The sequence below is a fragment of the Panthera pardus genome, unplaced genomic scaffold (genome assembly GCF_024362965.1).
Source record: "Panthera pardus isolate Hobbes unplaced genomic scaffold, ASM2436296v1 HiC_scaffold_25, whole genome shotgun sequence".
In the NCBI taxonomy this organism is placed as follows: Eukaryota; Metazoa; Chordata; class Mammalia; order Carnivora; family Felidae; genus Panthera; species Panthera pardus.
In genome coordinates, this window is record NW_026526821.1 from 22,114,739 (window position 1) to 22,236,634 (window position 121,896).

General features: G+C 54.1%; 1 protein-coding gene across 4 annotated transcripts; it reads right to left on the bottom strand.

Moving 5' to 3' along the window:
- Positions 1-60,058: 60,058 nt before the first annotated feature.
- SRC (SRC proto-oncogene, non-receptor tyrosine kinase) lies at positions 60,059-120,604 on the bottom strand. 4 transcript variants are annotated; one of them, XM_053890267.1, is made up of 16 exons: positions 120,583-120,604; positions 93,042-93,112; positions 81,314-81,510; positions 80,216-80,473; positions 78,390-78,489; positions 77,406-77,423; positions 71,831-71,863; positions 70,877-70,975; positions 70,604-70,707; positions 68,613-68,762; positions 67,001-67,156; positions 65,381-65,560; positions 63,714-63,790; positions 62,837-62,990; positions 62,613-62,744; positions 60,059-62,319 (listed from the first exon to the last, which is right to left on the bottom strand). In XM_053890267.1, exons 4-16 carry the CDS (start codon positions 80,463-80,465, stop codon positions 62,111-62,113), a joined length of 1,662 nt encoding a protein of 553 aa, XP_053746242.1. In that variant the 5' UTR covers positions 80,466-80,473; positions 81,314-81,510; positions 93,042-93,112; positions 120,583-120,604; the 3' UTR covers positions 60,059-62,110. The 4 variants fall into 4 exon arrangements, with proteins under 4 accessions (XP_053746242.1, XP_019314085.1, XP_019314087.1 ...); XM_019458540.2 differs by lacking the exon at positions 120,583-120,604 and adding an exon at positions 110,669-110,975; XM_019458542.2 differs by lacking the exons at positions 71,831-71,863; positions 120,583-120,604 and adding an exon at positions 110,669-110,974.
- Positions 120,605-121,896: the final 1,292 nt, after the last annotated feature.

The following is a 121,896-nucleotide window of genomic DNA, read 5'->3' on the forward strand; positions in this document are numbered from 1 at the left end:
TATGGCTAAAGGAAGTGTGCTGTTGACACGGAGCCAGGACAACCCGCCCCAGCGTGAGCTCAGGTCTTCACACTGTGGGGTCACAGCCATTGTCTCATGTGATCATTTCAAAGCCGGTGAGGCAGAGAGGGGTGGGCAGCCCATTTTACAGACAAGCAGAAAAGGAAGCCGAGCCCGCGTGGGGCACTGGCTGTGCCCCAGGGAAGACCCTGGAGTGTGTTAATGTCCTGCTCTCCCACCCGTGCCTCTAGTGACCCAGCCCCCCTGTGCCCCACGATGAGCCCCCACAGGAGCTCCTGCTCCAGAATTGACAGCTGCAAGAAACCAAGGCCAGAATCAGAAGTAGAAGTTATGAAAGATAACAGCGGTGTGTGGGTCTTCAAGAGAAGACATTCATCAGAGGGCTTCCTGGAGCTCAGTCGAGGTCTGCCCAGCCCTCCTGGACATCAAAATATAACTCAAAACCACACTATGAGGCCACAGTAGCCAGGTATGAGTCCAGGCCCCAGGACTCAGAAATGGCACATGGTCACAGGCAGGATATACATACTGCTCATGTGTACCAGAACCTTGCCTCTGCTGGTCCCATCCTCCTGTGCCGACAGCCACAGCCACTGTCCCCACAAGCTCTGCATGCTCCCCACCTTTTCCTGGCTTCTCTGGGCCTGCCAGCTCACTCGGCACCCCGCAGACCCTCTGTAGGCACCCAGACACCCTCTGATACTCTCCAGCCCCCACAAGACCTCTGCAAGGTGTCAGCCTATGTCCTCTTTTGTGTAAACACCAAGTTGGACTCCAGATTTCTGCTCTTGAGATCCCCTAAGCTTGCCTGGGACCCCATCATATTGCCCCTTGGGACTCGGCTTAGGGACTGGGGCTTGATATTCTGCTGGGGACCCAGACAATGCCAAAGTTCCAGTCAATGCCCTTGGATTTCTCTTCTACCCACAGGTTGAACATTTAGCTCCTTCATGAGGCCCAAGTTCTGACAGCACTGTGAATTGTCTTTTCAACCTATTGTCTTTGCATAAACTCTTTGCCCCTTCCATTAGCTTTGATTCCAAGCTTTGTGGCATCCAGAATCTTTCCTTTGTCAAGCCCCCATTCTTGCCCTGAAAGGCTATGGCTCTTGTTCCGCGGGCTTCCCTGTGGACAGAAGTCTTCATAATTGTTGTCTGTGCTATCGACTTACAGAAGCCCACACAGGGAGCTAAACGCCAGGGTAAGGACTCTATATGATGTCATTACCCAAAGAGCAGTGCATCCAGGAAGCTTGGACAGTGGGGGCAGGGAGGGAGGTGGAGGAAATTTCCACCCACACACAGTATAAGAGAAAAATAGTACCGTACCACACAGTTAAAAAGGGGGCACCCTGAAGCAGCGAGGAAAGAAGGGATTAGTCAATATAGTCAATAAAAGGTGCTGGAGGGATCACTAAGCTGTTTGGAAAAGCAAAATCCACACTTCATTCTTCACTTCATGCCATACATCCACATCGAGTTCAGATGGATTAAAGATTTAAATTAAAAATCACGCATGAATAAAGTAGAAGTGAATATCCATCAGAAACTCTTGTCTGAATGTTACCTTCCCAGCTTAAAAGCAAGGGAAGTATTCACAAAGAAAAGGAAAAGAAAATAGGTTTTAAATTTTAGACTTTTTGTGAAAACTGAAAACAACTTTGTGGATGTCATACGGAGGGTTAATATCCTTGGTGTTTAAGAATCCATACAAATTGAGTTTTAAAAATTCAAATCGCTCCTGGATAAATGTGAAGGGATAGGAACACTCAATTAACAGAAGATTAATTTTTTATGGCTCATAGGTTGAACCTATTTTCCAATATCTAATTATTTTTTTAAAAAGTAAATTAAAACAACAATGGGATAACACTTTCTGCCCAGTATAGAGTGAAGAAAAAAATTTTAATGAGAATACCCCATGCTGGTTAGGGTGTGATGAAACAGACAATACCGCTGATGGGAATGTAAATTACTACAGCCTTTGACCCAGTAATTACACTTATGGCACTCCATCGAAAGGAAATAATCTCAAAAAGACAAAGATTTATGTACAAAGAGATATAGTGTGGCCTTGTTTATAGCAACAACAACAATAACAAACAACAACAAATTGAAACAACCCAAATAGCCAACTATTGGGAAAAACAGGTTATTTTATATCCACTCAAATGGACTATTATTCAGCAACTAATTGTAATTTTTAGAGAAAGCTCTGAAGAATTCTTATGATAGATATCAAAGTGGGAACACAAGTGAGAAACCAGGGTACAGATGGTATGCTGGACATTATCTCAGCTCTGGAAACAAACAAGAATATATATATATATATATATATATATATACACACACACACATACATACATGTGTATATATATACACATACATACATATCTAAACAAAGAAACAAGAATATATATATATATTCTTGTTTCTTTGTTTAGTAATTCTTGTTTCTAAATATATATTTATTTTGAGAGAGAGAGAGCAAGTGCGGGAGCAGCAGAGAGAGAGAGAATCCCAAGCAGGCTCTGCACTGTCAGTAGCCCTAAGCCCCACGCGAGGCTGAAACCCACCAACGACAAGATCATGACCTGAGTCGAAGTCAGACGCTTAACTGACTGAGCCACCCAGGCACCCCAAGAACATTAAAAAAAAAAAGACAGAAGGGATTTGTGCTGGGACCCTGAACCTAAGGGTATGGACAGGGTTCAGGACAAATAAACTTTGATGAGGACAGGGGAATGAATGGTCAAGTCCCAGAAGAAGCCCAAGTGAGGTCCTGGTTGTTATCTCAAATTCAAAGAATTTTATAGCTGGAGGAGAGAGAGAGGGAGAGGGTCAGCCAGCTCTGAAGTTCGAAGAAAGAATTGCCTTGGGCATCGAGCCCGAGAAACTGCCATTTGTTCAGGGCAAAGAATGAAGTTGATAGCACAGACAACAATTATGAAGACTTCTGTCCACAGGGGAGCCTGCGGAACAAGAGCCATAGCCTTTCAGGGCAAGAATGGGGGCTCGAGAAAGGAAAGATTCTGGATGCCACAAAGCTTGGAATCAAAGCTAATGGAAGGGGCAAAGAGTTTATGCAAAGACAATAGGTTGAAAAGAATTCACAGTGCTGTCAGAAGTTGGGCCTCTCATTAGGGAAATGCAAATTAAAACCACAATGACATACCCTTACATACCTATCAGATGTTTAAAATTAAAAAGACCCGATCAGGCCAAGTGTTGGTGAGGCTTCGAAGCAACTGGAACTCTCACACGTGGCGGGTGGGAATGTAAGATGGTACAAACACTTTGCAAAATAATTTGGCAATCTCTTTAAAAAGTTAAATATACACCTATCGTATGATCCAATCATTCTTCTAAGATATTTACCCAAAAAAAGTGTGCGTCCATACAAAGACTGGTACATGAACATTAATAGCAGTTTTACTTGTAATAAAATAAGTTTTGTTTCTACACACTGGAAACAGCCCAAATATTCATCGAGAGGTGAATGGATAAATAAACTATGGTATACCCATACAATGGAATGCTGCTCGGCTATCAAAACACAACATGGATGAATCTCAAAATAATTTTGCTGAATGAAAGAAGCCAAACAAAACTGTATGGCTCCATTTATATAAAATTCTAGAGATTACAAATTAATGTATAGTGACGGAAAGCAGATCAGTGGTTGCCTGGGGAATGGAGGGAGAGGGGTAGGTAGAAAGGGAAGGGAAGGAAGAGATCACAAAAGGACACAAGAAATCTTTGCAGGTGATGGTGTATGTTGATTATCTTGACTGGTGATGATTTCAAGCGTGTATATATATGTCAAAACTACCATATTGATTTAAACATGTGCAGTTTATTTGTATGTCAATGACAGCTCAATAAAGCTGTTACATAAGTAACTAACAAAATAGGAATTATATTGGTACAAGTGGGTATCAGAGACTTTCCCTCATCTCTCGTCTCTAAGTCCAGTTTCCCAGGAACCCAGAGGAGCCCCTGCCCTTCCTGAGACAGCTGTTTTTGCCTACACTGTTTCAAACTTGGTTTCTGTTGTTTATGACCATAAATGTTCTGGGTTAGCATAGAGATAATATAATGCCTAGAGTGTTATCAGAACACAAGAAGGGGTTTGTAACCTCACCTTGGGGACTCAGAATTGGTCCAGGGGGTGGAAGTGGCACTCAGGAATAAGATGCCCAGAGAAGGAGACACTTCAGTTGATTTCTCAAGGAGTTGGGATCAAGGTAGAAGAGACCACAAAGGTTCCCAGGCAGAAGGAGCAGCATGAACAAAGCCAAGGAGGACAGGAGACAGGACATGAGGTATGTGCTTGGAGGGAGCTAGGTGTTCTGGAATTTGTATTGAGATAAGGGCTGGTGAGAAACAGACAGGAAAAGTCAGCAGAAAGCAGCTCATGCCTTGTTAAAGAGCCCACACTTAACCGTGGTGGTAATGGGGAGCCATAGAAAAGTTTTGAGCAGTCAAGTGCCATGGATAGATTTTTGTTTAATGGAGATCTCTCTGGGACTCGGAGAAGCAGGTGGACCAGGGAGGGGTCATTGCCACAGTTGAGAGTTGACTCCGTGTCACCCAGGTGCGGACACCTGGGGGTGATGACCAGCAGGAAGTCAGGGTCAGGAGTCTGGTTCTCAGAATGACATCTCCCTTGGAGACATAGAGCTGGGGTGGTCACCATGTCGATGGCCATGGCTTGGGAAGACCGAGAGGTTGAGAGAGCCCCGTCAAAGTCTGAGGACCTCCAACCCACCATTTCAGGGGCTGGCAGAGCCTGGGGCACCTACAAAAGCAGCAGAGAGAAGAAAATGTCAGTGCCACGTGGCCATGTGAGCAGAGCCCAGAGCAGGTTGTCATGGAAACTGAGCTAGTGAAGCGTTTCTAGGAGAGCAGGATCAGCAGGACCAAATGTAGCAGAAAATTCCAAACCGAGGAAGGCTGAAAATTTTCTTTTGATTTGGCAATTAGTAGAACATTGATGAGCTTAACGAGCAATTTCAGGAGATCGTGGACCCGAGCGGGGGTGGAGTTGGAGAGAGATTTAGGAGGTAAAATGGACCAGAGTTGGTGATGGGGTGCTTCTTGGAGGAGGAGGAAGAAGAGGAGGAGGAGGAGGGCAGTGTTAAGCAAGACCCCCAGTTTTCTGCTGTTCCGGAGAAGGGACTGGATGACAGTGGGGAACGCTACAGAAAGATCGGGTTTGCAAGAGGACGATCAGGAGTTCTGTTTGGGATGTTTTTATCTAACAAACACATTTTTGCTTTGACACTGTGCCAGACATTGTTCTAAGAGCTTTACTTACATAAATTCATTTATACTTATAATTATCCCGTAAGGGAGCTACTGCCTCATTTCTTGCCATTTGCACATAAAGAAACAACGAGAAACTTGCCCATAGCAAGGAAGGAGCAGAGTACAGATTTGAAGCCAGGCGAACCGGACAGGTTGGTATGAAGTCCCTGAGATAAACAAATGGGGGTGTCAGGGGGGCAGGTGGACCCAGGCTCCAGGGCTTGGGTGGAAGCTTCTAGTTGGAGGTGTAAGAGCAGTCACTGAGCAGGGAAGGACCCTGACTTACCTCACTCCAGTGAGGGGTTCATGCTGGGGGTCACCGGGTCCAGGTTGGGGCTGAAGTTTCAGGGATGAGTGACCCCATTGGAGTGGGTCCAGGCGAAGGCCCAGCACTCAGGGCCCACTAGGGAGACTGCAAAGACAGGGCCAGAAGGCAGATGTGTCACTCCAGGGGGAGGCCAGTGGCAGGCCTTGTTCAGAGAGGTCAGGGGAGGTGACTGGGTCATGGACGCCTTTGAGAATCTTTGCCAAAGCAGTCTCAGGGAAAGAAATAGGAACCCCAGAAAAGGAGGCATCCACGGGTCTAGCTATGAAGGACAAAGAGAGGAGGGGTGCTCCCAGGGGAGAGAGAGTGGTCCAGAAAGGTATTATTTTTTTAATGGAAACTTTTTTAATTAAAAAATTTTCATTAGAGGGGCACCTGGGTGGCTCAGTTGGTTAAGCGTCCGACTTCAGCTCAGGTCATGATCTCACGGTCCATGGGTTTGAGCCCCACGTCCGGCTCTGTGCTAACAGCTGGAGACCTGAAGCCTGTTTCAGATTCTGTGTCTCCCCCTCTCTCTGCCCCTCCCTCCCTCTCCGCCCCTCTCTTGCTTGCACTCTTTCTCTCTCTCTCTCAAAATTAAATAAACAGTAAAAAAATTTTTTTTCATTAGAAAATGCATTCAAATGGTTCAAAATTCAAAACCACCCAAAGAATGCCCAGTGAAAAGTCTCCCTCCCTCCCTTCTCCCCCGTCCCCTAGGTCCCCTTCTTGAAGGCAACCAGCATAGCCTCCCAGAGACAGAAGATATAACTTCACAATGTGGGATTCTGTAAATACACAGAAACTGAGTTTCAGGACATTGAAGCTCTTTGGGGAAGAACGCCTTGCTGGGCGAGTGATGGAAGAGAGGGCCACACAGCTGGAGGCGCAGGGGTCCTGAGTGGCGGTGGGAAATGAGTTTTGGGCAAGAACCCGTGTTTCATTGCATGGAACAAAATTATATCGTTCTCCTGCTCCCCAGTACCGTGAACTCGGGGTTCTCCCGGGCCCTCTCGGCCGCAGGGCCCTGCTGGCAGCTTCCGTGCTCGGGACTCTGTGCTGCCCCACAGCTGGAACCAGTGGCCTCCGAGTCACCTTCTGCACCTGGCAAGTGCGTGAATCCCCATGGCTGCTGAAGAAACCTTTCCCGACACGAAAGGCAATGTCTGAAAGGCAGCTCAATCTTTTTATTTATTTATTTATTTATTTATTTATTTTTAATTATTGAAACCAACTGGAGGGTGAAAGAGACATGAGCGGAGCCTCTAGGGCTGAGGGAAGGGCGGCAGAGACTGGGGGCAGGGAGGGGGGAGTGTGGGGGTAGGGCCAGAAGGTTCCTGAATCCTGGCTGCCTGTGGCATCATCAGGCAGGGAAGCTGCGTGCAGCAGGGCCACCATTCCCAGGGCCGCTGGGGCCCCTCTCGCCGTTGGTAAGGGGAGTTCGTCCCCGCTTGCCTCTGAGAGGAAGGCCAAGGGGTTATGGGCCAGGCCCGGGGTCGCTGTGTTCCCCAGTGCCTTTCCCCCACCTCATTCTGTGACTCCAGGCAGATGGCCTTCCTCTCTGGGCCTGGGTCTCTCTGGCTGTAGAAATGGAGGGAGGGGGTCAGGGGAGAGCTTGCATGGGACGACCTATCCTTGCTTCCGCCTTGATCACGGTGGACTCTCAGGGTCTGTGGCCCTCCTTCCCTGTCTGTATTGACTCCCCTACAGCCACCCGAGACCTAGTTCACCATCCGTGGGCCTGAAGGGACCCCACTGTCACACCAGCGTCGTGGACCCAGAGCAGGGGGGCTCATGAGGTCAGTGGCCACACCTGAAGACAAGCTTCTAGTAAGTTGGAGGAGTCGGGGCTGGGCCCTGGGGTCCACCTGAGCCCCGGGTGGTCCATCCTCGGGGAGCCAGGTAGAGGTCACCAGGTCACAAGTCCACAGGTAGGCTATACAGGGCCTCCCACGCAGGGGGAGCTCTGGCCGGTGCCGTCCCTACCGCCTTCACGACGCCTGGTCTCTTGTTCCTGCTGCTTTGGAAAGTGGCCTTCGAGAGCCTGGTTAAGTGCTATGGCCCCTGAGAAGGGGACACTTGGGGAACTGCTATGAGGCACTAACACTCCTTGAGTACATTTTAAATTGAAACTTAATACGTATATGGGGTGAGTGCCTCAGGTTTTCCCCTACCCCCAGAGACCACCCATCACCTGGCTGTTATGAATCCTTGAGGTCTTACTGGGGCTGAGTGGAGGAGAGGGACGAGGGGTGCACAGAAGAATCCACCCATCAGATGTAGAGGTGCGGGATGGGGAGCAATGGGGTGCTTGTGCCCGGGCTCCTGCCTGGAACAGCTGGTGAGTGTTTGTAGCGTCCCTATGGGGGCAATCTGTAAAGAGCATTCTCGATGGGAGACAACTGGTTGGGTTTAGGACACACTGGGTCTGGGGATGCCCAAAGGACAGGGAGGAGGTTGCCTGGCACAGCAGACTGGCCAGGTACGTCTGCACCTTCAACCTTCCCTGTCTCCTAGAAGCTTCCCCCCCGCTTCTCCTGCACCTGGCCAGGTACAAATGCACCTTCAACCTTCCCTGTCTCTCTAGAAGCTTCCCCCCCGCACGGTCCCAGCAACTATCCTGTACATTCTCCGTTTTCCACAAGACACTGACCTCCTCCCCACCCGGCTCCCTTCCCACCACATGTCCGGCCCCTGCTCCAGGGTGGGCACAATCTTGCCTTGGACCCCAGGGAAGCGGGAAATGTCCCTCCACCCAATATCAGCAGGCCTGTATTTCCCACAGCTCCAGCTCTGCCCCCCACCAACCTTCCCTGAGCTCAGCCCTCCCTCCTGGATCTCCAAGCCCTCGCGCCCTTGGCAAAGGACCCCAATCCCGTCCAAATCTGCTCGAGACCATGCTCCTGGGCCCCATGCCCCACCAGCTCCTGCCTCTCTCGACGTCGTGGCCAATTTCCCATTTGCTCCCCAGGCCCACGCCCACTGGGACCTTGAGACCATCCTCGGCCAGGTCCCCGTAAACTCGATGCCGCCTCCCAGCTCTACCTTGTGTGTCTCAGTGCAGTTAGTACCGTCGACAACTGCCCCATCTACGACCTCGCCTCCGTCCCTGATGTCACCCTCTCCCGTTTCCCCTCCCCACTCCACCTCTCAGTTGTTCCCTCTCCAGGGCCCTGACAGGATTTCTCCTCAATCTGCCCTTAAATGCCGAAGTCCCTCAAGGTGCCCCAGAGGCCCTGCCTCTCCTCACTCACACCCTCTCCACCCTTTGCCGTAACTGCCATCCGTATGCTGTTGCCTCTGTCCCCAAAGGTCCAGCCCAGCACTGGACTCTATACCCGTATGACAACACCCACCCGGCAGCTCACCATCTTACTCGAGCTAAAATGTGGAGGTGGTTTTCTCTCACCTCCCCAAGCGACTGGAACCAAGTCCAGAGTGTTCAGTTTTGCTGATACATTTCTGAGACCCACTCTCTCATTTGCATCCCCACTGCCTCCCTGGTCCGGGGGCTATTCTCACTCTGCCCGTGACTGGGATAACTTCTGACCTCTTCTGCCCAGGTCCACTCTTGCTGAAAACAATCTCCACTGCCTAGAACATTCAGTGGTTCCCCAAGCCCTTGGAATAAAATCCATAATGCATAATTCTGCCCTCTGCCCTCTTTTCTAACCTCATCGCCTACCACTCTGTCCTCTGCTCACTACACTCCAACCACAAAAGTCCATTCGCCCCTCACGCATCATGCACTCCCTGCCTCAGGTCCTTTGCACGTGCAGTTGCTGCTGTTCGAACATACTTCCCACTTGCACGTGACTCCCTCTGCTTCAGCTAGCTGATGCCTAACACAGCTTGGTCTTAGCCCAAACATCGCGCCTGAGAGCAGTCTTCCCTGAAGACCATCATACTCTCATAGCAAGCACCTGCTCTGTCTCCCTTGTAGCTTACTTTTTGTGAGATTGCTTGTTAATATGGGTCTTTCGCCTGCAGAGGGGATGCTCCGTGAGGACGGGAACTGGGGCTGTTCCGTTCCCAGCATGGATTCTCACTAAATATTTGCGGATTGGCTAAAAGTATCCAAGCAGAGATGTTAACTGACAGAACCTGTGCACCAGGCACCAGGGATACGGGAGAAGAGGCCGAAAGCCCTTTAGTAGGTAGAGACAGACAACAGACAGGTGCACGGATGATTCCATCCTTGGCCTTCAGTGCTCATCAGTGTGATGGCAGGAATGCAGGGTGAGGGCGAAAGGCTCCAGGGTGACCAGAGCCTCTCTTTGCTGTGGGGTGGGGGCAGGACTAGGCTCCTTAGGTAGGTTAGTCAGGGAAGGCCTCTCTGAGGAGGTGACGTCGTCCTATCGGAGACCTGAGTGACTTGAGAGAGCCATGCGAGGAGCGGGAAGGAAGAGAGCTATGTGAGGAGGGGGAGGAGGCATGCCAGGCAGAGGGCAGATATTCATTTGCTAGGGCTGCTCTAACTAGCACCACAAATTTAAACAATGGAAATCCATTGGTGCACAGTTCTGGAGGCCAGAGGTCCAAAGTCAAGTGGTCAGCAGGGTTCATTCTTTCTGAAGGCTGTAGGGAGAATCTGTCCCAGGCCCCTCTCCTAATTTCCAGAGATTTGCTGGCAAGCTGTGGTGTTCCTCGGTCTGTAGGTGCAACCCCTTGACCTTCACCTTCATCCTCCCGTGTTCTTCCCATGTGAGTGTGTGTCCAAATGTCTCCTTCTTGTAGGAGCACCAGTTATACTGGGTCAGGGGCCCACCCGATGCCAATACGACCCCATCTTAACTCATTACATCTGCAGTGACCCTATTGCCAAATAAGGCCACATTCAGAGCTACTGGGGTTGTGAGTGTAATATATGTGTCTAGGGGGACACATTTAACCCATCACCGAGAGCCTCTAGAGGAAGGGCCCGGTAGGAGGAACGGCAGAGAGGTCAGCGTGGCTGCAACAGAGAGCGAGGGGCAGGGAGCGGCTGGATGGAGGCGGGACAGGCAGGCACCTCACACAAGTCCTTGCTGGAGTTTATTCCAAGCACAGTGGGGAGTGCGGCGGGTCTGAGATATGACTCCCGTTTGCAAACATCCTCCTGGCTGCCATGTGGAGACTCATTGGCACAGAGTGAGTCTGGATGTGGGAGCCCTTTGAACCTGAGAGGTGAGGAGGCCCATCAAGAGTGCAGTGGGAGACCAGACAGTGTTCCAGAAAGGACAGGCTCCACACGTACACTGGATGGGCCAGAGGGCCAGCGGGATTTCTGGAGCCAGCAGCTCCAAGGACCGAGAAAGGCCGAGCCCTCTGTGCGCACCCAGGTCGGGAGGGGGCTGAGAAGCGTCTGGTGTGGTCGGTAGCCAGGGGGCTTTTGTGGTCTGGTCTACGGCTCAGAGACCAAACTGACCCCTGAACTCCAGGCTGGGAAAGAAGGGACCATCCATGAAGCTGAGGACCTCCGAAGAGAGGAAGCCGGGGGCTAACTGGGCCTGGGGTGCAAGAAGAGAAGCCCCACAAGGAGACTGGGACGGTCCAGATGGGGGGTGGGGGAGAACAGGAGAGGACGGGGCTGCCACGCGAGGAAGGAGGGCATTCCAGCAGGTGGAAGCTGTCACCCGTGGGCTGTGAGCACTAAGGTTGGATGGAGATGAGGACAGACTGGGCCCCTGGGCTTGGTGACTGGAAAGCTTTGGGGGCCCTCCACCAGAAGAGCTGGTGGAGAGGGAGGCTGGTGCACAGAGGCTGGAAAGCCACCCGAGAGGAGAAAGGAAGGAGAGAGAGGAGGGAGGCATCTGAGTATGTTAGTTCTCTGGGGGGAGGCAGCAGGGACAAGGAGCAAGTACCAGTGCGACAACTAGTGACCAGATGAGGCCAAGGGTGCAGACGGGACGCGCGGTAGGGTACACAGGGCTTAATTCAACCGCCTGCCTTTCCAGGGTAAACCGATCTCTCCTGTGTCCCCCTGGCGGGTGACAGCGATGCACTTAGGCACGAGTCTCGTGTTGCCTCCGGGCCGGCAGGGTGTATCGCCCATCTTCTGTTCCCTAGGCCACTTGCAATCGTAAGTAAAGTTGACGAGCGCCGAATACAAGCCATAGAGCGCACGAGTCTGAAGTGTGCAGCTCGTTGATTGTTTAATTACGCCCACACCCTGGTAACCGGCCCCCAGATCAAGATACACAGCAATTTCATCCTCCTGGAAGGCTCTGTGGCACCCCCTCCCAGTTAGCACCCCCACCTTCCAGAAGCGATTACCACCCTGACCTCCGTCACCCACGAGGGGTTGTGCGCGTTCTCGAACGTCGTGTGAACGGAACCCGTGTGTTCCCTGTGTCTGGCTTCTTTCACGGAACGCACGTCGGTGAGATTCAGCCACGTCACCGTGTGTACATTTACTGTGTTCTTCTTCATTGCCACGGAGTGTTCCTCTATCTGAATATGCCACCGACGGGTCTGTGTCTCCATTCTCGCATTAGCGGGCCTTTGAGTTGTTCCCGGTTTTCCACGGTGACAAAGCCCCGAACGTCTGCGCGCACGTGTAGGGCAGACCGTCGCACTACCTTCCGCTGAGGGCCTTCCCAGCAGTAACTGGGTCAGAGGGCAGGCGTAAGCTTCACTTTTACAGATGCTGCCAAACAGGTTTCCACACTGATCGTGCCAATTTACACCCAACGAGGTAGGTTTTATTAAAAGTTAGGCGTACTGGGGTGCCTGGGTAACTCAGTCGGTTAAGCGTCTGACTCGTGGTTTCCTGGGTTCAAGCCCCACCTCGGGCTCTGTGCTGGCAGCATGGAGCCTGCTTGGGATTCTTTCCCTCCCTCTCTCTTTGCCTTTCCCCTGCTCGTGCTTTGTCTCTCTCAAAGAAATAAATAAATAAACTCAAAAAAAATTTTTTTTAAAAGTCAGGTGTATTGAGGTATGATTTACATGCAATGGCATTCACTGTCTTTTGGGTACAGTTTTGACAAATGCATATTATTGCATAGTCCTTCACCATAATTGAGATAAAAAACATTTCTTTTTTTTTTAATGTTTTATTTATTTTTGAGAGAGAGCGAGAGAGAGGAAAGCATGGGGTGGGGCAGGAGAGAGAGGGAGACAGAGGCTCCAAAGCAGGCTCTGCGTGGACAGCAGTGAGCCTGATGTGGGGCTTGAACTCACAGACCGCGAGATCATGACCGGAGCCGAGTTCGGACGCTCAACCGACTGAGCCACCCAGGCGCCCCAAAAACATTTCTATCCCTGCAAAACATTCACTCACGCACCACCAGCCGCCGCGAATTTGGTCTCTGTCCCTACACTTTTGCCTTTTCCAGAATGTCATAGAAATAGAATCACAGAGTATTTGGGGTCTGGCTTCTTTCACTTATGACAATGCATTTGAGAGTCTCCCATGCTATTGTTTCAGTATTTGTCCCTTTTTATTGCTGAGAACTGTCCCACTCTGTGGATGTGCCACATTTTTTTTTGTTGTAGCGTTTAATCTCTATTAGTTGAAGGACATGTGGGTTGTTTCCAGTTTGGGGCAATTTGTGGATAAAATCGTTCTAAACACCCAACAAAAGTTTTCGTTTCTCTAGTTAAATGTCCAAGACAGGGATTATATATTCTACAGTTTAACTCGACCTGGAACTGTCCATTTTTTTTTTTTTTAATTTATTTTGAGAGAGAGAAAACATGAGAGCAGGGCAGGGGGAGAAAGAGAGGGAGGGAGGATCCCAAGCAGCCTCTGCACTATCAGCACAGAGCCTGACACGGGGCTTGAACTGATGAACCATGAGACCATGACCTGAGCCGAAACCAAGAATCGGACAGACACTTAACCGACTGAACCACCCAGGCGCCCTGAACTGTCAAACGGTTTTAAAGACTATGCCATTTCACACTCCCACCGGCCACGTGTGAGCGTTCCCGTAGCTCTCATCCCTGACAGCACCCCATATTATTTTGTTTTGTTGTCATTTTAGCCCCTCTGGTGAGTATGGAGTGGTTCAGGCACTATGCCCATGTTTTACCCGGTCGATGGGAGGGTTTTGAGTAGAGGAAGGGCACAGTCAGATGTGTGCGTGGAGGGCTGGCTAGAGGGGACCAGAGTGGATGAGCCTGTGCCCTGGGGTCTGGGAGGAACCTGGTGCATTGTGACAAGGCCACCCTAGGGGTGGCCCTGAGGTTCCAGAGAGTGAGAGAATATGAATAGGTTCCAAGGGGGTTCAGGAAGAGCTGCAGTCCGTGGCCGTTGTGTTCACTGCTGACTTAGGTCGGGGTCCGGAGAGGCAGTCCATGGGACCAGGATTTGGGTACAAGCGGTTGCTTTATAAAGGAAGTCATTCCAAGACAAACAGGCAAGGGAGTGGGGAAGCAGGACGGGAAAGAGGGAGAAGGCGGAGAGGTCCCACAGAGGGTAGCCCCAGCCTGAGCCCACAGGGAGCTCTGGAGGGTCAGGCGCCGCTGAGTTGTCCCTCCTGGAAGCCAGGAAGCTGGGCTTGCACACCCCTCCACCAGTCAGCATCGGCGAAGGGATCTAGGGGCGCATGGCGGGGTTGGAGGGGGATGCCATGGTTCCCCACGTACTTCTGGCTCTCAAAACCTGTGGGGAAAGAAGGTCCTGGAGCCCAAGGATAGTCCACCCAAAAACAACTTCAGGTGCCAGTTGTAGGAAACTAGACAGAGCAAAGATGGGATCCGGGGAGCACAGGAAGCTGGTTAAAAGGGAGCTGGCAGGATGCAGACAGAACACCGCATTGTCCACCACCAGGGCCGTATCCCCGTGCCTAGAACGGTGCCTGACACCTAGTAGATGTTCAGTAAGCCCTTGTTGACCGTAGGACTGGCAGAAGCCACCGAGACAGGACGCTCAAGGGCCGTTCGGTAGGAAAGACGGAGTTTGGTTTGGGGCCTGATGCCTCCAGGGTGGTGATGGGTAACGGGTCTGGCACCCAGGAGGGGGGCCCCGGAAGCGGGAGGAAAAGGAGGAGGGAGGAGGAGGGAGGGCAAGTCTTGGAGGCTCAGGGTCCAGGGAAGAGGAGCCACCGGAGGTGAGAAGAAGGTGCCCAGAGACGGGGAGGGAGCCCGGAGAAACATATTGGAGGAAGAAAGGTGGTCAGCGAGCCCCGACTCTGCCAAGCTGGAGCTACTGGCAGTGACCCATGGAACACCCTGATGTCTTTGGCCGGGGAGGCTGCGGTTGCCCAGAGGGCCTGGAATAAGACCAGAAGGGGCAGCCAGAGACAGGCCTGGGAAGGAGGGGGACTGTGGGCAGAAGGGGCCAGAGGAGAAAGGGAGGGTGTTTTAAGAAAGAAGAAACAGGCTGGGGAGGGGGGGGGTGGTACCCACGTTGACAGGATCCAGGCCGAGTGGAAGGATTAGATTTAAACAATACCCCAGTGTTGGGCTGAGCTGCCTGAGGTGAATTAATTAAGTCCTCGGCGGGTAACTCTATCTCCGTGTCCTGGGTGAACCTCATGGGGTCCCGAACCGTTCCCGGGGAGGGCGGGGTTGCATCCTGCCCGGGGTCCCCAGCAGTCGTTCCACTTAACTATGGCCAGTGTCGTAAGCCCCCAAGAGGGCGAGTGGGCAGGCGAGACTCTGAGAGCCTTTCGGAAGCCAGCTCGGGGGACGGAAAGTGAGGATGGGAGCAGGGATGGGGAGAGCTTGATGTAGGAGCTTGCCCGGGGAGGAGAAGGGAGGGAGGTGGAGGCAGAGGTGGTGGGTTGGGAGCGGTTGAGAATTGTTATGGGCAGAGAAAAAAGAGCCAGCAGAGAGGGAGAAATCAGAGGAAGGAGAAGAAGCAGGGGGAGGGGGGTGAGGCCCACGAGGAGACGGGCAAGGGACAGCTGGCTGGCCTTAGACGTGAGAAGGTGCTGGCAGATCTCTCTGGAGCCGGGAGGGGGGCAGTGGCGGGAGCCAGTGCCCCACAAAGGCCTCTGTTTTCTCTATTGAGCAGGGCCCAGGTTGCCTGCCTGGCCCAGGGGAACAGGGGGCACGGGGGGGGGGGGGGGGGGGGGCGGGGAGGCTCGGGCAGAACCGCTGCTGCAGGACGGAAAGGGAAAGTGTTTGGGGACCACTCAAGGGGCCGCCGAGCTGCATTTAAGACCCAGCTGAGGCTGAAGACAATTAATCTGTGTTGGCGCGAATCAGCGTGGTGATGTGATTTTTGCCTGCCGCACTTGGCCCAGAGGCGGAATGGAGAAAACAGATGGTTTTCTTAGCTCCTGCTCATCTACCATCTCGCTTAGTCTGGCCAGCAAAGCCGGCCTCCTCGGACGTACAGAGGAAGAAACTGAGGCCCAGGGAGGGGAGACCACACGCCCAGGTGTTGTAACAAGTAAGCGGCAGCTGGACTTTCTGCCTGGGGAACCCCAGTGGCCCTGCAAACTTCTGCCGGCACACCCTGTGAAGGGCATCATGGCAGCTCCCAGTCCTCCGCCCCAGATCCGTACGGAGCCCGCTGCCTTGTGTTCCCAGAACTGCTCGGTTCACCTACTCACTAAAACCTCACCAAGAGGGACCAGGAGGAAACGGAGGCTCAAATTTGGCACATGACTGATCCAGGGTCACACGGCATTGTTAAGATGTCAATTCTCCCCCAAAGTGATGTAGAGACTCAACACAACTGCAGTCAAAATCCTAACTGGCTTTTTGTAGACGTTAACTAACTGACTCTAAAATGGATGTAGAAATGCAAAGAACAAGAACAGCCAAGACAATTTTGAGAAAGAAGAACAAAGTAGGAGGACCTGTGCTATCTAATTTCAAGACTTGCTAAAACCTACAGTCATCAAGACACTGTGCTATTGGCCTGTGGATGAATGGAACATAATATAGAGTCCAGAAATAGAATCACATATATACAGTCAATTGATTTTTGACAAGGGGTCTGAGGCAATTCAGTAAGGAAAGGATAATTTTCCTCAAATGGTGTTGGAACAATTGGAAACCCATATGCAAAAAAGTGAACCTCAGCTGTTACTTACCTCACACCATATCCAGAATATATAAAGAAGAGGTAAATACTGGGTTCAATACTCACACTTTTTTTAAGTGGCAACCATATGAACAGATACTTCACCACAGATGATACATGAATGACAGATAAGCATATGGAGAGATGCTCAACATCATTAGCTATTTAGGAGATGCTAACTAAAACCACAATGAGCTACCCCTGTATACCCACTAGAACGGCTAAAATTAAAAAGACTGACAATATCAAATGTTGGCAATAATGTAGAGCAACTGGAACGCTCAGACATTGCTAGTGGGAGTATACAATGGTACGACCACTTTGGAAAACGTTTTGGCAGCTTCTTATAAAGTTAGACATTCACTAACCATTCAATCTAGCAATTTCTCTCCTATGTATTCACCCAAGATAAATGAAATTGCATGTCTACCCAAAGACCAGCTCTCAAACATCGTAACAGCTTTCTTCATAATTGCCTAAAAATGGGGGGAAAAAAAACAAATGTTCACCAACATGCAAGAGGGCAAATACACTTTTATGTATTTACACAATGGAATAGTACTGAGTCATAAAAAAGAACAATCTGTTGATACATGCAACAACATGGATAAAACCCCAAAAACGTCATGCTGAGCAAAATTAGCGAGAAGCAAAACAATGTGTACTACATGATTTCATTTATATGAAACACAGGGAAATGCAAATGTAACCTATAATGATGGAAAAGAGATTACTGGTTACTTGAGGCAGGGAATATGGAAGATTGGTTGTAAAGAGACATTGAGGGAAGTTTCTGGGGGATGGAACGTTCTATATCTTGATTGTAGTGGTGGATACATTGCTGTAGAGTTTGTCAAAACTCATCGAAATGTACACTTAAAATGTGTGCATTTCACTCTATGTAAGTTACACCATGATGATTTTAGAATATTATTAAATTTGTCATCATGAGAAAAATTAGAACATTGTGGACTTCCCTTATACTTACTTTATAGTTTATTGGTTGTTTTCATTTATTGTTGAGGTAGAAAAGCCATAATCTTGGAGCCTCTGAAGACCTTAATCCAGCCCTGGAGGGCCAGTCAGGGCCAGATACCCAAGGGTCTTGAATGCCAAGTGTAGTGGTTTTAAGATATGTCTATAAATTCTTTTACACTCCTCCCTTCAAGAGGCAGAGCCTAATTCCCCTCTCCTGAATGTGGATTAGACTCAGTGACTTGCTTCTTACAATAGAATAAAGCATGGGGCACCTGGGTGGCTCGGTCGGTTAAGTGTCTGACTCCGGCTCAGGTCACGATCTCACAGTTTGTGAGTTTGAGCCCCACGTGGGGCTCTGTGCTGACAGCTCAGAGCCTGGAACCTGCTTCAGATTCTGTGTCTCCCTCTCTGCCCTTCCCTCCACCCCTCCCCTGCTCACACTCTGTGTTTCTCACTCAAAAATAAACATTAAAAAAAATTTAAAAAAACCAATAGAATAAAGCAGAATGATGTACAGGATTTTGAGGACTGGGTCATAAAAAGCATTGCAGCTCTTCTCTCCCCCCCCCCCCTTCTCTCTCCTCATTGCCTCTGGGGGAAACCAGCTGCCATGTCCTGAGACACTTCAGGAGCCCTCTGGAGAGCCCACATGGTGAGGAACTGGGGCCTCCTGCCAATAGTCATGTCAGTGCGCCATCTTGGAAGCAGATTCTCCAGCCCCAGCCAAACCTTCAGTTCACCAGAGTCCCAACCGTTAGCTTGACCACACCTCCCAGGAGAACCTAAGCCAGAACCACTCAACCAGGCTGCTCCAGGATTTCTGACCCTCAGAAACTGTGTGAGAGAATAAATACTTGTTGTGTCGTGCTGCTTAGTTTGGAGGTAATTTGTTATGTAGTAAAAGATATTACACCAAATTAAGAAGTTTGGGATTTCTCCTAGAGGCATAGAGAAGTTGGAAGGTGTTAGAGGAAGGGAATGACACGGAGGTAGCTGAACTTAGGAAGAAGTCTCTTGGTCCCAGAGTGGAGAAGGGATTGGAGTCATGGGGTCCAGAGAACATTCGACAGAGGCAGATGTCTGGAGCTGGATCTCTATGCCAGTGGCTGAGTCAGGGAATTACAGTCTGGGCAGAGGGAACAGCATGTGCCAAGGTAAGGAGGTCAAATGTTGCCAAGTGTCAGGGGCAATGGGTACATGTGGCAAATGAGATCGTTAGCCCAAGCGTGGATGGACAGTGAGACACTTAGGGCCTGGTCAGGCCTCCCCACCCCTTCCCACTCTAGCCTTGACCAGCACCAGCTGTGGCTCTAGGATGTGTTGGACACTTACAGAAACCCAGCTCAACTTAAATCCCCTGTGAGCCCCCTAGTTGTGCTGGCCCCACCCTCACTGGGGATGCGGTAGTGAACATATAGACACAATTTCCTGCCCTCATCAAGTTTTCGTGTTCGTGGAGAGAGACAGGTAATGAGAAAGATTTAAAAATAAATAAATCCTGCAGAGGGTTATGAAGGTAACAAGTTGGGGTGGTTGTGATTCTAAGTAAGGGGCCACCTACTTAGAATTCACTGAGAAGGTAACATGTGAGCAAACTCGTGTGAAGTAAGCAAGTTAGCCACACGGATATCAGGGAAAACAGTATTCCCGGTAGAGGGAACAGCCAATGCAAAGGCCCTGACGTGAGTTAATCTTTGAGACAGAAATCAAAGTTCAGGTAGGTCGAAGGGGCTGTAAGTTGAGGGGCAGAGTACCTGAATGAAAAAAAAGTACGTAGAAAAATTATTCCAGAAATCTAGGGGGGGGGGGGTCCCCTTGAGTCATTAGTAAATGCAAAGTTGTGCGTGTATAGGGTGAAACCCACAAAGCCAGGCAAAGAAAGACTGGGGAGTTTTAAGCTGAACAATTCCCAGAGGAATTGTTCACACAGAGTGAGCATGCCTACAAGCATTGACCAGCGAGAGCTTGAGTCCTTGACGACAATCTGGATCCCTCACTCATCTCTTAGTAGAAGAGATGGGACAAACTATCCCATGAGTGAAGATCACTGTGAACCCATCCTAAGAGAGCTTTAAAAATGAACCTCGGGGTGCCTGGGTGGCTCAGTCGGGTAAGCGTCCAACTTCGGCTCAGGTCATGATCTTGCGGTTCATGAGTTTGAGCCCCGGGTCGGGCTCTGTGCTGACAGCTCAGAGCCTGCTTCAGATCCTCTGTCTCCCTGTCTCTCTGCTCCTCCCCAACTTGCGCTCTATCTCTCAAAAATAAATAAATGTTGAAAAAAAGTTTTTAAGTAAAAATGAACCTCAAAAACTTTCAAAGTAGTTAGTAAGTAATTTACTTGTATGTCAATTCACCAGCAATAGCATCACATTCACAATATCCAGCACCCAATAAAAAATTCCTAGACAGGACAAAAGAAACAGAAAAATATGACCCATAACTAGAAGAAACTTTCGTAAACAAAAAGAGATCCAAAACAACAGAGATGGCATAAGAAGGCTAGAATGCCAAAGGGGCTTTTATGTCTTTGTATTTAAAAGAAAAAGGTGGGGCGCCTGGGTGGCTCCATTGGTTGGACGACCAGCTTCAGCTCAGGTCATGATCTCATGGTTCATGAGTTCGAGCCCCATGTCAGGCTCTGTGCTGACAGCTCGGAGCCTGGAGCCTGCGTCAGATTCTGTGTCTCCCTCTCTCTCTACCCCTCCCCGGCTCGCTCTGTGTCTCTCTGTCTCTCAATAATGAATAAACGTTTTAAAAAAATTTTTTTAATAAATAAAAGAAAAAGGCAATCTTTCTTCTAAGCAAAAGTAAACTCAAGCCAGAGCTCATGACAAGAATAAGGGCTGGATTTGGGCCTCTACCACACCCTCGGCGGGGCACCCTCATGCGGGGTGAACCCTAAACAACCACAGGCAATGGCCCTGCAGCACTGTTCAAGGAGCACCAAGAAGTCTGGTGTGGCTGGAGGAGCACAAGCAAGGGGAAAGTCGTAGGAGCTGAAGGCAGAGAGGTAACAAGGAGATACACTAGGTAAGGCCCGCCGACCGTAGTGACGATATTAGCTTTTCTCTGAGTGCCACGGGATCCCTGGGAAGGTTTGAGCAGATCCGTGGTCCCCCGGAAGTTAAAGGAGGATGAAGCAGGGCCATTCAGATATGAGGCTGGGCCTTGGCCAGAGGCCCGGGCTGAAGGGATTGGGATTACAGGGGTCTCAGAGCAGCCCCTAGGAGGCAGACTGGGCCGGGAGTAGCACAGATGGCCGTGGGCAACGGGGCAGGAGGAGGCAGGGATGACTGGGGCCCCCGGGCACAGCCCCAGGCATGCAGTGGCACTCAGTGGTAGCCATTTCAGGCTACGAGGATGACGCGGTGGTTTTGAGGCCCCTGTGGACGGGTCCAGCCAACGCTGGCTCGGGGTCTATGGCTTGAGGGAAAGGAAACAAAAGAGGGGGTCTTGGCTGCAGAAGCAGTTGGGGGATGTCAGCACAGAGGGCAGGGGGTGAGCTCGTCTAGGGAGTGTGTGGGCAGTGAGAGGAGAGGAGGGAAAGGAAGAGAGATAGGACAGACAGACGCTGCCCAGAGCTAACTCAGCAGGCTGTGGACAGATGGATGGATGGGCAGACGGATGAGTCCAGGAGAGTGGGAGTGGCGGAGAAAGCGGGAGCCAGCCCTGGCCGTGCTTGGGAGAGACCCGGCCCACCTGCACGTGCACATGGGCATACACACCCAGGCACACGCACAGTAGGGCACAGAGAGAGCGAGAGAAAAGTCCACAAGAAAGGGTTCAGCAGGCACGTCCATGCACGTGCGCACGCGCACACACACACACACACACACCACACAGCGGGAACGACACACAAACAGAAAATTCAATAGCACTCCTCTGGAGAGTGGGAAGAAGCATGGCTGAGCGAGATGCAGACAGAGAAAGCAAGAGGAGGGGAGGAGGGGAAAGGGGGCTCAGAGGGACAGACACCCAGACAGGCGGAGACACCGATACAGCCAGGGGGAGGGGCGCACACACTGACCCACACGCATGATCCACCCCGGCTCTGACACCTGGGAGACGCCCAGTGGGCAGTGGTCGGGAGGGAGAGTGGGTGTGGCACCCAGCAGATGAGATAAGAGAAGAGATGAGAAAAGAGATACGGAGGAACCACAGGTGTGACCCGTGATGGGACACACAGACAGAACCCCGGCACGGTGTCAGGATCAGATCCAGAGGGAATATGGAACAACAACTTTACCCGGAGGGCAGCGGGGCGCCGGCCGGCCCGGGCAAGCTGCCCGATGGGAGACTTGGAAAGACGGCCTGGGCGGCTTCACCAGATGTGGATGGGAGGGGGCAAAACCGGAGACTGACATCGGATGAGAGGGTGGTGGTCTGCTGGAGGCAGAGCTGGGTCCCCACTTGTCATGGCGGGGAGCTGACAGCCCTGTGATGGGACTGGGTACGGCTGGAAAGAGTCAAGAAGATGCCTGCAACTCGGTCCACTTACACCAGGCGTGGGGAGCCGGGCGGTGGGAGGGTGATAGAGAGAACCATGGCAGAAGGGGTGGAGAAGAGCCCCTGACGGCCCCTCCCCTGCTGCGGCACATGTGCAGGTCCCAGTTCAGGAGGGAGCTCTACGTCCGACAAGGACAATGATGGCAACAAATGTCTTGGAGGGAAGGGAGCCACCCTCGGGCCGCAGGCAGAGTGGGAGTAGTCAGAAACAACTGAGGGTCTCCCAGCTGCGGGCCCCACACCCGGGAAAGTGACAAAGTGACGTTCTGCATTAATGAGAAGAGGAACGGGGCGGGCTGGGGGCGTGGAGACAACGAGATGAGTTCCAGGCACCTGCAAAGGGGGCCAGTCAACACTGGCTCCGAGCTGTGGTTTGAGACAGAATGGGGGTGGCTCGTTCTAGGGTGCAGGGGGAGACTGGGTGCCCTCACAGGGGGCAGTAGGTAAGTTTGTGCAGGAAGCAGGTGCGGCGTAAGGGGAGGGGCATCAGGGAAGGAGAGGAGGAGAGACAGACCCTCGTCCAGAGCCCACCAGGCATTCTGCGGACAGAGGAAGCCTCGGCGACAGTGAGGGAGAGTGTGTGAACCAGCCCTGGCCATGCCTCCGCGGGACACACACGCGCACACGTGCACACGCGCGCACACGGAGAGACCCAGAGAAAGCGCAAAACCCCACAGGCCCCAGACAGAGGAGAAGGGAGCCGGAGGGGGAAGTTGGAGGCACACGCGCGCACTCACAGGCACACACATACACCCAGAGCGGGGATGACGCTCAGACTCCAAGCAAAATTCAATAAAGCTCCTCCGGAGAGCGGGAGCGGGATGAAGACCGAGGCGGAGAGGGGGGGTGCCTCGATAACAAAGTGGAAAAAGAAAACAAAGCGGGGGAGGAGGCACCCTCGGGGAGACAGGCAGGCAGATGCAGAGAGGCAGGCACACGTGCACGCGCACAGACGCACGGCAGGTGAGCGAGCGCAGGAGGGAGGCGTGGGAGGAAGAAACCCCATAGAGAGTCTCTGAGACTCGCCTGCCCGCGTGTCACCACCCATTGTGACCCTGGGGGCAAGGGCCAACTCTGGAAAGAAGGCGAAAGGAGGGAGAAGACGAGGCGGGGTGAAGGGAGGAAGCAGGCCGCACTCACAGCTCTGGAGTTGCGCCCTGTGAATGCTCAGACCGACCGACAGACGGACAGAAGACAACCCACACGCCGTGGACACATTCTGCAGGCCTCCCCAGAATTCAGAAGGGAGGCAGGAAGAAGGGGAGGCCTGGACACGGGTGTTTGAGGCAACTTTATCGGTCGTCGTGGAAGAGAGAGAGCGGTCTGTGTGCCCGACCGCAGGAGGCCCCACAACCGCGTTCTCCGGAAACGTCCTTGGGAGCAGATTTGTAACACGGGGTGCGTCGTGCAGTGTGCTGGCAAAAGTGGCTCTCTGCGGGGGGAAAAAAAAATCCCAATTTATAGCTTTCGCCTACGTCTGTGGCAGAAATACTACCACCAAGGCCAACTCCAAGCTACCCACGCGCCCTCGCTGGACGGAGTTGGGCAGAGATGTCCGTGCCTGGCAATGGCCACGTGTGGACGCGCTCACGGGAAGAACCCTAACACACCGCTGGTGCAAAAAAGCCTGTTGGCAAAACCTGTGCATAGTAAACGGCATTTACATTTTGAAACGTATCCCCCAGCCCCTCAGAGAGCAACTGTGTTTGTCTAGGTGACAAGGTGTGTGTGGTGTGGACAGGTTCGCACAGAGCTGGTCACAGTCGTTCCCTGGGTGGGGGAGGGGGTGAGAAGAGGATGGGGGAAGGGCAAAGACACGAGTTTTTCCCGTCATGCCGTTAAGTGTTTGCGAAAAGAATGTCCTCGTGTATCACATGTATAATTTTAAACCAGTGTTTTAAATCAGGAGAGGGAGAAAACTGGAGGGGAAAAGGGAGGGAGAGTGAGACTGAGGAGGAGAAGGAAGAGGTCTCCAGTCCTTCCCTCTGTCTGTCGGTCCGTCCTCCCCTCAGCCACAAGTGCTCTCCAACCCAATCCTCCGTGCTGAGAAGTAGAGAGAAATAGGGTGCAGACCTTGACCTCACGGAGCCAGCCGCCTGGTGGGGGGTGAAGTGCTCCGGGTGGGGGAACCCTCAGCCCCATTTGGTGAGGCCCCCAGGGAGAGGCCGGTAAAGACTTCTTTAGGAGGATGGGGGCTTCCCGGAGCACGACCCTGCTCGGCAGAGAGGGAGGCTGGTTACCCAGGCCCTGGAGGGAGACAGAGAGAGCAGCAGGAAGAGGGAGGAGGGAGCCCCGAGAGGATGGAAACAAAGGAGACAGATGTCCCAAGAAATGGGAGTCGAGGAAGTAAGGGGAGTCCGGTCACCAGGAGAGGCCCCTGGCATCAGAGGCCAGGGATAAGATGGGAGAGGAAGACGGGCCGTGGGGTCTGGAAGCCTCCTCCAGCCGCCCTGGTGGGCACAGAACGGCTGCCATGGGAAGCTGCACAAGATGATGGGTTGGGGAACGCGTGGGTAGACCCTGCCAGCGCTGAGTCCCTCTCCACGGGATAGCTGGGGAAAGAGACAGGGCAGGAGGGAGACAGGAACTAAAGGTCAAAGGAGAACTCCTCTCTTCAGGTAGGAGGGAAGTGAGCATGTCACCCCCTGCCAACAGAGCCCAGGGGAGAGAGAAAGGAGGGGACCGCTGTTGCCAGGGTAACCACATTGACTGGGAGGATGGAGAAGGTAAGACTTTGGGGGAAGAATCAGCCATAGGTTGGAAATGGGAGGCAGGCGGAGGGAAAGGGGATAATCTACGTTTTCAGCCTTGGATCTGGGAAGTGGGGGAGGGAACACAGAGCCAGTCACGGACTTGGTGAATCTCTGTGGTGGACCCTCAGCGGGGTGCCGAGTGAGATACATGGTGCCTCAGCAGGGGGGCCTAGAAAAATAGGGACACCTGTCTCTTTCACGAACACACTGTGAGGCTCAGAGGGAAATAAAAACATGGGATGGACTTACCCTCATCGTCTCTTTCACCGCTTCACTATGGACTCAGCTCCACCAGGATGCGGCCTGAGCTGTGGGGTCTGTGCCTCCGACAGAGAACCCATTAGGTGCTCAGCGCATGTTTGTTGGATGGACAGACAGATAGACGGATGGGTATGTTTGGCTCCAGCATAAGACTGTTATATCTGAGCTGAGGCAGGGGCTGAAGGAAGGGCCGGAGAGAGTCTTGACCTGTGCCTCGGAGGGAGACTTGGCAGGAAGGGGAGACGGATGGGCCATGCGGGCAGGAGTCGGAGTGGTCAGAGATGACTAGGGGCTCCTGGCTGCAGAGCCCTGGGCGCTGGTGACACCAGAGCTGATGAGAGTGGGGACAGAAAGACGTGCAGCAGGCATAGAAACAAAGCAAGAGGGTTGAGGAGCTGGGTCAGGGCTGCTTCAAGCTCTAGACTGTGGCTGGGGGAAGGAGAGAGAGGGTCTGGGTGACAGAAGGCACAGCAACAGCAGGGGCATCAGCACAGAGGACAGTGGACGAGCGCATCAGGGAACGTGTGTGTAGTGAGCAGAGAACCTGGGACAGGGCCGTGAGGCCCCTGAGGTCTGAGAACAGAAGGAGGAGAGTTGGGGAAGGAGAGCAGGAGACGTGACAGATACTGAACTAATTAAGCAGTTTATGGACATGCGGCCGAGCAGGCAGAGAAACAGGCAAGGAGAGCCATGGGGGTGGGAGCCAACTCTAGTCAAGCCTTAGAGGAAAAGACGTGAATCACATATGTTCACACGGTGGGACGGAACCAAGAAAAGACACGGGTCCTGGCACTCGGGAACTGCTGTGTGTTTGTGGATGATGGATGGATGGGTGGATGGATGGATGGCCAGGTGGGTGGAGGGTGGATGGGTGGATGGGTGGTGAGTGGATAAAGAATGGATGGAGAACTCAGGGAATAAGAATAAATTCAGTTAACAGAACCAGAAAGAGAAAGACTCGTGTGTGACGACTTTGCTGGTCACCTTTCTGAGCTGTCCCCCGGGGGTAAAAGCTGTGGGAACCAGGATCAGGGGAATAAAAGAATTTCAGGGCCTTGGAATAAAACTCTGCGAGCCCCCACAAAAGAGAGAGCTACGGGGGAAGGGCAGGCAGCCCAAGCACACACACGCACCCGCGAATACACAGCAGGAATGACGCACAGCCTCAGAGCAAAATTCAATAACTCTCCTCCGGAGAGAGGGAAAGAGCAGAGATGAGCAAGACACCATCAGATACGGGAAGAGAAGGGGGATATTATACGTCAATAAGAAAGTTGAAAAGAAGCGGGGGTGGCGGGGCCCACGGGCAGGCAGGTGGGGGGCAGGCAGAGACCCGGGCACAGGCTCACGTGTGTGTATACGCCACTCAGCAGGGGCCCGGCCCGCACAGGGCACCTGGGGGAGGCTTGTGCAGTTTGCTGGATAGATGGATGATGGATGGACGTGCGGAAGGGGTTCGACGGCTAGACAGATAAAAGTAACACAGAGCTGGAAACAAAACCTGATAGAGGGCCCAGCAAAGAATGTTCTGGATGTCTTCTGCTTGCTCCTCCGGTTCTCCCTCCACCCTTCTCTGCTCCAGGGGGCTGACTGCGCAGATTACCATCCATAGGCTCTCTGCCCTCCGGCTTCCGGTTGGGTTTGGCCAATGGGATGCCCTGGAAGGAGACGGCAGAGGAGGGGAGTGACTCCTCGGGGTCCGCTCTGGCTGGATGGTCCCTCAACTGAGGGTCACAGCCCCTCATGGCAGAGCCTCTCTGTGACTCCAGCTTCTGGAAATTACTCCCACCCCTTGTCTCCTAAGTAGTAGAGGTCGTCCCAGCCTCATCACTATTAGCCCCAGGTTTCTGCAAAATCCCACACCTTGCAACATAGTTTTTCTACTCCACACCTTGTAATATAGTACCTTTGTGGAAAAACGCTCTTCAAATGTTCCTCATTTGAATGTTCCAGATCTTTCCTGTTGGGGCTGTGAGTAACACACACACACACACACACACACACACACACACAGAAGGAGAACCTACATCTAGAAAGAACAGGGGACAATGAGAAGCTGAGAGGGAATGAAGAGAGGAAGAGACAGACTAGTTTGGAGCCTGGGGAGGCGGGAGGGAGGGTGCACAGGCGAACCGGGCAGGGACACAGACGTCCACGGCAACCTTGTTTGAATGGCAAGAAAGTAGAAACATCTGTCTATTACTGGAAGAAAGTGAAATAAACCGTGACAGCTCCTCAATACCACGCAGCTGATAGAAAGGCTGATGGACGTCTTTGTGTGTTGAGATGCTAAGAGATCCCGAAAGATTAGTCAAAAATCCCACTGGACAATGTTCACAGCCCCCCCCCCCCCCATAGCTCCATATAATCTCCATGGGGAAAACACTGTAAACTGAAACCTTTATATTTCCATAGGAAAGAGTCTACGCACATGCATGTACTTTATACGTATTTATACGTGTTTGTATGTGTGCTAGCACAGAACAATCCTGCTAAGGTATTAACCGTGGCTTCCCCCCGAGGAAGCGGCCTGAGAACAGCTGGGAGGGGTGTCCGAGGGAGCCCCTTCATCGTATCTGTGACACTGTACTTTTGACACAAAGACGACGTGTTCGCATATCACTTACGTGGGCCAGTATTAATTTTAAAAGGAGAGGAGGCAGCAAGGGCAGAAAGAACAAGAGGAGTGAAGGAGGAAAAGACCCCCTCTGGACAGGCCCAGCTTCCATCTGTCTGTCTGGTCCTCCTCTCCTCTGGGTACAGCTGCCAGTCAGCCCCTCTGGCTGAGACCTGGACGTGCAGACCCGGTCCCAAGAAGCTCAAAGAGAGACACCCAGCCTGCGCATGCCTGAGTGCTCCCTGCACCCCTGCGGGTGCTCTCCTCAGGGAAGGATCAGCAGGCGTCTCCGTGGGGAGGACACACATCTCCTGGGTGGATGATGAGAGAGGAAAAGAGGAGGCCCATGGTGGCCACGCATGGCGGCCGGGGGTGGGGCACCCCTGCAGGCCGACGGATGTGGGGATCCCAGCTCAGCAAGAAGAGGCTGGGCCACAGACACAGTCGGATGTGGCCGAGGTGCGAATGGTCCCAGGCCCTGGGAGAGGTAGAACTGGCCTGCAGGCAGAGGAGGGGAAGGGAAGAGAAGAGAAGAGAAGAGAAGAGAAGAGAAGAGAAGAGAAGAGAAGGAAGAGAAGAGAAGAGAAGAGAAGAGAAGAGAAGAGAAGAGAAGAGAAGAGAAGAGAAGAGAAGAGAAGAGAAGAGAAGAGAAGAGAAGGAAGAGAAGAGAAGAGAAGAGAAGAGAAGAGAAGAGAAGGAAGAGAAGAGAAGAGGTCCTGGGGAACGCTGAGAGACTGCAGATCACAGAGCAAAGGACCCTCCAAAGGAAACAGGACACACAGCTCAAGAGGTGGGAGGAAAACCAGGACCTCATCACCCCTGGAGCTAAGGGAACAGCAGAGGGCCACATGACCGGACCGGTCCCCTGAATCAGGTGTTCCTGTGGATGCAAGGAGAGGAGGAGAGGGAAAAAAAAAATGGATGCTGTTTTGCAAATAAGGGGTCAGTGGAGGTCTCAATTGAGCACGGTGGTGGATTCAAGGTCAACTGCAGGTGGTCACACAGGAATGGGGAGGAAGGAGGAGAAAGCCAGAGCCTAATGTCCCCTCTCTGAAGGAGAGAGCAGATAGGAGGGAGGCGAAGGTCAGTGGATGGAGGTGAATGTTCATCTCTGAAAAACCCAGGAGAGGGGAACATGGCATTGCCAGGGCAACCACACTGACTGGGGTGATGGGGACGAGTGAAGACGAAGACGGAGATCAGAGGGGGTGGGGTTCAGAGGAATAATCGGCAAAAACTAAAGGTGGGGGGGGCAGAACAGAGAAAGGGGAGCATGAGAGGAGGTATAGGAAGTCAAGGGTTTCCTCCCAGGCTTAGTGAGCTTGGGGGGGTTTTGGCGGGATATCCAGATGGAGAGGAAAGACGTTAGATATGTGGGCCTGTGGCGTAAAAAGGAGACCTCCGTGGACACAGGCGTGAGTGAAGGGGGTCTCGGGAGCCCAGCCTGTGAGCGGCATGGCCCAGGGAACATTCACCAGTAGAGAGGAGCAGAAAGGGGAGGACACAGGCTAAGGCACCAATCCCGGAGAGATGAGAAGGGCAACGGTCTAAAGAAGTGGGCAACGTAGAAAGATCACACACGCACGCACGCACGCACACCCTGAGCGTGATGCTTGGAGATCACAACATGGGGAGACTTCATCACCCTCCTTATCTTCTCATGCTTAGTTTCTTCAGGACACAACTGGGGACTTAGGGCTCCTTGCCCTTAGCAGAGCACAGAGTAGGTGGTCCACCTGCGTTTGTTGGGTGTCTACCGGACGGATGGGTGGGTGGGCAGATGTCACCCAGGACAAGACTCCGGGTCCTTGCTGAGGCAGAGCTAAGGAGTTAGGCATCCTGAGCAGTCTGAGGGTCGCTTGGCAAGAAGCGGGAACAGATGGGTCACGAGTGGTAGGAGGGGGAGTCAGAGATGACGCAGGGCTCCGAGGAGAGGAGTGACATTCGGCACTAGGGAGAACAGAAAGAGATCCCCATCTGGGGGCCAAAGACGATGTGGCGATGCTCTGAATTCAAGACCCCTGGGGACGGACCCAGCCAGTGACGGCTCAACGAGGGTCGCGTCTCCAGGGGCACAGTGGGAAGCCAGGGACGGCAGAGGCAACATGCGCACTGTAAAGGGGGGACACAGGAGAGGACCTGAGGCCCCCCAGGTGTGAAGCGGGTGGAGGAGGAAGCCTAGTGAAGGAAGAACAAGAAGAGAAACAGGTCGGACAGACAGATCCTGGCCCAGACCCCTCCGCATGCGCCATGGAGGGACATGTGGGTAAAGGGATAGAAGGCTGGAAGGACAGTGGACAGACAGAGAGACAGATAAAGCAGGACAGAAAAAGTGGGAGCCGACTTTAATCATGAACACACAAGTTTTCACACACACACACACACACACACACACACACACACAGCAAGGCACAAAGAAAAACTCCACAAGCCTCAGAAACAAGAGAGAAAGCCGTGGGCAAGGCAGCATGCGCACACGCGCGCGCACACACACACACACACACACACACACACACACACAGCAAGAATGACGCACAGAGTACAATTCAATAAGCCTCCTCCAGAGAGCAGGAAGAGGCAAGGCTGAGGGAGAGAAGCTAGAGGCAGAGAGAGGAGGGTGATACGTCAAAGGAAAGTTCAAGAAGCCCAAGGGGAGCAGGGGGGAGAGGTGCACACAGCCCCCCACAGATACAGCCCAGCGGGCCCTGGTCCCCAGACGCGAGATGCCCCCGTGAGATGCTCAGGTGCATTTGCGGTGGAGAGATGAACAGGGCAACCCAAGAGGTGAGGACAAAGCCTGAGGAAGGCCCCAGGGTGACACAGGGGGCTGCCAACTCAGCTCCACCCTCCCCCTCCTTGCTCTGGGCCCCCAAGAGGCTGAGCTGCAGGCCTGAGCCCTGGCTTCCTGCTGGCCTTTTGGGACCCAGCAGGAGATGAGGGGAGAGAAGGGAGAGGTCAGCGTGTTAGGTCCCCTGGAGCTGAAGCTGCCGTGTCCCTCTCCTCTCAAGGCAGCCCTCTCCACGAAGTTCTGGAAACTTCTCCCAGTGGTAATGACTGCTCATTGCCACTATCCCTGGGCTCGCGCACCACCCCTCATGGTTGCCTCCACTCACACCCCAGTACCTCTGTAAACATACACTCCTCAAATCCCCTTCATTTGAGGAGACATCTGCTCCCTGCTGGGACCCGTGAGGCTAGGACGGGAACAGAGGTCAAAGGGGACCAGTCGTATACTCAAGGCCTTAATCTTTCTTACAAATACAACAATCTTTCTATCACTTGTGGAATTGCAAATTATTTTCAAAATGGAGAGATGGAGCAAAAGGGGGAGAGAAACAAGGGGGTAGAGGAGAAGGGGTCCCCAGACACCTCCTGCCCGGCGCCCCTCCAGCGCAGACCCCAGGAGAAAGCAGATCCAGGCCCTAAGGAGCCTGGTGGGAAGGGAGACGAAGGCACGTTCGGTGCTTGGTGCTCCCAGGGGCTGCTCACTGTGTCCAATAGGGCTTCAAAGAGGGGTCAACAGGGGCTTCTCCAGGAAGCACTTTTTCTCTGCATGTGTTGGGGAGTTGGGAGAAGGAGAGGGGCCCCTGGAAGCCACCCCGAAGTGAGTCTCCCTCATGCAGAGGCAGAGCGGCCCAAGCCGGGGCCAGAGCTGAGCAAAGCAAAGGGAAGCCTGTGGGGGAGGCGGGGAGGGGGATGGGAGCCAGGACCCGGCCCCCAGGAGCTCAGAAGCTCCACGGAGGCTGGCAAAAGAAAACCCTCCCAAAGTAACAGGGGGAGCGTGGTCTGAAAGGTGGGAGGAAACCAAGAGCCCTCGGTGGTCCACGACAGAGGGGTCCCCAGGGGCACAGAGGGAGTGAAAAGTGAAGGGGGTACGGCCACGTTTGTCAACAAAAGGTGGGGGATCTTGCCGAGCTGTAGCAGGGGACTTGGGGAGGGGGGTGTTCGTTGACCACAGAAGGTGTATTGGAGGGGAAGGGGAAGAAAGGACCCGTGCCTACTGTTCCCTCTTCAGCTGTCTGTGGATGGAAGGAGAGAGAACAGGAGGGAGAGAGGAACCTCACTTCTCAGGTGGGAGGGGGGTGAAAGAATCCACCTGTCTCAAGGACCCAGGAAGAGGAGAGGAGACAGCCATTGCCAGGGCAATGACACTGGCCTTGAGGATGGGGAAGAGGCAGGGGGACCTGGGGGAAAGTCTGTGGGGAAAGAATCGTGAAGGATGGAGGGCGGATTAGAGGTAGGGGCAGTGAGAGGGGGTGGCCAGAATTCTGGCTCTGAAGTGAGGGATGGCTCTGGTCAGAGGATGAAGAGTTTGGTGCTCGCTTGAGGAGTCTGTGGTGGTGGGGGGACCACCAAGTGGAGCCAAGGAGGGAGCAGCAGACACGGGGGTCTGGGGCTTGAGTGGAAGAACCTGGGTTTGGCAGACTGAGGTGAGACAGCATCTTGTGGAAGGGGACTTTTGAACCCCCAGGAAAGGAGGACAGATCCAGAAACGTAGGAGGGAGAGAAGCAGAAGGAGGGAGTGCAGCTGTGGGAGCATCAATACTGGAAACCAGGAGGGGAAAGGGTCTGGAGAAGTGACCAGGACGGATGGACACACACACCTTGATGCTCAGAGTGACATAAGGTCTTGGAGTGTCCCTATCACTCATCCTGTAGTGCAGCGATAACTGGTCTGTCCTCCCCCCCTGGACTCAGATCCCGCAGGACACGGGCTGGGGTTTAGGGGCTTTTGCTCTCAGTAGAGACCCGGGGGACACTTGGGGCAAGCTTGTTGGGTGGATGGATGGATGGATGGATGGATGGATAAGTAGGTGGATGAATGGAGGGATGGACAGGTCCAGGCATCACAAAGCTGATGACGGAACTGTGGGAGAAGCCCTTCAGAGGGAGAGTCGACAGGACAGATGGGGCAAGTGAGGGGGTGGACAGTGTCAGAGAAGACTGAGACTCCTGGCTGTGAAGCTCCAGGGTGGCGGCACTAATGAGAGCCGGGAAGTAAACACGTGTGGGCCTGGGAAGAGGATGTGCTGGGTTTGAGGGTCCAACATCCATGGCAGGACGGGGAGAGAATGAGCAGTGTCTGGGTGGCAGGGGGGACACTGGGGTGTCTGGCAAAGGACTCTGATCTCATCCAGGGAGCAGGTGAGATAGGAGAAGGATCCAGGACGGGGATCTGGGGGCACCAGAATGCAAGGATGTGTGAAGCAAGAGGAGTCCGAGAAGAAAGAGAGCCAGGACAGGACAGACAGATCCTAGTATGCAGCTCAACAAGTATGTTTTGGGGTAAACGGACAGGTAGATGGATGAAAAGTCACTGAGAATACAAAGAGGATGGACCCCAATGGCGACCCTGCCTCAGAGACGCACGACCCAAGCATGTGGACACATGTGTGCACACACATACACGGTAAAGGCGTGGAGACAGCACGAAGCTTTACAAGCTTGAGAAAAAGAGACAAAGCTGAGAGGGGTGAGCAGCACGCGCACACACACACACACCACACACACTGCAGGAATGACATACAAACTCAGAGCAGAATTGAGTGATGCTTCTCAGGAGAATAGGAAAGAGCATGGCTGAGAGAGAGAGATGAAAACGAAGGCAACAGGAGCCAGGATGATGTGTCCGCTGAAAAGTTAGAACATAACAAAGAAGGGAGGGGACCTTCGGGGACTGACAGGCAAACAGCCGGTGACACAGGCACGTGCACGGGCACACACTCTAACACACACGTGCTGAGCCTACGCCCTGCTGCTGGAACAGGCTAGGTGTGTCCTTGTGGGCGGGGTGCGTGGTGGCCGGGAGGATGTGCGGATGGCAGGGGAGGATGTGGGACCCTCACACACACACACACACACACACACACACACACACTCAGGAGCTAGGGCCACATCCGTCAAGAAATCAATGGCACAATCAAATTAGGATAGTTTGAGGAGCTGTCCTCTCTCAGGGGCCTTTCTCAGGCTACGATTTCCTGACAGGACCCTTACCGATCCCCATTCAGAGTGGGGGAAGACGCAGCACACATAGGCACACACAGGCTCAAGAACTAGAGCCAAGTCCAGACAGACATGGGGAAGATGAGGCGGGGAAAGGAGGGGAGCGAGGCAGGGAAGGAGAGAGAGAGCTCTCCGAGGCCCCACGACGCAGATGAACATACAGGCTGGAGGGCCCCTAGATCCTAGAGAAGAGGGAGCCAGAAGGAGATGTGCATGTGTTCAGGACAGCCTTCGCTGTAATGGTGAAAAAGCAGAAGCGAGCAGAATGTCCATCCTTGAAGGAAGGACTAAGTAAACTCCAGTGCAGCCCTTCTCTGAAATCCTGCGCGGGAGAGGGGAAGAACTGACTGCAAGATATATTCTAAGAGGGAAAACAGGGCCCTCGGAGAGCCATTGAGTGTAAAAGCTCACTGGAGAATAATACTCACAGTATGAGGCAATTTCTTTTAAAAACAAGGACAACAGTGTTCTGAATACTCTTCACTAAACCATACTCGGCATTTTCTAGAGGAATATCTTTGCTTCCATATCCAATTATTCATTGACTTTTGTGTATTGATTTTGTATCTCATGACCTTGTAAACTCACCTAATCGTTTTAGGAGCTTTTTTGAAGATTCTTTAGAAATCTCTCTGTAAATAAAAATGTCACCCGCCAACAGAGACAGTTTTTTTTCTTCCTTTCCAGTCTGTATGTTCTTTTATTTCTTTTTCCTGCCGTATTGCACTGGCGAGGACTTCCAATGCGAAGTTGAATAGGAATGGTGAAAGCAATAACCTTGCCTTGTTCTCAGTCTTGGGGGAAAACACTCTTTCACCACTGAGTATGATATTAGCTGCTTTTTAGGAGCGTGTTGTGTGTGTGTGTGTGTGTGTGTGTGTGCATACGTGTGCATGTGTTCACATGCACATGAGTGTGTGATTGATTTTTCTCCACTCATTTGATACCTCTAGTTTCCACTTGGGAAAGGGATTGGGGACCAGGATGTAGGATGAGGGGGACAGTGGAAGAGACTTTAGTTTCATAGGTAATGTTTTAATCTTCCAAGAGGACAATGCACTTGTATATCACTGGTGAGACTGAAAAGTAATTTTTATTTAAAAAAGAGAATGGGGTGGCAGAAAGGGGGAGAAAATGACCACTGGTAAAGAACAAGGAGGAAGAGGAAACCCAACTTCCATCTGTCTGTGCATCTGTCTGTCCAACCCTCCTTCCCACCCAGCCCCAAATAATCCCTAGCTGCCCTCTCCCATCCCATGCTGACTTCCAAACAAGAGATCAGTGCAGAGTTCAGTCTGGTACCTGATTATTACTGGGGAAGAGCTCCTGTGATATGATGGGGATGTGATAGGATATAGGAAAAGGGGTCATCTGGAGCTTCATCAAAAAGGACACAGTGCCTTATTCTTGAAAGATGGGTTTGGAAGGGGAAGGGAAAGAGGTTATTGTAGCCTTGCTGACAGTAAGGAGGAGCCTAAGGGACATCCATGGAGTTCTCTCCATCGTGATAAGTAAGGGAAAAGAGACAGTGTATCTGGCAAACAGAAGGTTGGTAGAGGGCTTTGCTCAAGCATCATGGTGGGTACAGAGGCAGTGGAGGCATCAAAGGTAAAGCCAAGATTTTTCTTCTGAAGATAGAAGAAGACAGTGGACAAAAGTGAGACAGGGAAAGATGGACTGTTTCTCCCCCGGTAGAGAGAAGTGATCATGTTCCCCAGATGAGAGGAGTCTGGAAAGAAGGAAGAGAATAGCCATGGTCAGGGCAACCAAGTTGACCATGAAGATGGGGAGGAACAAGGGGGAAGACTGGAGACAGATGTTGGAGGAGGAATCAGAAAAAAAAATAGAGTTAAATTGGAGATGGAGGGCAAAGGAAAAAAGAAGGTGATGTCTGGATTTTTGGTCTTGGAGATGGGGAGTAAGCACAATGGATGAGGGTGCGGATGATGAAGAGTTTGATCCTGTCTTGATAAGTCTGTGATGTTGCTGGGGCATCTGAATGGGGCTGAGGAAGATTTACATGAGAAAACTTCTGCATGGAGGGCGGTCTCTGGAGCCCTGAGCATGGACAACATGGTGTAGGAGAGCTCATGGAAGGACAGCAGACTACAGCCTCGGGGGCACCAGTTCTAGAGATTTGGAAGGAGGAAGAAGGTCTGAAAAGGTGGCCAAAGCAAATAAGACAGATGTCACCCCTCCCCCCAAACACAGGCAGTGTAGTGACCACAGTGACATCAAGTCCTGGGACAGCCCCTATCACACATCTTGTAATGCGGTGATCATTGGTCTGTCTTCTCCCTAAATTCTGAGGTCCTGTAGGACATGGCTTTGGGAACTTTGTCCTCAGCAGAGATGCTGAGGCAAGTTTGCTCGGGGCAAGTTTGTTAGGTGAATGGATGGATGGATGGATGGATGGATGGATAGATGGGTGGGTGGATAGATGCTTCAGTTCCCTCGGCCCAGGCTGAGACAGCGGCTGATAAGACAGTGGGGGTGGGGGGTGCTGAGAAGCTTTTGGAGAAAGGTTCTACAGGAAAGAGGACAGATGGGCTGTGGGCGGCAGGAGAGTGAGGACTCAGATGACTCGGGGCTCCTGGCTGTGGACCCAGGCAGGCAATGACAGCGCTAATGAGAACAGGGAGAGAAACCCATTAGAGGTGCGGAAATGATGTGACGAGCGTGTCATATGCTGAGTTTGAAGTACCAAGGCCAGCTGGGGATTGGCTTTGAGTTTTCAATTTATGAACAAAAATGTTGTGTGGCCTGCAGGGCTGTCAGCACCGAGGGCAGGATGAGCATGTGCAGAAGGAGAGTGGGGTCCGGTGCACACACTGGGGGCCCCAGGGTGTGAAGGCAGGTGGAGAGAGAGGAGAGGAGACAGGTGGTGGACAGCAGACAGCCATGCACTGATACAGCACACACATACACCGCGGACTGGCCTGGGTCTTGGCATGAAGCAGGTGTTTAATAAACCTCTTGTGGATGAATCAACAAATAAATGGACAAAGTGTGAATGACAGTGACCCAGAGACTGAGAACCACTTCAGCTTAAGTCCCAGAGGGAAAGACGTGAGAGACTGACAGATGTTCAAACACACACACACACACACACACACACACACGCACGAAGTGAGAGTGTCACAAAGAAAGAACATAACTCCACAAGCCCCAGCGAGAGAGAGAGAGAGAGAGAGCTGAGAGGGAAGGTCAGCCAGCTTGAGTACATGCACACACATGCATAGCACAAATGCTCACAGACTCAGTGCAAAAATTCACCAAGGATCCTCTGTAGAAATAAAAGAAATGTGGCTTTGCCCAAAGGCAGGGGGGAAGGGAGAATGGGACCTTCAGACAGACAGCAGGGACACAGAAACAGGCACACTGTGCACAAGCACTCGCGTTCTTACTCACTGGTACAGAATCTGGCATTTGTCAGACGATGGGTAGATGGGCGGATGGGTGCATGGCTGAATGGATGGAGGACGGATAGGTGGGTGGATGGACGGATGAATGGAGTATTCTAGAGATGAGAACAAAACCTGATAAAGGGTCCAGAATATGAGTGATTCACATATATCCACACGCACACAGCACACACCTACAGTACCTAACATTGCATCTATCACAAGGTATTTAAAGACAGAATAACTCCATAAAGTAATAGATTAACAAAGGAATGAACGGATGAAGCAGATCAGAAATTTGATAAAACCCATTAAGCGAGAGAAATAGAAACACAACCAGTGGTGAGACAGACACAGATGCACACACACACACACACACAAAGGTGTGGGTATGAATTCACATTCTCACACACACACACACACAGGACGATCCACACACAAGCAGATGACCACATCTGTGAGGGTTCGGAGGGAGAACTCAGAGGCTGGGAGAGAATGAAGAAGGCACATTTGAGCAAGGTGAGGAGGCAGAGGGCTGGGGTGGAGGGTGCAGAGGTGAGAGCTGTCAAATCAACAGACTTGACGGGACTTGATCGCCAATCAGATTCATACGTATAACCCACAAGTATTTACAGAGCAACTACGATGAGCCAGACACTGTTGAGTGAGCAAATTACAGCAGAGAGCAGAACAGACTCAGTGCCTGCTCTCCCAGAATGGACCTTCCAGTACAGAAGGCAGAAAAAAGGCCTTGTAAGTTGAGATCATTTCTGATATTGATAAGAATTAGAAGAAGCGTAAGGCAGGGTGGCCAGATGGAGCCCTGGGGCAGGTGGGGGTACTTCAGAAAGGATGATCAGGAAAAGCCTCCCCGAAGAAGTGGATCTGAGCGGAGGGTCAGGGAGGAAGGAGGCAGCCTTGTGAATTTCTGGGAGGAGGGGCTTCCGGGATAAAAGGGCTGCAAAGCTAAGGCCCTGCGACAGGAATGAGCTTGACATATTGGAGGGCTAGCAGGGAGGCTGTGGGGCTGGAACTGAGTGAATAAGAGGGAGAAGCGGCAGGAGGCGTAGCTGGAGATGTGGTCAGGGCCACACCGTGTCAGACTTTGCAGGGGGTGGCACAAAACTTAGGTTTTATGCTCAATACAATGCGAAACCACTGGAGGGTTTCAAGCAGGTGGTGGTCATCTGATCCTTCCGGTTGTGGATGGAGAATGAATTCGACACAGGAGTAGAAGCAGGGAGCCTAGGGAGAAGGCTGGGCTCTTGTCCCAGAGAAGCGATGGGAGCTTGAGTTTGGATGGAGCAAGCTGGGGTGAAGAAAATAGAATGGATCTGGAATCTTTGGGAAGTTTAGTTACCGGGACTTACTAGTGTATTGAGTATGGATAGGTATGAGTGATGAAGGCAACAAGGGACTCCAGGATGACTTTCAGGGAGTTGGCTGATACGGGGAGGGAGCAGGTTTGTGGGGGGAGAGAGAATGGTTGATTTCAGCTTACAACACAGCAAGTTCGTGAGGCCTCTAGGGCATCAAGTGGAAATGTTGAATGGGCAGTACAGTCTGGAGGTCAGGGGGGAGCTAGAGATTTTGAGCCATCAGCAAATGGAGAGTGTGTCCAACCGTTGAACCAGATGAGATCCCCTGAGGAGAGTGTGCAGATGAAGAAGAGAAGGGAGCCATTTGCAGTTTGGGGGAAATGGGAGGATCCAGCCAAAGAGCCAAGAAGGAAAATCAGAAGAGCACCATATCATGAAAGCCAAGAAAAGTGAATGCTCCGAAACTGAGGGAGTGCTCGACCACATGCCGCGTCGCTGATAGGACCAGGAAGGTGGGGACTGAGAACTGACCATTGGATCCAACAGGACAGGAGGCACTGGTGATCTTGCCAAGAGCAATGTCACTAACAAGTTGGGGATGAAAGGCTAATAATTAGCGGGGCAGGCATTAAAGAAAGAATGGTTGGAGGCTGACTTCCAAGGTCTTGTTGAGATCAAAGCCATGAAATGAACAATGAGATGGGGTGACAGCGGATGATGGCCAGGGAGTGGGATGGCTTGAAACTGGGGCTTCAGATTGGAGCTGTTATCGTGTGACAAGGTCAAGGATGTGGTCATGGTTGAGGTCTGGTGGAGGACAAGGTGGTCAGCACTTGGGAGGTCAAGACCATGGTGTTGGCTACTCCATTCAGTGGGTGTGAAGTCATCAAGGATGGCCCCAGGACTAGGAATGGAGAGAGGGCAGACCCAGGAAGTACAGTCCTCAGTGATTGAGGGGGCACAGTGGGAGACTGGCAAATCACCAGCCAATGAAAAGCACTGGCCGAGTGTGCAAAGCAGAGTCAAGAGTGGTGTGAGGGGATCACCCTCCATAGTAAGGCACATAGTAGTCTTATTTACCAACCCAGGGACCCCAGCAGGAGGAGCATGTGTAGGGGAAGATGCTGAATCCACTTTGGAATGGAATCCACATGGAATGGCAGGTGCCGAGGGACACCCAGGTGGAAGCATCTAGGAGATGGCTGACCATACAGATCTGGGGCTCAAGGTCACGGTTAGACAGGAGAGAGTCATCAATATTTGAGGGGTCACTGAAACAGAGGGCAGAGAAACAGGTGGAGGGAGAAATGGGGAGGCCTGGGGACACAGTCCTGGGGATGAGGGGCAGTGGCATGTCGAGACTGGGGCCCCTGTTTTGGGTTTGGGTGGTGGTTGTCCCGGTCACCATAGTGAGGGAGGCAGGGCAGGGGCCAAGCTCAGTGGATGCAAGTCCAGGGCTCCCTGAGAGCATGTCCAAGTTGAGTTAAGCCCATACGCTTCCACATGGAGATGTCCAGAGGGCAGCTGGGCACGAGAGTCTGGTGTCCAGGCCCTGGCTGGGAGTCATCCACATAAAGCTTGCTGGGTGTTCAAATCACAGGACAGAATGAATGTAGATTCCCAAGGAAGTGAGGAGAGACAGAGACAGAGATATCCGATGACAGCCATGGGCTCGCCAACATTTCATCAACACTGACAAGGGGTTCTCCAGCTTTTCTCTGGTGGCCAGTCACAGCAGCACAGGAGGAGACATGGAGCTGAGTGTCCTGAGAGCAGAGAATGGTGTTGAAATGCTGCCTGAGAGTTCCAGTAAAACGTACGTGTGCCTTGAATCCACGGTTTGGAGGCCGCACTGATGCCCTTGGGTGGGGGTGCTGACGGCGGCAGGTGGAGGGCTGATGGGGGCAATTCCTTCCCTAAGCTGTGCTGAGAAGAGAGGACAGAGCCGGAACTGTAGCTGGGGGCAAGATAGGTTCAAGGGAGGAGCCCTTTTCTGGGATGGGAGGGATCTGCACGCTGGCTGAAGGGATCCAAAGTTTTTCAAAGTGTAGCCATCCTTCCAAAACGTTAACAAGTATTGCCTTGCCGTCCAAGTGGTGGAGGAGGTAGCAGGGACTGAGAGGAGGGCCAGGAAGAGAGGAACGGTGCGCCCACTGGGTCATTCGCTCGTTCATTCATTCGGAAAATCTTTAATAACAACTACCCACTCCATCTTTAATAACAGCTACGGATCGTGAGCCTGGCCCTGCCGTAACAGCTTTTCAAACTTCGTCTGATCCTCGAGACACCCCGTGAGGAACGCGACGTGGGCGGCTTTGCTCACAGACCGGGGGACTTGGGAAGGTGACGGGTGTCGGAGCAAGAAGTGGAGGGGTGGGCGCAGAGGTGGGGGGCCAGGAAAGGCCCCAGAGGGAGAGTCAGCAGGAAGCAGAGACAGATGGCCGTGGGCGGCAGGAGCTGAAGGAGTCAGAGTCGACTCAGGGCTCCTGGCTGCAGCCGGTGGGTGCTAATGAGAACAGGAGAAAAACATGTTTGGGGGCCACGGAATCAAAGCGGGGGGTGGGGGGGTGCTGGCATGTGTCTCCATCCTCGTGGACCGTGGGGAGAAACTCAGGGCCCCCGCACAGCGGGCCGGGGATGTACTGCCCAGGAGAAGGTACGGAGTGAGGGCACAAGGCGCTCAGAGCAGGACAGGAGCTGCAGGAAAGAGAAAGACTACGGGACCCTTTACGCTCTGAGAGAAAAATGCGTAACGCCTATCATCTTAGGTCACTTAGGTGGTGTCTCTGGCACCAGGCGGTCCGGACAAATCCCATCTCCACTACTTACTTGCTGTGTCACCTGGAACAAGTCCCTTAAACTCTCTGAGCCTTGGTTTCTCCATCTGCAAAATGGGGGTAATAACATACCGTGTTGTGACGATTCAATGAAAAGCACGTGGTAGGCACTTAGGATGATTTCTGGCCTGTAGTTAAGTACTACATAAAATTAGCTGTTGTCGTTGTCATAGGCTGCCTTGCTCTGCCCTTGAGGACCTGCAGCCTCTGGGGAGGCGGACATACAAAAAGAGAACAAGGATGCGACTTGAGATTTGTTCTGACAGCCACACGTGTGAGAGAACGCAGGGAGGGGGCCGCTTCCTAACAGGGGGTCAGGAAAGGCTTTAGCGAAGGAGGGTCCTCTGAGCTGGGCCTTGAAGGATGCACACAAGGGGGAGGATGCATTAGCCAGGGGGAGAAAGAAGGTTTATTCATTATTCCAGCTAGTCTCCAGCATCCCCCCCAAGGGTCTGGCCTGTGCCGGACGGGTGATGTCAGAGCTCCAGACTGCGTATCAGGCCGGACCCCGGTGTCACCCCCGGTCTGGTGGGAGAGGCAGGCACGGAAGAAACACAGCTGAGCCGTGAACCACTCAGGGATCAAGGGCACTGACCCACATACAACTGAAAATCACGTATAACTTTTGACTCTCCGCCCAAATTTAGCTACTAATAGCCTACTGTTGACTTGAATCCTTACCAATAACCATCAATTAACCATCAATTAACACATAGTTTAGAGTTCTGTGTATTCTACACTGAATTCTTGCAATGAAGCAAGCTAGAGTGGAGAAAAGTTATTAAGAAAACCAACCATAAGGAAGAGAAAACACATTCACAGCACTGCAGTATACTTATCCGAAAAAATCTGCATATAAATGGACCATGCAGTTCAAGGCCAGGCCGAGTTCTTCAGCTATAGACTGGTGTGAAAGAATAAGGCAAGGGCAGCGACGGGGAGGAGCCTAAGGCTCATGAGAGCCCCGGACAGGATGCCCACGTGGGGCTGACAGGAGGGGCACCATGACGGAGCAGGAGGAGAGAGCCAGGTAAACGGGCTGAGGACCGGAGAAGGCCAGGGGACAGCCATAGCCAACGCCGATAAGGTGGGCACCTGTGCTGCTGAAGGCCACCTGTGTCCCCAGGCTTTCCTCCCCCATTCCCACCGCCCACAGGCCTCCATGGTTTCTCTCGCCCACTCATTCCCTGAATATCTATTGGACACCTCGGAAGAGCCCAACCTGGGTGGACCCACCTCTTTCCTCCCTCCCCAGCTGTTGCCTGGCCCCTCACAGCCCCCTCACCATCCTTCCTCTTCACTGCTGACAGAGGGCATGTTGCCCAACTCCACCACTGTGACAGTTTCACGCCCTTGCTCCACAACCTTCACTAGCTCCCTGTGGCCCACCAGGCAAAACCCAGAATTCCTCCTGACTGCCATCCCCTCTGGGACCAGGGTGGGCTGGGCCATCTCTGGGTCCCCTACTCTGGCACAGGATAGACCCCAGCTCACATTTGACTGACTGACAGAGTATCTGTCTTTATTTGGGGTCTGGTGCAGTTCTGACTCCCCCATCCCTTCCACCCACACACTCACCACAAACACACACACACTCCTCTCTATTTCTGTCTTCTGTGTGTGTGTATTGCTCTCTCTCTCTCTTTCTCTCCATCTCCCTGTCTCCTTCTGTCTCTGTCACCAACACTACTCCCTGACTCTCTCTCTCTCTCTCGTTTCTTTGTGTATCCTTCCGTCTCTCCCTCTGTCTGTCTCTAGATCTCTACATCTCTCCATGCGTCTCTCCGTTTCTCCCTGGGTCACTGATACCCTTTGGTTCTCTCCTTCTCTTCCTCTGTCTCCCTGTCTCTTTGTCCCTCCTTTCCTCCGCCTCTGTCTCTGTGTGTATGTCTCTCTTTCACTGTGGGTCCAGTTTGCACAGACCTAATGCCCTCTGCACGGCAGGTCCCCTTCCAGCCCCGGTCAGCCTCGGGCTCCTGGGCTACACGCCGGGGTCTTTCTCCCACCCACTCCCCAACTTTGGTTTTCTCTTCCTCACAACCGTCTCTGGGGTTGAATTCAACGTCCCTCCAACCGGAGGGTCAGCCCCGCCACGTGTCTGGCGTGTGCATGCTCACGCGTACACATGTGCCTCTGCCCATCCGTCTGTCTGTCTGCCTGCCTGGGTCAAGCCTCCTCCCCAAGTTGCTCTGAGTCACTCATTCAAATGCCAGGCAGGGAGCACCCACTACGTCACGGATCTGGAGCCCCAGTCCCTGAGGAGAGGGACAGCGACGAGAACAACCACAGTGGGACTGCAGCAAATGCCCACTGAGCACTGGCCACATGCCTTCGTTCTTTTTGTGTTTTTAAATTTTTTTCACACTTATTTATTTTTGAGAGAGAGAGACAGAAAGATAGCATGAGCGGGAAATGGGCAGAGAGAGAGGGAGACGCAGAATCCGAAACAGGCTCCAGGCTCTGAGCGGTCAGCACAGGGCCCGACGCGGGGCTCGAACTCTGAACTACGAGATCATGACCTGAGCCGAAGTCGGCCGCTCAACCGACTGAGCAACCCAGGCACCCATCATTCTTCAGTCTTCCTCCTGCCTCTGTCTTGGACTTCAGGGAATTGAGGCAGCAGGGACAAGGTCCCAGCAGGAAGCAGTGACCGCCCATCTGCCAGGCTCTGGAATCCACACTCTAAGCCCCCCCGGATGCCCCCTCCCTGGGGAGGAGGAGGCTCCAAGGCTGTGAGCCCCCTCTCTGCCCCCCCGCACCCAGCCTGCCCCATCCCCTGGGGGCCTCAAAGTCACCACAGTCTAGTGGAGGGGACCTGGGAAAGTCCAGGCTGGCCCAGGGCCAGGGGTTGGGGGTGGGGTTCTGACCACCTCAGGGAGAGTTTCTGGGGACAGAATTGGCAGGAAGCCCGGATGGCTCGAGAGCGGGTGTTGGAAGGCAAGAGTCAAGCAGGGGCCTCGGCTGGGTGCCGACAGCAGGTGACTGGTGCGGGCCTGCAGAGACCCCGGATGGCTGCTCGGAAAGGGAGCGGTGGGGGCCCCGAAGCAGGAACAGGAGAAGGAGCTGGGACTGCTACCCAAGGAAACTTCAGCGGCTGCGCATACCCGTGTGCACACACCCGGGCCCAGCACAGAGTTTGTTGCTGGGAGAGAAGTCGTGTATGGCGGGGGCGGGGGGAGGCAGGGGCATGTGAAACGGACCCACAGAGGGAAGCGGCTGGGACTCGGGCAGAGAGAAGAGGGGAGGGGCAGCTTGGTGGCAGCCAGAACTAACCAGCGTCCTTTTCACGATCCATCACCTCTGAGCCTCACGACTCTTATTATCCCCATTTTGCTGGCGAGGACACGCGGGCTCCGCTGAACGTCACCAATCTGAGGACCACAGTGAGACATGACCCAGGCGTCGGCACCCACGTCCAGAGCTCGTCTGCTGTGTGGCCTGAGAGGCGGAGCCAGAGCGGAATGGAGGTGAGGGCCCTAGGGGCGGGCGGAGAGAGACCAACAGGGGGACAAGGGACCTGGAGGGAGATAGTTCTGTTCTCAGTGGGAGGCGACCCGGGCCCTGGGGAGAGGCTGGGAGGTTCCAGACTGCCCGCCTCTTGCTCCCACAAACTACGTCCCACTTCCCAGCCCTCACAAGGATGGAACAAGGCACAAGGACAGCTTCCAGAAATACTGCCCAGTTTCCGGCTTCCACTTGCCAGTGGAAGCTGTGTCCTCCACCTGCATTCTCCTCCCCCGACCCCCCAAGCTCTAGCTCACGTTCATTCTCAAGGAACCTGAGACCAAAGAGGCAGGAAAGGAAGGCAGGAGAGACACAACGAAGGGAAAGGAGGGGACCTCGGGTCTCTCTGTCTCTCCCCCACCTCATTTCTTTCTGCTCACTCTCTCTGTCTAGCTTCCTCTCTCCCACCACACACACACGCACACACACACACCCCTGATAAAGTCCCAGAGGAAAAGAGGGAGACGGGAGAAGGCAAGCAGACAGGCAGGTGGGCATCCAGGGTGAGAGACGCATCCCCAACATGCACCCCCCGGAGCTCACAGAGTGGGGGCAAAGTTCAGTGAGACTGTCGGGACAGACAGACCTTCCCAGACAAAGACATTCCAATTGTTCAGCTGGGCTGACCGAGACACATGGGGGTGTCCCAAGTGGGGACCCCCCAAACGCTTCTGAAGGAACGAATGAGTGAGAAGAGGACAAAATAGAGTGAAGAGAAAGGGGAAAGAAAAGGTTCAGAGGCACCAGGAAGAGACTGTAAAAAGACCTCCCCAAATCAGCCGTGGCTTCTTTCTCTCTGGGAAGTGGAATTATAGGGGATTTTTATTTTATACTCTTCTGCACATTCTTTTTGGGATTTTCCACCTTTTCTGCAGTGAACACGTACTACTTCTGAAACCAAAGGAAAGCAATAAATGTCATTTCCAAAAGAAAGAAAACGTCCACGGAGGGGAACAAAGTACACACACACACACACACACACGCACACACACACACCATTCTTTCTGCTCCCAGCGTGAACAGCCAGAGTGAGAGTCCAGAAATCTCCAAGGAAGGAAAAGGGGAGAGACGAGAAGAAAGAAGAGGCAGGCAGGGAGGATGGGAGACGGGTGAACAGACACACTCACGCAGACCTAGCACAGGGCTACAACAATGGGAGGCCAACACCCTCACGGTTCTTACGCTGGTTGTGGTTAGAGCTAACTGCAAAGGTAATCACGCAATCTGTGTTCCTGGCAGACAATTTTTTTAATGATGCTCTATGTTTTGAATGAGCAAGAGAACTTATGAATGAGAGTGGCCAACAGAGGTAGAAGGAGAGCAAACTGTGAGGAAACCAGAAAGGAAGCCAGCGGGGCAAGAGTGGCTGGAGGGATGCACACACACACACACACACACACGGGATGGGGCAGAAGAAAGATGGCAATTCAAAAAGGTTGCAGGAGAGGGAGGTGGCAAACAAGCAGACAGGCAGATGGGCATCCAGGGAGACAGACGCACGGACACCCCCCCCCAGCATGCACCCCCCAGAGCTCACAGAGCGTGGGCAAAGTTCAGTGAGACACGGGCAACGGGAGGGGCATGCTACCCCACAGGCACACACTCCCTAGTCGGCAGAGGGGGTTTTATGAATGAATGAAAGTGACTGTGGATGGGAATCCCCAGGGCCGGGCAGAGGTGATACCCCCAGAGACAGAGGGACAGGCTCCGAGAGGCACAGGGCGGGAGCTCAAATGCATACCAGGGAGTGAGAGCCTCAGGCGGGAACAGCGTGCCAGACAGAGAGGAGGGGAAGTAGAGAGTGTGAGAGGGACAAGCACACACAACCCGGTTTAGGATCCGCTCCCCGGTATGCTCCCAGTGTCCCCTCCTCCTGGGAAATGGGACTTCTATTGTTCTCCCCGTGCTTCTCTCTAGTTTCTAAGCATTGTATCACGAAGAGGGATGCATTACTTCTGCTCAGGAAAGAACGTGTGCCTTGAAAGAAAGAGGGAATGGAGATGAAGCCTCCGGGCAGAAGCAGGAGGAGGTGATCAGGCGTGCTCGCGAGCGCGCACACACACACACACACACACACACGCACCTGGAACTGTGGGAAGACATGAGGAGGGGGAACACGGAGCAGTGGGGAGGAGGGGGAAGTAGGGAAACTGAGGCACTGAACCCCAAACCTCCAAACACATCCCCACTCACACAGGGAGAACAAGCTCCTGGAGGAAGCTGGCGGTGCATTTACGGTTGCCAACTGTGTGCAGGTCCCTAAGATTAGACTGGTCGCCTCAAGCCCACCGCAGTCTTGAGTGGCACATCTGGGGCGACCAAAGGCTCAGGCAGGGGAAGAGTCTCCCCCAAAAGGGTCCCAGGGCCCCAGAGCTCAAACAAAGCAGGGCCCTGGGGAAGGAAGAAGAGTTTGCCAGACAGATGAGGGAGAAGGAGTGGGGTGAAGGTGGGCCGGCTGGCCAGGCAGAGCGCAAAGCCTGAGCACAGGGAGCAGTAGTGAGTGGTGAGACAGACAGAGACAGAGACAGAGACAGAAACAGAGAGAGAGAGAGACACAGAACATGGGAGGCGGCCGCAGGGTGAGGCCAGGCCTGGAAGTTGGCTTTGTTCTTCCAACAGGGTTTAAGCACTGGAGGCGGGGATTATTTCTGACCCCTGATGGCAGCAGAAGCGGGGAGACCGCAGAGGCAGCCCAGGGAGAGATGGGGTGGCCCGGTGAGGAAGGGAGAGGAGTCAGCTGAGAGCCGCTCAGGGATAGAGTCTGCAGGAGGCCTTACTGTACGGGGAGCGGAGAGGGGGGTGATGAGGATCCCCAACTCGGAAGCCCCCGGGGGACCAGGTCTCATATTTGTGGCAAATATGGGGATGCGAGGGTCACCCCTCAGGAGGGGTGAGGTGACAGCTGGGGGGTCCAGGTGGGAAGACAAGACGCCAGGCAGTACCCCCTGGGAGCTCCAGCGGGTCGGGAGCAGGTAGAGGGAGGGGAAGGAGGCCCAGGCGTGAAGGCGCACTCACAGACAAGCACGCATGCACACGCACACGCACACGCGTGCACACGTGCACCAGAGATCAGGAGGAAGGGGAGAAGACAGAGCCTGAGGGGGGGAGGGAACGAGACACGTGGCGTGAGACAGTCAAACATGGGCACATCTGGAAAAATCCAGGAGGAAGGAGAGGGAGGCCCAGAGAAGGAGGAAGAGGGAGAGAGCAGGGGAGCAGAGAGTCGGAGAGGTGCAGTGGGGAGAGAGGGAGTGAGGGATGAAGTTAGCGGTGAGGATGAGTGAAGGAGGGACCCAGAGAGTCAGACGGAGCCACGGAATCACACACAGAGAGAGGCCGAGAGAGACCTCGGTGCCAGGGCAGAGCCGTCTTAGACACAGAGAGAGGGCAGAGGGAGGGGAGGGCCTATCTCTCTCCTCTCCTCTCCTCTCTCTCTCTCTCTCTCTCACACACACACACACACACACATGTGCGAGCAAGCGTGAGCAGCCCTGCACCAGAGGGGTGGTGACTGAACTGAGGGATGAAAGCCGGTGACTCACAGACACAGCACAAAAGCGAGAACCCGCAGAGGGGCCATGGGGCGGGGGCTCTCTCTCACTCCCTCTCTCCTTCTGGGGGGGGTGTGTGCGTGTGCATGCGCGACTCACACACACGGAGGGAATGACAATGACTCCCAGGGCTGGAGCAGAGAGAAAGCAAGAGTGCAGTGTGGTGGGACAGCCAGATGAATAGTCAGGCTGACCGAGAGCAAGGGGACAGCGAGACACAGACATGCACAGAGAAAATCATTTGAGGCTTAAAAGGAGCACAAAGCCAGCGGATGCTCCAGAGAAGGAGGCGTGACAGACAACCAGATGGACAAAAGCCACCCGCACGCAGGGGGAGACGCAACGGGGACCTGAGGCTCTCAGAGGAAGAGGGGAAGGCAGGGGAGAGGAGAGGCCGAGGGCCCAGGCCACGTGGGTCCCTCCGTCTTCCCTGCCTTTCCTCACCCTCCCTCACAGAAGGGCCCGCACCCGCCCGTGAGGAGTGCCATCCTGGGCCTGGGTGACCCAGAGCCTGGAGCAGCACACAGTGGGGCAGAATCTATTCTGGAAGCCCCTTCCTTCCAGAAGCCACAGATGGAAAAGGCATGCAGCCAGCCCAAGGTAGCCCAGATTATTCCAGGAACATGAGGGCCAGAGAAGGGAGAGTCCAGCCTTCGACAGGGGTCCTTTGAGACTCAAAAGACACAGCAGATAAATCGTACCGTGCAATACTATTATTCATCCATAGAAAGGGAACAAAGTCTCGATATGAGCTACAATGTGGGTAAACCTTGAAAAACTTAATGCTAAGTGAAAGAAGCCAGATTCAAAAGGTCACCTTTCCTGTGACTCCTTTTATAGGAAATATCCAGAACGGATAATCCACAGACCACAACTCAGGTCCATGGTTGTCAGGGACGGGAAGTGGGGAGAGAGAACAGGGAATAACTGTTTAACTGGTATGGGATTTTCTTTGAGAGTGCTAAAAAAAAAAGGTTTTGGAACCAGACAAAGATCGAATAACATTGTGGATGAACTAAATGCCACTAAGCCCTTCACAAAAATGGTTAATTTTGTTATATGAATTCCACTAAGATAAAAAAAAATGTTTAATTTTTTTAAAGTAGGTGTTCACTAAGCAGACACTTGGGGAAGGGATTTCTGGGTGTAGGGACCAGCACGTACAAAGGTGGAGAGACTTCTCCCTCTCTTTCTGCCCTCTCCCACTCCCTCTCTCTCTCTCTCTCTCTCTCTCAAAAATAAATAAAAACACCCTTTAAAGTGGGGGGGGGGCACCTGGGTGGCTCAGTCAGTTAAGCGTCCGACTTGGGCTCAGGTCATGATCTTGCGGTTCATGAGTTTGAGCCCCACATCGGGCTCTGTGCCGACGGCTCAGAGCCCGGAGCCTGCTTCAGATTCTGTGTCTCCCCCTCTCTCTGCCCCTCTCCTACTCACACTCTGTCTCTCTCTCTCTCAAAAATAAATAAAAACATTTAAAAAAACCCCAAAGGTGTAGAAGCTTGAAGGCAGGTGAGGGGTGGGGTTATGGCTGAGGCAGGGGAGGGGCTTGAAAGCAGGAGACATTATAGGAGGTGGGGGTGGGCTCGAGCGGGAGTATGTGATCCCTGCTGCTTTGCCACGAGAATGGGGGAAGACCTGAGACGGGGAGACCAGGAGGAAGCAGGTGTCTGAGCCACCAAGTGAAGGCTGCTTGGGCCAGTTAGCCAAGGGAGAGCGGCAGATCGGGAAGGTCGGGATGGAACTAGGAGATAGGGGGGAACAAGAGGAGGCACTTCCCTGCATCCTGGCTAGACAGGGCTTAGAAACTAGATCATTCACTCAATCATCACACATGAGTGCTTTCTGCATGCTGGAGACCCAGCACCAAACAGACTGTCCTGCCTTCCTGGGGCACACAGCGCAGTAGCATGAAGGACTGAAGATAAGCCAAAATAACAATATATAGGATGAGAGCCAGGCCTCAGAGCCTCAAGTGCTCTAAGGACAAATGCAGCAGGGTAGGGGTAAGGAGGGCAATGGAGGATGCTGCTTGAGACCAAGTGGTCAGGGAAAGCCTCTCTGAAGAGGGGGCTTTGGAGCAGAGAGCTGAAGGGGTGAGCAGGCACACAGATCCCAAGAAAGGGCCCTCCAGGCAGCAGGGACAGAAAGTGCAAAGGCCCTGAGGTGGGAGCAGCATGTCATATTTAGGGAAAGACAAGGGCAAGGTGGCTGGACCAGAGGGAGTGGTAGGAGGTGAGGGGGATGACAGAAGGGGACTCAAAGGGCCTTCCCGTGCGTACATGGATCTAGGTGATTGTTTTCGAGTTTGGTTCTACATAGACATGCCCCTTAAGGGAGGTGGACCCTAGTGAGGACAGGGGGACAGAAGGAAAAGAAGAGGCATGTCAGGCCCCCAGCCCCATCCTTCCCCACTGTGAGGTTTGTTGACCAAAGACTGAGTAAACCCTGAAGATCCCCCCATAAACTCGCCAGCAGCAGAAAGTTAACAGGAGGTGAGACTAGGGAGCCTCAGACAGTTGCACGAACCCAGATGGAGGCCTGCCGCATGAAGGAAGGAGAAGAAAGCTCAGGAAAGGCTCAGACAGAGGATGGGAGGGAGCCGGGGTTGCTGAGCTGCGAGGCAAGACCCCCACACCGCCAGGGGCTCCAGGATGACGCACAAGGGGACGGCGGTGGCAGCCGGGGCTGGGCACGAGGTGTGACGCACACAGCCTGCTCGCAGGCTTGCAAGGCGGCCAGACACAGACAGTGACGTGCAACCCCAACAAAGCCCCCAGGAGAGGGAGAGGGGACGCGGAGAAGGAAGAGGAGGGGCGGCACGAGTTGTGAGGTAGACGGCCAGGCGACGGGATCTGCGGAAGCAGACAGGAAGCCCATGGCATCTCCACGGCCCCCAGCCGGAGAAGGACCGGACAAAATCCCCCAGACAGACCCCTACTCGGGAGACATGACCAGAGACACAGTGATCCTCACAATACATGGAGACGCGGCCAGGAGGGACCCTCCCTGACATACAGACAGACAGACATCCCCACATACCCTCATCACTGCACACCGACAGGACTGGTCAACACACACACACACACAAGACAAAGACACACACACAGACGTTCACATAGAAACAATCAGAAACCCAGGTCAGGATACACAGGCTGTCAGATAAACAACAGAAAGAGAAACACACACGCACACACACACACGCACACACACACAGGAAAACCAGATACGTGCGCTGGTGCACAGGGACAGATGGACAGGCAGATCTCAAACTGCCTGACGTGGACAGAGGTGTAAGGACCCTCACTCTGGAACAGACGGAAAGACGCACCCGACACTGGAGAGAGATGGGCGCGACAGCCACAGGGCAAGACAGAAGGAAGGGAGGCTGGTAGAAGTGAAAAGATGAGGAGGAAGAGTAGCTGAGGCCACGGGCTCCACTCCAGCCCCCACCCCCGCCGGCTCAGGGTCTCCTTCCACGTGACAGAACCAGGCCACGTATGAGGCCTGCCCCACGGTGGCTGCTCAGCCGCTGTTTGTTGACTGAATGTACGACCAAATTTGCCTGATGTCAGAGGGTCACTCTGGGAGGCCAAGGGCAGGCCGGAGCACTTGGTGGCAGGTGACAGGGAAGCCAGTGAGGACTGTGGCACCCAGCCCAGGGGAGGAAACGAAGCCCGGGCAAAGGCAAGGTGCTAGAATGGAGAGGACAGAATGAGGCGGGGCCCATTTGGGGGACCATGTGGACAGGAAGTGGGCAAGGAGGGGCAGGGGGAGAGGGACGAGCCCAGGGCCTGGACCCGGGTGCTGAGTGGGTAGTGGTGCCTATGGAATGTCCAGGAGGCAGGTGTACAGGGAGATCTGCAGACTGGGGGTGGGCCACGCAAAGGGAGAGGTGAGGCCCAGAGTGAGTGAGGTCACCAGACTCGGGCAGGAAGAGAGAAGAGGGCAAGACACAGAGGAGGAGGCATCCGAAAGGTAGGGGGAGAGTCAGGAGACGCAGAGTCACTGAGGTCTGCGGAGTCAGCCCCGGGTTTGCTGGCAGGTGGGAGAGGTCACGGTGCCAGCTGTTTGGGGAGGTTGAGAACAAATGCAGCCGAAGGGGGAGGGAGAGGGAGGTGCTGATGTGAAGACAGCCTGGGACAGGAAGGGGAGGGGAGGGATGGGGCCTGGAGGAGGGGTTTCCGCACTGGGAGAGGTGGACCTGGTGGGGGTCGGGGCTTAGCTCCAAGATCCCGGCCAGAGACCGATGGCAGTGGATCCACTGTGGGCAGAGAGAGTTTGCAAAGGGGGCAGGGGAGGTGCGAGGGGCAGCGGGAGGGGGTGAGGCCAGAGCTGCGGCAGAGGTGGACACGCACACAGGCACGGTGCCAGCCAGCTCTCACCCGCCCCTCGGGGACAGCGAGGGAAGAAAGGAGGAGAGAGAGAGAGAAACAGAGCCAGACCCACCTGGAAAAATCTAGATGGAGCCCCCAGGAGCGGGAGAGGAGAGAGAGGCAGAGGTGGGAGAAGCAGTGAGTGAGGGGGAGGCAGTGGGTGAGCGGGGACACACACACACACACACACACACACACACACACACTCCTGCAGTGACGCACAGAATTGAAGCAGAATTCAATAATGACTTAGCTACGAAGCAGGGGGAGCGAGAGAGAGGGAAGGCAGGGCGTTAGACATACAGCCTGTCTTTGGAGGGACTCAATTGTGACCGAAGGAAGGAACAAAGATGAGGGACTCCCAGAAGGGAAGCAACAGCTAAGAGAGTTCTAAGACAGACAGAACATCACACATGCACACAACGACGTAAAGCAACGAGAGTAAACAGAAGCGGTCAGAACAGCGGTTCCCTTGGTGGTCGCGTGAGAAGGAAGCTGCTGGGAGCTGCGAGGTCCGGGTCTGGCTCGGGAAAGTGGGTCCACAGGTGTAGACACGGGTGGCATTCACTGAGGTTTTTCCCTTAAGATTTGTGCATTTTATAGTATGGAAGTTACATTTTTTTTTTCAAAAAAAATTTTTTTTAACGTTTATTTATTTTTGAGACAGAGAGAGACAGAGCATGAACGGGGGAGGGTCAGAGAGAGGGAGACACAGAATCTGAAACAGGCTCCAGGCTCTGAGCTGTCAGCACAGAGCCCGACGCGGGGCTCAAACTCACTGACCGTGAGATCATGACCTGAGCCAAAGTCGGCCACTTAACCGACTGAGACACCCAGGCGCCCCAGTTACATTATTTTTTAATGAGAGAAAGACGATAAGAGACAGAAGGAAAGAGGTATGTGTCAGATGGGGAGGGAGGAACGGGGACACACACACACACACACACACACACACACACACACACAATGATGCCCAGGTAAGAACAGAGCCTGACAAAGTCTGATGAAAAGGAACGTAAAAAGGTAATGTGACCAAGAAACACTGATGCCTAGACCCTCCCACGGAAAGAGAGACTCCCGGAGAGACCTGAATTAGGAGGGGGTCCCATGGGGCAGGAAGGAAATCACCAACATTGGCCCCTTGAGCTAGAGACACCCGAGGCTGGGGGCTCCTGGAGCATCCTACCGCCACGGAATGGCCTGGTCAGGGTGACCTGTTGGGGACAGTGAAGCAGGCATGTGGGGGCAGTGGGTGGGGATGGTGCTGAGGCTGGGGTGGGCCTTGAGGGGTGCAGGGGCTGGGGTGGGAGGTGGTGAGGGGCCCAGGAGCTCACACAGAAGGGCAGGGGAGAGAGACTGCGTAGAGAGGCTGGCGTAGGTGCTGAGAGGGCCCAGCGGTGTGCAGGGGGAGACACCAGTGGGCCCAGGAAGGGGGGTTAGGAAAAGGGCCTAGAAATCACTCTCAGACACACAGACGGATGGATGGAGACGCAGATCACCATATGCTTGTCTACAGAGTGAAAGCAAATGCTGGACACAGAGCCTCAGAGCTGGAGGTGGAAGGAGAATAAGAGAGAGTTTGGGGGAAGTTGGAGAGAGACAGATAACCAGAGTGTCTTGAAAAATCCAGATGGAGCTGGAGAGGGGATTTCGAGTAGAGAGCAAAAGGGTGAGAGGAGATCTCTCTCTCTCTCTCTCTCTCTCTCTCTCTCTCACACACACACACACACACACACACACACACACACACACGTGATGTGCAGTCACATCTGAGTGGGAAAACTACCTAATGCTGGGGAACACAAAGAGTTAAGCTAAAGCTCAGAGGCAGAGACGCACAGACAAAGAAAGACAGGAAAACAAAGAGAGAAAAGGAGAAAGTGTGTGGGAGGGAGAGGTGACAGACAGACACAAGTGCAAGCAGGACACATGAGTCTCAAGTCCACCGGAAGCACGACCCCAAGAGAGGAGTTTGGAAAGAGAAAACCCGAGACGGCGACTGAATGACAAGGCTGAAGAGAAGGCTGGGCTGAGGAAGAGTGGGAGGCACCTGTCTCCCCCGGGGCTGCCTCTTCAGAGAGGTGCAAATGACGTTTAAGTCAGAAGGAATGAAAGAGGCGTCCGCACGCACGGGCCGCACAGCCCCTGCTGGACTCGGGCAACAGTGAGGGAGTCAGGACGGGACCGTATGCCACACGCACCCCATCCACACGCAACACAGGCCACACACGTGCCACATACACACGCGCACGTAGACAAACGTAGGAAGCCCAGAGAAGAGACAAGACTCGGATAAGTCCCAGAGAGAAGAGGAGAGGAGCGAGATGGGAGATAAACACAGAAAAAGCAGGAGCTTTCCATGGGCCTCTCTCGCTCTCTCCCAGTGTCCGTCCGGATGTCTGTCGGGCCGGCTGCCTCACACACGATCGCAGCCCCAGGAGACAGAGGATGTGGTGACTCGATGGCCAGCCCGGCCCAGCTCGGCCACCTCCCCCCTCCCGGCCTTTGTTCTTTGCCCTCCTCCCCCACCTGGTACTCCTGGCCCCCAGGCCTCCCTCAGCTCTGCCTCCCCGGGGAACCCTCCGGACCCTCTGTTCACACTCAGGACCCCACCCCTACTCTCCCAGGACCATCTGTTCTGCTCATCTGTCCCACACAGGGTATCCCTCACCCCTGAACCGCCAGCCCAGCCAGGGCCGGACCCACAGCAGGTGCCTCGTGGAAACTGGTCCAATGGGCCAGGGAGGGAGCGGATGCTCACACACCTGAGCGAAGGCAAAGTTAGAGAGCAGCAGGGTGAATGTGGACCGAGGCAGAGGGTAAAAGGGGAGGGGGGAGGGATGAGGTGGAGAGTAGAGCAGGCGCCCCTGGAATAATGACGACGGAGACTGGGGTGGGGGGGCAGAGCACTTGGGTGGGAGTGAGAGAGAACACTGACCCTCCAGCCCAGGGCAAGGGGCCGGGGTGCAGGAGCACAGCCTGCACCGGAAATTCGACAAGCATACAGAGCCAGGAGGCCAGAAGGCCTTCGGGACAGAGGGGGAGCCAGACACCTGCTCCCTGCCGGACACACAGACAGGAGGGCCACGTGTTGGGAGAATAAGTGAATTAACAGAGGGACCCCAGAGAAAGGGACAAACCTGCTAGGGCAAGAGAGAGCTGGACAGAGACAGACAGAGACAGTGGGGGAGGGGCTGACACAGGTCACCTTGCTTTGATGCACTCACACTGAGGTCAAGGGCAAACCACAGGGGGCAGAATGCATAAGAAAGAACAGAGAAGATAGCAGGTCAAGAGGACACATAATGTGCCAGGAGCAGCATTTACCAGGCCTGGCACAGAGGACATGCCCAGTAAATCTACAGCCCACAGTACTTTAGGGGCCCACAAAACATTTTAATTTTTCTTAAAATTAGAAGACAAATAGGGGCACCTGGTGGCTCAGTCGGTTAAGCGTCTGACTCTTGATTTCAGCTCAGGTCGTGATCTCATGGTTCATGAGTTCAAGCCCCAAGTAGGGCTCTGTGCTCTCTGCTTGGGATTGTCTCTCCCTCTCTCTCTGCCCCTGTCCTGCTTGCTCTCTCTCTCAAAATAAGTAAATAAAGTGAAAAAAAAAAGAAGAAGACAAATAAACTTTTAGCTCATTTTTTAAGTAAACTCTACACCCAACATGGGGCTCAAACTCACAGCCCAGAGATGGACAGTCGTATGTTCCGTCAACTGAGCCAGCCACACGCCCCTCAAACAACGCTTTAATATATATTCACATATTTGACTTTACAGCAATATTGTAATATAATTTTGAATGTTTCTTACGGAGGAAGGGGCTCACGAAGGCAAAGCTAACTGGGGCCCACCGAAGGCCTAACGGGCCCCCCTGCGGGAGCGCACAGGTGAGTTGAGTTTGGGACATTTAAAGAGGAGGTGTCCGGGGCGTGGTCGCCAGGGAAACCGACCAGGACGGAGGCCTTGAAGCCGAGGCTGGAGGGAGCACGGGACTAAGTCTGGGGCCAGGATGGGGACTGAGCAAAAATTCACCCCAGAGGCCAAGTCCCAGGAGTCACGGGGAAGGAGCGCACTAAGAAAAGTGCAGACACGTGGAGGTGGGAGGCAGAGACAGACCCAGTGGCACAGAGATCGGCCACACACATGTGGACACACGGACGCACCCCACCCGGGGGGATGGGACCAAGACAAAGATGAACACTTAATGAGACCACAGCAAGGGGGAGGCATCGGGGTACGCAGAAGCAGACAGAAGACAGACAGATGGACAGGCTGGCAGAGCTAGGTGGGGAGACACAGATCCAGGATCCCGTGGGTCACACTGTGAGGGGAGCACAGGTCCGGGCACTGGGTGGGAAAGGCCCTCGGGTGTGGAGGGCTGGGGACGGCGAGGACCGGATGAACAACAGACACATGGGCAGAGCTCCGTCTCCCTCCCCCCACCACGGCACCAACCTGACCCCCAGACCCCTCTGCCTGGCTGTTGCCATCTCTGTCTCTGTGTTTCCGTCTCTGTTAGTGTCTCTTTTTCTCTCTGCAAACCGCAGCTTTTTTGGAGCCCGCAAGGGAAAAAATGAAAGATGAGATAAGAGAAAATGCAGACGATGGACCTCGCGTGCGCGTGCGTCGTGTGTGTGTGTGTGTGTGTGTGTGTGTGTGTGCGCGCGCGCACGCACACCTTCAGCACAGGGCCTGGGAAGAGTTTCATACGTATGAAAGAGTGACCAGGCCAGCAGCCCACAGGGAGAGCCAGCGAATATGAGCCAGAGGACAGACAGACTCCCTCTGAGACAGACAGAGACAAGGAGACACAGAGGCCAATGGGCAGAGAACAGATGACGGGTCTGAATGGACCTGGGACACACACACGTGCCCCACCCTTTCTGGGCGGGGCGGATGGAGTCTGGGGCACAGATTAGGGTCTGTCTGTGTGTGTGCTTTTCTGTATCTTTCCTACTCCGCCATAAGGAATATATACTATTTTCTCCATGAGGGAAGACATCTCATTTTCCTCAGACAAAAAAATATATGCAGAATAAGAGAAAAACCACTGAAATCAGGAAAGGAAGGTGGAGAGGACTCGGGGGTCCCAGGGTCTCCAGTCCCCGGAAGTGGGCTAGAATCAGGAGAGGGCTGCAGGAGGAGCAGAGGGGCTACGGGACGGTGGCCGCCCAGACCGCACATCTCTCACCTCTCCACTCTGTCTCTCTCGCGACGAGCAAAAGCGAACTGGACAGAGGCCCAGAGTGAGGGAGTCAAAACCAGAGAAGGAGCCAGAGACAAGAGGTGGGAGAGATGGAACCAGCTTTCTTGCCTCCCTTCCCTGACCAGACACGTGGGCCAGATCTGGGTGCATCAGCTCGACCTTCCCTGGTCCCTCAAGCTCTTGTACCAGCGGGTGAGCTGTGTGGACTGACACAACAACCCTTGCAAGTTTCAGGGGGTCGGGGAAAGCTCCAAGAGGTGGTCTGTGGCCTCTGAGATGTGTCTTGAAGGATGAACAGGAGTTTTCCAGGTTGCAGAGGGAAAAGCAAGGGTATTCTCCACAGTGGAAAGAGCTTGGGCAAAAGCATGGGGTGTGGGAAGGCCTGAGGAAGAATCAGAAGTCAGAGAGATTGACAAGCAAGAAAATCTGTGAGATAGAGAAACTAGGGAAAGAGACAGCAGCCAGGCACAGAGAAAAAGAGAAACCAGCAACAGCCTGAAACATAGAGACACACGTAGAAACAGAGACAGAAAGAAAATCAGAAGCACACAGAAACACACTGGGAACTATGGAGAAGTGTCGGGGCGGGGGGGGGGGAATAGGAAGAAACAAAAAAAAAGTGTTGAGACAGAGAGCCAGGGCCAGACAGAGAGCTGGAGGCAGGAGATTGAGAGACAGACAGACGGAGAGGCACAGAGGAAGATAAACACAGAGAAACACGGAGCAAGACAGACAGAGAGGTACAGAGAAAGGGGGCTCAGAGCCTTTCCCCACGCGGTTCTCGACCGCCCCCCAGCACGGCTCAAGTGTAGTCCCCACCTGCCGGCAGGGGGGATCACTTTGTCCCCATCCTTTTCGGGGATGGGGCACATCCCTGGCCTGCTGGCACACGTTCCTGGGCTCCCCCAACCCACCCAGGCACACCTGGGCCCTGAGGAGTGGCCAGTGCCCTGTGTGCCCTCCGAGCCCACAGAACCCAGCTGTAAACTGGCCCCGGGAGCCCGAACCTCAGGCACCAACTATGGCACGTGTCCGTGTAATACACACAAATCCCGCACACTGATCCGGAGAAAACAGACTCGCTGGCTTCATACCCCATCGATGCCCACATACACACTCACCCCGGGAACTCACAGGCTGGCACACAACCCGGATATGTGTGTATACAGATGCACACAGCCCTGGGCAAACAGATGTCCAACCTCCCGGTCACAGACCCGGGTGACTATGAAGGTTCATACAGCTAGGCACACACTGCCGGGAACCCAGATTCACAGACCACCAGGACGCGTGTCCACACACCAACACAGATGCCCACGAGCAAACTGGCCCAGGCACATACCCACACAAACACAAAGGCACACACTCCTAGGAGCAAACAGAAGTCTCAGCCACAAACACATACATCCCTGCTCCTGTGTGTGCATCTCTGCGTGTCCATTCTGACTTGGATACTATGGTTTTTGGCTTGTGGAAATACTACTGCAGAGAGAAATGTCCTAATCTTGAAATTTGTTTTTAATTAGACTATTATGACGGCCAGAGGTGACACACAGATGCACGTGCCATGTGATGTAAAATAAATTTCTTCGTAAAGACTGTTGCAAATGAACTGCCCGGTTGTGTCCCTTTAGTGGTGGGGGAAAAGGGAGGAGAGGAAAGGTCTTTGGATTTTTCCCTAGAGTGCCCAGGACTTTTGTGGATAGAGCCCCAGCCCAGCCCAGCGCTCCTGGGAAACAACACAGCATACACACGGCCACATCGCCCCTTAAGCACATTTGCAACCCCACCCAGGCCCAACAGCCCCACCTGGCCCCCAGACTGTCCACTGCCACCATCCCCCTGGGGCATCTGCGTCCTGAACTGCTCACACTTTGGGAGTCCTGGCTTCCCCCGGTGCATCTCAGACACAAGCGAAACTCCTGCCAGATGTGCCCACTCCCCAAACAGAGGTGCTGGCGCACACACGGCCACATGCCCAAGTGGCTGTCTCCAATCTGATCATGTCTCCCCCTGGCCTGAAGCCTGCTGGCCACCAGTGCGGCCCGAATAAAGGCCCCTCTGACTACAGTCTGTCCTCACAGTTCACCCCTCTCATTCTCCAGCACACAGTGGATGCCCAGTAAACCACAGGCCACACTTTGAGGTCTGTTCGTGTTTAATCAGACAATATGCAAAGTATTTACAACCAATTCTGGATCCCCCCTCCCCCCAAGCCTGGGCCGTGGAATTCGGGACCCCCAGGCCCTGCCCAGAGCCGGGGGTCCCCTAGGCCTCTGCATAGTCATCTGAAATCTACAAAACACTGTTTATTTAAAAAAAAAAAAAAAAAAAAGAACAGTATTAGGACACCTTATACAAAGGGCCCCAGGCAGCCGTAAGGGGACTTGAGAGTGCGCCGGGGTAAGCAAGCCCAGATTTGACCGGGACGGACGGCAGACTTGCGTAATAAACATGTATGAAAGGAAAAGTTGAAATTTCATAGGCAGGCACCGCTTGGCCTCCTTTCCCGCTGGCAGGGCCCGGCTGGCTCGAGAGCCCCTGGCAGCGGGAATGTTATTGCTGTGATGGGGGGCTGTGAGTGAAATGTACAACATGTCTGGGCAACAGAGCGGGGGAGCATTTTTACATGTTAAATATGGACACACACGTGCACACACATAACACACATACACACACACATTGGGGCCCTGGCAAGATGCCCACAAACTGTCGGCCACCCCTTTTAAGATGGGGTACCTGAGGCCCAGGGAGGAGTCGCCACATACCCTAAGGCCAAACATTAGAGCGAGGGCCAGAGTCTCCCGACGCCCCAGGCTGGGCTCACCAAGGTTACGCCAGGCCACAGGGTCTGGAGCAGAGAAGTCGCAGAGGCCACGGCCACACGTGGAGGCAGACGCTGCAGCCCAGACAGGAAGGAGGGGGCCACCCGAGGTCACAAAGCCAGGCCTGGTGCATGGCAGTGGACACTTGAACTCGACACCCACCACCCCCAGCATAGGAGCTCCTCTCCTACTCATGGGTTAAGGGGTGCTAACTGGGGGAGGGGAGCAGGGGCCAGGCATTGAAATGACACAGGACAAATGGGGGAAGGAGAACCTGGGGTTCCCTCCTGAGGCCAGGACCACCCAACCACGTGGATCTTGTACTTCGGTTTGATTGCCTCCGGAGCCTGGGAGCTCACTCTCTTTCATGGCTGGCTAGCTCCAAGGATGAAAAAAACACTCCCACTCTGATCGACATCTACTCCCCGACACTGGCATGGTCACCCCTCATTCAGCTGCGCCCTACGCCCGTCTCCACTCCCTCCCTCCACAACAGTCCCGCCAGTCAGGCAGCGGCAGCAAGGCTCTGTTATCTCTAACTCAGCCTCAGGCCCCTGGTCCCCTGGGCTGCCCCAGTCTGTCCATGGTGCCTCCAAGGACAATCTTGTTGGTTCCTGAGGAAGACAGAGGGAGCACCGGGTTCCAAACCCACCTCAACCCTGAACTGTTCTGTGGTCGTGGGCAAGTCACATCCCCTCTCTGGACTGTTTCCCCACGGGTGCTACGAGGGCATGGAACTGGTGATCTCGAAGGGTCCCTTGGGTCTAAGAACAGGATTGGAGGGGGGTGCCCACCCCACCCACCATCATCAAGTCAAGCTCAGCCTCAGCTGCCCAGCCTGGGAGCCACGGCAGAGGGGTCTGGACCCAGCAGCTTCCACCAACAGGTGTTTCAGAAATGGACGGCAAAGGGCAGGGTGGCGGGCAGGCCGAGGGCCAGGCGCCCATCACTCCTCTTTGGAAAGGCTCTTCGGCCAGCTCTGGAGGCAGACGTGGGGCGACGTGGAAGTGTTAAGGAGTCAACGTGAGGAGCAGACTGAGGCTGACAAAGGGTGCCCTCAGCCCATCCTTCTTCCCGGTTCCTCCTGCTGAGACACACAGAGCTCCAGGAGGGAAGGCAGGGAGGACGCATATGGCTGGAGCAGGTGCCGGGACGCAGTCACTGTGCCAGCCTTAAACCCTGTCCTCAAGGCTGCCCCAGGCCCCAAGCCCTTCCATGCCACAAAAGAGGGAGGGGCCTCATCACTGGCAATTCAGCCCCACAGAGGGGATCGATGCGGGCAGGCAGAGGGAGGCAAGACCCTCCATCAGGGGCCACCCAGCCCAGGATCCAAGCCAAGAGGCCAGTCTGGCCCTGTAGTGTGCTCCCTATAGGTTCTCTCCAGGCTGGTACTGGGGCTCGGTGGACGTGAAGTAGTCCTCTAGGAAGGCCTGAAGGTACTCGAAGGTGGGCCGCTCTTCCGGTTCCTTCCGCCAGCACTGGCACATGAGGTCATGCAGGGACTCGGGACACTCAGGCGGGCAGGGCATCCGGTAGCCCCGCTCCACCTGGTCCAGCACCTCACGGTTGACCATCCCTGTGGGTAGAAGGAGGTATGAGGAGGCTGGCTCAGGTGAGGAAAGTGAGGCGGGGGGAAGATGTGAGGAGGACAACCGAGAGTGCCTCCAGGCTAGGACAGAGCGGGTGTGACCGTGGGTAAGTCGCCTCCCAGGGGCTGAGAGCCCTGACCAGAGAGATTCTAAGATCAATGCTCAACCTCTTCGTTCTACAGATGAGGAAACTGAGGCCTGGGAAGGGGTATGGCTTGCCCCAGGTCACCAGGGCAGAGGGGTTCAGGGAACAAAGATGGGCCACGAGGAGCCCTCTTACCAGGGTAGGGCACCCGTCCCTTTGTTGTGAGCTCCGTCAGCAGGATCCCAAAGGACCACACATCTGACTTGATGGTGAACCGGCCGTACAGGGCCGCTTCTGGAGCCGTCCACTTGATGGGGAATTTGGCACCTGCGGGAGGGAGAAAGTTCAGGGGAGGCTCAGCAGAACGTCATGACGGCGCCTGCAGAGGGCCCTCTGGCACCGACCCAGGCCCTGCCCACCTTGCCGGGCGGTGTATTCATTGTCTTCGATGAGCCGAGCCAGCCCGAAGTCGGCCACTTTGCACACGAGGTTCTCTCCAACCAGAATGTTGGCAGCACGGAGGTCCCGGTGCACGTAGTTCATCCGCTCCACGTAGGCCATGCCCGAGGCGATCTGCAGGCAGAACCCAGGGGACCCGGCTCAGGCTCAGGGACCACCCCGTGCCCCCTTCCAGGTCACGAGTACATGCCCAGGGTGGGGAGCCAAATGCCCTGCCCTTGCCAGCCCTCAGGCAAGCGAAGTCAGCTTACAACAAACACCGTTGGCACAAAAGCAGGACCAGAGTTCAGCGGGAAGAGGGAACGCGGGACAAAGGGCGAGGGCAAAGGCGAAGCACAAGACAAGATACTGCCCAGGAAGCAGGGTGACGATGAAGAGGCAGGCCCCAGGTGCCCCACAGATACAGATGAGTGCCAGGTCCTGCCTGCTGTGCCGAGTCCCCTCCGAACCTCAGTTTTCTCATGTGTCAAATGGAATAAGGGCCATCCCTACCTCCCCTGATTGTGATAAGGATTAATAAGGAAATGATTGTTGAGCACCACCTACAGCAAGCAAGTACCAATGCAGGTTTGTTGAGTGACTGAACAACCTTTACAGAGAAGAAAACTGAGGTGTGAGGCCCCACAGGCATCACTGACTCCTGACGCCCAGCTAAGGGTTCTTTCAAGCTCTGCCCAGAACCACCACTCACAGCACGTATAGGTGGTCCCCGTAGTAAATGTGGTGAGATCAGAGAGTGTGGGCGGCAGTCAAGGCAGGCTGCCTGGAGGGGGCTGAGCTAGGTGGGTCTGAGTGCTCTAGGGCCAAGGCCGTGGGAGGTGGGCGGGGCTGACTCACCTGAGCAGCCATGTCCACCAGCTGTGGCAGCCGCAGGTACTTGCCTGTCTCCCCCTTGAGAAAGTCCAGCAAACTCCCTGGACAGAGAGAAAGCAGCCCTGTCTTCCCTGAGCCAGGAAGCAGAGATCCCCACACATCCTGCCCACCTGGGCCGGCCAGCCCTGCTTCAAGCGGCACAGCAGATTTCACGCGAACCCATCTCGGAACAAAGCCTCACTCAGCATCTGTCACTCAGAAGGCAAAGCAGGACGGGAAACAGCCAAATGTCCACCTCCAGGAGAACAGAAGCCGTGGCCCATCCCCGTACCGCACTACCACTACCCGGCAATAAAAAAAGGAACGAACTACTGACACAGGTGATAAGGGCGACGCTTGGATGTAGAAGATGAAATATGTGAACCTCTAGAATAAACAGAGCTATGGTGACAGAAGGCATATCAGTTATTGCCTGGGTTTAGGGCTGGAGGGTACCGTCTGCAAAGGAAAATAAGGGAGCTTTCCGGGGTGACGGAGATCTCCTGCATCTTGAGTGTGGTAAGGGGTACACCGTGTCCATTTGTTAAAACTCACAGAACTGGACACTTAGCATGGTGTATGTTATCGTTTGTAAATTATACCTCCCAAAAGCGGAATTTTGAAACATTTAATTAATTTAAAAATTAGGTAAAGGCCAAGCCAGGGGCTTGACCTAGAAGTGACTCAGCTTGGAGGGTTGGGGGACTTTTCTTTCAGCCACATAATGGCAAATGGCTTTAGAAAACCAGCAAACTGGGGAGCCAAGATGCATTGTGGGAAATTATTAAAAACAAAATGAGAAAGGCCACCTTTGGTTTGACTTTCCATTGACACGACAAGTTGGTTCTATGCCATTCCACCTTTCAAAATGTACACTCTAGGGACGCCTGGGTGGCTCAGTCGGTTAAGCGATTGACTTCGGCTCAGGTCACTATCTCACGGTCATGGGTTCGAGCCCCGCGTCAGGCTCTGTGCTGACAGCTAGGAGCCTCGAGCCTGTTTTGGATTCTGTCTCCCTCTCTCTCTGCCCCTCCCCCGCTCACACTCTGTCTCTCTCAAAAAATAAACGTTAAAAAAAAATTATTTAAATAAAAATAAAATGTACACTCTAGGGGTCGCATGGGGGGCTCAGTCAGCTGAGCATCAGACTCTTGACTTCAGCTCAGGTCATGATCCCAGGGTCGTGGGATCGAGCTCCATGCTGAGCATGGAGCCTAAGATATTCTTTCTCTCTCTCTCTCTCTCTCTCTCTCTCTCTCTCCCCCTCTGCCTCTTTCCCCAGCTCACACTCTCTCTAAAAAACAAAAAAATAAGGGGTGCCTGGGTGGCTCAGTCGGTTGAGCACCCAACTTCGGCTCAGGTCGTGATCTCACAGTTCGTGCGTTTGAGCCCTGCGTCAGGCTCTGTGCTGACAGCTCGGAGCCTGGAGCCTGCTTCGGATTCTGTGTCTCCCTCTCACTCTGCCCTTTCCCTGCTCAAGCGCTCGCTCTCTCTCTCAAAAATAAATACACATTAAAAAAAATTAAAAAATAATAATAAAATAAAATAAAATAATAAAATGTACACACTACATCTGGGGGGAAGTGAAGTGTGTCCCCTCCTGCCTAGCAAGGGACTGTCACACATCTCTGTGCCGGTCGCTCAGGCCTCACCCTTGCTCATGTACTCCGTGACAATGTAGATGGGCTCCTCAGACACCACGGCATACAGCTGCACCAATTTCTCGTGCCTTAGTTTCTTCATGACCTGGGCCTCCTGCAGAAAGGCCTCTGGAGACATTGTGCCTGGCTTCAGGGTTTTGATGGCCACCCTGGTGGTTCCGTTCCAGGTCCCTGTATGGGTAGGGGTAAAGGCTGCCTCAGTGAAGGCCCCCCCCCTATTCCTGTACCACTGGGACCCAGGATCTGCCTGCCCGGGTACCAGTTTCAGCTCTGGCCTCCCCAGCCACGTGACAAGCCCCGCCAAGGTCCAGCCCCTTTCTGAGCCTCAGTGTCCCCACCTATAGAATTAAATGAGATCTGAGGCACTGGGCCAAGCCCACTATGAGGGCTCATTTAGCCGCAGCTGTCATTTTATTATTGTCTGGTTTTCAAACTGGGAGGCCTTGGGGAAGCTGTACTCTAGACCAGTGTGTTTAATCCGAGTTCTTGTCCCAGCTGGACCCAAGGGCCTTTGCTGAGTAGCCCTAGGTCCATTCCTCCCAGTCCCTGGGCCCCCATCTGAGGGCTGGGGCCCAGGCCTGTTCCCGAGGCCCTCGCGGCACAGGTCTGGGGACCTGTACCTGGCACTCCATGAGTCTACCCGGGGCAGCCGCTGCTCGTTACCACACACCCAAGCCAGGAATGAGTTCTGCAGCCACCAGAGCAGCTGATGCCAGGGATTTCTCCAGGCTTTGCTTGTGTGTTCCTTTTGTGGCTGTGCTTAGGAACTGGCTTCTCATCCCTCGCCCCTGTCCCCAGCCCAACACCTTTCCTGACTTGGCCTGACCTCCAGCCTCCAGGCCTTGGTGCCTGCAGGGCCTTCCACCCAGGAAGCCTCTCTGCTCTCCCCTGAAGGGAGGAGAGTGGAGACGGTGATGCCAGGTGAACACTCGGCTTACACGACGGCACGCGGCGAGTCCCCTGCAGAAGCCACCAGCTCACAACTGTCATGCCTGCCTCACGCCAACCGCCCTGATTCCTCCGCGTCAGCAGAAGGCGGCCTGGGTTTTTTTCAGGGCTGCTCGGTGTTTGTTTTCAAGGACAGTTTTGCCTTTACTCCAGGGTCAGACGGGAGACTGTTAACAGGCCCAGAACATGCCAGACTGCACTGCCAAGCACCCCCTGTGCGAGTTGAGGCTTCTCTTCCCACGGTGAAGCGCTAATGCGTGGATGCATGCCGGGCCAGCGGTCTCTCACACCCCACAGGTGGTTCCTATCTTCCCCACCCTCCTTGCACCCCGAGGAAGACCGAGGCTCCGAGCCGAGCCACCTGTCCCAGACTGCGCGGTGGGTCTTCGGGGAATCAGGATGCCCAGCCCTGAGCAGCCCTTGGCCAAATGACGCCAGGGTCCTTAGAGGTGTGTGGTGGTGAGGGGGGCTCCACACTGAAAACAGAGCCCACTGTTCAGCAGAGGTGACCGTGACTTGCGGAGGTAAAGGGTGTGGGAGGGGGAGGGCAATGGGGCCTGGAGATGTCCCAGGGGATGGGCATCTGCCCGGCTCTCGAGTGCAGACACCAAAGCCCCACAAGGGACGGTGATCCCCTCTGAGGGGGCGGGGGCGAGGCCTTACCCATCCACACCTCTCCGAAACAGCCCTGGCCCAGCTTGACCTCCAGCCGCAGGGACTCCCGGGGGATCTCCCAGGCGTCTTTGGCCAGGCCCTGAGTCTGTGGCTTGGACGTGGGGCACACGGTGGTGAGGCGGTGGCAGAGGCCGTCGGCATGTTCTGAGGACAGAGGCAGGGAGGGAGGGTTCAGCAGGGTGTCTGCCCTGGGGCCTCCCTGTCCCACGGTGTGTGTGTGTGTACACATACACGTGGCATGCACAAGGGACACACAGGATGCCCTCGAGGCCAGGCATCCACACCTGTGCGTTACACACCCTCATCCCCCACACAGGCCCACACTGACTCGCGCATCTGCTCGCTGAGTTATTCATTCATACGTTCATCAGACCTGAAAGGGCAGCCACCCAGGTGAGTCCCAAGGATGCAGTGCGGGACAAGTCCAGTGGAATCCTGCCCTCAGGGAGCTCACAGAGCAGGGGGAGCCCAACTTCCCCTAATCACCTCCCAGGACCACCTCCCAGGACCAGCATGACCGAGGAGAGCAGTGTGTGCAACAGCAGGTGGGTTGGGTGGAGTCTTGGAAGGCTTCTCAGAGGAAGTGGTGCCTGAGTTTCGATCTGCAGGGGAGTGAGTGGTGGACTGAGACCACTTTGCAGGGGCAAAAGGCCCTGAGAGAGGAACAAGCCTCTGGGTTGTAGGAACTGAAAGGAGGCCAGAGGGGCTGCAGGGGAATGAACGGGGAAAGGGGGCCCCGGGTAAGGCAGGGAGGCCGGCAAGGTTTACAGCAGCCAAGGCCTTGGAGGCCACTTGGGGATCTTTATCCTGAGATTCCAAGGTAATCTCTGGAGGGTTCTAATGTGGGGGAGCAGTGTTCAGAATGAACCCTACGATGGTGGCCAAGGGGACAGAGGGGTGGCAGATGGTAGAGGGTGTCGGGGGGCCCAGCTGACAGAGAAGGAGGTGGCACAGGATGGGGAGTTGCTGGCACTCTCACGATGGGCCGCACCTGCACACAGACGCCACGGCCACAGCCACATGCACACAGGCACCCACAGAGACCCGCCCACACAAGTACACACAGACCCCATTGCCCCGGGGGAAGCCCTGAAGCGTCCGGATAATGCACACACGCCCACACCCACAACCTGAGCCCCGGTGTGTACCGGGAGCCCTCGCTCCCTCCGCCTGCCCTGCCGCTCTCTCTCCCTCTGCTGCAGTCGGTCTAGCCGCCCCCTCCTCTCCCAGTAACCGGTTCAGACCGGTCCTAGGGCTGCAGAAACAAACGACACCGGCCTAAGCCCCCTCCCTTCCCTGCTCCCCTCCAGGCAGTCCTCCTCCCCAGCCAGCTGCAGAGAAGGAGAAAGAAGAGGGTGGGCATGGTGGGGGGAGGGGATGGGGAGGAAAGAGGAGGAAAAAGAGGGGGAGGGAGAGGGGAGGGGGAAGGGAGAGAGAAGAAAGGAAGGAGGGGCAGGAGGAAGAAGGAGGGAGGGGAGCAAGACCCCACACTCTCAGGATAACAGAAGCCCCAGCCCTTGTTGGCCCCAAAGCCCCCTCCAAAGGGTCCCCGGAGGAGGGCTGAGCCCCAGGCCCAGCGCCCACTCTGCCCCGCCCTCACTGGAGTAGTAGGCCACCAGCTGCTGCAGACTGTTGAACTGGGTGCGGGAGGTGATGTAGAAGCCACCGCTGTCCAGCTTGCGGATCTTGTAATGCTTCACATTGAGGCCCTTGGCGTTGTCGAAATCGGACACGGAGAGGCAGTAGGCGCCTGCAAGGCAGGGTCAGAGAGGAGCCGTGACCCCCTCGCCCAGCACACCCCGCCCCCAGGCCACAGCACTAAGTGCAGTTCTGTGCCCGCCCAGCACAGGTAGACAGGGAGGCCAGAGGCGCAGGCGCAGCCCCAGCCCGGGGCACAGACAGGTCCAGTCCGCCCTGTCTCTGAGCACCCAGCCCTCAGGCAGCCACCAAGGCAGGGCCAAGTGAGCAAAGGAACACCTGATCAGAGAACCTCCCCAGGCACCTCAGCCGGGTGCTGAGGTGCCTGCAAGATCTCCCAGGCCTGAGTGTATATCCCAACTGTGTGACCTGGACAAGTAAGTCGCTTGGGCCAGTCTCTGGGCCTCAGTTTCGTCCTCTGCACAATGGGGCTACTCGCAGAGATGCTGGGAAGATTGGAGACCACATATAAGAGGGCCCGGCACATAGTAGGTGCTCAGCAAATGTTTGCTAGGAGCCAGGAATGGTCTCGTGGCTGTGTGTCCCTGGCTTAACTGCTTCCTCTCTCACAAGGGCACTCTCTATGTGGGGCACTCCCCACACCTTCCTGAAGACTCCATCAGGCAGGAGCGGGTGGCTGGCTAAGGTTGCAGCAGTCATGGGCAGGAGGCCATGTGCTGGGTGTGGCCTACAGGCTGACAAGGCAAAGATGGGCCAGCCCTGGTGGCCTCCTCCCTGCCTCTCTTAAGCCTGGAAAAGTTTTTGGCTGGAAACTTTCCTCCTGCCTAGCAGGCCTGGCTAGGAGCCTTTGTTAACCTGAGCCCAAGAGAGGCCTGGGGTAAAGGCTCCAACAGCCAGAGAAAGCCCTTTTCAGAAGGTAGGAGCCATCATGCTAGAACCCCAGCCCCCACAGCCCATGGGCTCTCTGGATAGTCCTCAGGTGGGGGTTACAATCTCCAGTGTCAAGAAGGGGAAAAGGAGACCCAGAGAGGGAAAGCAGCTGGCCTCAGGTCACCCAGCAAGTCAGGCACAGAGGACTGTAACCAGGTCTCTAAAGCCTGCAATAGGCAACCATGACTAACAGATGGCCCAGGCCACATACACATGGATGCCAGCGGCCTGAGTCTGAAGCCAGCCCTGACCACATGTGCGCACATGCAGGCATGCCCATGCCAGGTGGCCTCCTGCTCACACAGGGACACACGGCCCAGGCCCCCCAGGCACAAAGACAATCCTACAACTACCCACTCCCACCCAGGAGGACCCAGACAATTGCACCCCCACATGCACACACATGCCTGGACCCACGCATGGCGTGCCCGGCCACACAACTGCTCATAAATGCACACACACGACACGGATGCTCTGCTTCCCATCTCTCGCTGAGCCCCAGGCCCACGGGACGTGGCCCAGCTTCGTTTCCATGGTGATGGGTTGCCTGCCACCCACTGGCAGAGGGGCTAGAGAGAAAAGGGGTGATCTGTGTTCTCTGGCTGGGGGAGGGACAGAAGAGGCCCAGGGGCCTGGACTGCTGGGGAAGGGCATCTCTAGAAGCCCCTGGAGATGGAGAAGACGGGCCTACTTCATTAGCACCCACCCTGGGAACAAGTCTTTTACTGTGTGACCCTCGGGCCTCCTGACAGCCTGTGCCCATACCTCATCCGAGGAACCTGAGGCCAGAGAGGCTAGATGAAATCTTCTGCTGCACCTCTGGCCACCCCAGATAACTCAGCTGTCCTCAGATGTACCTCCCTGCCTTTGATCTTACCGCTTCCTCCACCTGGAGGGCCCTTCCCACCTGACACCGGGTACCAAACTCCTATTCGCTCTACGATACGCAGCTCAAACAACGCACAAAAGACAGTTCCCATCGGCCAGCGGGAGTGGTCTTACCTTTCGTGGTCTCGCTTTCTCGCACTAGGAAGGTCCCTCTTGGGTTTTCCGCATTGAGCAGTAACCTCTCTGACTCCCGTCTGGTGATCTTGCCAAAGTACCACCTGGGACAGGAGGAAGGAGGGTGGGGTCAGTGAGCCAGGCTTCCGGCCACCCACAGTGCCTCTCTCTAGGATGCGGCCGGGGCCGTTGGCAGCCAGACCACCCACTCCAGCCCAGGAGAGAAGCTCCCAACCAGCTCCTGGCAGGCAGGAGGCCAGAGTCCATACTCACTCTTCGGCCTGGATAGAGTCAGAGGGCGCCACATAGTTGCTGGGGATGTAGCCCGTCTGTCCTGTGCTGAGTGAGTGGGCCAGCCACCAGTCACCCTCTCTAAGGAGGGGGAGAGGGAAGGAGCAAAAGAGAAGGAGCCATCAGTGGTGGGCCCCGAGGCAGCAGTCTTCACAGGTGCTGTGCTGGGGTCCCCAAGGCCAAGTGAGGCACCGGCAGCCATGGGACCAGCCTGAGTTTCCGTGCTGCCAGGCCAAGCCGGCCTGGACTTCTCTCTCCCCGGCCCAGATGCCTCTTGGCCCAAGCTGACTCAGACGCACTTTGTCCAGGACTGTGACAGGACTGACCTTGGTCAGCCTGAGGCCCAAATTCACAGGGGCAGAGTCCTGGAATAGGGAGTAATCGGCTTCCCTTCATAGAGACAAAGCCATCTCAAGATGCCAAGAGCTGTCTTGGGAACGAGGGAGGGAGCTCCCTGTCTCTGGGGAGCAAGCAAGTTGTATCAGGAGACATGATTCCTGCCTAAGATAGATGTCAGGTCAGATCATCAAAGCCATCCCAAAGCCCTGAGATTTGGAAGCTGGTGAGGCCAGGCTGGAGGTAGGGGGTGGCCCCCTTTGGGGGCTTGGTGACCATCCAGGCACTAACCCTGCAAACTAGAGCAATGCTTGCCTTTGTCACATATCACCGGTCATACCTAAGGGGCTCCTTGGCTGAAAACTACGGGTTTCCTCCTGTAGCCTACCCACATATGGGGGAAACTGAGGCCAGAGGGAGCTGGGACTTGCCCAGAGTCACACAGAATCATGTCAGAGGGGCTGAGGCGGCAGAGCCCCAATGCCCAGGGCACTTCTACACTAACTGCCCCGTGAGGAGGAGATGGGGACGGGGACAGAGGAGCTCCCTGCATGGTCGGGTCCCCTGGGCCTGGGTGGGAGTGGGGAGGGGGCGAAGTACCTTTGCAGCCATCTGAATGTGAACCAGGTCTGGCTGGAGCGGGGGTCCAGAGACACAGAGAAGAGAGGAGAAAGCGAGAGCTCAACAGGAAAGAAGAGGCAGAGATGGGGGTGGTGAGAGAGAGAGGCAGAAAGAGCGAGGAAGAGAGCAGGACAGCAGGCGGTGCGGGGGACCAGGGACAAGGCGGGGCAGCCACAGAGGCCTCACATCCAAAGCAACCAAAGGAGATGGGGAGGGGTCCAGGGGGAGTGAGGGGAGGCCAATGGGAAAGGCTGCCTGAGAAATAGGGTCCAGCCCCCTTCCATTCCCACCGTGCAGATGGAAAGACAGGCCAGAGAAGCGAAGGCCTCTGCTCAGGGTCACACAGCCAGGCCCAGGCTCCTGACTCCCAGACCAGAAGGAATCTTCCCCTACAGGGTATGGTGGGGCTCGAGACCTTGCTGAGCTTCTCTCTCCAAGGCTGCCTTTGGACCTCCCCATGACCATGACCCTTAGAAGACACACAGCAAGCAGGATGGGCTCCCCCTTCCTCATTGCCAGGGCCCAGAGAAAAAAGCCTTGCCCACAGTTACACAGTATGGACTTGAACCCAGATCGCTGGCTCCTGCTGCTTCTGAGCTGCCTCTGACCCATATTTTTCAGCCCACTTTGAAGATAGAGAAGTTGAGGTAAGGAGAAAGCAGGTTGCGAGAGCTCTCCAAAGACTGGTCAGAATACAGGTGAGCACCCAGACCTGGGGGCTCAGTGGGGTGGGTTGAGGCTGAACCAGAGGGTACAGGGTGCCCTCTGGACAGCAAAGGGAGCATGACTGGGGCTGAGGGCCCACTCAGCCGTGCAACTGCTGCACGAACACTCAGGCAGAGGCACGAGCTCACATGGGGGTCTCTGCTCGAGAGGGAGGGCTCGGGAGTAAGGGGGCAAAGGCAAAACTCAAGGAAGGGCCTTGGAAGCGTAGGGCCACCATCCAACCCCCTGTTGTGCTAACACCCAGGGGTGTCCACATTTGTCTGTCCCATTTGATCCTCAAGGCTCAAAGGCAGGCCTCAGCCCCCAGATGAGGAATCTGTGGCTCAGAGATGTCAAGGGAGCAGCCCAAGGCCACACAGCACCCAGGCTGGAGTAACCTAGCACTTTCTGAGGCATAGAGATGGGCAGAGACTTGCCCAAAGCTACAGAGCAAGAGCTCCAGTCACAAGAAACAGCTGAAATCTTCCAGTCAAAGCCTTCATTTCACCAATGGGAAAATAAGGTACAGAGAGGAGCAGTTATTTGCCAAAAGACACACAGCAAATCGATGGCAGGGCAAGGCTGAGAACCAGGGTCCGCGTGTCCACGGCCAGACACAGAAGGCCCTCCTGGACCCCTCCTGGAGTCCAGAGGCTCAGAGGCCCTCAGGAAAGCCAGGGGAAGACAGAGGAGGAGGCAGCAGGACAGGGGGCAGGGAACTGAGCCAAGGTCTGGGTCAGAGGCTACAAAACGAGACAGATTGACAAAGCCAAATTCTGCAAACTGGCCGGCCTCTAGGGAGCCCCTATCCAGGCACTCAGAGTGGAAGGCTGGCAAGGAGCATGTGCCCAGAGGCCAGCCGAGCAGGGCCCAGAATCAAGCAGGGGGTCAGCCTAGCTGACATTACCCAGCCTTCAGCCAGCAGATCTCCCAGCTCCCTGACATCAGCCCGTATGTGAGTTCGGGGTTTCCAGTCCAGGTTTGGGGTTTCATTTAGTTCACAAGGCAGGGACGAGGGTCACTGCCATCTCACAACAGACCCAAGGCCCAACTCTGACCTGGTCCCAGCTTGAGGGGCGTCTCAGAGCTGGAGCTCCAGAGTCAGACCACTCTGGGCACCATCCAGCTCACCACCTGCAGGCTATGTGACCTTGGCCTTGCCTCAGTTTCCTCATCTGTAGGATGGGGATACTCATGCCTCCACCCAAGGATGTAACATACCAGCACAGGGCCTGGCACACAATAGGGGCTCAATGTGCATGAGCTGTTAGCACCTCGATTTGGCTTAAAAAGGAAAAACAACTAAATCTGCATCTCTATGGTACCCCTCCCCACTATCCAAAATGTTTTTAAAAACCAAAGCAGCTAAATAAATTAATTGAATAAAATGAAAACAAAAACCAAAGGAGCTCAGTCTCAGTCTGCAATAACGATTTGCTGCGTGACTTTGGGCAAGCACCCTACCTTCTCTGGGTCTTAATTTCCTCACATAAGCAAACAAATAAATAAATAAATACATGAAAATTTCCTCATCTATTACAGTCACAGACTCTCCCTTGCAGGCAAAGTGTATAAAGCAGTCAGCAACAAGCCGGGCTTAGGGTCAACGGAGATAATTACTGCGATCATCATCCAGGCCCACCTGAGAAATGTTGATATCAAGCCCCATTTTCCTATGTCAGTGGTCTGGGAGGCTCAAACCTGCCTTGGGTAGCTGCCTGGGTTGGGGGCTGGCCCCACGAAGGTCCCCACAGCTTCTCAGATGGGTCCAGTCAGCAGGGACACCAACCTCCGCCCAGACTTGGAAGTCATCTATCTGGCTGAGTAGATTTACTACATCTAGCACCTTCCCTGGGGGCCTGGTCCTTATCAGATGGATAGGAAGAAGGAAAGGAAGCGAGGGAATTACACACGTTCCCTGCCCCACCCCTCATCTTCCCACATGCGGCCAGAGGAAAAGCACTGAACCAGGAAGGAGTCCTCCAGCTGCAATGTTACATCCCATTCACTAGCTGTGTGACATCAGACAACGTGACCTCGCCTCTCTGAGCCTCAGGATCCTCTTCTTGGGACCCTAAGCCTTGAGCCGGCCAAGCCGGCATGTGATCAGGAGTAAGGCAGCCTCAACCTGGGAAGAATTCTGGTTTGGACACTTATATTTAACTCACTGGGACCATCGAGACTGGTCAGATAGGCACTTTGGGGACTGCAGACAAGCCAGGGCACCCCGAGGCCTGGGCACACGCCCAGTGGGGAGAGGGCAGGGTGAGGCCGGGACAGTTGTATGAGGAGCGCAGGAAGGTGTCCCCTGCCCTGTGGTAGAAAGTGGAACTGGAGTGAGGGCTCCCCCAAAGAAGCTGCTGGAATCTGAGTGGGAGGAAGGGGCAGTTCAGGGGACGACCCAGACTCACACCCAGAAGGGCCCCGACTCCTAGAGACTCAGACACCAGGGCTGAGGGCTTGGGCCAGTCAGACCTCAGACCCCACTGGGCTTCCTCGGACCCAGGGCCACACAGCACACAGGGTTCTGGGCCCCGGGGGCCATGTGGTCTGAAGGTCCAGGAGCAGCATCTCCAGACCCTGCTGCCGTGAGGCCCCCGACCCGGGAAGCCCCGGCCAAACCCTGTCAAGAGCCAGGCTTGCCCTAAAGCTCTCCCCATCCTGACACCCAGCCCAGCAAGTCCCTCATTCTTACAGGCCCAGGGGGGCAGGGCCGGAGGAGTGAACAATCATGGGCACTGAGCGATAACGGGAGAAGGACACGCGAGGTTGTCCCTGGGCGGCTATGAGACCTGAACACCTCCAATTTAGGTGGCCCATCTGTCACCAACCCCCTTATCCCTCCCCTTCCTCTAGTACCACCCCCGACTCCACCGCCACCCCGATTTTTCAGGCAAAGGGGTGGCTGAGCGTCGCATGCGGGAAGGTTTCCTGGTGCCCCGCCTCCAGTCACAGCGCCTCACTGCCATCCAAGGACAGGCCTGGCCCGACACCCCCAAGCCTATGTTGGAAGGCAGGACGAAGGGAGGGGAGGGGCCAGACAAAGGAAAGGGTGAGGGCCGCCCTCTGGCTGGAGGTGAAAGAGGCAGAGCCAAAGTTTCCAGAGCCTTCCTTGCCACCACACCTCGGCTCAAGCTGTGGCCCCAGCCTGAGGTGCCCTTCCCATCACTGGTTGAGATTCTCCCTGGTACTTCAAAGCCACCAACCTGATGCGTCCTCCCCTGCGCGGGCCCATCCCTCCTCCTGGCTCGCCTGCACCCTACTGAGTCCTCTTGCAAGGGCCGTGGGTGGGAGGGCCTGCCCCCCCCACCCCTCTGCCACCCCTCTGCCACCACTAGCTGTGTGACCTGGGGCAACTCACTCCGCCTCTCGGGGCCTCAGGTTCCTCAAGTGCAAAATAAAGCCAAGAAGAGTTTCTACTTCCCAGGGCTGCGGTTGAGGGTGACGTGTAAATAAAACGACGCCACTTAAAGCGCTCCCACGAGACCAGGCTCGCACACAGAGCACGGTGAACCATGGCTGTTTGATTACTGCTGGTTCAGCTTGCTCAGCGACACCAGCAAGGCACCCCCGCCACGCCAAGCAACAGGTGATGTGGGGACCCACGAAGGCGGCAGACCTGCGAGCAGGTCTGGTCTAGGGGAGGCAGAGGCAAACAGCTGGAGCCACACGGGGACTGGGGCGCACTAGGACTCTGACACGCAAGGGGGGGGGAAAGGTTGGGAGAGGCCCCTCCACCCCCAGGGAGAGCGGCGCGAGGAGGGGAGAGTGCCGCTGCCCGAGCTCTGATCCTGGTTTTGCTACCCGGTAGCTGTGTGACCTTGGTCAAGAGCCTTCACGTCTCTGAGCCTCAGTTTCCTCATTTGCAAAAGGGAGACAGCCCCTCCCCCGTCACTACGGCCCCGGCAGGATTGCATGGAGGAGTAAATACAAGGACATGGGTAAGAACGCCTGGCACAGCACCTGGCCCCTCTTTTCCCTCGTGCCTCACAGAGAAGGCAGTCCTGAGCTGGATCTTGAAGGGCAAAGAGGAGTTTGCCAGGCAGAGACGGGAGAAAGGTGTTTCAGGCAGAGGGAACAGCATGCACAAGGGTAGGGAGGCACGAACAGGCACGACACCCCTGGAGATGGTGATGTCCGACCTCCCTAGCCGGGCCTTTGAGGCCGCTCAGGGACCAATTCTACTCTATCTTCCAGCACCTTCTTGCCTTCCCACAGCCCTGAGGGCGTCCAGCCCCGCACCCTCCTGTCAGCCGCCCCTCTGAGAGGGATTGCCTCCCGGCCACTTCCAACTGCTACACAGTATCACTGTTCTTCCTCGGAGGACCTGCCTGAAGCTTCCAGTCCCCATGGTCACCACCAGAGGGGAGCACACTGCAGGGACCAAATGCCTGAGCGTACCCTGGCCCTGCCCTCTGCCTGTCACTTGGCCTGGACTGGAGTTGCGCCCCGTCCGCTGCCCCGCCCCTGGCTCCAGGAAGGCCCCTTCTCCACCCAGGCCTCACCTGGCCGGCACTGGACCCTGCATGCAGCTGGCACTCAGTGTGGGCTGACCGGACAGGATGGAGGGCGGGCAGGTTAGCAAGAAGGTGGGTGGGGAGGAGGCAGGACGGTGAGTGAGAGCGGGATGGTAGGACCCTCCCCAGTCTCGGCCCAGGGTTAAGGTCAGGACCTGGTCACACCGGTTGGGGGTAGGGCATAAGCTGGGAAAGCTGGACGGGGACAGCCAAGGGAGCCAGAGACCACAGGCAGGGACATGCAGAGGAAGCACATGCAGACAGCAGCCCCGCCCCCCTCCACCAGCGAAGCGCCCCCCACCCAGCCCGCCACCTACGAAGTGAGTACACACCTGACGTCCACCTTCCTCCTAAGGGCCAGCGAGAGAGAAGCAGAGAGAGGGAGAGCTGAGGGAGGGCTGGAGGGAGCAAGCATGAGCCAGGAATCGGGGCGGGGGGGGTTCCACTGAGGATGGGGGCACAGCAGGCCCCATCGAGGGCAGGAGTGCAGCAGGTGCTGAGCTCTGCCCCGCCCTTTGTCGGCAGTGCCTGAAGGAGCAACCTCCTGCCCTCCTGGGACGCTCCCCACCCCTCACTCCTGGGCATATGGCCCCAAACCTGCGCCCACCCCCGGTGTACTCCTGACGGGGAAAGGAGAGCAGGAAAGAGGAGAAGAACGCCCCCCACCTCATAGTTACAGCCCCTCCAACCCCTCACTAGTTCATTCCCCACCTGCTCCTGCTCCTGTTCCCCTGCCCACAGGGGCCCCAGAGCCAGCTTGGCCCTAGGATGCCCCCCTCCAAGGCTGGGACCTCTGGAGGTGAACCAGACATCCACACCCCATCCCACCGTCTCATCCCATGCCCAGTCATAACCCTCTCACACTGAGTGTCCGGTACAGGTCCCCTGCCTCTCCCTATTTGGGCCTCTCCCCGTGCAGCTAGACATTCTGGCTCAGCCGGCTGCCCCAGGCCCTCCAGCCCCAGGTCCCTCAAGAGGGCACCTCTGGGGGTCCAGCCTCCAGGTTTAGGCCCTGTTTTCTGCAGTCCTGGGTCGTGCCCTGATCATATGGTCTCTGTGAGGTCTGGGGCGCTGTGCTCTACGGAGTTACTGAGCCCAGATCCCTGCCCTGGGAGCCCTCCCAGAGCCATGACCACCACCTGTCTCCTCTCCCATAGCCCCAGGACGGTTCCCTGGACCTCGGCTGGCCTTGACACTAGCCATGCCTGCTGCCCATCGCACTGCCCCTGGCTCTGAGGCGCTCAGAAGTGGCTCTGGCCCAAGACCAGGTCCCAGGGATAGGGCCCCAAGGGATGATGGGGAAGGGGGTCACTCACGTGTTGTTGACAATCTGGAGCCGCTCCCCTTTCTTGAAGGACAGGTCAGTCTCTGTCCGAGACTCATAGTCATAGAGGGCCACAAAGGTGGTCACTCCACCTGCAGAGAGGGGTGGGACGTGTCAGAACGGCCAGGGCCACAGCCTGAAAGAGGGGTGAACAGGAGGGCCCTGGGCGGGATGGAGGTCGGTTTCCCACAACCATCTGGGCCCAGCCTGGAGACGCGGTCACCTTCAGAGGGGGGTGGGCCTGCAGCGTGTCCACTGCGTGTGTGCGTCTGGGAGCCCCTGCGAGGGCGTGTAGGAGGCACGTGCGTCTCTCCACATATGAATGTGCCCACCGGGCTCTAGGTGATTCTGAGGGCTGGCTTCTGTCCAGTGCCCATCTTCCCTGTAGCCCCAGAGGCCCCCAAAGCAGACATCTTTGTGTTGTTCCCAGAGCCTGGCACACAGTAGGTGCTCAGGAAGCAACCGTGGGTAAATGAACCAGTGAATGAGGGAAACTGCACCCGGCTAGGCTGCTCGGCTTCTCTCTGTGTGACTCTTGGTGCTTCTATGCGTCTGGGGAGATCTCGGCTCCAGGTGGTGTCCCCTCATTAGAGGTCCTCTCTGTCCCCCGTTTGAACCACAACCTTCACCCCGCACATTCCCCCAAGAGCCTGTCTACCCTTTTTGTTCCTTCAGAGAGGCACCACCTTCTAACACCCTACCCAGTTTACATGCCTTGTTCTGTTCTTCTCCTCCATCGGGGTTTGTCTCTTCTACATACCATTGTGTCCCCAGCCCCAGAAGAGCCCAGCACACAGGAGGGACACCAAAAATGAACGGGCCCTTTTGTGGGTCTCACTTGGGCAGGTGTCCACGGCATCCGTGAGTGTCCCTGCGTGTCCTCACTGCGTGTCTGTGCATTTGTGTGTCTGTGAGCCTGTGGGTATCTGTGATGACGCTCCTAGCCCAGCACGTGTGTGTTTCCCGTGTGTGTCTTTGAGGGGCTTCGGACTGCGTGTGTGTGTGTGTGTCTTAATCCGGGATGCTGAGGTTATTTGTGTATGTGTGTTTCCATTTGTGTGCATCTATGTTAGGTGTGTGTCTGCGCACGTCCACGTGTCCCTGCGTGTGTCTTTATGTGCACAGTATCTTCCAGTATGTCTGATGGTGTCTCTAACTCAGCCTGTTTAAGTGTCTGCACAGATATCTTGGAGTGAGTTGCTGGCTGTGTGTGGCTCTGAGTATGTCAAGGTAAGAATGCAAGTATTTATGTGAATGTCTTGTGTGTGTGCGTGCGTGTGTGTGTGTGTGTGTGTGTGTGTGTGTGTGTGTGTGTGTGTGTCTGGGACCATACAGGCATCTCTCTCTTAAGCATCGCTTGCCTGGAGCTGCCATACCCCAAAAAGGCCAGCAGAGGGCGCAGGGGTGCATCTCGGCATTGGGCTGGGCGCCTGAGGACCAGAGCTCCCTTTGTCCCTCCTAACCTGCTCTTGCCCCCTCTGCCACCCAAGACCTCCTGTCCTGACCCATCTCTGGGCCGACCAGAGTCAAAAACAAAGCCTCAGACCTGGTCCCTGTACTGTCCTGGGCAAACAGCCCCCTGGCTCTCTGGCCTCAGTTCCCGCCTACAGTCCCACATCTCTAGACCCCTTTATACTCTGCATTGGATTCACCCTCAAAGGCAATGGGATGTGTACTACACTTTCCGGTTTATAAAGCCCTCCCCAACCACAGCCTCCAGGAAACTCCCTACAGTCCCCAAACCCGAGAAACCCACAGCCTCTGCCCCGACGGTGAGAGGCCCGGCCAGCAGGCACCCACGCTCCCAGGCCCACTGACCTGCCAGTGGCCCTGCCCTCTGCGGGGAGGTGACTGTGTCCGAGGAGTTGAAGCCCCCGAACAGCTTGGGCTCAGCAGCGGCAGAGGGGAAGGCCGTACTGGGGCCTCGGTGGCCATCAGCGGAGGCTGGCTTGCTGGGTGTCTGTGAGGTGGGGAAGGCACCCCCACCACCACCGTGGGTGTTCTCAGCAGGCTCCAGGCTGCGGCGCCGTTGGCTAGCATCCTTGGGCTTGCTCTTGTTGCTGCCCATGGTCCTGGCTGGGGATGAGAAAGCACCCTGGAGGTGAAGGGCTCTGGGGGCAGGCAGGGCTGCTGGGCCTAGGCCCTTTAGACAGCATCTACCCTCACCCATTCTACAGATGAGGAAACTGAGGTCCAAAGAAGGGTACTAGCCTCTTTGGGTAAGTTAGACTTTCAGAGCCTCAGTTTCTAAATCTGTAAAATGGGAATGATGATGAAACCCATAAACAGCTTCCTTGGTATGAGGCCAAGCAGCAAAGAAATGACTTATAATCAGAAGCCCTAACCTCCCCACCTTCCCCTGAGTCAGTTTCTGTCTGTCATGGGCAGGGACAATCTGAGTCATGTCTATATCCGAGGCACACAGCACATAGGAGAGGGCTCACCGAGGGTCTGCTGAGCAAATACATGACTGACTAAAATTGTCTAACAGCAGACGGGAAGGTGCTAAGATATACAACCAAGGCAGAGATATAGCAGGAGGCTGGAAGGAGAGATGTCTGGGAGCTCACCCCAGCCACAGGGCCTTTGCACATGCTGTTTCCTCTGCCTGGATGCTCTTCCCTGACCACTTCACCAGAATAACTCAGGCCTCCTTCAGTCCTCAGCTTAAAAGTCACCCCCCCTTGGGAAGTTTTCTCTAAATCCCTTCTGGCCTAAGTCCTCCTGGCTTTTGTACCTCTCCTTGATAACATGGTATCCAGAAAAAAAAAACAAGCTGAAAACTTCCCAATGATGCCCACAGCCCCGCCACCCTCTTTTGCCTCCTACCTCCCAACACACAGATCCTGGCCGGCCTCAGCTCCCAGTGGGCCTGGTCTTCCCACCCATCGTGGCCACGCCCCCCTCCTCCCTCACCTTGGCAGCCCTGGTGGGTCACCGCCTCACCCGGTGGAAGGCAGGGGCTGTCCCAGAGGATCTGGGAAGCAGCCTGAGGTCTCAGCACGAACACCAGGTGTGGAGTCAGGGGGCTCGGACGAGAGGCTCTGCTCCACTTCTCCCGCTATGTGACCCTAAGCAGCTCACTTCCCCTCTTTGGGCCTCAGCGTCTTCATCTGCAAAACAGGGATAAAGCAGACTTTTCAGGGCTGTTGTGAGGACACGATTAGAAAGAGAAATCACCACGGCTCTGGCTCTTGGGTCACAATTTATCAGGCTCTGACTGAAAGTTCCAACGTTAAGGGCTTCCCAGACCTGAAACAGCCTTTGGCCTTCCCAAAGCATCTTATGAACCCGAGCAGGGCAGGGTTTGGCACGGTGGTTAAGGATGGGCTCTGGAGCCAGACTCCCCAGACTCAGATCCCACCTTTGCCCCTAATCGGCCATGTGACCTCAGGCAAGTGACTTAACCTCTCTGGGCCCTGTTTCTTCATCTGGAAACAATGGGATCATCCAGCGCAACAAGTATGCTCCTGCCGGGGACATAGCAGGTCACCCTGCCACATCAGCTCTTACCGATATCGTGCCATTCTGGACACACCGACAAGGTGGGTTCTGAATATTCTCCAGGGAATGCGGCAGTCCCTGCAATCAGTCCAGAATTTCCTCTGGGAACCCACGGATGGGGAGAAGTGCTCTTGACTGGCCGAGGCCTTAGGCAAGACGGCCCTGAGCAAGCCCAGCTCTGAACGCTCTCCTCCCTGTGTGAACCTCAGCCAGCTCCTGCACCCCTGGGCCTCGGGCTGACTGGCCACACGAGGTGGGCATGGCCTGCCTGCTCCCAGCGGACATCCAGATCAGAGATTGTGAGGCTGGGGAGGCCCTGAGGAGATCTGCTCAATAGCCCAAGGGATCATCACCTGGGCCTCCTGAGGGACAGGCCAACAGGCCTGGGGACAAAGAAGACCAATTTCTATGGCAACCCAGTCCACTTCGGTCACATCAGCACTCATAGAGCTGGTGTCCCGTGGGCCCCACTGACCCAGTTACCCACAGCCCGGGCTTGCTGGAGGCCAGGCCCCGCCCACTGCACTCCCTACCCAATGGCTCCCTGATATAGCGTTCACAGCGCTGACTGAGCAGCAGGGGCTATGCTAGTCTACAGAGGGACACAGAGATGACCTGGCCAGGCCTGTGTCAGAGGACGTTTGTTTGTGGGACTTTCAGGGGAAATAAAAATTATAAAAATATATTTTTTAAATATAATTTTTTTTTTTTAAATAGAGCACTTTCTAGGAGCCTGAACTTTCTTCAGAATGAACTAAACGGTGAAGGGTGAGCCCCCTGTCCCTGGAGGTAATCAAGGACAGGAGAAAGAGTAATTGGTCAATGTGCTGTGGAGAAAGAGGGAGAGCCAGGCCTGGACCAGGGCCAGCACTCTCCTGGCACCAAGAAAATGCACGTGCCCTCTTGGGAGGGTACAAGGAGAAGAAAAGACAGCTCCTGGTCCCAATCTCTTATACTGACCAAGACCACTCCTCCCAGGGCAGGAGAAAAAGTACAAGAGGGCCTTCAAAACCAGCTACGGTGGCCTGGCCTCTGTTTGCAATGTTTGTTGGTTTGTGGAGTTTCTGTTCTATTTGTTTTGTTGGTCTTTGTGGTTAAATCTGATTATACAAGTAACACGTGTTTGTGGACAGGCAGGCGTGTGGAAGTTAAGAGCTAGAGTACTAGAGTGTTTGAATCCCAGCCCTACCATCCCAGCATGGGACCGGGGCCTCAGTTTCCTCCTCTGGCAGTCAGGAAGAAAAACAGTGCCCACATGACAGGGCTCTTGAGAGAATCAGCGAGGAAAGCACACAGCACATGCTCAGGACAGAGCGGCACTTTGCCAGCCTTGCCCCTAGAAGACAATCGCCTGGGCGTGACACTGTGTTTCCTTCAGGCATCATGGGAATGTATGACTGTAAACAAAATTGGGCTCCATCTAGTGCCCTTGTCTAAGCTCCCTGCGGGCAGGACTGGGTCATATCCATCTGCACCTGCCCCGTGGCCAGGACAGACCTGGTACCTACTAATTGTTCTGGAAATATGTGCAGAACAGACAAAAGACTAAATGAGCATAGACATGGTTTGCATCCTGCCTTGTTCCTGTCACGTCATGTTGTGGAGACCAAGTATCCTTCCTGGATATTCAAAAACTCCCAGGGCCTGGACCTTAGACAGGCCCTGCTCCAAGCAGTTTGCAAATACTCATTCATGAAATCCTCATGATAATCTAGAAGGCAGATACTAATAGTTTTCCTATTTTACCGAGGAAGAAACTGAGGCACAGAGAGATTGAGGAACTTATCTGAGGTCACACGGCGAGGGGGAAAGGGGACAGGGAACCACACTGGACAGGCAGGAATCAGGGGCTTGCTCATGGGGTCTACTGGGGGAACTCGTGGCTCCACCTCCTTGCCCTCGGGACCTCTCTCACGTGGAATAGTCAGATGCCCTTGGTGGATGGGGCACGAGCAGATAAGGCAGCTCCCTTCCCAGAGAAAGCCAGAGGTTTCTGGCTTCAACAAAGCAGAATGTGCTCAAGGAAGGACAGGCACATTTAGGGTGGGGTCTAGTCCCCTGCAGGGCTGCTGCCAGGGGCTATGTGACCTCAGGAGACACCACCCTCCCAGACCCCGGGGCTCCTTTCTTGAGGCAGGATGCTGTCTCAGGGCCTTTTGGTTCTGGGGCCCAAACGCCAAGTCACCATGAGTTGCCCATTCGAGAGGAGCCAACCCTACATCTCTTCCGCCACTTGCACACTCTGAGATACAGATAGACCCTTGTGGGGCCAAGGGGAAGTGGCGAGGCCTCCGTACTGGGGGGTGCCTGAGGTTCCCAGAGGAAGGAGGCCCCTTTCCTCTGGGGAGCCGCTCCTAACCTCAGCCTCCTGACCACAGTCTCCAGACTGAGGGCTTGTGCACGGGAGGTGCCGGGAAGCAGGCCTGCAATGCTTGCCCCCTGTCCGCCCCAGCCTTTCGTGCCCCAGGGGCCCCGGGCTGACTTGGCGTCTCCCCTCAAGGCTGTAGCCCCAGCCCCGTGTCACCTGTCACCGTCTCCGCTCTGGCTCTCCCACCTCCCCAAATCTTCCTCAAATGTATGCCTCCCCCAACCCTCTCTCCATTCCCTCAGCCAGGCACCCGTCTGCCTGGGCCTGGATGCAGGAGTCTGGCCCTGCTTGCACCCTCCTCCCTGTAGCCAGAGGCGTCCCTGTAAACCGCACAGACAGCGGGGGCCTCCTCTGCTTAGCACTCTCCGTGGAAAACCGGAAATGACCTACGTGCTCGTGAGAGAGGGGCTGGATAAAGAAACGATGGTCTGTTCGTGGAGTGGACAGCCATGCAGCTGATCAAACAGAACGAGAGCTCAGTGTGGCCTGAGGAGATGCGCTGTGAAGAGAGGAAGCTGCCAGCGCAGAACGTCCTCTGGGCCTCTCGCGACCTCAGTTTCCACAGTTGGAAAATGAGGACAATAATGCTACCGAAGTCGTGGGGTTAGCGGGAAGAGTAAATGAGCCTGTGCTCACCACGCACACATAGCACACGTATGTGCAATGATTTCTGTGAAGGAAACTAGCATGTGCGTAAGTGTGTCTATGAGAGCATGTGCTATAGAGCTGTAGAGAAAGTTCTGGAAGGATTCCAAATTCTTCACAGTGTTTCGTCCAAAAGATGTGGGATGGGGAGGGGAAAATCCCTTTTTTACTGTACGTATCTGCTGTATCACTTGACATTTAGAAATTACCTTGTCAAAAACTGTCTTTTAATGAGACTTTAAAAAAAACAACAACACTGAAGAGTTTCCCACCACTCCCCTCTGGATGAAGCCGAATCCTCTCTCCCATGGCCCCCCTGCTGGAGGGCACCACACTCTCCCCCCTCGCCCCTCCCCAGGCACACAGATGTTTACAACATCCAGAAGAGGCTGGGGAATAAACTGTGGTCCGGTCACGGCATACCCACCCCTTCATTCCCTACTCTGAAGAGCGTCACCTCCACTATTGTCAGGGCAAAAGGAGGCCAGGGGATTAGGAGTTGAGAGTGAGGAATCCAGTCGGGCCTGGGTTCAAATCCTGCCTCTACTACTTACTAGCTACATCTTCTTGGGCAAGTCACATCGCCCCTCAGTTTCTTTAAAATGGGGATAATAATAAGCCTAACATCTGAGAATTAAAGAGAGAGTCCATGTGCCAGGCGCAGAATAAATGCTCAACAAACAGCACCCGATGTTGTTCGCTGTCGTTGTTATCATTACCGGGGATGAGAGGAACAATGCGAGAGGAGGCGGCAGTCAGGTGGCCAGGCCTTGAATGCCACACACAGCGCTGGGAACTTTATAGGCAGCGGATGCCCCGTTGTCCTGACAGCACAATGAAGTAGGGGCTCCAACGGTGCCCACTTGACAGGCAGAACCAAGGTTCAAAGAAGCTAAACCTTGCCTGAGGCCATGCAGCAAGTGAGGGCACTGGGGTTGGCGTGCTCGAGGTCCAGGAGAGTGACATACGGCGTGCTGTGCGGGCAGCCCTCACCGCCCCAGGCGCACCTACCACTCCACCACCTCCGCCTCCCTGACACAGAGGCAACACACGGGTCAGAGGCCAACCTCTGATATCATCGTCCATAACTCTGGACGCTCCTGGGAAGCAGAAGCATCACAAAAATATAAGCCTGGAGCCAGAGCGCCAGGTTCAGATGCCGCCTTGCCGCGTCCTAGTCATGCAGCCTCAAGGGGGCCTCAGTCTACCCCTTCTCAAAAATGGGAATCCGCACAATTGTTCCCACACAGCTAGCCTCGTTGTGAGAAAACATGAGGTAATACTTAATAGTGCCTCGCAGATAGGAAGTGCTCAATAAACACCAGCTACCATCATCATTACTGCGGAAAACCTTTTTTAGATCCTTGCTGTCTTTTGTAATCACTCCTCCAATGAGGCAAAGGCTTCCCAGATTCCTACTACATGCCAAGCTCTGTGCACGGCCCTAGAGGGATTGTCTGGCAGAGTTCCTTAGGACCCCAGGCCTAGAAAAGCCACTTCGCGGGGAAAGAGTCCAGAAAAGACAAGTGTGTCCACGAGTTAACCTTGCTCTGAGATCCTTGCCAATCCAATGAGCTAAGAACAAGAAAGGGAAGTAATAAAGGGGAATTAGAAAAGAGAAGACAAGTATCATCATTTGCAGATGTTACCCGTGCAGCTCTGGGAAATCCAAGAGAATCTGCTGCAAAACCACTAAACAAAAAGCAAATTCAGTGGAAGGAAATTAAAAGCTAATACCTCCAAATCCACAATGTATCCATAGGCCAACAGCGATCAGAAAATAAAATCAGGGTGCCTGGGTGGCTCAGTTGTTAGGCATCCAACTCTTGATCTCGGCTCAGGTCATGAACTCACAGTTCGTGAGATCGAGCCCCACATCGGGCTGTGTGCTGACAGCTCGGAGCCTGGAGCCTGCTTCGGATTCTGTGTTTCCCTCTCTCTCTGCCCCTCCCTAGCTTGCACTCTCTCTCTGTCTCTCTCAAAAATAAATAAACACTAAAAAAAAATTTTTTTTAAACTGTATGATATCAGCACAAAAACAAATCAATGGAACAGAATAGAGGGTCCAAAAATTGTTCCCAAACATACAGGGATTTAACACATAATAAAGGTGGCATTTCATGCCCGTATAAAAAAGGTAGATTATTTTTAAGATAGAGCTGAGATCAATGACCTGCCGTGAGGAAACAAATTAAAGTCAGATTTCGAACCTACTCCATATGCCTATAAATCCCAGATCAATCAGATTTAAACCACACAAAATAAAACCATGAATCTCTCAAACGGAAAGCAGAGAATAAATTTTCTAATCTCAGAACGAGAAAAAACATTTCTTAACATGGCACAAAACCTAAAAATCATTTTTTTAAGTTTATTTATTTATTTTGAGAGAGAGAGAGACAGCACAAGTCGGAGACAGGCAGAGAGAGACAGAAGGAGGGAGGGAGGGAGGGAGGGGGAGGGAGAAAGAGAGAGAGAGAGAGAGAGAGAGAGAGAGAGAGAGAGAGAGAGAGAATTCCAAGCAGGCTCTGCACCACTGACACAAAGCCTGATACGGGGCTTTAACTCACAAACCATGAGATCATGACCTGAGCCAAGATCAAGAGTCGGCCGCTCAACAAACTGGGTGACCCAGAGACCCCAAACCTAAAAGTCATTTTTAAAATGATAAATCTATCAGGGCACCTGGGTGGCTCAGTAGGTTAAGCATCTGACTTCACCTCAGGTCAGGACGTCACAAGTTCATGGGTTCGAGCCCTATGTCGGGTTCTGTGCTGACAGCTCAGAGCCTGGAGCCTGCTTCGGATTCAGTGTCTCCCTCTCTCTCTCTGCCCCTCCCCCGCTTACGTGCGCACTCACTCTCTCTCTCTCAAAAACAAGTAAACATTAAAAAAAATGATAAATCTATCTACATAAAAACCTACAATGTCTGCATGGCTCAATAAATATCATAAACAAATTCAAAAGGCAAAATAACACACTAAGAAAAATATTTGCAACTCATATGATAGACAAAGGTTTACCCCTTAATATATAATGAGCTCCCACAAAATAAGAAAAATAACCAGATAGTTTACAGCAAGCCAAACAGCTCTTCAACATATGACAAGATGTTCAGCCTCATTTATAAGAGAAATGTAAATCAGGGACGCCTGTGTGGCTCAGTCAGTTGAGCATCTGACTCTTGATTTCAGCTCAGGTCATGATCTCATGCTTTGTGGGTTTGAGCCCCATGTCAGGCTCCACACTGTCAGCACAGAGCCTGCCTGGGATTCTCTGTCTTCCTCTCTCTCTGCTCCTCCCCTGCTCACACTCTAAATTTCTCTCTCTCTCTCTCTCTCTCAAAATAAACAAATAAACTTTTTAAAAATATATATATATTAATGCAAATTAAAACTACACAAGCTCCCTGACCACAGCAGAATATACATTCTTCTCAAGTGCACAGAACATTCTCTGGGACAGACCATATTCTAAGCCTCAATAAATTTAAAAGGAGTGAAATCATACAAACTACGTTTCCCTTCACAATAGAATGAATTAAGAAATCAGTAACAGAAATACACATATGTAAAAATTAATACCTTCCTCAGTAACCAATGAGTCAAAGAAATCATCAAAACAATAGAAAATACTTTGAGGTGAATAAACATGATGACACCACATATCAAAATGTATGGGATGCAATAAAGTAGAACTTGAAGGGAGATTTGTAAGTATGAATACCTATATTAAAAAAGAAGAGGGGTGCCTGGGTGGCTCAGTCGGTTGAGTGCCGACTTCGGCTCAGGTCACGATCTCGCGGTCCGTGAGTTCGAGCCCCGCATCGGGCCCCTGTGCTGACAGCTCAGAGCCCAGAGCCTGTTTCGGATTCTGTGTCTCCCTCTCTCTGACCCTCCCCCATTCATGCTCTGTCTCTCTCTGTCTCAAAAATGAATAAAAACGTTAAAAAAAATTTTTTTTTAAAAAAAGAAGAAAAAAATAAATTAAAAAGAGGAAAGGGATGTCTGGGTGGCTCAGTGAGTTGAGCATCCAATTCTTGATTTTGGCTCAGGTCATGATCCCAGGGTCATGGGATCAAGCCCCACATCAGCATGGAGCCTGTTTAAGACTCTTTCTCTCTCTCTCTCTTTCTCTCTCTCTCTCCCTTTGCCCCTCTCTCCTGCTTGTGTTCTTTCTCTCTCTCTCTCTCTCAAATTAAAAAAAAAAAAAAGACGGAAAATCTCAAGCCAATAACCTAACCTTCCACCTTAACACAACAGAAAAGAAAAGCAAACAAACTCTAAAGCAAGTAAAAGAAAGGAAATAAAGATTAGGGCAGAAATTAATGGCATAGAAAATAAAAACAACAGAGAAAATCAACAAAACCAAAAGTTGGTTCTTTGAAAAGATTGACAAAATTGACAAACCTTTAGCTAGACTGAACAAGAAAATCAGAGAGAAGACTCAAATGACTAAAAACAGGAATGAAAGAGAGGATACTACTACAGACCTTATAGAAATAAAGCAAGGTTATAAGGCGAAGCTATGAATAGTGCTATTCCAACAAATAACATAACTTGGATGAAATTGACAAACTCCTTAAAAAAAACTAAAACTAATCAATAGAAAATTGGAATAAAGCTAAAACTAGGAAAAAGAGATTAAACTAGTAATTTAAAAACTTCTCACAAATACAGACCCAGACCCAGTTGGCTTCACTGGTGAATTCTATCAAACATTTAAAGAAGAATTAATACCAAGGATTCACTAGGAACACCACCCAACTCATTCTATGAAGCCAATATTACCCTAATACCAAAACCAGACAAAGACATCATTAAAAACCAAAAAAGGAGAAATCTACAGACTGCTATATCTTATGAATATAAGATACAAAAATCTTTAATAAAATACTAGCAAACTGGATTCGACAACATATAAAAAGAATTATACATCATGACCAAGTGAGATTTACTCCAAGAATACGAGACTGGTTTAACTTCCTGAAAATCGACTAATGTAACACACCATACCAATAGAATAAAGGACAAAAACCACACCATAACCTCAATAGATGCAGGAAAGGCATTTGACAAAATCCAACACCCTTTCATGACAAAAACCTCAGCAAATTCCCTGGAAGGGAATCTGATAAAGGGCACCTATGAAAAATTCATATTCAACATCATACTTAATGGTGTTGAGTACTGATCAGGAATGAGATAAGGATGTCCACTCTTACAACTTCTCTTTAACATTGCACTGGAAGTTCCAACAAGGGCAGTCGAGAAGAAGATGAAATAAAAGGCATCCAGATTGGAAAGGAAAAAGTAAAGCTCACCCTGTTTGCAGATGATATGATCTTGTATACAGAAATTCCTAAGGATTCCACTAAAAAATGATCAGAATTAATAAACAAATTCACCGAGGTTGCAAAGTACGAGATCAATATATAAAAAATAAATTCTATTTCTATACGCTAATGAATAGTCCAAAAAGAAAATTAAGAAAACAATTTACAATATCAAAAGAATATTTAGGAATAGGAATAGCCAAAGAAGTGCAAAATTCAAAAATTATTGAAAGAAATTAAGGAAAATCTAAATAAATGGAAAGACATCCCATGTTCATGGATTGGAAGACTAAACATTGCTAAAATGGTAATATTCCCCAAACTGATCTACAGAGTCAACGTAATCCCTATCAAAATCCCAGCTATCTTCTTTGCAAAAATTGACGAATTGGTCCTAAAATTCATATGGAAAGTCAAGGGACCCAGAATAGCCAAAACAATCTTGAAAAAGAAAAACAAAGCTTGAGGGCTCATTCATTTTAATTTCAGAGCTTGTGGAAAAGCTCCAGTAATCAAGACACCATGGGGCCCCTGGCTGGCTTACTCAGTACAACATGGGACTCTGGATCTCAGGATGGTGAGTTCAAGCCCCACATTGGAGGTAGAGATTACTTAAAAGAAATTTTTTTTTCTAAAAAGACACCATGGTACCGGCATCAGGACAGATGTATATACATCAATGGGACTGAATTGAGGGACAGAAATAAACCCTCACATTTACAGTCAAAGGAGTTTTGACAAGCATATGCCAACACCATACAATGGAGATAAAACAGTCTTTTCAACAAATGTTACAGGAAAAACTGGACAGACACATGCAAAAGAAGGAAACTGGACACCTTCCTCAGACCCTACACTAAAAATCAATTCAAAATGGATCACGAGGGGGGCCTGGGTGGCTCAGTTAGTTAAATGCCAGACTTCAGCTCAGGTGATGATCTCATGGTTCATGGGTTCGAGCCCTGTGTTGGGCTCTGTGCAAGCTCAGAGCCTGGAGCCTGCTTTGGATTCTGTGTCTCCCTCTCTCTCTGCCCCTACCCACCCCCCCCCCACCATCTCAAAAATAAATAAACATTAAAAAAATTTTTTTTAATTAAAAAAATTAAAAATGGATTGCAAACCTAAATATGAAAGGTAAAACTGAAAAAATTCTTATAAGAAAATACAGGTATAAATTTTATGATTTTGGTTTCTTAGATATGACACCCAGGGCAGAAGCAACAAAAGAAAAAATGGATAAACTGGACATCATCAAAATTTAAAACCTCTGTGTCCAAAAGACACCATCAAGGAGATAAAAAGAATTCACAGAATGGGAAAAATATTTGCAAACCATATATATGATAAGAGATCTGCATCTAGAATATATAGAGAACTTCTATAACTCAACAACAAAAAGACAAACAATCCAATTAAAAAATGGGCAAAGGATTTGAACGGATATTTCTCCAAAGAAGATCTACAAATGGCCAATAACTGCATGAAAAGATGCTCGATATCATTAATCATGAAGGAGATGCAGACAATGGAGTATTATTTGGCAAGAAAAAGGAATGAAGTCCTGATAACATGTTATAACATGGGAGAATCTTGAAGACATGATGCTAAGTGAAAGAAGCCAGGCATAGAAGACCATGTATTGTATGCTTCCATTTATATAAAAGGTCTAGACTAGGCAAGTCTATAGAAACAGGAAGATTTGTTGTTGTCTGGGGCTAGGGGAGAAACGTTTGAGGAGAGTGGGGAGTGACTAATGGGCACACAGTTTCTTTCTGGGGTAATAAAAATGTTCTAGGGGCACCTGGCTGGCTCAGTCAGTTAAGGGTCTAATTCTTGGTTTCAGTTCAGATCATGATCTCACGCTTCATGAGTTTGAGCCCTGCGTCGGGCCCTGCACTGCCAGTGCAGAGCCTGCTTGGGATCCTCTCTCTCTCTCTCTCTCTCTCTCTCTCTCTCTCTCTCTCAAAAATGAATAAATAAACTTTAAAACAAGAAAAAAGAAAAAAGTTCTAAAATTCATTGTGGTAATAGTTACACAACTGTGAATATACTAAAAGCCATTAAATTGTACATTTTAAATGGGTGAATTGTTTGGTCTGTGAATTATATCTCAATAAAGCTGTGATATTAAAAAAAAAAAAAAAAGCAAACAAACACTAGCAGAGGCCACTGTTCAACTGTCGGATTGGCCAAGACCCCGAAATTATAGCAACCCGCACTGGTGGGGGGGTCAGAGGATGCGGTGTGAGGGTGCATGATCATAAGCTCTGGCAATCTCCATCAAAATTGCAACCGCGCATGCTCCCCGACCCTGCAGTTTGGGATTAATCCCAGAGGAACCCTCGCACATGAATATGAAGTGTATGATGGAGGATATTCATTGCAGAACTGTCTACAATAAGCAAAAGGCTGGAAACAACCAAAATATTCTTCGCCAATGCAGTAAAGCACGGTCTCCATCCACACAGCGCATACTAGAACACCATTCAACCATGAAAAAGAAAGCAGTAGCACAAATGATCCTCAAGGTACACGTGAAGAAAAAACAGGTGTGGAACAGGACATACCACATGTTACAATGTGTTTGTGTTTGTTTTCTAACATACATGCTTGTTTACGTCTGCCTCTCCCTAAAAGGACACGCCAGAAACCCCTCCCAGTGCCTGCCTTGGGCAAGGGGATGTGGCTGCAAAGAGAGGCTTTACCCTGTCTTCCTTTGGACTGTTTGAATTATTTTTTGCTATGTGTGTTAATGGTTTTCCTTTTGTTTTTAAGAAAAAACACAGTCTTACCTGGTTTCAAATCCTGGTGCGCTCTCGTTCATAGCTGGGAAAGTCACTTCACTTCTCTGAGCTTCTGTGATCTGCAAAGGGAGGGATAATAATAATGTCTACCTTCAAGGTTGTCGTGGAGGATGAAATAAGACAACCCTTGCGCAAGGCTCCCCCCTGTGCCTGGTGCCTCGTCAGCGCGTGGTCCTTGTTGTTTATGAATACGTTACTATGTACACGAGTTGGATGATAACAGGTCTCCATCCACATCTCTGAGCAGAGAGCCTCAGACCAAGTGTGCAGAGCACCAGCAACCCTCTCTGACTGGGAGAAGCCGGGAGAGGCAGCATCTGAGAAGGGACTTCAAGGATGAGGAATTCTACAAGCAGAGATGACTAGGGCCGGTGTTCCTGGCAAAGGGAGCCATTCACACAAAGACCTGGAAATAGGAGAGCCCTGGGTATTCACTCAGTCGTCGTGCATTGGTTGGCTTCTTCAACAAAGCTTAGCTGAGCACCTGCTACGCGCCAGGCACTGAAGAGTGAAAGACAAAAGCCAGGTAGCTAGACCAGCCAAAGGAGGAATTATAGAGAGTACAGTGATGGGGACAAGAAGGGGCTGAGGCAGAGCCTCACCCACATCCAACTGCTCAAGAGAACGGACCAAGAAAAGGAGGCTCAGAGAGGGATAGGGGCTGCCCAAGATCACACAGCACATTCTCAACTTCTGAAAAGAGCCTCTCAGCTCTGCCCTCTCACTCGTCCCACGGGCCTGAAGAAGAAAATGCCCGCGGGGCCCTCCTGACGTGCACTCATCAGAAGGGAGACAGAGTGCCATCCAAACTGGGGGCCCCACTAAAAAGGAGGGACAATTGATTCTCCAATGCTAACAACAGCTTGTTAATGGGCAGAGAGACTCCTGTACGGCTCGGGCACCAGGCTAAGTAGGACACCACATGCATGAGTCCAGATGAACCTACTGCGGCCCTGTATGGTCAGCTCCGTTTTGCAGAGGAGAAAACTGAGGCACAGAGAGGTCAAGTTGCTTGCCTAAGGTCACAGTGCTCATAAGAGACAGCATCAGCAAGTAGACCTGAACTGTCTAGGCTCTGCAGCCTCCTGTCCCAGGGCCCACCCCCCAAGGGAGCCACCAGCAGGGCCTAGATCAGCAGTCACAACCCCCCTCAGAAGGGCAAGGTGAGAGCTCTTCTCAGCCAGTCCAGGAGTGTCTCCTGATAACAGTGGCCCAATCAGGGGCAGGATGAATGGGTGGGTGGGTGGTGGAGGCTGTGTCAGGAACGTGTTGGCAGGGAGGAGGGTGGAGGTGGGGGGGGAGGGAAACAGCCCGCTGGCAGCCATCAGTCCTGCCTCTGGAAGGAGGGGACCAGAAAGGCCCCAGCAGGCACCTGCCTGACCCAAGTGGGCTACAGCATCATGGTTAGGGGGGGCCCTGCTGCAGCCCATGGGAGGACTCTAGGTAAATTGACCGAAGACTCCCTCAGTACCATGGAGATGCCACGGTCACCCCCAGGTAGTCGCACAGGCAAGTGAGCTAACCACTCAGAGCCCTGAGCACACAGGCCATGCTTAATAAACGGGGCCCTTCCTATTAGGAACATGACTGTTTCCATTATTGCTTAGCTCTCTGGTTCTCACCAGGCCCCATCTATGCAGGGACAGTCAGTCCCCTCTTTTAGAGGAGGGGACAGAGGAAGGCTCAGAGAAGCCAAGTCAGGGCCCAGGACACCATCCAAGACAAAAGAGGGCCAGCTGGGGATCCTGGCTCTCCTGGCCCCGGGCTGTTGTCAGCCCCTCTCTCCAAGGCCACTGGTCCCAGCTGGACTCTTGCAGGTAAGTCCACATAATGGGGACTAAGCAGGGCTCCCTGGCCAGTCATTTTCCATAAGGGGAAATGGAAGCCAGGACAGGGAGAGTGGCTGACCTAAGGCCACACAGCCCAAGGACCACTTACAGAGTGAACAACTGACCCCTCCGAGCCTCCAAGGCTGGGTCCCCAACTGATGCCTCCTCCCTCCTCACAACAGCTCCATAGGGCTAGTGCCACAAGCACTGGCCTGTCCCCAGAGGAGGAAGCTGAGGCCGGGGCAGCACGGCGAGGATGCCAGTCCAACGGTCCCATTTCACAGATGGGGGCTGAATTCCTCTCCTGTCTCCCCTACGTACCACCCCCCCTCCACTAGAACAGAAGCTCCCTCCTACCCCCAGGCTGGGATCTTCACCTGATTCCTTTTTTCCTTCACACTCTCAAAGCAATTACCTGTCATAAGGGGGTGTTTTTCTACAAGTGGTTTCAGAACATGGAAAGGACCCTGGCTTCAGAGTGGGGGAATATGAACAATGACAGTAGTAACAGCTAGTATTTACTTAGGACCTACTATGTGTCATTCTTAACTGAAGCACAGACAGATTAAATGGTGTGACTAAAATCTCACCTCTTAGCAGCCGATTGGCAAGTCCCTTCCTCTCTGAGCTTCTCCCTAAAGGGAAGGACCCAAGGAAGGAGCCTATGGCGGGGGTCTTCTCGGTCGGGTCTAGGGCCACCTCGGCTCCCTCTCCAGAACTCCATGCCACCAGCTGCTCCAATGCAGGCTGGCAGGGTGGAATGGGGCATGCTGATGGCCACACGCTTCCCCCTCACATCCTCCCACCTAGGGTTCACGCTACCCCTTCAAATGCTCCCAAGAGCCCTGAAGTGAGCCATGGCCACACTCATGTCACACATGAGAACATAAAGTCTCCAGGAAGTTGCCCAGCCAGGAAATGGAGACCAGGTGCCAACCCAGATCTGAGTGATACCAAAGCCCATTCTCTCTCCACTGGACCAATAAGGAGGCAGGCAAGGGAAGGGCAGTCTAGGAGGTTGGCACAGCATGTGCAAAGGCTTTGAGGCAGGAAGGTCAGATGTGCAGGGGGTTACTGAGTGAGAGGTCTGAACTGTGTGGGTCCCAGCTTAACCGGGCCACTGCTGGTCTTTGGCCCAGCCCTGAGGAGGTCTGAAGGAGGCCCCGAGAGGATCTATCCAGCAACCTAGATCAGAAGGTCCTGAAACACTGAGAGGCCATGAAGGTTTTCTCAGGCCCCTGAGGGTGTAGAGAAGGGCAAAGTAAGGTTACTGAGCCTTCATCCCACAGTAACCCTGGCAAAGCACAGTCATCTCGAACTCTAGAGGGCTAGAGGGGCAAGAGGGGGCCTAAACCATGGTGGACTTCCCAGAGGAGGGGACATCTCAGCTGAGGTCTGAAGGCTGGGCAGTGTGTGAAAAGAGGGAGGGGAAGTATGATCCAGGCAGAAGGGACTGCTTGGGAAGGCCCAAAGGGAGTGTAAGATCAGTGTAAACCATGTAGCCTCAGTCTCCCCAACAGCAAAATGGGGGGAAAGACAAGCACACAGTGGGTGGCTCCATCTTTCCCACGCCGACTTCCCACCATCCCCCTCCACCAAGGCCTGAGAGGGAGGTCACTGGAAGGGGGCTACTGGTCCTCCTGCCCATTGGAGCCTCCCGGGGCCGGTGAGGGCGGCGGGCTTAGAAGGTCTCACCCACCCTATACCCTACTGTAGCCTCTACCCCAGAGTCGAGGCCAAGCGGCCTTTGCCAGCAGGTGGGCAGGCTCACAGGCCAGGGGGTCACAGCCCTGGTGTCAGGGAGGCTTTGTGAGACATCCGCATTCACAGACCAAGAGCTGAGACTCTGGAGGGGCACCCGGCCCCAGGTCATACGGTGAGGCGGGGCCGGCCCCTGGATGAGGGTGTGGGCACTGGGACTGAAGAGAAGATTCTCAAGGCACCAGGCCCAATACAGGCGGGTCTCAGGGACCCAGCCAGGTACCACCTGGCTGAGAGCGGAAGGCCTCCATCAGAATCACCGTGTGACCTCAGGCAAGTCACACCCCCACCTCGGGGCTCAGTATCTGCACCCAAACAGAGACCCTGGCATGCCAAGGATTCCTTAGCAGATAGATCCCAACCTTCCATCCCCACCCCACCGCCACCCCAAGCCACTGAGATAACAAGCCTCTCCAAGGTCATCTCTCCCTGGGCTCCCAGCTGCCCCACCCCCACTGGCTGATGGGTGAAGGCTGATGGGCTTGGGGGGACAACTGCCAGCCAGCAGCCTCTGCCCACTGCCTTCAGGGGCTCACAGTGTTCGCTGTTCCCTGCCAGCAACCCTGCCTCTCTGCTCCGGGAACACACAGTGCCCCCCCTCCTCCCCACCCACACCCATGCAGGAACTCCCTCCAGTGACACTGGTGGGCAGGAGCACCTGGTGGCCTGGCCCTGCCACACGGTCAGCCCTGAGTTCCACTCCCCCTCCTCCAATCTCCAAGCCCACACACAGGTGGCCCGTCCCCGATGTGTGACCTCAGGAAGTCCAGTCCTCCATTTACTTATGCACGACATGATGCCTCTGGCAGACCTCTGAGGGAGGGAGCATCTGAGCCTGAGGCTGGGGACAGTAGTCAGCAAGATGGCTTCAAAGCTCCTACCTGCTGCTCACAGGATCGAGGCCTGCTGCATTCTCTTTCCCCCCTACCCCCCGACCCTCCCTTTAACTTGTAATCACCCCCTAGCCTTCAGACTTTGCACATGCTGTCACCTCCCCAAAGCTATACCACCTGCCTCCCTTGAGACTTCACAAACTCCAGTGCAAGGAGGGAGGGAGGGAGGGAAAAAGGGAGGAAGAGCTGAAGGAAGGGAGGGAGGAAGGGAAGGATGAATGGGTCCTACCCAGGGCCCCATATGATGAAGATGTACAGGCCTCGGCCCTGGGTCTGTCAAATCCCACAGCCTATATCCCGACCACTGCTCTCTCCTGCCCCTGCCTGGCGTGTCCCTGTGGCAGAGCTTCTGACCCCCCTGACTTAAACAGGGCCGTGTGCAAGTCTGAGGCAACTCCAGGCCCCAAGCCGCACCCGGCACGGGCCCAGGCACAGAACAGGTAGCAGAGGATGTTTGCTGAGTGAGCAAGGAGTGAGGGAAGAGTGAGCCAGGGGCCATCCACAGGCCAAAGCAGCCACAACATGTCTGGTCCCATGTTCGTGGTGCAAACACGCTCGGGGCGGGCAGGCCTCAAACCGGCTCTGCCAGTGTGGCCAGGGAGGGGCAAGGCGCCGCAGGCTTGTACCGGCACCAGCAGAGAGAGGCGGGTGTGCTGCTGGGGACGGGACCTGCAGCCCAGTGAGGGCAAAGCCTAAGTGGACCACAGAGCCCACTAATCCCAGCCCCAGAGAGACAGAACTATTCCAGCCCCTGTAGCTCTGGGGTTTCTTCCTGGGCGGAAAGGGGACCCCTTTCTAGACCCCAGGCCCTGACCTGCCCTGTAGAGTGCAGGATCCCTTCCCGCTAGGATTTGTCCACACCTGTCCACAGCCTAGAAGCCCTAGAGGGAAGGAGAAGGCCCGGAAGTGGGCGGCGCAGGAGCAGGGCAAGGCGGCAGGCCACCTGGTGTAAAACCCTGCTCTGTCCCAAGTTGTTTCATGGCCGGTTTCCCGGTGTGGCAAGTGGTGTTGGGCATGGATCCCGGGGACTTTCAATCCCCTGGTGCTGAGTTATCTAGAAGACATCACTTGGCAACTCCCGCCCTGCCCCCAAAGCCCTGCTCTGTGGGTGGACGTAGCCGGAGGCCAGACTTACACACATGTCCTTACTCCCCACAGAAACAATAATAAAAATACCTGCTGATTACTGAATGTGTATTGTATGCCAGGCATCAGGCTTGGCACTTGACATGCACTGTTTTATCTGGTCCTCCCAAAGCTGCTGTGAGGGCCAGCCCCCAACAGAGGAAACTGAGGTCCGGCTCACATGGCAAGTGACAGTCTAGGCTCCTGACCCCACCCCTGACCCTGAGGTCACACTGAGCAGCCTCCGTATCTCCAAGACAGTTCAGGGCAGAAAAAAAAACCAAAATCTCAGGTACACCCAGAAATTTTTAGCTGGAAGTGGTGGGGGGAGGCAAGGTCCATAGACCCCAAACCGTCCCGAGAGACCAAACTCCAACCCTGCCCTGCTGTGTACCCCAGGCTATGGAGGTCCCACTCTTGGCCTCAGTTTTCTCATCTGTAAAACGGGTAGGTCCTGCCAGTTTCACCTAAGGCGTACAGTTGTTCAGAGCCATGGCAACTGGAGGGCTTAGTCCAGTCCTTAGGACAAGGTGAAGAAGCCACTGGGACCCCGTGCCTCCAAATGGGCTGGGGAGAGGGAACAAACATAAACCAGAAGCCACAGTGCTCTGTGGTGGGGACTCAGCCCCTCATCACCAGCAGCCCAAGAGAGGAAAGATGATTTCTCCCGCCCCCATGTAACTCAGTTCCAAGCCCTGTCAGTCCCACCTCCAAACACATCCTGAATCCAAACACACGGCCACCCCCTAGTTCAGGCCCGGCTTCCTCCTCCAAGCTGGCCACCTGGGGGCAGAGAGCCTCTCGGAAATGTCAGTCTGAACCATCACTCCTACTTAACAGCCTTCACAGCCCCTAACCGACAAAGGAGTCCAAAACCCTAGAGAGCACTCTAGCAGTCCTACCCCTTTTCATGTATTCTTCCCTTCTCACTCGGTGTGCTGCTCCCCCTCACCCCAAGAACCCAGTAGGCGCCTGCCCTGGGCTTTGCACCTGCTGCCCCCTCTACCCAGAGCACACCACCCCTGGACAGCTACACCCCTCGCTCCTTCACTTCCTTCGGGCGCTTTACTCACACATCACCTGCTCAGGGGGCCTTTCCTAACCACCTGTTCAAATGGCAACACACCCAGACAACTCTGCTCTGTCTTTGAGTCTTGTTTCCAAAGCTGTACCTCCTCGCAGAAGGCCTCTCTGACCTCCCCCAGCTGGAGTGAGAACCTTCAACTTCTCCTTCCTAGCGTGGACCGCAGCTCTGATGACATAGTGAGAGTACACATCTAATGAGGACAGGGGCCACTTCTGTCTCACTCATGGCTGAATATGCTGCAGTGGGTATAACATTCAAGAGTTAACAGCTGGGATGCTTGGGCACCGTCCGGCCACTGGCCAAAAGCCTAGGGCCTAGCATGGAGTAGATGCCTGGTAATTACTGAATAGATGGATGGGTGGATGGAAGGATGGACGGATGGATGGATGGGCGGGCAGACGATGACGAACGGATAAGTGAACCGGGCCCACACAGTGGGCCTGGGACTTGCCAGGGATGCCCAGGGCCCTGAGAAGATGGCCCAGAGCAGGCGCAGACCCGCCCAAGCTCACCAGCCAGGCTCTGGCCTGAGCAGCTGCAGCCAGCCCAGCCTCTCCTCCTGCACAACCCGACTTTCATTTCCCATCTTCTCTGTCTGAGGAAGCTCCTTCCCTCCGGGGAACTGAGTGAGGAGGAGGGGCAGGCGGCGGCCCTCCAGTCCGAAGAGGGGGGCTCCCAGGCTCCATCTGTCCTACCACAAAGGGGCTTTGTCCTCAGTGCCTGTGCTGAGCCTGGGGCAGACCAGAAGCCACCCCTCAGCCACCCAGCAGGCCCCACCACCCCTGGTCAGCTGGGCCAATGGCTCCAAAGCCAGACCCCAGGGGCTGGGGTCCCTGAAACCTCATTAAGCCCTAGGAGGGAGGCTCTAGGGTGACCTCCGTGTTTGCAGATGAGGAAACTGAGGTTCCGAAGGGCAAAGATACTTGGCCAAGATCTCCCAGGCAGCAGAGAACGAAGCTGGGTTTCAAACCCACACCCATCTGGCACCAGAATCTTTAGTCATGGTTCTCAACTCACCTTGCCTGGAGCACAGACCCTCTGGGTTCAAGAGGGTGGAGGGGCCTTTCTGGAGGTACAAATGGGCACCCATGCCTAGCCCTGCACCCAAGTGGGGAGACCCTTACCCTGGCAAGGTTCACCCAGCAAGGGAAGGAGGTCGGGCCCTGAACCCAGAGCTCTTGCCCCACACCCAGTCCATGCCCCAGGCACCTTGGGAATTGGCCAGCCAGGCCCCAACACGTCTCCACCACTTCCTGCCAGGCAGGCTTCTGCAGGGAAAGGATGTATGAGGAGGCAGAGAGGGGACAGAGGCCCCCATCCCCTCCTCACTGCTCCCCCATCAATCCCGTTTGTCTGGCTAGCACCCACCTTCTCTCCAGGGCCACTTCACCAAAGCCACGATGCCAACAGAACGCCCACAGTGCCTGACAAGTCAGTCCTGCCCAGGAGTCTCTCCTCATGCCTGAGGACAGCATGTAGACCCCCGAGCAGGCCCTCGGGCTCTCCACTGACGGCCACCAGCCGAGCAGGCCCTCGGGCTCTCCACTGACGGCTGGTGGCCGCCTCTCACGTCAATAGCACTCCTCAGGGCTCCGACAAGAGGAGCTGCTCACATCACACCTTCAGGCCCTGGTTCAAGCTGTCAGTACTACTTCCTCCAGGAAGTCCTTCCTGGCCTGCTCCCTCCAAGGCCCCAACCGGCTCCCACCTTCTGCCCCAGATAGGGGTTCTCGATCCCTATCTGAAACCCCAGCCCCCATGAGCTACCTTCACTCGGCAACAGTAATGGAGCACTGGAGCCCAGTCTGACCCTTCTCTTTGTCTTCCCTTCACACGTTCAGCGGGAGACCTCAGCAAAGCCTGGCAAGGGTTTGAGGGCTTGCCTGGTCAACCTTCCAACTGCCTTGTACATGACCTATGCCTGCACACGCCAGGCGAGTTCCCACCACCAGAGCTTCGCCCATGCCCTCCCTCTGGCATGCCCTCACCATTCTTTTTTCCCTCCTGAGCTCCTGCTCACCCTTTAAGACTCAGACCAGGTATCACCTCCTCTAGGAAGCCCTTCTGGCCTTGTAACGGGCTGCCACAGTTCATATGTGCCTACCCTGTGGTAGGACAATGATCAATGTCTGTGTCCAGCTCCACCAGAGCATTGGCTGCTCCCAGAGCACATCCCTTGGGGTTTCCAGCACCCAGCACAAGCCCTGACACCAGCAGCAGGTGATCAAGAGTCCAGCTGCTAACTCCCTGCCCAGAGAATCCAGGGACAGAGGCCAGGAACAACCCCCAAAGGCAATAATGAGTCCTGTTTTGCCCACGCTGCCCACAGATCTAAGGTATGGGCGGAGCGGGGGGGGGGGGGGGGTGCTTTCTGCAAATGGCCAACTGGTAACCAAACCCACGTCGTTTCTAAAACTAGGGCACAGGAGAGAAACGGGAACAGCAGAATTGTCCCCAAATAGAACTGTGGCTCATCTGGTTCCAGGGCCTTCGGGAACACCTGGCAGGGATGGGGGTGGGGATCACAGGTGGCTGCTCCCAAGCCTCCAAAAGCCACGCTACGGTTTGGAGGGCAGGAAGGTCAACATCACCGCAGTCACTGCTGATACCCTGCCTACTTGCCTCAGGTCAGTCCAAAGCCTGGAAGTTGGTAGTCCTCTCCCACTTACCCCCACCTAACTACCGGGTGCTCCCTAAACTGTCCTACCTCTGAGACTTTGCTCACATGGGTCCTCTGCCTGGAATGCTGTTCCTCCTTCCTGCCAGTCAGAAACCTTCCCATTCTTATAACCATAACCACTAGCTGGGTACTTCCTATAAGCCTGGCGCAGGCGGGCATTTGGGGGGAAATGAGCTTATCCAGTCCTCCCAACTGCCCAACGAAGAAAAGACCCCTGCCCCCATCTCACAGATAAGGAAATTGGGGCTCAATAAGAGAAGCCATTTGCCCAGGGCACGCAGCACAGGAGGCAGATGGAACAGGTGATGTGGAGGGACCTGGGTGTCAGCAGCCACGGGGCACCCAGAAGGTCTGGCTGGGCCCGGTTCAGCCTCCTAGACGGGCCGAAGCTTGAGAACTTGGCAAAACTCAGGGACAAAATGCACAGGGCACAGCCCCACCAGCCCAGATAGAAGAGGAGACCCTCTCCCCTCTCCCTAGGGTGGCTACTGATGGATGAACCACAGTACTTTGATGCGATAGAACTATCTCCCCACAACACGCACAAACCCACCGCACAGATGAGAAAACTGAATCCCAGAAGGAAACAGTTGCCCCGTCTGGAAAGTGGGATGTGCCCCAGGAGCTTTCTAGCTGTGACATCCCCCTGTCGCCTGGTGGATGCTACTTCCCTCCTCCGAGTCTCGGTCTTCCTATCTGTAGAATAGGATTGTCAATCCTTTCCTCTTCAAGTTGATCTGAATTATAACCAAATAGCGGCTAACATTTACTGAGGGTGTGCTATGTGCCGGCTTTGCTGAGGGCATCAGGCACCTCACTTGATCCTTAGAATAAGCCCGTAATGCGGATACTGTCATTAGGCCCATTTTTTCAGGTAGGGAAGCCGAAGCACAGAGAGGTGAACTGACTCACCAAAGTCACAGAGCTTGTGGGTGACAGCAGTTGGAGGTGCAGAAGCCCTGGGGTTGGAGGCAGGCGGCTCCCCAGAGAAGTCTCCTGGCCTCTCTGTCCTGAGAGGAATGCCTAGCAGGGGCTGAGGGAGGGTCAGGGGTCAGACAGGAGGCAAAGAAGGGCCCAGCCTGGATGAGGCAGGGTAGACCCACGGTGTTCATGGGGCCCTGAGTCCAAATCCATGTACTGCGTGACCTTGGGCAAGTCACTGCTTGTCTGAGACTCGGTTTCCTCTCTGGTGAAACAGGGCCAGAACTGCTGCCTTGCAAGACATCGTGAGGACTAGGTATGAGGACGAGGACAAGCACTCGCAACCGGACACGGGCTCAAGCATGTGCTGAGGGAGCCGATGACTTTTGAAGGAACCCCAGGGGCTGGGCACTTTTCCCTCAGGATCACGGTTACATCTGGTTCTCCACTCAGAAGCTGTGGGAACGTGGGCACAATCCGCCCCTTCTCAGCTCTGCCAGCCTTCCAGGCCACGTGACCTTAGACAAGTCACTTCGCCTCTCTGAACCTCCAATTCCTTTCTTGGGGCTCTGAGAGAGGGGTTCTGGCCTCAGGAGATTGGGGGTTCTTGGCAGTGGGGGCGGGGTTCAGTCCCGTCAGCTCAAGCGGAGAGAGCAGCTGGGGTGAGCCTGAGCTTGAGGCCTCAGTTTCCCCATCTGCCTAGCCGTGCTGGGGGGTACTCAAAGGTGACTGTGGAAAGTGCTTTGTAAACTGTAAAGTGCGGCACCCTTGGGGTGATGATTATCGCCTTACTGCCTGAGAGGCAAAAAAGAATCCTATGACTTGCCGTCTAAGGCAGAATGTGTCAGAGCCATGAGGGAGGGCAGAGAGTGGCAGCGGGGTGCAGAGGAGGGAAGAACGGAGTCGGGTGGGGGGACAGAGGGTGGTCACTAAGAACTTTCTGGAGGCAGAGGCATCTTAGCCGCCTCGGCAAGTTTCGAGACGGCAGACCACTGGGCAGCGGGCCCACGGAGGCAAGGCACGGAGGCTGGACAGCTCGGGCACACAGGAAGACAGCCAACGGTTCAGAAAGACTAAGGGGTCACCCGAGTGAAAGGAAAATGTAGGAGTGACCGGGGTGGGGCTGGGAAGAGCTCACCTCCAGGAGCCCTTGCTGTGGAGCCCGGGCCCACCTGGCCTCTCTCTGAGCCACAGCTCCTTCCCCACAGAAACCACTGGGGCAATAACAGCTCCTGCCTCTCAGGCCAAGCAGACAAAGAGGCAAAGCACCCACGGCTCCATCAGTGGTCACCTTCACAGAGAGAGACCCATTCAGTGAGGAGGCCTTCAATGCCAGGGATTAGGACACTGGGAGGCCTTGACACGTCACAGATGGGCAAGTCACAGGTCAGCTGAGGCAGGAGCCGGGCTCAGGGAGGCTACATGGCGCTGGTGGTTTCCAGTCTACCCAGTCACAAAACTTGTCTGTTTCTGGTTAACCATCCCCTCAGCCACGTCCCGTAGGACAAGCCTGTCACAGATTCAGGTGCCCAGACTCAGCCCCAGGGATTCCCTGATCAATTGGCCCGCAATTCCCGTCCCAAATTCCCACCTCGTCAGGGGATTACCTTCCTAATCACAGAAATATTAAGCACTTACTGTATGCAGGCTCTGTGCCAGAGCAGACACACATTAGCTCATCTGATCCTCACACCCCCTTATCAGAGCTGGCACCGGCCCTGTCATCCGTTTCGAAGACAGGGAAACTAGGGCTCCAAGCGATTGCTGTCCCACAATCCCACACAGCAAACGGCAGAATCAAGATTCGAACCCAGAACCAAGTGGCTCCACGAGCCTTGCTACTTCTACTCCCTCTATGCCATGAGCATCCATTGAGCACCCATGAGATGCCAATCCGGGCAGCTGGGGGCTCCCTGCAAGATCCGATACTCCAGATCTGAGTAGAGATCCATCAGCCAGAACCAGAAGCCCCGAAAGTCAGGATCGCCTGCCCCCAGCAACATACCAACCCTAAACCTTGGGAGAGATTTCAGGAAAGCTGGGTGCACACTCCGTGGGAATCAGATGCTACAAGTCACCCAGCCGCCAGAAGCCTGGGCTCACGCTTTACCGTGCTGGGCGACCGTGGCCTCAGCCCTTGGCCCCTCTGAGCCTGTTTGCTTTTTTGTGTAACAGGAACAAAAGTTCTGTCCACGCCAGGCTGGGGCAAAGGATAGAACGGGCCACCTTGCTATGACCTGGCTGGAGAGGGCACAACATGAGGACATCCACATCAGATACACTGAAAGACGGGGCAGCAAATCCAGGCAGGCCAGGAGAAGGCAATCAGGTCTGCCGAGGCCTAGTTTTCTGACACCATCCGAACTTGACTTCCACTCCTAGCACCAGGAGTCCATCTCTGTTGACCTCTCAGCCCAGTGGGTCTGAGGACTCGCAGGACTCATTCCCGCAGTCTCAAACAGCCTACATGCACGCTAAGAAGACTCAGTCATGCCTGCCCTGGAGAACTCCCTGGCCAGGATCCCCATCACAGAGCCTCAGCGAGGGAAAAGTTCTCACTGCACAGAGGAGGAAACTGAGGACCGGGGCAGGAGGGAACTTGGCCAAGATCATCTGCTTCTCCTCTCCTTTAGCTTCTCATTTTATTCTGGAACTCCTCTGGTTAGTCTATGGGGAGGAGAGGAACTGAGGCCCAGGTTAGAGAGGAGTCACTTGTTCAAAGTCCTATAGCAAGGAGGGGGAGAAATGGGGGGTTTTGCTTCCAGCTCTGGGATCCTCCCCAGTCATCTGTCCCTGGACTCCTCCCCACCCAGGCTGTCCTGTGGGAAGGGGCAGGCTGGCTGAGTCGGGAGAGCCCTGGATCAAAAGACAAGAGATGTGCATTTTTCTCCCAGCTTGGATAATATGTCCTGGGTCTTTCTGGCCTCAATTCCCCCATCTGTGAAAAGAGAAGGTCAGAATAGATCAGGAATGACAAACTCATGGCACACGTACAACATGCTCTACTCCTCTGCCAATGGCAGACATTACTAATCTCCCCCAGCACTCATTCCCATGAAGCCAAGACTTGGCCTCAGAATGCTTCTCAGCACAGCAGTGCAGGCCTGGGCCATCCTAGGGGTGGGTAATATCTGAGCCCCCACAAGGGAGGGCAAGGGAGAAAGACGTAACAGTCACTGAACATCCAGTGGATTCAAGTCACTGGGAGAAATTAGTGGATTTCATTTTCACAAGGGAGGTGTGCGAGGCTGATGCTCAGAGAGGCTAAGCGCCTTCCCTTTGGACACACAGTGGGAACGGGGCCTTGAACACAAGGAAGCACGTACTGAGCCTACCTTTCCAGAACTGTGATGCAGAGCCAATGGCCAGGTAAAGGCAGGTACAGTCTCATCCCAATCTCCCTTTGGCCTTACTAAGTGTAAGCCCCATGCCCATTTCACAGCTTCAGAAACTGATTTGCAGGGAGGGGCTGTTAGCTGCCAGACGAGGAAGGACTTGAGTAGCGTCTGGTTCTTCCCCATCTCTATTTATCTAGTTAATGTGTGCTGAATGCTTTATTTTGGTCCTTGTGGGACATCCTAGGAGCCATGACTCATACTATGCCACTTCACCGATGAGGAAACTGAGGTGTCCCAAAGGAAGTACCCCTCCCCCCCACCAAGTGGCTTGAGTGGAAACCAGAATGGTTTACCGTGGAGATAAGGCGGTAGTGGAGGGGAAGTAAAGGGCTGTAGAGACCCAAGGGAGATAGAGGTGTGGGGGCCACACGACCTGGGCAGGAAGTGGCTTCTCCCCTCTGGGTCTTGGTATTTACATCTGGAAAATGGACCAATCTCAGGTAAGGCAGGCTTTCTCAAAGTGGGGCCGAGCTAGACCCAATAAATGCTCTCCCCAGTTCAGCCTCCTCACACAGCAAGGGCAGAGCAGGACTCAAATCACCCAGCACAGGGGTGGCCTTGTCTGTGAATATCCCTTCCTAGGCCATGCCTGCCCAGACCAGCCCCTTCAGACTCTGTGAGCTCATCCACTTAAGGCCTTCATGACACAGCTGGTGTGGCCAGACCCACTGGGCCCACCGACCCACCCAGTGTAACGTCACTCAAGGCAGGTCCCCTTTCCTAAGTACCTACTGGCACCAGGCACTGGGGCCATATAGCCCTCCTTTAATTGTCACCGGATAGGGAGATATTTATTGTCCCCATTTTCGAGACAAAGAAAGCATAACTCTCGGAAAGATACAGTAAATGACCCAAAGATGCACAACAAGTGGAGACAGAACATGAACGCAGACCTGACTCCTGAGCCCTTATCATACCTTTGGTCTCCAGCTGACCCCTGCCTGCTCCCTGCCCCACTCCCAGCCTCCAGCCACCCTCTCTTGTCTTCCTACCAGTGAACTCCTACTCCACTCTCAAAGCCCAGCCTCAAATGCCTCCTCCTCCTGACTCCTGATCTAGGCCCTCACAGAATACTTGGGAGTCCAGCCCCACAGATCTATTTCTACCAGATGCCTTGGCCAGCTCTGTACCCCTGGCCTCCAACATGGGTCTGTTCACACAGGGGACACGAATTAGCCCCTTGTGTGAAGATGAAGGTCAAACTCCTCCCCAAAGCCTACACAGCCCCATATGGTCCAGCCCTGCTGATAACACCCACCCCCATTTCACCTCTCACCCACTCTCCTTAACTCTCTGTGCTCCAGACTCAGAGGTTTTCCCACTGTTTCTCCATAACAACACACACTCCCCCACCTCAGGGCCTTTGCACATGCAGTTCCCTCTGCCTGGCAAGCCCTTCTCCTAGCTCCATGCCTGGCCAACTCCTACATGTTTCCTTCAAGATTCCTCTGCTCCCCACGCCTCTCTCTCTGGGCCCTTATCACATCTGTGATTATATATTAATTTATTTGGCAACTTGTTTGATACTTGGCTCACCCTCTAGACTCAAATATCTGGGAGACCAGGGACCCTGTTTGCAATTCTGCAGCAAGGATTTATCCCAGTTGACTACTCTCCACAACCCCAGGGGCCCTGGGAAGTGTCTGAACAGAAGGGGAGGAAGGGCGCTATCTCTCCTTAACTTGGAGCAAACTGTTGCTCTCCCTCAGCACCACCTCCTGGACGCCTCCTCGTGCCTCCTACAACTCTCACTACTAACCCCATCACCACACCGCTCAGCCTGAGTTTGAAACTCCTGGTTATTAGCAGATGCTCATACAGGGTCATGGATGTTTGCATCGAGGCAGGTTTGAGAAAATGAGGTCAGTTGAGGACCAGGGGGCTGGGGGGGGGGGGCATTGTCAGCAGGTCACTGAGCCATCCCCTCCCTGGCTCCTGGAGCTTGGCGGAGACAGACATCCCCCCACCCCTCCCAGGTCACAATCAGGGAAGAAGCAAAAGAAGGCACTGCGCGTGAGCTAGGGAGAGTTCATGCTCCAGGAAGAGGTGGGCAGTGGAGGACAGAGCCAGAGAGCCTTCCTGGGAGAGGCGGGCCTGAAGCTAAACCTTCAAGAGCAAGAACAGATAAGCAGCTCATGGAAGGAGAGGACAGTCCTGGCAGGGACACCTTCAGGAGGAAAAGCCCAGGGGCCACACAGGAGGGCCTAGGCAGGCAGTCAGCTGAGAGAGGTGACACACTGTAAGTCACTTCCCTGGGTGGAAAGACCACATCACCAAAAGGACCTCGTGGCTTCCACACAGTCACTCATCAGTATAGTCTTTTCCGACACTGTTGTGTGCCTGGTCCCGTACTGGCAAACCCCTGCTCCCCCAACAACGGAGGGGTGCAAGGGCGGCCAGGCTGGGGTCTCTGAAGTGTAGACCCAGCTTCAAGATGTGTGGGCTTGGCCAACTCACTTCCCCTCTCCAAGCCTCAGTTTCTCCATTGGGCCGATTTTATACTCAACAAAACTGAGGCCTGAGGAGGCAGTGAGTTGCTTAGGGTCACACAGCTGCCAGATGGCAGGACTGTACGGGACCTGTTTCTTTCTCCAGGGGTTATGAAGTGGCTTTTCGGACACCAATCCATCCTCTTCTGGAGACGAGCCCCACTAGGGCCGGCGCCCTCGGCCCCCACCCATTTTAGGCGACTCATCCAGCGAAGCGCTCATTTAGGGAGCACCAACTACACACCAAGCTCCTGCATGGTGAAGTACGTACACGCTGCCCCCCTTCCATGCGGGGACTCAGAGGGGCAGTCCCTTGGCCCGGGTCACCCAGTGAGCCAAGAAGCCTTGGTGTCTCGTCTGCCCAGCCAGGAGGCTGAGAAAAGGGTCAGTGACAGGACCAGCCTGGCCTATTCTCGAAACCAAGCCCGATCTCAACGGCACTGTGGCTGGGCCTGGACTCACCCCAGGTGACCCAGGGACCACTGCCCCAGTTGTAGAGGTCCTGAAGCTCAGGAAGCCTCATCTGAGGTCACGCACTTGCTCTGCCCACTGTGCCATCAGCCTAAAGGCCCCAGAGGCGGAACTGATACCCCACAGGTGAGCTTCTTCTGTTCACCCCCAACCCTCCAGCAGCCCAGTAGTCCCAGCCAGACCCACCTGCCACTGATCAGGACCCCCAGATCAGAGAAGGTAAGCAGTTGTTTGACCACACAGAGCAGGGCAAGTGGTGGCCCCTTTTGGGACTCAAACCCGCCCCTAACCGAAGCCCAGGCAGGCAGATGGACCGGGCCTGGTGGAGAAAACCCAAAACTTTTGCCAACTTCTGAGCAGGCAGGCGGCTGGGTCTGCCAGGGGCGAGGCTGGGGGGCTGGGGGTAGCGGGGACCAACAGCGTGGCCCAGTCCCTTCCAGGCCGGTGGCACCAGGCCCTACCCAAAGCCCCAGGAGTATAGGGAAGTCCTGGTGCCCGGGCCGGCGCCCCTGGCTTGGCGCCCCCAGGCCCACCCTGCCCGCCCCCTCTCCACCTCCCATCCCCGGCCGGGGGCGCCAGGCCCCGCAGCCGCGGCCAGAGGCGGCGCCGACAGGCTCAGATTTCAGATTTGGCCTAGACCCGGCTGGGGGGCTCGGCCCGGCTCCCGCTCTCAGGGGGCTCGTAGGGGAAGGGTGAGTCGGCGGTGGTCCCCGCGCGGACAGGACCCCTGAGCCCCCCGCCCAGCCCCCTCCCCCGCGGCATCACAACAAAAGGCCGCGCCGGGCAGGTCCCCGCGCGCCCGCCCAGCGCTCCGGGATCGCGGCTCGGACCCGGGGGCGGAGGCTGGAGGGGTGGACAGGAGCCCCCGCGGCTCCGCGACCCAACGCCACGGTGGTCCCGCGCGGGGGTTCCCCCATGCCGGCCGGGACTGGGGGCCCGCGGACGGGCGGGGGGCGCTCACCTGGGCCGGTCGGCAGGCGGGCGCACCGGCAGACAGACGCACGGGAGGGCGGACCGCCGGACGGCCAGGGGGTCGGGCAGACGGCGGCCTTGGCCGCTCCGGCTCCCAGGCCGGAATGGATTCCGGGCCGGGAGAGACAGATCGAGAGAGAAAGGGAGGAGGAGAGGAGGAGGCGGCGGCCCGGGGAGGGGAAGAGGAGGGAGGGAGCGCGCGAGCAGGGAGGAGGGGCCCGGCAGGCCGCCGGGAGGAGGAGGAACGAGGAAGCGTGCGGGGACCGATTCCCCGCCGGTGACCTAGGAGAGACCCACACGCGGGTCCCCCACCCACTGGAGCCAGGGGTCCGGGAGGGGCAGGGCAGGGGGGCGGAGGCACAGAAACCCTGCCCCCACCCCGCCGGGTGAGAGCGCCCCGCCCTGTGAGACCCCAGAATGCCCTCCCCAACTGCCCCCAGTCGACCCACCCTATTTACCCCAAATCCACCTCTTTCGCAATTACGGGTAATGATAATAATCATGTTAGCACTGATGGAGCCCTCACTCCTGGCCAGGCACCATGCTAATGGCCAGGTCGACTTTAGGATCTATTCCTAACAACACCTAGGCTGGGCGGGCTGATGATTATCCCCATTTTACAGATGAAGAAACTGAGTCACAGAGAAAGAAGTCACCTGACAAGAACCAGGCCTTGGACCCTGGCCTTGACCTGTGTTTCCCAAAGTAGGGACTGGGGCTGGAGGCACAGTGTGGGGAAGAGCAACGTTTATTTTAATAGATGTGTGTTCATTTTAATGTGCATTGAAAAACAAAACAAAACAGTAACTAAGGCAGCTCATCAGAAGTCACTGAGTTCTGGATCTTCCTGCTTATGAGGGGGCTGAAGCTGGTATTTAGTGGCAATCACACTTCCAAGTAAATAAAGAGGCAAATTATATCTTGATGCAGGGGGCAAGGAGCTTAGCAGAAAAAGGAGACAATAAGGAAATGCTGCTTCAGGCCACAGAGGCTCCCCCAACCACTGTGCCAACCACTTTACCCCCACCGCCTCCTGGCCCAGGCTCCAGAACTGCCCTATCAGGGGCGGGCACCCCACCCTTGGCTCTTCGCTTGCCCTCCTGGAATCATGGCCTAGGGAAGGGTGGGCCTGAATCCAGTTTTAAATACCACCACCTGCTTCCTCTCTCCTCTGAAAGTTCTCCCATTTCACAGATGGGAAACTAAGGCCCAGCCGGGTCAAATAGCACCAGGCCTAGGCTTCTCCTAAGAGGAGCTGGGAGGGAAAGCTTAGAATATAGGAGGCAAAGGCCTCAGAGTACAATAGAGCCTCCAAGAGATCAGGAATGAGCAAGGCCTAGAGCCAGACTGATTTGGGTTCAAATCTAGACTAGTTGCCCACCTGCTTACACCTGGTACAAATCCACCAGCTTCCCCAGCCCAGTCCCCTCACCTGTAAAACAGAAGTGAACATGGTCACAGAGGACTCCTGAGAAGGTTAGAAGGGACAAGTGTGAGGGTGGCTGACCTTGTCCTCAGCTAATGGTAGCTCTTATGGTTGGTAAACTGAGGCCAGAGAGGGAAGTTGCTGCCCGAAGTCCCACAGTAGGCCAGTAGCAGAGCCAGCACCAGAAGCCAGCCCGGGCTGGCAAAATAGCTGCACTTGTTTGCAAGGCTGGCTTAAAGATTAACCGCAATTTCCTGGGATTCTGGGTGGGCCCCTGGCTGGAGGAGCAGGTTTCTCAGCCCTTATTCACTCCTGAAGGCCTCTCCGGGCCACACTGGGCCAGGGACAGGATATGCATCCAGTGGGTGCTGGAACCAACTCTTGCACCCCTTGCAGGAGCTAAAGGCGCTCATCTCTTTCCAACAGTTCAACGATGTCACATTGGTAGCCTGATATTAGCCACGGTCGGTGGGAATATTTTCTCCTTGGAAATAAGCAAAAAAAAAAAAAAAAAAAGGCTTTTTTTTCCCTTCCAGTGAACTAATTGTTAAATATTTACAGGTACATCACATTCATCCCCAGGAGTTCAACTGAAAGTTCCGGGCTTCTTCTGGGCCTGGGATGACAGAGGGCTTTAAAAGCACAGACTTTGGACCCACATACCGGGTTTCAAGTCCCAACTCTGCCACTTCTTGTATATGTGATGTTTAGCATGCCATTTCTGTAAGCCTCGGTATGCCAATCTGCAATATGGGCTAAAGATAGTGCTCCTTTCAGAAGACTCTCATGAAAATGAAATAGGTGATATACACTTAGTATGTGAGAGCCCTCATTGGTCATACCCCTACCCACTCTCTTGGAGGAGTGGGGGACGACTGGGGCAAATGTTGGCTCTCAAGCACAGATGTGGCCTTCCACCTGGAGCCATCACTGGTTTTGAGGCTTGGCTCAGAGGCTGAGGTTCTCAGGAGGCCCTTCAGGAGGATGTGGCCAGCACAATGGTTTCATTATTGAGTGTTGGAAGTGTTTGTTATTTTCAAACCACCCCTCTGGGCCTTTGCTCAGGCTGTAAGCCAGCGGAGAATACTTGCCCCATATCTCCAGCTTCCCAACCCCTGCTGTTCATCAAGGTCCTGAAAAAGTGCCACCTCCTCCAGGACATGCTTCCTGACCAAACCCTGATGGAGGCACACTGCAAGTCCATCTAGGGTATGTCTGTCCCCACCCCGAGGGCAGGGACTATGGCCTGACCCGTGCCCAGCACAGAGCAGATACTGCCCAGTTGGCCGGAGAGATAAGGACATCCACAAAAGCTCAAGTTCCAACTCTCCATTGACTGCATGACCCTGCCCTCTGAGCCTCAATTTACTCATCAATATACTGGGGGAAACAACCGTACCAACTTCCATGATTATGCAGATACAAGAGTCCCACTGGTCTAGCCTGGTGGATAAGTGGCTCTTTGTGCATTATTTTGTTTAAAATCTTGTTAGTAGAACAGCAACTCATTGCTTAATACCTGCAAAGTATTCATCATCGTTAACGGACAGCAAACATTCAATGACCACCAACAGTATACAAAGCCCCGGGCCAGGCCTAGAAAGCCACGAGGACAATCTCCCAACCCAAAGCACCCAGCAAATGACAGATATTATGGATATCAACATGTTATGTCTCTAGAAACCTCCTCATCCCTCTGACACCCAACCTGAGTCAAAGCTACACAGAGGACAGGGTGGAAGGTGTGGGGCGAGGCCTGGCTCCGCACGACTGGCGACAGTCCCCTGGGTGAGACTGGTTTCCCCGCCACATGGGATCTGAGGCACCACCCCCCCACCAGTAACTCTGACTCAATGGCCTGTTTGCCACGCCCACCCCCAGCCCAGCACACCCTCTGACAGCCACAGCGACAGCGACTGGGAAGCTGACCCGTCACAGACTCTCAGCGGGAAATTCCAGACCAGCCCTGTCATTCCCCAGAAGGTCTACTACAAGTTGTCTGTTCAAAACCACTGGGCTCAGTGTGAAAGAATAGGGTGGAAGAGTAGGCAGGCTCTAGCTTGAGGCTGTGGAGTGGGCTTGGCACCTTCCGTGCCACTGCACTTTACAGTTTACACAGAGATGCCCAGTTCTTCAGTGCCTCAGCCTGATCTGGCCCTTGCCAGCCACTCGGGCCTCCTACGCAGGTCCTGGTGGCCTTCCCTCCTTGTCAAGCCTGCCTCCCGGCAGCCACTCCGTCAGAGCCCATCATTCCACCTGAGGCCTCGTACCTGCTGGCCCCTCTGCCGGCAATGCTCTCCATGCCCTAGTGCCTGGCCAAGCCTTACTCTTCCGTCCTCTGGCCACTCAGTATTTACCAAGCATCTACCGAACATCTAGGTGCTAGGGTCTGTGCTGGGGGCTGGGGATGCAGCGGGGAACAAACCAAGTCTGGTCTCTGTCTTGGAGTTGCTCACAGCCTCGGGGAGAGGCGAGTGGGACCCGCACACTGGGCATGGTGATGGAGCAAGCACTGGGGGCTGGAGGGGCCCAGGGGAGCCCCCCAGCATGTGTAATGCTATACTCTTCTATGGAGAGTGTAGGAGCCTGAGGAGAGATGGTGTTCCAGGCAAAGGGAACAGCATGAACAAAGACACAGGCCCAAACCACTGCTGTGTTTGGAACTATGGCCACGGCAGCGCTAATGGAGCACATGATGGGGGGCTGGAGTTGGGGAAGTCAGGTGGGAAGTGTGGCTGGGGTGAGCCCTGAAGATCCCTGAATGCCAGGCTTGGCTTCTATCTATCTCAGAGGCCCCGGGGAGCCATGGAGGGGCGTGGGCAGAGAAGGGCTTGAGGAGATATGCGATCACTGAGTGGGAGACAGATTGAGGGGTGGGGAGGAGCAGTCTGGAGGCCTCTGTGCGGACGGCAGCCACGGCTGAGCCAGTTAAAGCCAGGTCCCTGGCTTACCTGGTGTGTGGGCACCGGAGTTCCAGGGAGTCAGGCCAGACCCGCCTGAAGGCATAAACACGGCACACTAGAGAAGCGTGCCTCGCCCCAGGAGAGTCAGAAGGACTAGGAGCAGGTGAGCCTGTTCTCCCTCAGGGGCCAGCTGCCAGGAGTGTGGCCAATCTCCAGCATGTTCCTCCAGCATCCACCCACCTTCCAGCCAAGGGAAGCGGGTGGAGCCCAAGCAAACCAAAGTGTTAACCACCGAGTGCAGCCCCACACAATCAAAATCCTCTCAGCCCCACCTTCTGTGTGTGCACGGCCAATTCACAGACGGGAAGCCTGAGGTTCAAATGCTTCTCTGTCCAGCCCAGGGTCTGGTGACAGGACAGGGGATGTCACAGGCAGAAAAGACCTACCCATGTGAAGAGAAGGGAGGCACCTGGCCCCACCAGGCTCCTGTGAAGGCCAAGAGCCAAGAAACTCAGCCACACACCCCACCACTCTCTTCAGGCCACGGTGGAGGACCAGAGAAGGACAGACACTCTCCCAAGGTCACACAGGGCATCTCTGGCAGGCAGGCCTCGCTCCAGCCCAGGCCTCCTTCCGCCATGTCTCAGAATGTTTGTGAGAAAAGATGAAAAGAGCCGGGCCCTTGATCCGCCTGGCGTGGCGGGAGGGCAGAGGGCAGGGAGGAAATCTGCAGCCAGAGCCGTGACCCCACAGATCAGAGGGGGTTAGAAGCCTGCTGAGCAGACAGGAGACGGCCTGCAACAGGAGGGCTTCAAAGAATACTTGTAAAAATAATCATCATAGCACCAGCTCACCGTCACTGTGCACAGAGCTTCCTGCCCAGTGCTCCGTTCTGGGGCTCTGTGTGTACTTAACTCGTTTGTTCTTCACAGCACTATGGGGTAAGAGCTACTGTTATCCCCATTGTACGGATGAGGAAACTGAGGCTCAGTGAGGGGACATGCCACAGTGAGGGAGTGCAGGACCTCGAATGCAAACCCAGGCAGAATTCAAGCCCCTCTGAGAACGATACTCTGGCGGCTCTGTCCTGCCCAGACCTTCTGTGAGCCTTGGCCTTCACAGCCTTCACCTATTTCACATCCAGAAGGGAGAGAGAGGTGGGACACACGGAGCCTGGCCCAACTGCTGATAACCACCCCAGTCCCCTCCCTGAGCCTCCATTTCCACCTCATCTCCAAAGGCTCCCAGGCTTGTTGGAAAGACGGACTGTAGCAACGTTTTGTGGGAGGGCTTTGAAAAGTAGATACCAAAGAAGCAAAAATGTTAATACTATACTCCGCCTTCAAGGAGGGGAGCATAACTCCTCCGTTCCTTAGTGACTTCCTTCCTTCCAAGGAGGACAGCATGGAAGGTGGGGCAGGGAGGTAACTTTGCAGTAGAGAAACCCAACAAACATTGCCTCAGCCAGGTGGTCAAGGTTGACATCAACAGGGATAAATCATGGTGATAACATGTGCCCTTGATAAGATGTGATGAGAACAGCACTTCACCTCTGTGGTCTTCTTCCCAGGAATCCATAATCCCAATGTAACCATGAGAAAAACATCAGACAAATGCCAGTAGAGAGATAATTCTACAAATATTAGCTCACCCGTTCTCCTTAAAACTGTCAAGGTCATCAAAAGCAAGGAAAGTCTGAGAAATTGTTACAGCCAAGAGGAGCCTAAGGAGGAGACACGATGATTAAATATAATGTGGCATCTGGGGCGCCTGGATGGCTTAGTAGGGTAAGCATCCAACTTTGGCTCAGGTCATGATCTCATAGTTCATGAGTTCAAGCCCCATATCAGGCTCTCTGCTGTTCCCCCTCCCCCCCCCCCCACCCCCACCGCCGCTCCCCTACTGGCTCGTGTGCACACGTGTGCGCTCTCTCTCTCTCTCTCTGTCAAAATCAATAACCCTGAAAAAGAATGTTTTAAAGAAAGAAAGAAAGAAAGAAGGAAAGAAAGAAAGAAAGAAAGAAAGAAAGAAAGAAAGAAAGAAAGAAAGAAAGAAAGAAAATGAGGCATCCTGGATGGGATCCTAGAACAGAAAAGGGAAATTAGGGAAAAACTAAGGAACTCTGAGTGAAGTGTGGACATTAGTTAATAATAATATACCACTATTGTTTCATTAGTTGTAAGCAATGTACCATACCAATGCAAGATGTTAACAATAGGGGTATATGCCACATTATGTTCTAGAGCCAGAAAAAAGAAAAAAGGGGGGGTTTTAGGACAGGCAGGAAGCCAAGAAAGCGGTCTCTAAACATTTCCTTCTAAAGCTGGGGAAACTGAAGACTGAAGAACGGAAGGGACTTGCCCAAGGTCATACCGCAAGTTTATGACAGCCTGGACTAGGATCAAAGTTTCTTGATGTCACAAGAATTTATTAAATGTCTACTGTATACAGTGCACCAGCCTATGTCCTTGTCATGGTGAAGGTGGGTTGAGAGGTTCAAAGATTTGTCCTTGGCTCAGCGACTTCTTTGGGCCAGGTGTCCAAGGACACAGACCCTGCCCCTTGGGGACTCTCAAATCAGAAGGGGAAACAGACGCTGAAACATCCTGAGCTAGAGGGCCAGGAGCCATGAACTTCCATGACCGAAAGATCCAGCCCCACCATCTGCAAACCGTGTGACCTTGCGAGGCCTCACTCTGCTGCTGGTGACGTCGAGCACCTGGTGATTGATTGTACCAACTACCAGTGACGCTGAGAGATTCCAATAAAGTGTCAAGGCTGAGAGGTAGCTAGCCCGGTGCCTTGCGCACTGCACAGACTCGATGAACGGTGATTCCTTCCATCTATTTTTTTAATGTTTATTTATTTTTGAGAGAGAGTGAGTGCAAGTGGGGGAGGGGCAGAGAGAGAGGGAGACAGAGGATCCAAAGCAGGCTCTGTGCTGACATCAGAGAGCCCGACGTGGGGCTCGAACTCACGAACCACGAGATCATGACCCGAGCCGAAGTCGGACACTCAACTGACTGAGCCACCCAGGTGCCCCGTTTCCATCTGTTTTTAAGTTCAGTCTGAGGGCTGGAGGAGCTGAGAGAGGTAGCCATTTCTCAGCTTGCCTAGATGGGGGTTTCTCCGGGAGGCGCCCAGATGAGGGACATTTAGGTTGGGTCTTGAAGGATAGGAAAGGGTTTGCCAGGCAAAGAGGAAGTGGAAACTGCGGCCCAGGCTTCCGGAATTCACTGTCTGGTCTGGCAGAGAAAGAGACGTCAGGGCATTGCCACACGACAGGACTTCCCCTGGCCTCTCCCTGGGCTTTGGGGCTCACCACTACCTGAGCGGAGGGCAGAGGCAGCAGGGGATGGGCCAGGGTGGGGGCGGGCACCAGAGCCAAACGACTCCAGGACTCGGTCTGGAAACGAAACCAAGTCGTGCCTCCCACTCACCAGCTGAGTGTCGCTTATAGAACTTCCTCCTTCTGTTCCTGTTTAGGAATTACCAGGGCAGGCTCTGTGGTGGCTAGGGGATTGCCCCAAAGGCCAGGCCTGGAGCCTCTGGGTCCTCTCTGGCCCCTCAAAGACTCCCAGACCCTTTGGCCAGTCTCCTCCTTGTCCTATTCCTGCCCTTCAACACACCCTTTCTCCACACATCTGCCTGTGCATAGGGTCCACCGTCTCCTCTCTCTCTGCTTGTCCAAACCCTGCTTGCCCCTGGACCCCTCCTGGAAGACTTCCACAGACACCCCACCCCGTCCTGGCCTCTGTATCCCATTCACAGGTCTCCTATATGGCAAGACTTGTGCCAGGACAGACGTAGCAGTGATGGTCCTTTGGAGCGTGGGCCTCTAACCCCTATGTCCTTGTCCATCCATCCCATATGCTTTGTTCACCCCCGGCGGACAGAATCGAAAACCAGGACCCCAGTCCAGTGCAATCTCTCCACAGTGCAGCCTTAGGCACGTCCCTTCCCCTTTCTGGCCGGCATTGTTTCCATAGCTGCAGAGGGAAGAGGTCAATGACATGTCCAGGGAGCCATAAGAAATCGGCAGGAAGGATGACGAGGCCTGCCCACACCCCGCCCTGCCAACCCCAATATAAAGCCTCCCCCTCCAAGTGGAACTCGTAAAATGCATGCACAAGGCTCCAATTCATGTGAAATTTCTGGGTGGAAACAAATATGGGGGCCCAGGAAGGAGTACCCACCAGGCGGCCAAATATCATTGTTAAGAGCAGCTACAGACACCTGGCTTTGAATCCTGCCTCAATAGCCCTGTGGCCTTGGGCAAGTCACTTGACCCCCCCTCACCCTCACTTCTCTCATTTGTAAACTGAGGGGAACGGACACACCTCCTGTGGCTCTTCAGTGATTAGCTTGACATGCGCACGTTAGATGTTTGGTAAACGGATATGTTGTTGTTGTTACCATTATTTCTGGTGCAGCTGGCCCGAGATTTCATTAATAAAGTGGACAACATAGCTCTGTCTCTCAAAAATGAATAAACGTTAAAAAAAAATTTTTTTTTAAGGGGGGCGGTTGCCTGGATGGCTCAGTGGGTTAAGTGTCCAACTTCAGCTCAGGTCATGATCTCACGGTTTGTGGATTCAAACCCCACATTAGGCTCAGTGCTGACAACTGAGAGCTTGGAACCTGCTGCAGATTCTGTGTCTCCCTCTCTCTCTGCCCCTCCCCTGCTCATGCTCTGTCTCTGTCTCTTAAAAATGAACAAATGTTACAAAAATTTTTTTTAAATAAAATAAAGTGGACAACGTTAGCAGCCTTATCTTTTTTTTTTTTAATTTTTTTTAACATTTATTTATTTTTGAGACAGAGAGAGACAGAGCATGAATGGGGGAGGGTCAGAGAGAGAGGGAGACACAGAATCTGAAACAGGCTCCAGGCTCTGAGCTGTCAGCACAGAGCCCGACACGGGGCTCGAACTCACATACTGCGAGATCGTGACCTGAGCCGAAGTCGGCCGCTTAACCGACTGAGCCACCCAGGCGCCCCAACAGCCTTAAAATTAACAATGTAGATCTGTATACTTTGCCATGGAAAGAGTTCATGCTGTATTAGTAAATTAAATTATGTTACAGTATTAACATATAATCCCATTTCTGTTAAAAAAAAAAAAAAGTGGGCATAGGAAAAAGAGATAAACATCAGTAGGTTTCTAGCAGTTGTCCCAGGGATAGAGGATCATACATGAGCTTAATCATTTTTTTCTTTTGTGCTTGTCCTTACTTCTTTAAAATTTTTTTCTTTAAAAAATTTTTAATGCTGTTTATTCATTTTTGAGGGAGACAGAGAGAGTGAGAGGAAGACACAGAATCCAAAGCAGTATCCAGGCTCTGGGCTGTCAGCAGGGAGCATGGAGCCCGACACAGGACTGGAACCCATGAACTGCAAGATCATGACCTGAGCTGAAGTCAGTTGCTTAACCAATTGAGCCACCCAGGTGCCCCCATGCTTGTCTTTACTTTTTAAGTCTTCTACAGTAAGCTCATGTTCCTAGGGCAATATAGGAAGTAATACAGGTTATTTGTGACTCTGATCACAGTGGGTCTTTGCTCCCCGACTGACCTGGACACGCAGTACAAGGCCTGGTCACAGAGCTCCACAGCTCAGGGCTCCTGGGAATCTAAGTCCTCAAGGGTGAACTGGTCGTGCACTTGACCTCTCTCTGCCTCATGTGGGCTGGCCCCTGGAGGTGCATCTCTCTGGGATCTTGGTGCTCATTTTGCTCCTGGCTCCATCTGATGAGGAAGAGAGAAACTCCCAGGGGAAGTGCCCAGTTCTCTCCCAGGACGTCCCAGAACCCCTTCTTCCCCTTCCCCCTTCGCCTTGACTCACTCTGTTTACTTCCACAAATCCTTCCTGCGGGCGGAGGCAGTAATGAGTGGGGGGGCTCTTTGGCCCTAGGCCTAGGTTTAAGGCCAAGGACACAGCCAGCACTAGCCCAAGAGGAGCCCACAGTCCCGAGGCTTCAACTAGACTTTACCTTAGCCCTCCCTGCCCGAAGCAGAGTGTGAGACGAGCACTCACTCGGGGAGGGATCTGAGAAGCTGCAGAACCTAGGAAGGAGGGAAACCAAGAGAAGATGTGCTATCCAGGTCACTGCTACAGGCCACGGGAGCTTCAGTCCTCTGCGACATCCAATAGGTTTCCACATGCATCCCAGAAATGTTTCATCCATCCTAAGCTGGGGGCTGGACCCTTTGTCCCCCACTCCCGTCTCCCTTGGCTTTGGGGTGCTCTTAGGGCCATTAGCTCCCTCACTTCCTAGCCAAGCCTGCTCCCTGCCTCCAAGGAGCCAGAAGGAGAAGATCTGAGAAGGGACACCACCCAGTTTTCCCCCCCCGCTCCCCAACCCTCGTCTCCCCACTGTCCTGCAGACCCCTACACCCATCCATTCATCATTCTGCGGGCCTTTCCCTATGACCTCCCCAACCCCCACCCCGGTCTCCCAGGTATCCCTCTTTTCCTAAACAAACACATCCTCCACTCCCCGAAACTGGCCCCTCCTGTGCCCCCCAGTTAGAGATAGCTGCTCCGTCCTCCCAGGCACTTCAGCCAGAAACCAGGCATTCCAGCCTTCCCCCCCCGCCCCAACACACACACACTCAAGACCTGCTGCCTCTACGCCTCCAGCCACCCCTCCTTTGGCCCCCTCCCCTGTGCCCAGGAGGAGCCTGGCTCATCCACACACCATCCTGTCCTCTGAGCTCCTGGCCTCTGGTCTCCTGTTCCCGATTCATCCTATAACAGCCCTTATGCTCCTCTTTCCAAAACACAACTCTGGTCCTTCACTGACACTCTGTGGCCTCTGGCCAGAGCCCATACTTAGGAAGCCACACAGGACCCCGCCAGCCTCTCCAGTCCCAGCTCCACCTTGGT

Coding starts and splice junctions, on each gene's coding strand:
- SRC (XM_053890267.1), bottom strand. CDS start 80,465: ATGGGCAGCAACAAGAGCAAGCCCAAGGATGCTAGCCAACGGCGCCGC. Junction 70,976..71,830: donor ACATTCAGATGGCTGCAAAG/GTACTTCGCCCC, acceptor CCCCCTCCTTAG/AGAGGGTGACTGGTGGCTGG. Junction 67,157..68,612: donor GCTGGTGGCCTACTACTCCA/GTGAGGGCGGGG, acceptor CTCTGTCCTCAG/AACATGCCGACGGCCTCTGC.